Raw genomic sequence first — 144179 nt, forward strand, 5'->3', positions numbered from 1 at the left:
ACGCTCACAGGCATGACAAGCGAGAAGGGAAAGGGGGGAAGGGCAGAAAGAGCTAAGCACGTAGATAAATAGGATAGTAAAGATACGTAGGATATATATAAAAACAGATCTTGTAGACTAACAATTGTTTCCTGTCTTGTCGTGAATGTCTTGTATATGTGTAATATATGTGCCGTCCTCCCTGTCTGAGTTTGTGTGTATGTAACGTACGAATTTATGTCTCCCCTCTGTCTGTATCTACAGGTCACCTGACCTTTGCCGTTCTGTGTTGTGAGCGCACTAAATGACCTATTTTCGTACACGTCTCTCTCTCTCTCTCTCTCTCTCTCTTTCTCCACTCCTTTTTATCTCTCTCTCTCTCTCTCTCTCTCTCCTTACATGTCATACGTGTACCGAATGGCTCGTTTAGATTGCGGACGACTCTCACTCTCTATGAGAGTCTCCCTATTTTTCCTCCCTCTTTTTGGTAAAATTGTGCCCCACCGGCACCAGTCTGATTTGATACATATTTGAACGCGAAGGTGTTCAGCGAAATTGACCGAAACTAAAATGATTGTATCTCGCCATGTTACTGCCTCTCCTTTCTGCAAAATGAATGAACTTGAATTGGCTGAGAAGGAAAGGACAGGTAAGACGACTAAAGTCCCCCAAATCAGGCCATTTATAGGGGAACTGTATGTCAATGGCATCCTGTGTCTGTTCTTCAGAGACGAACGCCAACGTCTAGATTGACACCCAATACCCAGATTGCCCCACCCCTTTGCACCCAAGCGCAAGCACCCGAAGCATCCCCGCCCCATTTTTGATAGAACCACTTCTGCTGTCCCGGGTATAAACATAATGACCATGAGTAGCTGTTGACCCTTGAGGAAATCTTGTTTTGCCCGACTGTCGACGATAGCACCCCCGCCCTGTCTGAAAATATGATTGTTCCTGAAGGGAAATGCTCTGTAATGTTGAATATGATGTAACGCACAGTTGATGGAAATGTCATTTATCCTCACGTGAGTTATAAATAGGATAATGAATAAACCTGCCATAAACTCAGTAGGAATGCTGACACATGCACTGCTTGGTAATAGACCTCTGACTGTGACCGATGAGCATAGAATCTCAAATGCGGAAAATTGAGGGAGGAATTCATATGCGTAGATGTCTTCTTCTGCCATTTCTCTAAAACGTTGTCTTGTACCTATTCAAAGATTCACGATCACCGGAGGAGATGGGTCAGATGTGACGTTCAGCCTGACTGCAGACCTTGGGACACGTATGACATCGACCAGAGGTGGAGCTGCAGAGCAACAAGGCACGGGACGAGACCGCAATTTCATCGTGGAAAATGAAAAATGACGGGCCGCCTCGAAGCCCTCCGACTGCTAACCCACGTGTGCCTGGAGTCTCCGTCTGCCTTCTTTGGGCCCGATTGATGGGCCTGCCTGCTTGTTATCCTTTGCTCCCTCGGTCCCTTTTTGTGTGTCCCAGGAACTCTGACCCAACTCCGCTCACTCTTTCTCCTATCGACTATTTGAACAACATCCACCCACCTTCCCACGTGACTTTCTGCCAAAGGAAAGAGCTGCAATTATATGGGAAGAGGGTGTTGCCACAGAACTATAGGTGCCGAGCATAAGGCGCCGCCAAACGGACTGTTTAGGGAACAGGACTGTGGTCTAACAGCAGAGGACTGACCGCACCCTGCAACGCGTAAGGATAGAACCGAGCTGGACCTATAGCTCCACCGCCGGTGCTCAACAGCGCCAACGAAAGTACTCGGATTAGAGCCTACCAGTGATGGCTCGCTGATAAAAAGACACTGGGACGAAGAGATCTTGTGTATTGAACTGAATTCCGCTCTCAACTACCTGGTCAAAACTGTTCATTGGTCACATTTTCTAAGTCAGAAAGATTCATGCTATGTAGTGCGTTTAATTGCCAGGAACACAACGAAAAAGTAATTTCCTATGTACTGCATTCTTCCCATCACCTTAACTGTCTATGATTGTACGCCACATGTTAGTATCGACAAAGTGCTAATTCGTCAACGATGCTTGTCTACCTGTAATCCCATCAGCTGCAAAAATGATTGCTGTTATGTAAAAAGGGGCGACTGTGAAATCTGACGAAATTTATGTACATAGACAGCATTCATTTCCCTTCTTCTCCCACTCCTCTCCCTGTGGGCACCATGGATACTGTAAATTATTGACCGTATCACCCTGCCAGTAAGAACCCGTACCCCTATGCATATATACAGCCATTCTAGGCACCATGGCCTTTTTACCCATTGGAATCCCCAGCTTCCCTCCTGCGCGTATCTTGCACCCCCTCTCTCATGTATAGACCATGAAACCCTTTCCCTTTGCGCGATCCTGATGTGAAAGGTAACCCTCCTGCTTGACCCAGGCCTTCCTCATTTCCCTCTCGAAGAAGCACCCTTCGCCTCAGCGGACATAGCCCCCCCCCAGTTGTATCTGACTGCCCCTGTTCTCTCATGTACAGGTCATAAGATCTCTCTCTCTCCGCGCGACTCTGGCCCTGCACGCACCCTGACCCCCTCCTTCTCCTCATATGAGCAAGTCATAAACCTTCTTCTTCCGCAAGGCCCTGTCCTTGAGAGTCACGGTCGCGCCTGACCAGCACCTCCTCCCCTTCCATGAATGCCCCTCTATTGACAAGCCCTCCCTCCACGCTCGATTGTCCACGCAGGCATGAATACCACTCCTTTGATGACCCCTTCCCCCGAGTCCGGCTGACCACACATGTCCGAGGCCATCGCCTAAGCCAGGAGATACCATTTACTGCCCTTATTGTATGCCTAGCCACCCCACCCCCTGGGCCATGATCAGGCGTACACATCCTACGAAACACTCAGCTACGTGATTGCCCTCCCCTCTTATCAGCAGGTCAAGGGTCCCCATTGTAAACGTATGTGGAGTAGGATCATCACGAGGATTATAGGGATGTCTTTCTTTTGCGTCATACTGTCCTGATTGTACCATCAAATGTTTTGCAAGGTATAAAGGCAAGAGTCTCAAGCTCACTTGTTAGAGCACCTCCCGAAAGACACTGTGTTTCGTGTCCGAAATGACTGGCTCTCCTCATGAGAAATAAACTCTGTTCTTGATTCCTGCTTCCAGCGCCCGTCTCTTTATTTGGTAATTATTCAGAATGGGAACTAAGAGGCGGTTTGCGCCAGCAGCCTGGGCATCGATAGAATTATGGGCTCACTTTCCACAGGTTTTGGAAGTCATCCAAAGAGGCCAGGCTCTGGAATTCATCAAGTTCCCACCCAACCGCCCGCCATCTGGTCCTCCTCCAAAACATCTAAAGGAACTGTTTGCTCAAGTTGCAGTTATGATTCAGAAAGGTGCAGTCGAAGTGGTTCCTCGAAAACAACAGGGGATGGGCTTTTATTCCCGCCTTTTTCTTATCAGGAAAAAGTCGGGAGAGTGGCGCCCGATATTAGACCTCAGAGCCCACAACAAATTTGTCAAGTCCAAGACATTTCGCATGCGGACCTTGCTGGAAATCTTACTGTTCCTGAATCCAGAAGAATTCCTCTCTACAATCGACCTCCAGGATGCATACTTCCATGTGCCAATCCATCAAAGACACCGAAAGTACCTCCGTTTCAAAGTGGGATCAAAGCACTACCAATTCAAGGTTCTTCCTTTTGGACTTCGTTCCGTGCCGAGGTTCTTCACAAATATCATGGCCCCGGTTGCGGCTTATCTACGCCTACAAGGCATACAAATCTACCCTTACTTGGACGACTGCTTGATAAAGGCACCAACCTTCAAAGCAGCAAAACAACACACTCAGACTTGCCTTTCCCTCTTCCAAAGCTTGGGTCTTTCCATCAACCACGAAAAATCACATGTCCATCCCTCACAACAGAGAGTCTTTCTAGGAGCGTTGATAGATACACGTCTAGCGAAAGTGTTTGTATCACAAGAACGCCTAGATCACATCATCAAACTGGTGGCTCTTTTACGCTCAAAGAGGTCCGTTTCTGTCCGGATGTTCAAATCCTTTCTGGGCATGACGTCGTCCTGCACAGCACTGATCCCCAATTGCAGGTTGCACATGTGAGTCCTTCAAGAAGAATTGGATAAACAATGGCGGCAAGTCTCAGGGTCGTTCAACAACAAAGTCTTCCTGACCCCTCGCATCCAGGGCGAATTGGAATGGTGAGCTCACCTTCCAAACATCACAACAGGGCGTCTGTTCGAAGAGCCAGCCACCACGCTTACCCTTACGACAGACGCTTAGAGGGTTGGGTGCACACCTCAAGGAGATGTCAATCAAGGGCAAATGGACAGTCGACCAGCGCAAGTGGCACATAAATCAGCTGGAGCTCCTGGCTATCTTTCTCGCTCTAAAATCGTTTTGACAACTGGTGGAAGGAGAGTCTTTGTTGGTGCATACAGACAACACCACCAGTATGCACTACCTCAACAAGCAAGGGGGTACAAGATCTCTCCCGCTCTCCAAACAGGCACAACAGATCTGGAAGTGGGCAATACAACATCGTGTTCACTTGACCGCTGTTCATGTCCCAGGCATTTCCAACGCCCTTGCAGACTCTCTCAGCAAATCGACCACAGACAACCAAGAATGGGAACTCCATCAGTCAACTCTGGAGTATGTGCTTCGCAGGTGGGGCCGCCCAGATATGGACTCCAGTCAACCGCAAATGCCCACGCTACGCAAGTTGGCATCCTCACAAAGGATCGAGAGGGAATGCATTTTCGATCAACTGGTTGAACGAATTCATGTACGCTTTTCCGCCGATCCCTTTTATACCTCGCCTTCTGCACAGAATGAGGTTTCAACCGTGTCACATCCTGTTGATTGCGCCAGGTGGCCACGTCGACTGTGGTTCATGGATCTACTTCTTCTTTCTCAGCGCGATCCGATCCCACTTCATCCGCTGCCTCACCTTCTCAACATGACTCAGGGTCAGATTTGCCATCCAGACCCGGCATCTCTCCAGCTTCACGCTTGGAACCTGAACACCATGAGTTCTCCCATCGGAATCTTGATCCGGACCGCAGAGAGGTCCTTGCTCAAGCACGTGCTCCTTCAACCATTAAGATCTATAAATTAAAGTGGAAACGGTTTTGTGTCAGGTGCCATTCGGAAAACATTGATCCTTTGCTCGCTACTCCTGAGTAGATCTTGCCTTTCTTCCTCCTTTTGGCAAAATCGGGACTTTCACATTCCTCCCTCAAGGTTTTCCTGGCGGCACTTTCCCGTTTTCGACATGATGGGTCTACATCTCTGTACTCCTCTTGGATCATTCGCCAGTTCTTTAAAGGTTTGTTCCGGATGTTTCCACCTATCCGGCATCCTCCACCGGCTTGGCGTCTGAATGTGGTCCTAGCCCAACTTCTCAAACCTCCTTATGAACCGATTCACTCAGCGGAATTGAAATTCCTTACTTGGAAGGTTTCCCTCCTCCTCGCACTTACGTCATCTCGGAGAGTGAGTGACATCCACGCTTTTACCATACAGCTGCCCTTTCTCCAATTCTCAAAGGACGCTGTTGCTCTTCGTACAAACCCTTAGTTTATTCCGAAGGTTCCATCGGACTTCCACCTTAATGAACCGATCATTCTCAAGACTTTCTTCCCTAATCCTCAGTCTCCAGCTGAGCGTACTCTTCATTCCCTTGACCTGAACCGGTGCCTCAAATTCTACATCCAACGCACTGATGCATTTGGAAAGTCTGACCAACTCTTCGTGGCCTATTGAAGGATGCGTAAGGGTCCTCCGGTCACTAAGCAAACAATCACTTGTTGGATTTCTTCTGCCATCTCCTTCTGCCATCAATGAGCTGGCAAGCCTCTTTCAGCTCCTGTGTGAGCACACTCGACGAGAGCAGTTGCTTCCTCTACTGCCCTGTTTGTAGGAGTGCCTCTGCATCAGATCTGCAGGGCAGCAACGTGGTCCAGTAGACACACGTTTACGAGGTACTACTGTCTGGAGACAGTCAACGCTGGGGACACTGCTGTGAGTCAAGCGGTGCTTCGAAACCTCTTCAAATAAGGTGAGCCTCTGTTGCTTCCCGCCTCCTATCAAAAAAGGTTTTTTCTTATGGATATGCAATGTTGCCTGTATATATCTATGCAATGCAACTTTCTTTATTGACTTTTATGATTCTTATTGTCGCGTACTGCTTTCTACCCTTATTCAAGCATGTGAATCTATGAAAGACACCCCTAATACTGGAGAAGAAAATAAGTTACTTACATGTAAACTGTGGTTCTCCAGTATTGGTGTCTTTCATAGATTCACATGCGACCCAACCTTCCTCCCCTCAGAGGCTCTCTTCTCCTCATGCACTCTTGGTCACTCCTGTGCTACGAAAATCTGAGGGCTTAAGCTTCTGAGGAGAAGGTTCTAGAGGGTGCTGTAGCCTGATTGGCTGGAAAGTGGACTAATATAATGACATTGATATGTTACTAAAGTGAGCTCTCCCTCAATGCTTTCTATGGGCCTATTTTGTTCTATGGGTACTTCAAGACTTTATTTTTTTAAAGAATATACATATTATGGAATATTATTTTATGTGTATATATGTATATATTATGTATATATTTATGTATATATGCTTCTTACTACTATGTTATGTACCGTGGGACTCATACTTCGACGACGGGGAAATATTCAAGCATGTGAATCTATGAAAGACACCAATCCTGGAGAACCACAGTTTACAGGTAAGTAACTTCTGTTCTTTCTGACCCATTCCAAAATGGCCGCTATAAAACGTGGAAGAATGAGGTTCGATAGCCCACTTTTTCAAATTCCTTAACAATTGCCCAAATTCAACCGATAAGACAGGGACCTTCTGCTTAAATTCATAATATAATTGAAATCATAAACAGAGCAAAGTAACTAAAATTGTCTCGATTTTCCATTAAGTAATAGCGTTTGCGTTATGCCACCAATAACAAGGTAGACACACTAGTCTTTCTTCACACAAGCACATGCCCATCGGCAACAAGTCCCGGAAATACTCAAAAGCGGCCCCCGCGATTCAGTCAAGGTAAGATACGGCCGCTAAGGGACAACTAGGTACTAATGAAATATCCCTTCGCACCACGATACCAGTAAGCCAGCATAATTCATGATGAACTTCTTTGCCTGAATATAACATTAACAGGCTTCCGTCAGTCAAGATCTCTGACTAGTGCAAGAACAGGAGTACAGCCAAGAGCTCCTGTTAGTACAGGGACAGGGGTTCTTTTTAAAGAAACATTCCTTTGTTTTTAACACATAAGTCGTTCATTACAACCTTGAATGAAATGTAAGCTGTTGAAAACCTATGCCACTACAATAGTTCAATATTGTCATTTTTGCATACTACTGTTTTATGATCCAACAGGGTCTACAGGCCCCTCCACCCAGGCGGACCATGGGGCACAATATTGCTATAAGTCAAGTATGTTTATCAACTGTCCAGTAACCTAATTGGATAGTTATTTATGTTTTATGTCATGTCAGTCTCAGTTGTGTGTGTACGTCCACAATGAGTGTCCTCAATGTGTACATATAGAAATAAGTATATACATTTATAGATGTTTTATTTTTCAAAACAGGAATACTATGCATAGACGCTAATGGAGGACCTCCACCATTTGTTCTGTATTCCTTTTCTTCTTTTTTCCTTTTTCCTTTTTAGGGGCACCAAATTGATCAGCTAATGTAATATTTCACTCCATAGGCACATACCTTGAGGAACAGCTATTATGTTGGAATTGGCTTGCCCGAGGTGGCAGGCTCCTTGTACTAATTTTATTATTTCTTTCCTACATACAGATACTACGGATTGAACACTAAACCGTATCTATATAAGATAGATACACATATTAGGTGTGTCTTTCAAATCATTTGTTAACCTCATTTCCAGGTTCACAACCAGAGTGGCAAACATGGGGCTGGTCCCCATGTGATCCTGAAGAAAAGGTGTAGGGGACACCTTGAAACATATCGACAAGATAACTAGTCTTTTGACCACATTAATGATCTAAATCCTATATGTAACCTCTTTTTAGCATACCAACTAGAGGCATGAATAAATGTGTTGGCTTACTAGCTAGGTATTTTTAACTCACACTAATCACCACTCCACCACACACCGCACTACACATAGTTTCAAATAAAAGTGCTCCTACGTATCCTTCACAAGTAGCAGCATGCCCCAAGCAGTAGATGCTTGGGAAGCCCCAATGATGAAGCATGTCACCTATGTGTAACTTCTGGTGAGTGAGAGGACTAAAGAAAATCATTTTCTTTTCCAAACAGGCATGCCAAATTGGGAGACCTGCTACACTGACAGGCTAGCTTCTTACAATCCATTGACTATGTATTATTTTGTGAGAGTTTTTTGGCAACAACAAGAACAAAACTTCTCACTAGTATTCAATTCTATCTAGGTCATAAATCCTACATCAGTTCAAATAATAACATTGTCCCAAACAGAAGTTATTGTACAAACATAATTTATTTTGTATTCAAAGATTTTTCTGATAAATAAGAGCATCACAATTACATTGTATCATTGAGTTACCATTTTTGTGAAAACAGCCACACATATCATCTAAACCCACATCTAAACCCACAATCTAACCAATCTCACAGACTCTCTACACATAAATCGAATCACACAAAACAACAATAGGATGGCTTCATAAAAACATATACAGTATATACAATATATATAACACAAGCACAACAGAAGTGAAGCGCCGACGCGCGTTTCAGAAAAGGAATCTTGTCCTGGGTTCCTTCGTCAGGGCGCATTAAAATCAAAATTTTCAAGAATCATAATATTTTTCGTGCGTCTATAGTAGGATGATTCCTATCCCACTAAATAATAGCACGGGGCTATATCTCGAGTCAGAAATAAATTGCTGACACATTTCTCTGTAAGGGACACGAAACAAAAATTACAAATCCATAATACAAAAAAGCAATTAATGCTTAAGCTGTAGGAGTAACCACTGAGATAGAGTGTCAAGTAGTCCCTAGATGCAGTGACCCAAGGTGCGCAAAAGATAGAGATTAGGTGTCTTAAGTGAGGTATAAAACCAGAGAAAACAAAAGAATAGCCGAATAGATAACAAGGTAGTGTACTTAGCCAGGAAGTCAAGAAACCACATCCCTAAGTAGCATATTAGGAGCAAAATTGGGCTCTGTATACATACAGGGTCTAGTAGGCGAGACCCGACATACCATTAATCTCAGCAATGTTCCGAGACAGTAGTGAGCAAAACACAAGAACGTTTAACGGCAGAGTGTAATGTTGATCCACAAACACCAATGCGTAGGGTCGTCAAGACAAGCCCACAGCTCAGATGGATAACTGCGTGGAAAAATCCCCAAAAGCGACTCCAGAGTGCACCGCCACAAACTGGTTTTATAATTACAAAATCTGTAAAAGGGAAACCAAAAAATAGCCTAGTATAAAATTGCATTTCCGGGTACTGTGAATAGCGGGCCGTCAAAAATATAGTAACGACAGTGTAAATCAAGTCATACCTATAGATGAGTGACTCCGTACGTGGTAACGGTAAGATGCGAGGCAGATATAGAAGAATCACTCTAGTTCTGGTATTACTGTGAAGGAAAATAGAGTTTTTTGGTACACCACAATTCACTGAAGTCCTGGTTTTTGTGCATAGTTCTGTGCATGAACAGAATCCCCGCAACAAAGGATAGACAGAGGAGTAGGTAGATAGATTGGTAAACTGAAGGATAGAAAAAAATAGGTAGGTAGGTAGGGTACACTGAAAGATAGACAAAGCAGTAGATAGGTAGGTTGGTAAGCTGAAGGATAGACAGAGAATTAGGTACTTAGTTTGGCAGATTGAAGGATAGACAGATAAGAAGGTAGGTAGGATGGTAGACTGAAGGATAGACAGATAAGTAGGTTGGTAGGTTGGTACACTGAAAGGTAGACAGGGCAGTATATAGGTAGGTTGGTATGCTGAAGGATAGACAGAGAATTAGGTACTTAGTTTGGCAGATTGAAGGAAAGATAGAGAAGAAGGTAGGTAGGATGGTAGACTGAAGGACTGAAAGATAAGTAGATAGTTAGATTGTTAGACTAAGGGATAGATAGAGAAGTAGGTAGGTAGGATGATAGACTTTAAGATAGACAGAAATAGGTAGGTAGGTTGGTAGAGTGATCAACAGGGAGACAAGTATCTAGGTAGCATAGGAGACTGAAGAATAGACAGACGAGTAGGTAGATAGGTTGGTAGAATGAAGAATAGACAGATGAGTAAGTAGATAGGTTGGTAGAATGAAGGATAGACAGATAAGTAGATTGGTAGGTTGGTAGACTGAAGTATAGACAGATAAGTAGGCAGGTTATTTTGTAGACTGAAGGATATACAGTGAAGGATGTAGGGAGGATGGTAGACTGAAGGATAGGCAGAGAAGTAGATAGGTAGTTTGGTAGACTGAAGGATAGAAAGAGAAGTAGATAGGTCAGTTGATAGACTGAAGGATAGAGAGAAATATATAGGTAGGTTGGTAGAGTGAAGGATTGACAGAGAAGTAGGTAGCTAGGTTGGTAGACTGAAAGCTAGATAGAGAAAATGTTTGGTAGACTGAAGGATAAACAGACAAATAGGTAGGTAGGTTGGTAGACTTAAGGATAGATGGATAAGTAGGTAGGTAGTTTGGTAGACTGAATGATAGAAAGATAAGTAGATATGTTGTTGATAGACTGCAGGATAGACAGAAGTAGATAGGTAGGTTGGTAGAGTAAAGGATAGACAGAGAAGTAGGTAGCTAGGTGTGTTGGATGGTAGACTGAAAGATAGAAAAAATGTTTGGTAGCATGAAGGATAGACAGAGCATCAGGTAGGTAGGTTGTTAGACTGGAGGATAGACAGAGATGTAGATAGGTATGTTAGTAGATTGGAGGATAGACAGATAAGTAGGTAGGTTATTTGGTAGACTGAAGGATAGACAGAGGAGGATGTAGGGAGGATGTTAGACTGAAAGATAGAGTACAAGATTTGTAGACTGAAGGATAGACATAGCAGTAGGTAGGTAGGTTGTCAAACTGAAAGATTGAGAGAGAGTTAGGTAGAAGGGTTGGTAGATTGAAGAATAGACAGAGAATTAGGCATGTAGGTTGTTAGACGGAAGGATAGACAGAACAGTAGCTAGGTAGGTTGTTAGACTGACGGATAGACAGAGAAGTCGCTTGGTAGATGGAAGGATAGTCAGAGAAAAGGTAGGCAGGTTTGAAGACTGACGGATAGGCAGAGCAGTTGATAGGTACGCTGCTAGTCTTAAAGATAGACAGAGAAGTATATAAATAGGTTGATAGTCTGAAGGCTAGACAGAGAAGTGGCAGGGAGTTTCGTAGACTGAAGGATAGAGACAGAATTAGCTAGGTAGGTTGGTAAGACTGAAGGATAGACATAGAAGTAGATAGGTATTTTGGTAAACTGGCAGATAGCCTCAGAAGTAGATAGATAGGTAGATATACTAAAGGACAGACAGAGCAGTAGGTAGGCATGTTGGAAGACTGAAGGATTGAAAGAGAAGTAGTTAGACAGGTTGGTAGACTGTAGTATAGACAGAGTTGTAGGGTGTATGGTTGGTAGACTGAATGATAGACAGAGAAGTATATAGGTAGGTTGGCAAGCTGAATGATTGACAGAGAGGTAGGTAGAAGGATTAGTAGATTTAAGGATAGACAGAGCAGTCACTAGGTAGGTTGGTAGGCTGAAGAATAGACAGAGAATTAGTTATGTACATTGGTAGACTGAAGGACAGACAAATCAGTAGATAGGTAGGTTTATAGACAGCAGGATAGACAGAGAAGTAGATTGGTAGACTGAATAAACAGAGAAGTTGGTTGGTAGGTTGGTAGACTGAAGGATAAACAGAAAAGTAGATAGGTACGTTGGTAGACTGAAGCACAACTTCCGGCTCGGTCAGAGGACTAGTTGTTCCGCCACCACCACTACTTAGGTGGACCCAGATGCGCATGCGCAGCGGATGTGGTTGGAACGCTGCTAGCGGCGACGGGCATATTTCGCTCCTGCATTGTTCACAATTACTTTGTCTGCTAAAACTGTGTTTTAAAACTGTTTTTATAATTGCACTTACTTGATCCTTGATCTCCCGGCCCTGGACCGACGTGGCAAGTGCCGTTTGATGGGAGGGCCCTGGGAGCAGCACGCACAACTTCCGGCTTGGTCAGCGGACTAGTTGTTCCGCCACCACCACCACTTAGGTGGACCGAGATGCACACTCACAGTGGACGCGCGCAGCAGGCGCGCCGGCAGCGTGCCAAAGGCAAGCCCGTCTGCGTCCGTCCACGCCTGGACTGGGCCCAGGGACCCCCCCGGCCCTCTGCCTCCAGACCGTAGGAAATTAGGTTATTCACGATTGGAACTCCTAAATCTACGTCCACCATCTAAAAAGGATTGTTCCTGTATGGTACTGGATACTCCTTCCAGTGCACCCCTCAAAGCTTGCCCCCACTACTATTTTAAACCTCATAATGGTTTAAACTCAGACCACATTGACATACAATGTCGTCACAATAAGAGAACTATCACAGCAGCCCTCATAAACGCCCGCTCACTGTGTAAACACAAATACGAAATAGCAGACCCGATAGTTGATCACAATCTTGATCTGCTTTTCATAACGGAAACATGAACAGATCCTGCTTCAGGACCTGATCATACGACGGCCATCCCCGGGGGCTACACTGCCGTAAGAGAGGATAGACTACATAAAAAGGGTGATGGGCTGGCGATAATCTATCACAGCAAATTTACAACTAAAATTGACCCAATTCCATCACAGACCTGTGAAGCAATTTACTTCACCATTCAGCTTACTCCCGCCCATACTTTCAAAGTCATTCTACTCTACCATCCACCAGGATCTAGAACTGAATGCCTCTCTACGCTAAGCCACTTGGTAGAACCTATAGCAGCTGAACAGACCTATACAATGTTAGGGGATTTTAACTTTCACCAGGAAAATCAGTTTGATAAAGACACTAACACACTACTTTTAGAGTTGGAAGCAATAGGCCTATCACAGCGAGTTCATAGTGCAACTCATAAAGCTGGTCATACCTTGGATGGCCTTTTTTCCAATTCACAAGAAATCCTTCTAAAAAACATTCTTCCTGTGATTTGGACCGACCATCATGTAATTACATTTGACATGCTCATTAACAATAAGTCCCCCACGATTAAGTCTAATAACTTACTTGTGGTATTCAAAGCCTGGAAAAGCAAAGACAATCATTTCCTTAAGGAACAATTGCCCTCCACCCAACCAGAGGTCCCTACAAATCCTAATATAGCGTCAGTAATTCATGAAAAGTGGCTGCATAATGCAGTTAACAGGCTGTTGCCAAACAAAACCTTTTCTAGAAACCGGCAATCCCCATCCGCCCCTTGGTTCTCTGAATCACTCAAAAGAAACTGTGTAGAAACAGGGAAAGACAATGGTGTAAATCCTACACTAATCAGGAGAAACTCCTCTATAAAGATGCTCTTGCCAAATATAAAACCCTAATCGCACAGGCAAAAAGTAACTACTATGTTGCACAGATTGAAGCTGCAAAAAATTCCAACAAGCAACTCTTCCAAGTAGTCACCGAATTATCTGGTTCCGCATCTGCAGCTGTCCCTGTCCCCTCTCAGTCACTGTGCGACTCCCTGGCGAACTACTTTTTTGAAAAAGTAAATAACATCTATTCAAAATTCGCATCTCAGACCAACTCCACGGACCTGCCTTTCATAATGGATGCCCCTGATCATACGCTGGCACAATTCGAAAACACAACACCAGACCAGATTGTTAACATAATGTCCTCAGTGAAATCAGGTTCAGCCAATGATCCTTGCTCGCCTGCTGTACTCACTCCTGTCACTGAACTGGTGGCACCTCTTTTGGCTAATATTTTTAATGCTATGTTCTCTTCAGGTACCTATCCCACCTCCTGGAAGAAAAACATCCTGAAACCTTTATTAAAAAAATCTAATTTGGACCCGGAAAACACTAAAAATTACAGGCCCACAGCCAGCCTACCATTTCCGGCTAAAATCATAGAGAAGATAATGAACACTCAACTCTCGAAATTTATAGAAGATCATCATCTGCTAGATGATACTCAATTTGGTTTCCGCAGAGGGCATGGAACAGAAACCGCTCTGATTAAGGCATCGGAAGACATCAGAATTATCCTGGACCAGGGCGGGATGGCAGTCCTTATTTTGCTGGACCTTTCAGCCGCTTTTGACACGGTCGATCACACCATCTTGATCGACCGTGTCACTAGAATGGGCATTCAGCTTAAGGCACGAGACCTGCTGTCATCCTTTCTCACCTCACGCATCCATTCAGTAAACTTGGACACTTTCCATTCTGCCCAACTGGCACCCCCCGTGCGGTGTACCACAGGGTTCATTGCTGAGTCCGATGCTTTTTAACATCTATGTGTCGGACGTGGCAAGAATCATTAAATCACACAGGATGGGCCTTACATCTTATGCCGACAATACACAACTGGTACTGACAATAAACAACAATGGTGACAAAGTGGCAGCCGTGTTTGAAAATGGCATGCTGGCCATCAGTAGTTGGATGGCCAGCAACTGCCTCAATCTGAACTCTGACAAAACAGAGGTTATGACAATTGGCAATCTGTCCACCGCCTGGTCCCATTCCTGGTAGCCTCCCACTCTGGGCCCACCCTGATTCCAGTCACTAAGGTCAGGAATCTAGGCGTCATATTTGACGATAGATTGACCTTTGCACCTCATGCCAATTCAGTGGTCTTGGCTTCATTTTGCATATTGCGAATGATAAAAAAATCGTACCATTCCTCCCTTTGAATGCCGGATAAACTCTGGTCAGTACTCTAGTCTTGTCCTCTATAGACTACTGTAACGGGCTATTTGTAAATGCACAAAATAAGGTCACTCAAAAGTTACAATCTGTCCAGAACGCACCGGCCAGAATGTTATCCAGGACTCCCAAGTTTAAGACAATCTCTCATGTCATCAAACAGTATCACTGGCTTGCTGTGAAAAATCACATTAAATTTAAGGCATTGTGCATCGCCTTTAAGGCCTCTTGTACCTTTGGACCTTAATTTCTAATAAAGTAGTTACCTATGTACACTCCTAACCGGGCCCTCTGCTCAGCCACTGCACTCTTTCTGAAGGTTCCTCATGTCAAAATTGCTACATAGGGCAATAGGCGATTTACCGTCTCCACTGCAACACTTTGGAATTCACTTCCGCTACACATCAGATCATGCCAGTCTCTGCTAACCTTCAGAAAAATGTCCCAAACCTGGTTATTCAACCAATACCTCACTCCGCCAGCATATGCTGTTGTCTGTAGCGCCGAGACACCATTGGGTATTTGAGCAGGATCACTGACTAAATATCGAGGGACAAAATATAGACTACCCAAAATATAGGTTCCAAAATATCGACAGACAAAATATCGAATTCCTATCTACAAACAGGTAAGTACCAAAATATTGACCCCAAAATATCGTTTATATATATATACATTATAAAAATATCGAATTTCCTAAAATTAATGTAAATTTAAAAAAATATTAAAAATAAATAGCTAAAATATACTTAAAAATACTTAAATTACCTTAGAATGATTAAATAACTAATTTAAATTATAACAAAAATACAATCATATCTGTTAAAACATATATATATATATTAACTTAATATTAATAAAAAATGCACAATTTTATTACCGTAGGATAGCGGAGGTGTAAAAATTACTATTCCCACTCCTGGAAGTGCAACAGTAGGGAAAGCGTTGGATAGCGTAGAGGTAAAAATTCCTATTCCCACTCCAGAGAGTGCAACAGTAGGGAAAGCGTTGGATAGCGTAGGGGTAAAATTTACTATTCCCACTCCAGAGAGAGCAACAGTAGGGAAAGCGTTGGATAGCGTAGGGGTAAAATTTACTATTCCCACTCCAGAGAGTGCAACAGTAGGGAAAGCGTTGGATAGCATAGGGGTAAAATTACTATTCCCACTCCAAAGAGTGCAACAGTAGGGAAAGCGTTGGATAGCGTAGGGGTAAAAATTACTATTCCTACTCCAGAGAGTGCAACAGTAGGGAAAGCGTTGGATAGCATAGGGGTAAATTTTACTATTCCCACTCCAGTGAAAATAAAGTAATATAATTCACAGAATTATCAATTAATCAAAATTAATTATCAATTAAGAATTAATTAATTATCAAATAAAGAGTAATTAACAATTTGTTCAAAATAAATACCAATACATTAATTAACATATTTATTTAATTATAATTAAATTCCTTCCCACCCTATTCCCCTATAAACCCACAACCCGCTACAGAATTAAATTACACAATAATTAAATTATATAAAATTAATTACTTAAAATAAATTACAAAAATATATACACTTTTCACACATATACTAACATAAAAAAGAATTCGATATTATTAAAAATTCGATATTTTTAATAAACTATATTATGTACTTCGTGGACAAGTATTGCTCAATGATTAGAGCGGCAGACCCTGATGCAGAGGTCTAGCCTGGGACCAAGGTTCAATTCCCGGCCTTGGCGGGTCTTGGGCTCAAAATTCCACGGACCTGATAATTCTAGCCTCGGTGCCTATTCCAATCATGGAGTCCCACCCTGCAACTCTGGGCAATAGCTTGCTTAATCTCCACAACGGCCCCCACAATGCTAAGGATGCCTGGTCTCCACCTTGGGGGTGCCCAGGAGTGGACGCCTCACAGGGAAAGCCAGGATGGGTTCCACAGCGGTATTCGTACAATCGCCTTGAGGCCCTTGCGGGGGAGTAGTGCGCTATACAAGTATCAATTTTACTTCTATATTTTGACTGTCTATATTTTTTAAATCGATATTACATTACTTACCTTCAAAACGATATTTTTGATGTCTATATTCTGTCCATTCGATATTTTGTCCATTCTATATTTTGGACTCAATATTTTGGTTTGTCTATATTTTGGAATCGATATTTTGCCCATTTACCATTTGATCGCTTTATAAATCTAAAAATAAATAAATAAATAAATAAGGATAAGACAGAGATGTAGGTAGGTTGGTAGACTGAAGGATAGACAGAGAAGTAGGTGGGTAGGTTGGTAGACTAAAGGAAAGGCAGAGAAATAGGTAGGTAGGTTTGTAGACTGAAGGATAGACATAGAAGGTGATAGATAGGTTGGTCGACTAAAGGATAGACAGAGAGAGGTGGGAAGGTTAAAAGACTGAGGGATAGCAAGAGCAGTTGATAGGTAGGCCGCTAGTCTGAAAGATAGACTGAGAAGTAGATAGGTAGGCCGGTAGTCTGAAGGCTGTGCAGAGAAGTAGGCAGGGAGTTTGGTAGACTGAAGGATAGAGAGAGAAGTAGACAGGTATGTTGGTAGACTGAAGGATAGACAGAGAAGTAGATAGGTATTTTGGTAAACTGACGGATAGCCACATAAGTAGATAGGTAGGTAGATATACTGAAGGACAGACGGAGCAGTAGGTAGGCATGTTGGCAGACTGATGGATTGACAAAGAAATAGTTAGGCAGGTTGGTAAACTGTAGTATAGACAGAGCTTTAGGGTGGTAGGTTGGTAGACTGAATGATAGATGGAGAAGTATATAGGTAGGTTGCTAGACTGAATGATAGACACAGAAGTAGATAGGAAGGTTGCTAGACTGAAGTACAGACAGAGCAGTAGGTAGGTAGGTTGGCAAACTGAAGGATTCACAGAGAAGTAGGTAGAAGGATTGGTAGACTGAAGGATAGACAGGGCAGTAGCTACCTTCGTTGGTAGACAGATAAGTAGATTGGTGGACTAAAAGATAGACAGCATTAAAGTAGTTAGGTTGGTAGACTGAAGGATAGACAATGAAGGAGGTAGGTAGATTTGTAGAATGAAGAATATACACAGCAGTAGGTAGGTAGTGTGGTAGACTGAAGGATAGACACAGACGTAGATAGGTACATTGGTAGATTGACGCATTAATAGGGAAGTAGATAGGAAGGATAGGCACATAAGTAGTTCGGTAGGTTGGTAGACTGAAGGAAAGACACATCAGTAGGTAGGTAGGTTGATCAACGGAAGGATAGACAGAGAAGTAGGTAGGAAAACTGGTAGACTGGAGGATAGACGCAGCAGTAGGTAGGTATGTTGGTAGACTGAAGGATAGACAGAGAAGTAGATAGGTACATTCGTAGACTGAAAGGTAGACAGGGAAGTAGGTAGGTAGGATGGTAGACTGAAGGGTAGACAGAGAAATAGATTGGTAGTTTGGGAGACTGAAGGACAGACAGAGAAGCAGATTGGTAGACTGAAGGATAGACAGAGAAGTAGATAGGTACATTGGTAGACTGAAAGATAGACAGAGAGGTACGTAGGTAGGATGGTAGACCAAAGGATAGACAGAGAAGTAGATTGGTAGTTTGGGAGATTGAAGGATAAACAGAAAAGTAGTTTAGTAGCCTGAAGGATAGACAGAGAAGTATATAGGTTGGTAGGCTGAAGGATAGGCAGAGAAATAGGTAGGTAGGTTGGAAGACTGAAGGATAGACAGAGAATGTGATAGGTAGGTTGGTAGACTGAAGGAGAGACCGAGAAGTTGATTGGTAGGTTGGAAGACTGAACGATAGACAGAGCATGGTCTCAGCACCGTATCCTATGCCGACGTCACCCAGCTCATCCTCTCGCTCATGAAGAATCCCGAAGACACCAGACTTTGTTTCCAGGAATGTATGAAGAACATGGCCGCCTGGATGAAGGACAGCTTCCTGAAGTTAAACTCAGAGAAAACCGAGGTCCTTATCCCCAGACCATGTGCCTCCGCCTGGGAAAACACCGGGTGGCCCACCGCACTCGGGAGCCCACCCACCCCCACAGACCTTGCTCGGAACCTCGGCTTCAACCTTGACTCCTCCCTCTCCATGAACCGCTAGATCAAAGCCATTGCCTCCACTAGTTTCAACTGCCTTCGCACCCTCTGTAAGACTTTCCTCCCCCCCCCGACTGCAGAAGGACAGTCACCCACGCACTCATCACCAGCAGACTGGACTAAGGCAACGCCCTCTACGCCGTAATCAACAAAACTCTTTTGCACAGACTCCAGACCATCCAGAACACCGCAGCCAGACTCGTCCTCGGGACACCGTGCCATGAGCACATGATCCAACACATACGAGGCCTCCACTGGCTCCCCGTCGAGAAGAGGGTCACCTTCAAACTCCTCCCCCACGTCTACAAATCCCTCAGCAACATCGGACCCAAATACCTCAACAAGACAGTATACTTCCACGTACCCAAGATGATCCTCCGCTCCACCAACCTTGCCCTGGCAGAGATCCCCCATATCCGCAGAAACAGAACCGGCAGGAGAGCTTCCTCCTACATCGCAGCCAAAACCTAGAACGAGCCCCCTGTGAACATCAGACACTCCCCGACCCTACACATGTTCAGGAAGGACCTCAAGACCTGGCTCTTCAACTGATCTGGAGCCACCCACCCCCAGCACCTTTAGACCCTCACGAGTGAGTAGCGCACTATTTAAACCCCCTGATTGATTGATTGATGGGTAAGTTGGTAGTCTGAAGGCTAGAGAGAGAAGTAGGTAGGTAGTTTGGTAGACTGAAGGATAGACAGAGAAGTAGATAGGTAAATTGGTAGACTGAATGATAGACAGAGAAGTAGGTAGGCAGGTTGGTAGACTGAAGGATAGGCAGAGCAGTAGTTAGGTAGATTGGTAGACTGAAAGATAGACAGAGAAGTAGATAGGTAAGTCGGTTTATGGACGGACAGACAGAGAAGTAGATAGGCATGTTGGTTGCTTGAAGGATTGATAGAGGAGAAGTTAGGCAGGTTGGTACTCTGAAGGATAGTCAGAGCAGTAGATAGGTAGGTTGGTACACTGGCTGATAGAGAAATGGATAGGTTGGTTGGTAGTCTAAGTCTAGACAAAGAAGTACTTTGGCAGGCCAAAGGATATACAGAGAAGTAGACAGGATGGTTGTTAGACTGAAGGATAGTCAGAGAAGTAGATAGGTAGGTTGGTAAACTGAAGGATAGCCACAGAAGTCGGTAGGTAGATTGCTAGACTAAAGAATAGACAGAGCAGTGGGTAGGTAGGTTGGTAGTCTGAAGGATAGACACAGAAATAGGTCTATAGAGTAAAAGATAGACAGCATTAGGTAGGTAGGTTGGTAGATTGAAGGATAGACAGAGAAATAGGTAGGCAGTTGCGTAGACTGAAGGATAGACAAAGCAGTAAGTAGGTGGGTTCTTAGACTGAAGGATAGACAGAGAATTAGATAGGTGTGTAGACTGAAGTATAGACAGGGAAGTAGATAGGTTGGTTTGTAGACTGAAGGATAGACATAGAAATAAATAGGTAGGTTGGTAGACTTAAGGATAGACAGAGCAGTAGGTAGGTAGGTTGGTAGACTGAAGGATAGACAGATAGGTAGATAGGTAGGTTTTTAGACTGAATTATAGAGAGAAGTATGTAGGTTGTTATGCAGGTAGACTGACAGATAGTAAGAGAGGTAGATAGTTGTTTAGGTAGATAAACTGGAGGCTAGACAGAGAGAAGTAGTTTGGAAGGTTGTTGTACTGAAGACTATTATGGGTGGCAGACAGACTGAAACGAAGGTTGGTAGGTTGATTTTTAGATAGAGATGTAGATACATGGATAGGTTTTTAAGTTGATAGACTATATAGTGGTTAGCTAAGTTTGTAGACTGAAGGATAGACAGAAAGGTAGCTATGAGGTAGTTTGACAGGTTGGTACCCTGAAGAATAGACAGAGAGGTAGATAGGCAGGTGGTTCAGCAGGGAAGTAGATCGATGGATCCACAGAGAGGTAGACAGCCTGGTTGCCTGGCACCTCACTAGACTGAAGGATTAAGAGGTCATTTGTTAACTAGATGGACTGAAGGATAGACAGAGACGTTTTTGACAGTTAGGTATCTGGAAGGCTAGACAGAGAAGTAGATTGACAGGTGGTCTTGTGATTTGGTAGAATCAATGATAGGCATTGATTGGTAGACAGATAGGGAGACTGGGGGACAGGCAGAGCACTAGACAGGCAGATGGTTTGTTAGGTAAATATACTGACAGAGAGGTAGATAGGCAGCACAATGGGTTGGTAGACTGACTGATAGATAGAGAACTGTATTTTGGAAGGTTGTTAGACTGAACATTTTCATTCAGGACAGGGAGTACACCCTATGCGCAGCAGCTGGAGACTCACCCTACATCATTGCGTGACAATGAGCTTCTCTGCCCCCACCCGCTGCCTATGAGGCAACAGTCGCCCAAATAGAAGCTTCATGCCGTAATCACACCTTAAACAGTGATCCTTTTTGAATAAATAACAAAGGAACATCAGTTAATATACTTACCTCAATAGTAAGATAACAAAAATGAAAGGTAGACTGTCAAAAAAGGTCCTGAAAAAAGCCATCGACCCATAGAGGCACATATGGCCGAAACATGTTGGCCACCTCTGTTGATTCTATGGATTGGTAATGCGTCTAAACAACATCACACCCTGGTTTTAATCATTGCCCTATCCCTTCATTCCATATTAAAGGACACCCCTTAGGTATGGGAGGATTGACAGGTTAGTAGACTGAAGGATAGACGGAGGCAGGGAAAGAGGTATATAGATAGGTAGTTTAGCAGGTAGGTAGACCAAAGGAGGGACAGAGTGGTAGATATGTAGTTTGGCAGATAGGTAGGTAAATTGAAGGTAGTACAGAGGCTGGTAGTTTGGCAGGTTCGTAGACTGAAGGATAGACAGAAAAGTAGATAGGCAGGTAGGTCAGCAGGTTGGTAGACTGAAGGATAAACAGAAGGGTAGATAGGTAGCCTGTGAGCTTGGTATACAGAAGGACAGACAGAGAGGTATAAAGGTAGCTTGTGAAGTTGGTAGACTGAAGGAAAGACAGAATGGTAGCTTTTCTGGTAGGTAGATATAAAGACAGAGAGGGAGATAGGTAGCTTGTCTGGTTGGTAGACTAAAGGACAGGCAGAGAGGTAAATAGGTAGCTTGTCTGGTAGGTAGATTGAAAGACAGAGAGGTAGATGGGTAGCTTGTCTGGTTGGTAGACTAAAGGACAGGCAGAGAGGTAAATAGGTAGCTTGTCTGGTAGGTAGATTGAAAGACAGAGAGGTAGATAGGTAGCTTGTCTGGTTGGTAGACTAAAGGACAGGCAGAGAGGTAAATATGTAGCTTGTCTGGAAGGTAGATTGAAAGACAGATGGTACAAATACATTTTAAACCTACATGTAAATGGGTGTGATCTGTTTTTGTGGCTCGCGTACACCTTCTGCCTCGGGCCCAGAGCTGAATGAGCCACTGACAGCTCGAGCCAGGCTCAACCAGAAGCCTCTCTCTGGCTCAGCTCGAGGTTCTGTTGGAACCTCGAGACGAGCTTGCGTTTAACTTCAGCCTCCAATGCTTCCTTTTAAAGTGACCAGAGACTCCCAGTTCGGATCATACTCCCATCCAACTCAAACAAATCAGTGTGAAGACACCGCTACTCCCATGGGCAAACGGTCATGTTTATTAACAATTCACCACAAACATTGTGATTATAAACTTTAAATAAAAATGTAAACTGTTGTGGGAGAAATAGTTATCAATCAAACAAGAAAATGTGCAAAATAACACTCCTAGAAAATTGTGGAAACAACAGCAATGATTGAACCATGCAGCTATTTATTTACAGGTGAGCCATTCCCAGAGGTGTCCAGGGCTGAAAATCCTAACCTCCTGCACGCTTGCCTGGACCACACCGTTGAAACCTACTGTATCTTTGGGGAACCCAGCCCCTTGTGCTCTGCATTGCCTGCCATGGCCCCACCCCAACACATCCAGCTGTCAGATGGGCAAACTGCAAGAGCAGGGGCTAAATTTCCTTGCTCTGCACTGGCTTCCACAATACTATGCCCACAAGCTGGTGTGGATGTCTGTTGGACATGCCCCTTTTTAGGGGGACGTCACTAAAACGTGTTGCTTTTTGTCCTCTTGGTATTTTCCTGATCTTAGGACCCGTGAAAAGTGCGCACGTCCTTCGTGCACAGGTCAGGATAGGGTGCTTACTTGATTGGTTTAGGTGTCGTACTTAAGAGTGCCCTGAAAAAAGGTTCACTACATACCCAGGGAGGTGCAGCACTGGCTAATAGGGGGACGCTGCACTGGTTGGGCCACCCACCTGAATAGTCTATCTAAAAATGTCCCATATTCAGGTTGGCCGGTCTCACTGCGCTGCCAACCTTGTGGAGGCCATTCACTACCACCAAACCGGGGTAGGTGAGTGGCTGGCTAGGCACATCTGTGGTTGCATCACCCGGGTAGGGATGAAGCCCCCATGTGGGTTTTTCCTACCTCAGAGTTCGGCGAGCTATATGGGACAATTCATGGGTGTGCCCAATTCTCTTGTTAAGGCATTAGTGACTGGGGCACTTTTCCAATGTAAGTGCAGTGTGAAAGTGCACGCTCCCTTCCGACACTTTTTAGGAAGTGGCGCTCACCGGAGGTTTCTAAAGTATTGAGCGGGTCTGCCATGGCTGGCCGGTAGTGGCGCAATGGCACCTGTTATATTTTGGGACCTGGGTCCAACCTGTCAGTGCCAGCTGGTGTGCTCATTGACACGGATGATGTCTTTGAATACGTGTTCATCCTGCCAATGCGGGCTGGCTTGCGCTCAGCAGAGAGGGTGTGCTAAGCATGGGCCCATCATGCCATTTCAAGCTGGGCTGCGCACTTGCACCGATGATGCTCCAAAATATGTGTCCAGCCTGCTATTGCAGGCTGGGATGCGCTTCACACTGATGATGCTCTTAAAAACATGTCTAGCCTGCCATGGTAGGCTGGTGTGCATTTCACAGCGATGGTGTTCTCAAATCTCTGTCTAGCCTGTCATTGCCGACTAATGTGTGTGCCCTTGCACCAATGGTGCTCTTAAACATGTGGCGAGCCTGCCATTGCAGGCTGGTGTGTGCCCTTGCACTGATGGTGCTCCTAAATATGTGTCCAGCCTGCCACTGCCGGCTGGTGGGCACTTTGCACAGATGGTGCTCTTAAATCCATCTCTAGCCTGTCATTGCAGATGCTGCTCTTAAAAATGTGTTCAGACACCATTGCAGGCTGATGCCCGCAATTGTGTGTTTACTCAGACTGATCTGTTTAAGTCACTAGCTATCCTGAGAAGACCTGTCACTTCCACCCGTGTGCCCCGAGGGTACTTCTTAAGGGGTGAAGCGAGTGGTAGGTGAAAGGCCAGGCAGGTACACACGTTTGTCCCCTGTCCAAGTAGTGAGGAATACCCATGCTTATTTTTATTGAATATGAGGTTTGCTCTTCCCATAGGCTATCATGGGGAAGTGGTTGAAATCCCTTCAAGCTGCAATAATAGATTAAAGTGGAGCAGCCTCATATTGTTTCCTATCATTGGATTCACAGTGACAAATTCTTGCCAGTGGTAAAGGTGGGTTTGTCGTAATTCAGGCAGTAATGCCACTTCTAGAAAGTGCTATGGAAACAAATGATGGACGGCAGTTCTAGCTGGACTATTCCCTTGGCGAGCAGGGTCAAGACTGAAGTGCAAATTGCTGGAGCCAAACTGAATTGGCGTGGCAAGCAAAAAAAACAATGGACTTAACCCAGATCTGTGACTGGGGTGAATAGTTGATTTGTTCAGCATTCCGTCCATTATCTGTTCTTTATGCATTTGTCACTCTAAGTGGGAAGAGTATGCCCAGATATAGGTCCCATGCTGTTATGCCACCGGATTCAAGCTAGCCTAGCTGACGAGGGATGATACCCTGAAATCAGTCCCAGGATGCTTGTTTTTCAGTCCAGTGAGAACCTGACCTGGCAGTTCGGACTGGACTGTTCCCATGGTGAGGAGGGTCACAACTGATTTGCATATGGCTTGAATCAAACTGGAATGACGTGGAGAGCAAAAAAACGATGAATATAACCCAGATCTGTGACTGGGTGTGAATGTTTGATTTGTTCAGTATTCCATCCATCTGTTGTTTTTGCACTACCAGAAAGTGAGCATTTCTGTGCAGTTAAATCATTGTATGCTTGGTGCTGGGCTCCAGTCCAGACTGGAGGTAAAGGGATCCACATCTGAGCATTCCCCAGTGATAGCTATAAAACCCTGGCATGCAACCAGAACGACAGACCTCTGATATTTGTGGGCCGGCCGGAGGGATTTGAGGAAGAGGTTTTGACACTTGGCCTCTGGAGCCAGATCATGGCCCCATGGCAGACATGACTGGAATTTAGGGTAGACATCTGTGGTTCAAAGGGAGACCCTTTGAATCAACCTCAACTTCAAAGGCGCACTCCAGTATAACTACTGGTGTAATACTTCAGCACTGACCGACGACCTGCTGCCGTGTGACACCCTTAAGTGTGCTCTCCAAGGGCTTCTCAAGCTTGCCCCCTGTTCTTTCAGAGGTCACAGGGGCATCAAAGATCCCCTAAGAGGGACCCACACCATCTACTGTGGCACCTGAAGCACGGTACCCTCTCAAGTGCCCACATCATCTGCTGGATTCCAGCTGGTAGCGGGGCATTGGTGTGGACCTAAGAATTGTTCCTGGAGACCGGATCACCATGTGCAGAGCCCTGAACTCTGGCTACATCTAAGGCATGTGGCCCCTGATTCGTGTGGACCTTGACACGCTTAAGCGTTTCATTGGTTGTGAGCTGATTCACCGGTTGTGAGACCCAGTGTGGCCCGCTTCGTCGATCATGCCTCATCTCTCTTATGCGACATGCCAACTGCATTCTCATTGCATGCTGTGTCCGATTCACAGGCTGTAACCCCCTGAGGTGGGGGCATAACTATAGTAGTGCCTTATTCAACCTTGTGAGGCATTGCTGAACTTGCATCTGTGTGTGTGATCGGAACTGTCCGGCACGACCGATATTAACGTGCACCAGACGTTGTGCTTCATTTTCAGGGAGGCACGGAATTTGCAAATCCTTGTTGTGTGTGTGACCTCAGCTGTCTGGTGCGGTCAAAATCGACATGCATTGACGTTGTGCCTCCAATTCAAGGAGGTACGGATTTAGCAACTCTTTGCTGTGTGTGACCGGAAAGGTCTAGTGTGACACGTATCATCACACCCCGAACGTTGCTCCAGGAGTGCCTGGGTGTGACTCTGATCAAAGTATGCCTCTTGCTTCTGAGAGGTATCCCCGCTTCATTCTCCATTCACCTACAATTCCCTTGGCTCTCAGTGTGGCGGACCAACTGTCCTCTCCTCACCTGGCCTTCCCCAAAGACACTGTGCTGCCTTGCTCAGACCTGGGTGATGAGAGTGACTGATTGGGCCGAAGGAACGCTTCCGAAACTGATCGGAACTAGGTCAAGTGACTGTGTGACCCCCCTGTGCTTCACAGATCTAGGCTGGCTCCAGAAGGCACATAGTGGCCTGTTTGGTGAGACCAACTATTGCCCTCAGACAGTGTCTTCTTTGCATCCTGTGGGTGAACTTCTTGAGCGGCTGCCAAAACTGTTTTGCCAACTGCCTCCTAATTGACCTTGCACCTATCTTAACCTGCTTTCCTGGGACTTCAGCCATGTGTGGCCTAGTGCCCGGGGGAGGATGGGGTGTCTCCAATCCGGGGGCGTAAGATAGTCAGGGTGAGTTAGAGGGCAGAGAGGAGGCTTGGAACTACGTGTTTGGCAGTGTGTAACCAATTGAGCTGCTGGGTATCAGTTGTACCGCATTTGGGTGCTGAGTGCATATGTGAGCAATCGTGTCTGTACAGATTTGCCTGATATCTGAGTGCACAGCTTAGCAGAGTGAGTGTGTGTGTGGGAGTGGCAGTGGTGAACCGGCCGTGATTTATGACACTGGATGGCGGTTTGCCCTTACATTGATTTCGTGCCCGAATGGCTTTACTTTTGACATTGGTTTTACGAGCACGGCCTCGGCCCGTGGTGCTGCTAAAAAGTGTTATAAAATTGTTGTATATACATATTTCTGATTTTGTTGTGACCCAGAGTGTAGCCTACAATTGTGTGGCATTGAATTATAAGAATTGCTGGGGTGGGCCTGTGGGACGAAAACGTGTAGCACCGCATAAGGGTGCAATGGGGAGGGGGTGGATTAGGATCTTTTCCAAGTATGCATATTACTGATGTCATTTTAACATGGCTGGGCCTAGTACTGCTAGTAATAATTCTGATGTGATTTACACCCAGAAATACATGATGTTCATGTTGTGTTGATTATTATGTGTGCTGAATACAAACGTTATTTACATAGATCACATGTGAAGTCTCTTTTGTGACGCTCAAGGTATTTATCTTAACTGAGTGTTGTTCCAATGTTTTACACATTGCCTGTGTGGTAAGCCTGGCTGCTCAGTGTCAAGCTATTCAAGGGTGAGGGCCGGTTATACAGTGTGTGTAATCACATGCCTATGATGGGAGTGGTAGGGTCTGCCTTGCTGGGGTACTGCCTCAGTCAACCAGAAAGTGCAGGCTCCAACAATGTCCCTTTGCAGACCTAAGGATTGCTGTCCATCCCCTTAGTGCTGTCCTGTGAGGTATTATTGTATAGAAAAATGTTCTATCCCTGTGAGGAGTCTGTGTTGCTTGCCACCAGACAAGTGCCGGTGGGATGGTGAATGCTGCAGTTTGGAGTGATCCCTGTTCAAAGCTTTGTGATAGGCCCCTGAACGCCCCCTCACCATTGCAGAAAGGAACTGGAGATTGCGCTGATTATGGATAGATTCAGGAAATCCTTGACTGTAGAGAATACTGTCGGGTCCGGGAGGCTGGTGACACTAGGAAGGAAATATATATATGTGCAATAGCATCTTACATGCTAACAGTGGACACCCAACAAGACTGAAGTGGAGTATCCCTTATGGCCAAATGTTAAGGGCAAAAAGAAACTGCTCTGAGGAAAATGACTTGAATGAAGAAATAGAGAATATGGGTTCCAGATTCCTTGAAAGAGGATACCCAATGGAAGTGATTGCCATTGCAAAAAGCCGGATGCACCTGAAGAAAAGAGAAGAACTATTATCCCCAAAAAACAAGAAACTTAAGAGAGATCAAGAACAAGAAAAGGATCAGAGCAGCGAGACAACCAGACTAATAGTTGACTATGATAACCAAAGCTCACAAATGAGAAAAGCCTACAAAAAACATTGGCAAATTCTCCGTCTGGATAACACCTTGAGTGAGAGCTTGACGAAAAATCCCAGTATAACATACAGAAAAACCTCCTCCTTGAGAGACATACTAACACAAAGTCATCTAGTATTGCGGGAGGAGAAAAAACAGAGATGGCTAACAACACCTGGCTTCTGGAAATGCCATAAGTGTAAGGCCTGTGAACATGGGGTGAATATCAAATACTATCTACTACAGAATGGCAGAAAAGAAACCATATATGACCACATTACATGCGACTCCAAATGTGTGGTTTATAGGCTCCATTGCCCTTGTGGCAAGTACTACATTGGGAGCACTATAAACAAACTAAAGTTGAGAATACTGCAACATCTAAGGGCGATAAAAAACAAGGACCCGTGTTACCCAATGGCCACACACTTTGCCCAATACCACCAGAGTGACACCACTCTCTTGAAATACTCGGGAATAAAACTGTGTAAACTCCCAGAACGAGGTGGTGATCAATTACAACAATTGAGATGTTTAGAATCGAGAATGATACGAAACATGGGAACTGAGGCACCGTTTGGTCATAATTTGGATGCCGAACTGTATGTACATTTGTGAATTGACATGAAGATATTTCAATGAGACTTTGATTTCAATGTGTGGAACTCTATGGAACATTGGGAGTGTCGTCCTTTTGATGATGGAAATTGTACATGTTTTGAATACTTGTTCTGAACTAGAACCGACTAATCATTTAAATCCCAAAGAACCCTTTCACTAGAGGATAATGAATGTAGGGAAAGATGATTTATAGTTCAATAACAGTAGAAAGTTTATAAGAGAATAGTCAAGAATATAGTACTTTACATAAATTATGTGGTTGTCCGCATAGGAAGAAATGTCGAAATAGTGCATAAAACTATATACGATAGGTTGTGTAGTACCTGGATAATGACATTTTACGCTATTGAAACTTATTCCTGTGGTTATATGTGATGAATGCAGCAATCACTGAACTTCAAAGATCTTGGTTCCTTTCTCGTGAAACTTTATGAATTGACAGTTTTTTCAACAAAATTATAATCATCATTTACCTTGAATTAATTTAATCCTCGATTTTTACATGGAAAGGTATATCACAAAACCATAACAATGATTAGATGGATCTAAATGTAAATAATCATCTTCTGTAAATACTTCATTTAGAAATTGTTGGTTCTATATGACAACTGGTACTTTACATTAATTTTTCACATTGATGTGTAAAATAGACCATGAACTGGGTAAATACTTTATTTTGAATGTATGGTCAAAGATTTTGGTTATGGTACTTTACGTTAATTGTACATATTAGTGTATATACCTTTAAACGTGTACTAGCCATGTGCTCATTTTTGCTGGGTGGGTTGGTCTAGATGACCATGGAAATGGTAGAGGGTACTCACACTGTTCGCACTATATATGTAAGGTCTAGACCTAGGGACTCTATGGCCCAGTGGAAGGCAGGAGCCGAAACGCGTAGACCGTCCTTTTTGATGCACGTTACTCTTTGCACTGGTGTGTAAATAAAGAACGCTGAAATTCATCTGTTGCTGTGCCGTGTTCTTTGATCTACTAAACGTAGGAAGAAGAAGCTGTGGCAAGATTGAGCGCGTGAGCTGGAACGCGCAACACAGGCACTCTAAGACGAGGTGAAGCGGCCGTGACCGATCTGGCAGATCGGAATCCAGCTGATTGTAATTGGTAGTAAACGGCCGATGCCTCTGCTGCAGAGCCAGGCGGCTCGTGAAGAAACCGCTGCGGAGAGATTCACAGAGGAAGAAACGTTAACGGGACAGTACGGAGGCGACCGGCGCTGGGGTGAGTGATCCGTCGTGGAGTTTGTCGTTTTTGCCTAACTTTGTAGCGCGGCGGAGGCTGCGTTCGGGTGGGGTGAGAGGCATTCGCCCCTCGGCTCAACGAGCTCTGGCGAAGGAAGCCCTGGTGTAGTGTGGCAGTCTTGACGTGTGAGAACAAAATCACCGAAATACATCTGTAAATACACGTAACATCACTCACAAGCTTTGAAAAGCGTACAGCCTGGCAATAATCCCGAGCGAAAGGGAGAGCGTTAACGATTCACCCTGCGAGGAAACTGAGGCACCACGTCATCGGAGAGATCGACGAGTTCAGAATATCCTTAAAGGGGTAGTGCAGCATTTTTGGATTCACCGTGGGAGCACAAGGCATCTCACAGGAAGCAACAGAAGCGTGTATTTGGGTCCAACAAACCTTTGGGATCAAAGGAGCTGGTTATCCAAATTCGAATACGAACATATAAAACACCAAGCAAACAGCAACAGTGTATCAAGCAGAAACAATTAATAACCCAACCCAGCAGAAGTGAAAACATGGCAGACAAAACAAGAAATCGCCAGCAGAGGGCAAGCGAGCTTCTGAATGATGACAAAGCAACAACAGTAGCCTCAGACGCGAAGAGGGATGGGGGAGAGAAAAACAAGGAGAGAACATTTGCCAATATTGTAAGAGAACTACAGAACCTACGAATCCAGGAAATAAATAAGTGGTGGGAGAAGACATCACTAGAAAAATATATTGAATTTAAAAGAGTTCCTGGAGGTTTGAGGATTTTGACTATGCCGACCTTGAATGACCTGGACACCGATCTGATAAAATTATGGCAGACTTACACAAACGAATGTTCATACAAACTAATGAGAACCCTTATCATCCATGCGGAGAGAAAACTTGAGAAAATTCTGAGCATGATAGTGGCTCTAGAAGCAGAACTCGCAGACATCCCCACATCTGAAGAGAGCAAAGAAGCATTAGAAAATATGGAAAAGAAGATAGCCAAGCATGAGATGGAGGTAGAGAAAAGGAAGGCCAATAAGTTCATGAGAGACAGGTTGGATTATATGAATGGCCGAATTTACACCTTCGCAAGAAAATATGACACCCTAAGGAGCCATGTGGCCATGGATAAAAACCTGGATAGATCCACTGATCCCACTGAAGAAGTAGATAGCTCCGAAGTAAGCTCAGTTGAAGGAGAACAGAACACAATCCCATTGGATTTTCAGGGGGAGATCAAGTTAGCACACATGATAACGCGACAAAGAGGAAGAGGAAGATCCAATGCTTGGGGAAGGGAACAACGTCCACCAAAGAAACCCCCGACAAACCAAAAACCAGAAGGGGTGGCAAAAGAAGTAAAAGCAAAGCGAGGCAAAGGAAAGCCAAAATAAAAGCTAAGAAACAAATGTCCATACCCAACATAGTGGTAAATCTATCGAATCAGCAACTTTCGGACACTCATCTAAAACTTTTAAATAAAGGTCTCTCCTTTTGCCCGACAAAGACTATGAATGTACCTAACGCACGCATTGACCTCTATAAATTCTGCAGAAAGGTGAAACTAAAGAAACACTTTGCTGAAAGAAATCGGAATATCAAAAAAGTTTGTGCATCGAAAACAAAAACAATATCAACAGTTACACAGAAGGATTTAACTGCTATGATAACCTTGACCTCAATCAAAGAAACCCCCTCTTATAGCCAAGAGGACAATGCAATTACTTCGGAAATGGAAATTAACTTTTGTGAAAGCATTGGTCTACCTACTAATATGAGTGGAAACAGTGGTCTAAAAAGGAACTCAAAATTTTGCCCACAACTACCACCTGGCAACAAAGTCGACCTGTTTCAAGAGCTTATGGTTGAGGAAATAATGAAAATCTCAGATAAAACCACAAAAAATGGACAAACTCAAAGACAAAATCTTTCTTTGGAAGAACAAAAGGCACTGATGGACTTAAAAAAAGATGCGTCAATAATTATAAAATCCTCTGATAAGGGGGGCAACCTCGTTATCCAAAATGTCAAAGACTACATTGAGGAGGCAAATCGACAACTTCTTATCCAGGAACATTATGAAAAATTGACCATAAATCCGATGGAAATGTGGACAAATGAATATCATTCAATGTTGTTAACCTGGAAGGATAGGGGTCTACTGGATTTTGATGAGTATAATTATCTAAAAACCAACAACCCGATCATGGCAACCATATATTTCCTACCAAAAATCCATAAGTCACTAGACCGTCCACCAGGGAGACCCATTGTGAGCTCAATAGGGTCCCTTCTGGAATCCACCTCAAGATTTATAGATATATTTCTGATGAACTATGTGACCAACTTACCTTCTTTTTTAAGGGATACGATGGATTTTTTGCAGAGAATATCCACATGTGAACGGAAATCAACCTATCGAATGGCAACAATCGATGTCACTTCACTTTATACCTCAATACGCCATGAAGACGGTATTGAGGCCGTAAAAGAAGCCCTCATGGCACGATCTGTTAATTTCCTAGAACACTCACGAATGTTACTGGATATGCTCAAATACTGCCTGACCCACAATGCATTTCTGTTTCTGGGGGAGACGTATCTCCAGAAGCAGGGGACAGCAATGGGGACATCATTTGCACCCACGTATGCAAACATTCTGATGGGTGCATGGGAAAGTGAGGTGCTTAAGAGAGACCACGAAAATCCGGATGGGCCAAAAATCAAACTCTGGTGTCGTTTCATAGACGACTTGTTCGTCATTTGGGACGGGGATGAGAACTCATTGAAAGCTTTTACTGAATCTCTGAACTATAATCGATTTAGTTTAAATTTCACATCGACAATCAGCTCTCAATCTTTAATATTCCTCGATGTGGAAATCTTTGTCAAGAATAATAGACTCTGCTCAAAAATCCACAGAAAACCAACAGCATGCAATAGCATCTTACATGCTAACAGTGGACACCCAACAAGACTGAAGTGGAGTATCCCTTATGGCCAAATGTTAAGGGCAAAAAGAAACTGCTCTGAGGAAAATGACTTGAATGAAGAAATAGAGAATATGGGTTCCAGATTCCTTGAAAGAGGATACCCAATGGAAGTGATTGCCATTGCAAAAAGCCGGATGCACCTGAAGAAAAGAGAAGGACTATTATCCCCAAAAAACAAGAAACTTAAGAGAGATCAAGAACAAGAAAAGGATCAGAGCAGCGAGACAACCAGACTAATAGTTGACTATGATAACCAAAGCTCACAAATGAGAAAAGCCTACAAAAAACATTGGCAAATTCTCCGTCTGGATAACACCTTGAGTGAGAGCTTGACGAAAAATCCCAGTATAACATACAGAAAAACCTCCTCCTTGAGAGACATACTAACACAAAGTCATCTAGTATTGCGGGAGGAAAAAAAACAGAGATGGCTAACAACACCTGGCTTCTGGAAATGCCATAAGTGTAAGGCCTGTGAACATGGGGTGAATATCAAATACTATCTACTACAGAATGGCAGAAAAGAAACCATATATGACCACATTACATGCGACTCCAAATGTGTGGTTTATAGGCTCCATTGCCCTTGTGGCAAGTACTACATTGGGAGCACTATAAACAAACTAAAGTTGAGAATACTGCAACATCTAAGGGCGATAAAAAACAAGGACCCGTGTTACCCAATGGCCACACACTTTGCCCAATACCACCAGAGTGACACCACTCTCTTGAAATACTCGGGAATAAAACTGTGTAAACTCCCAGAACGAGGTGGTGATCAATTACAACAATTGAGACGTTTAGAATCGAGAATGATACGAAACATGGGAACTGAGGCACCGTTTGGTCATAATTTGGATGCCGAACTGTATGTACATTTGTGAATTGACATGAAGATATTTCAATGAGACTTTGATTTCAATGTGTGGAACTCTATGGAACATTGGGAGTGTCGTCCTTTTGATGATGGAAATTGTACATGTTTTGAATACTTGTTTTGAACTAGAACCGACTAATCATTTAGATCCCAAAGAACCCTTTCACTAGAGGATAATGAATGTAGGGAAAGATGATTTATAGTTCAATAACAGTAGAAAGTTTATAAGAGAATAGTCAAGAATATAGTACTTTACATAAATTATGTGGTTGTCCGTATAGGAAGAAATGTCGAAATAGTGCATAAAACTATATACGATAGGTTGTGTAGTACCTGGATAATGACATTTTACGCTATTGAAACTTATTCCTGTGGTTATATGATACTTCATTTAGATTAATGCAGCAATCACTGAACTTCAAAGATCTTGGTTCTTTTCTCGTGAAACTTTATGAATTGACTGTTTTTTCAACAAAATTATAATCATCATTTACCTTGAATTAATTTAATCCTCGATTTTTACATGGAAAGGTATATCACAAAACCATAACAATGATTAGATGGATCTAAATGTAAATAATCATCTTCTGTAAATACTTAATTTAGAAATTGTCGGTTCTATATGACAACTGGTACTTTACATTAATTTTTCACATTGATATGTAAAATAGACCATGAACTGGGTAAATACTTTATTTTGAATGTATGGTCAAAGATTTTGGTTATGGTACTTTACGTTAATTGTACATATTAGTGTATATACCTTTAAACGTGTACTAGCCATGTGCTCATTTTTGCTGGGTGGGTTGGTCTAGATGACCATGGAAATGGTAGAGGGTACTCACACTGTTCGCACTATATATGTAAGGTCTAGACCTAGGGACTCTATGGTCCAGTGGAAGGCAGGAGCCGAAACGCGTAGACCGTCCTTTTTGATGCACGTTACTCTTTGCACTGGTGTGTAAATAAAGAACGCTGAAATTCATCTGTTGCTGTGCCGTGTCCTTTGATCTACTAAACGTAGGAAGAAGAAGCTGTGGCAAGATTGAGCGCGAGAGCTGGAACGCGCAACACAGGCACTCTAAGACGAGGTGAAGCGGCCGTGACCGATCTGGCAGATCGGAATCCAGCTGATTGTAATTGGTAGTAAACGGCCGACGCCTCTGCTGCAGAGCCAGGCGGCTCGTGAAGGAACCGCTACGGAGAGATTCACAGAGGAAGAAACGTTAACGGGACAGTACGGAGGCGACCGGCGCTGGGGTGAGTGATCCGTCGTGGAGTTTGTCGTTTTTGCCTAACTTTGTAGCGCGGCGGAGGTTGCGTTCGGGTGGGGTGAGAGGCATTCGCCCCTCGGCTCAACGAGCTCTGGCGAAGGAAGCCCTGGTGTAGTGTGGCAGTCTTGACGTGTGAGAACAAAATCACCGAAATACATCTGTTAATACACGTAACATCACTCACCAGCTTTGAAAAGCGTACAGCCTGGCAATAATCCCGAGCGAAAGGGAGAGCGTTAACGATTCACCCTGCGAGGAAACTGAGGCACCATGTCATCGGAGAGATCGACGAGTTCAGAATATCCTTAAAGGGGTAGTGCAGCATTTTTGGATTCACCGTGGGAGCACAAGGCATCTCACAGGAAGCAACAGAAGCGTGTATTTGGGTCCAACAAACCTTTGGGATCAAAGGAGCTGGTTATCCAAATTCGAATACGAACATATAAAACACCAAGCAAACAGCAACAGTGTATCAAGCAGAAACAATTAATAACCCAACCCAGCAGAAGTGAAAACATGGCAGACAAAACAAGAAATCGCCAGCAGAGGGCAAGCGAGCTTCTGAATGATGACAAAGCACCAACAGCAGCCTCAGACGCGAAGAGGGATGGGGGAGAGAAAAACAAGGAGAGAACATTTGCCAATATTGTAAGAGAACTACAGAACCTACGAATCCAGGAAATAAATAAGTGGTGGGAGAAGACATCACTAGAAAAATATATTGAATTTAAAAGAGTTCCTCGAGGTTTGAGGATTTTGATTATGCCGACCTTGAATGACCTGGACACCGATCTGATAAAATTATGGCAGACTGACAGAAACGAATGTTCATACAAACTAATGAGAACCCTTATCATCCATGCGGAGAGAAAACTTGAGAAAATTCTGAGCATGATAGTGGCTCTAGAAGCAGAACTCGCAGACATCCCCACATCTGAAGAGAGCAAAGAAGCATTAGAAAATATGGAAAAGAAGATAGCCAAGCATGAGATGGAGGTAGAGAAAAGGAAGGCCAATAAGTTCATGAGAGACAGGTTGGATTATATGAATGGCCGAATTTACACCTTTGCAAGAAAATATGACACCCTAAGGAGCCATGTGGCCATGGATAAAAACATGGATAGATCCACTGATCCCACTGAAGAAGTAGATAGCTCCGAAGTAAGCTCAGTTGAAGGAGAACAGAACACAATCCCATTGGATTTTCAGGGGGAGATCAAGTTAGCACACATGATAACGCGACAAAGAGGAAGAGGAAGATCCAATGCTTGGGGAAGGGAACAACGTCCACCAAAGAAACCCCCGACAAACCAAAAACCAGAAGGGGTGGCAAAAGAAGTAAAAGCAAAGCGAGGCAAAGGAAAGCCAAAATAAAAGCTAAGAAACAAATGTCCATACCCAACATAGTGGTAAATCTATCGAATAAGCAACTTTTGGACACTCATCTAAAACTTTTAAATAAAGGTCTCTCCTTTTGCCCGACAAAGACTATGAATGTACCTAACGCACGCATTGACCTCTATAAATTCTGCAGAAAGGTGAAACTAAAGAAACACTTTGCTGAAAGAAATCGGAATATCAAAAAAGTTTGTGCATCGAAAACAAAAACAATATCAACAGTTACACAGAAGGATTTAACTGCTATGATAACCTTGACCTCAATCAAAGAAACCCCCTCTTATAGCCAAGAGGACAATACAATTACTTCGGAAATGGAAATTAACTTTTGTGAAAGCATTGGTCTACCTACTAATATGAGTGGAAACAGTGGTCTAAAAAGGAACTCAAAATTTTGCCCACAACTACCACCTGGCAACAAAGTCGACCTGTTTCAAGAGCTCATGGTTGAGGAAATAATGAAAATCTCAGATAAAACCACAAAAAATGGACAAACTCAAAGACAAAATCTTTCTTTGGAAGAACAAAAGGCACTGATGGACTTAAAAAACGATGCGTCCATAATTATAAAATCCTCTGATAAGGGGGGCAACCTCGTTATCCAAAATGTCAAAGACTACATTGAGGAGGCAAATCGACAACTTCTTATCCAGGAACATTATGAAAAATTGACCATAAATCCGATGGAAATGTGGACAAATGAATATCATTCAATGTTGTTAACCTGGAAGGATAGGGGTCTACTGGATTTTGATGAGTATAATTATCTAAAAACCAACAACCCGATCATGGCAACCATATATTTCCTACCAAAAATCCATAAGTCACTAGACCGTCCACCAGGGAGACCCATTGTGAGCTCAATAGGGTCCCTTATGGAATCCACCTCAAGATTTATAGATATATTTCTGATGAACTATGTGACCAACTTACCTTCTTTTTTAAGGGATACGATGGATTTTTTGCAGAGAATATCCACATGTGAATGGAAATCAACCTATCGAATGGCAACAATCGATGTCACTTCACTTTATACCTCAATACGCCATGAAGACGGTATTGAGGCCGTAAAAGAAGCCCTCATGGCACGATCTGTTAATTTCCTAGAACACTCACGAATGTTACTGGATATGCTCAAATACTGCCTGACCCACAATGCATTTCTGTTTCTGGGGAGACGTATCTCCAGAAGCAGGGGACAGCAATGGGGACATCATTTGCACCCACGTATGCAAACATTCTGATGGGTGCATGGGAAAGTGAGGTGCTTAAGAGAGACCACGAAAATCCGGATGGGCCAAAAATCAAACTCTGGTGTCGTTTCATAGACGACTTGTTCGTCATTTGGGACGGGGATGAGAACTCATTGAAAGCTTTTACTGAATCTCTGAACTATAATCGATTCAGTTTAAATTTCACATCGACAATCAGCTCTCAATCTTTAATATTCCTCGATGTGGAAATCTTTGTCAAGAATAATAGACTTTGCTCAAAAATCCACAGAAAACCAACAGCATGCAATAGCATCTTACATGCTAACAGTGGACACCCAACAAGACTGAAGTGGAGTATCCCTTATGGCCAAATGTTAAGGGCAAAAAGAAACTGCTCTGAGGAAAATGACTTGAATGAAGAAATAGAGAATATGGGTTCCAGATTCCTTGAAAGAGGATACCCAATGGAAGTGATTGCCATTGCAAAAAGCCGGATGCACCTGAAGAAAAGAGAAGAACTATTATCCCTTTATCGCTTTTTCATGGTCTCAGGTATCCACCCTCACTACACTTACTGCTCCCACCCATACTATAAAGGCGGGTTTAATTAATGCCAGGTCTTTACCGAAACATGCTCTGCACATACATGACCTCCTTATAGATGACAACCTGGATTGTCTTTTTATCACTGAGACTTGGCTCAAACCCTGGTGCACTCCTGATCTGGTACATGCCCTACCTTTAGGGTATAGTATCCAGAGGGTGGACAGAGGTAATGAGCGACGGGGGGGGAGTGGCCATTATACACAGAGATATCATTGGGTGTGTAATGACAGAACTCCATGATATAAAGGATGCGGAAAGGATGGGCTTCAGTCTTAAAATTCACGACAACTTCTCTTTCTCTGGGGCCCTAATCTATCGCCCTCCCGGCACTAGTACTGACTTTTTGGGAAGTCTGGGAGAAGCGTTAAGTCCATTGATACTCAGATACTCAAACTTTACCCTGCTGGGGGATGTGAACATTCATCTGGAGTCCATAACTGAGGCATCCACTGCCTCCTTTAGGGAAACCATGGAAGTACTGGGCCTTAAATTATGTGATACCCCCGCCACCCATGAGGCGGGACACACGATCGATTGTATTGCCACCAACTTAGATACCTTATCAATAGATCTGCTGAAACCCCAAATATGGACTGACCACGTATTGATATCTTTCTTAATCATACCAGAATCAAATGCCAACAATAAGCATATCTGTAAAAATAATCAGGCCAGACAAGAGGACTGGAAAGCCACCATGAAGCACCCCGAATTAATATCTATAGCCACAGAGTGCAAACCTAAGTCAATAGGACCTCCAAATCTAAACACCTTTAGGGAATGGATGACGGAACTAAAAAACATGACTAGACAGGGAAGACACAAGCGTAAACCCGGAAATAAAAAGAGATCCGCCCCCTGGTTTGATCTAGAGCTCAAAAATAAACAGGGGGAACTTAGACGGGCCGAACGTAGCTGGCGGAAAAACTACCTAAGCACAGAACGCTGTAAAAATAAAAAGACCAAGAAAGCATACCATGCACTAATTAAACAAGCCAAAACAAAGTACTATACATCAGCTATAGCAACAGCTAATAGTAAACAGAAAACGATCTTTAATATCGTTAAAGACTTTACTAAACCTAAATGTCTCATGCAGGACATCCCTCCCTCACAATCACTCTGTGATTCCATCGCAGACTTCTTTAAGGGAAAGGTTAAGGGTCTGACGAAGGACTTTGAGGTTCCCACCCTCGAACACATTCATGAGGACGAAAATACTAGGCAGGAAGTCCCTCAGCTTACGGCTTTCCGTACAATCAGCCTGGAGGAGTCAAAACGGGCTATCCTAGCTACCAAGTCAGGATCACCGTTCGACCCATGCCCTATAAAACTCCTTCATCTCATTGCTGATACTGTTAACTTGGACATAAACACTATCGTCAACAACTCCCTGTCCACTGCCTACGTCCCCCCTAAGTGGAAATTGGCAGCTGTAAAACCCCTACAAAAAAAACAACTCCCCGACCCCACCACACTCTCTAATCTACGTCCAATTTCACTACTCCCAGCATTGTGCAAAATCACTGAGTCCACAGTGAACAAACAGCTGACACACTTCTTGGAAGAGAATGAGGCATGGCACCCTAATCAAGCTGGCTTTAGGACTCAGCATTCCACCGAATCGGCTCTCCTGTTCACCACTGAAACCATCCGCTCAGCTTTAGACCAAGGCAAGAAGGCCGTCCTGATACTATTAGATCTGTCGGCGGCCTTCAACACGGTCTCACATGCTGTCTTAATAGACCGGCTAATAACATCTGGCATCAAAGGTATTGCCTTAGAGTGGATAAAAAACTTTCTCAGTGATAGGCGACAAGTGGTGACCTTGGGGGATTATCGTTCCAGTGAGAAGCCACTGTCAACGGGAGTACCTCAAGGTTCTAGTCTGAGCCCGACATTGTTTAATGTCTATACTGCACCCCTGATACAGCTGATATCGTCCTACGGCATAGATGAAATAGCATATGCCGACGATACTCAACTGATCCTGGTCATGGACAAAGATAACCAGGTCTGGGAAGAAAAACTTAAGTGTTGCTTGACGGCCACCTTTGAGTGGATGCGGAAAAACCACTTAAAATGTAACACAGGCAAGACCGAGATCATGCCCATAGGCCCAAATAACGATTTCATCCCCAGACTGTGGTGGCCCGAGAATGCCGAAATACCACCTCACACTACCTCCTCGGCTCGCAACCTTGGGGTACAGTTTGACGCCGACTTATCTTTCAAACATCAGGCGGCAAAAGTGGCAGGCACCTGCTTCGGGGTAATAAAAATGCTTAGAAAGTTTTTTGACCTGCTGCCCCTTGAAGCTAGGAAAATCGTCACGATTGCATTAGTCACATCCCGCATCGACTACTGCAACAGCCTGTATGCTGGTACCAATAAGGCGGTTACCCATAAACTCCAGATGGTACAGCATGCGGCGGCAAGGCTTGTTCTGAAATGGCCAAGAAAATCTTCAGCAACTAAAGCCCTCAATGTACTACATTGGCTGCCTATAACCAAAAGGGTCCTCCACAAAGTACTGACAATCACCTTTCGCGCTGTGCATAATTCAGGCCCAATGTACCTGAGAAAAAAATTTGTCAAATACTGTCCAAACCGCACACTACGGTCTTCAAATGCTAATCTTTTGTCCATTCCAGGTTTCAGACTCAAGACTCGCGGGGGTAAATCCCTAGCGGTGTTGGGTGCCAAAGCATGGAATGCGCTCCCCCCTCCATTAAGAGCCCTGGACAAGGAATCTGATTTCCGTAAACAACTGAAAACCTGGATTTACAACCTTCCAGACTCAATGGCCAGAGCACTGGTATGACTTCGGTTTCAGTCTCCTTAAGCAGTAAGGCAACTTATTTCACCTGGTTGACCCTTTATTGGCGCCGAGATGCTCCCTGGAGCGATTGCTAGCGCGGTATAAATGGACCTTACATTTACATTTACATTTACAAAAAACAAGAAACTTAAGAGAGATCAAGAACAAGAAAAGGATCAGAGCAGCGAGACAACCAGACTAATAGTTGACTATGATAACCAAAGCTCACAAATGAGAAAAGCCTACAAAAAACATTGGCAAATTCTCCGTCTGGATAACACCTTGAGTGAGAGCTTGACGAAAAATCCCAGTATAACATACAGAAAAACCTCCTCCTTGAGAGACATACTAACACAAAGTCATCTAGTATTGCGGGAGGAGAAAAAACAGAGATGGCTAACAACACCTGGCTTCTGGAAATGCCATAAGTGTAAGGCCTGTGAACATGGGGTGAATATCAAATACTATCTACTACAGAATGGCAGAAAAGAAACCATATATGACCACATTACATGCGACTCCAAATGTGTGGTTTATAGGCTCCATTGCCCTTGTGGCAAGTACTACATTGGGAGCACTATAAACAAACTAAAGTTGAGAATACTGCAACATCTAAGGGCGATAAAAAACAAGGACCCGTGTTACCCAATGGCCACACACTTTGCCCAATACCACCAGAGTGACACCACTCTCTTGAAATACTCGGGAATAAAACTGTGTAAACTCCCAGAACGAGGTGGTGATCAATTACAACAATTGAGACGTTTAGAATCGAGAATGATACTAAACATGGGAACTGAGGCACCGTTTGGTCATAATTTGGATGCCGAACTGTATGTACATTTGTGAATTGACATGAAGATATTTCAATGAGACTTTGATTTCAATGTGTGGAACTCTATGGAACATTGGGAGTGTCGTCCTTTTGATGATGGAAATTGTACATGTTTTGAATACTTGTTCTGAACTAGAACCGACTAATCATTTAGATCCCAAAGAACCCTTTCACTAGAGGATAATGAATGTAGGGAAAGATGATTTATAGTTCAATAACAGTAGAAAGTTTATAAGAGAATAGTCAAGAATATAGTACTTTACATAAATTATGTGGTTGTCCGCATAGGAAGAAATGTCGAAATAGTGCATAAAACTATATACGATAGGTTGTGTAGTACCTGGATAATGACATTTTACGCTATTGAAACTTATTCCTGTGGTTATATGATACTTCATTTAGATTAATGCAGCAATCACTGAACTTCAAAGATCTTGGTTCTTTTCTCGTGAAACTTTATGAATTTACTGTTTTTTCAACAAAATTATAATCATCATTTACCTTGAATTAATTTAATCCTCGATTTTTACATGGAAAGGTATATCACAAAACCATAACAATGATTAGATGGATCTAAATGTAAATAATCATCTTCTGTAAATACTTCATTTAGAAATTGTCGGTTCTATATGACAACTGGTACTTTACATTAATTTTTCACATTGATATGTAAAATAGACCATGAACTGGGTAAATACTTTATTTTGAATGTATGGTCAAAGATTTTGGTTATGGTACTTTACGTTAATTGTACATATTAGTGTATATACCTTTAAACGTGTACTAGCCATGTGCTCATTTTTGCTGGGTGGGTTGGTCTAGATGACCATGGAAATGGTAGAGGGTACTCACACTGTTCGCACTATATATGTAAGGTCTAGACCTAGGGACTCTATGGTCCAGTGGAAGGCAGGAGCCGAAACGCGTAGACCGTCCTTTTTGATGCACGTTACTCTTTGCACTGGTGTGTAAATAAAGAACGCTGAAATTCATCTTTTGCTGTGCCGTGTCCTTTGATCTACTAAACGTAGGAAGAAGAAGCTGTGGCAAGATTGAGCGCGAGAGCTGGAACGCGCAACACAGGCACTCTAAGACGAGGTGAAGCGGCCGTGACCGATCGGGCAGATCGGAATCCAGCTGATTGTAATTGGTAGTAAACGGCCGAAGCCTCTGCTGCAGAGCCAGGCGGCTCGTGAAGGAACCGCTGCGGAGAGATTCACAGAGGAAGAAACGTTAACGGGACAGTACGGAGGCGACCGGCGCTGGGGTGAGTGATCCGTCTTGGAGTTTGCCGTTTTTGCCTAACTTTGTAGCGCGGCGGAGGCTGCGTTCGGGTGGGGTGAGAGGCATTCGCCCCTCGGCTCAACGAGCTCTGGCGAAGGAAGCCCTGGTGTAGTGTGGCAGTCTTGACGTGTGAGAACAAAATCACCGAAATACATCTGTAAATACACGTAACATCACTCACCAGCTTTGAAAAGCATACAGCCTGGCAATAATCCCGAGCGAAAGGGAGCGCGTTAACGATTCACCCTGCGAGGAAACTGAGGCACCACGTCATCGGAGAGATCGACGAGTTCAGAATATCCTTAAAGGGGTAGTGCAGCATTTTTGGATTCACCGTGGGAGCACAAGGCATCTCACAGGAAGCAACAGAAGCTTGTATTTGGGTCCAACAAACCTTTGGGATCAAAGGAGCTGGTTATCCAAATTCGAATGCGAACATATAAAACACCAAGCAAACAGCAACAGTGTATCAAGCAGAAACAATTAATAACCCAACCCAGCAGAAGTGAAAACATGGCAGACAAAACAAGAAATCGCCAGCAGAGGGCAAGCGAGCTTCTGAATGATGACAAAGCACCAACAGTAGCCTCAGACGCGAAGAGGGATGGGGGAGAGAAAAACAAGGAGAGAACATTTGCCAATATTGTAAGAGAACTACAGAACCTACGAATCCAGGAAATAAATAAGTGGTGGGAGAAGACATCACTAGAAAAATATATTGAATTTAAAAGAGTTCCTCGAGGTTTGAGGATTTTGATTATGCCGACCTTGAATGACCTGGACACCGATCTGATAAAATTATGGCAGACTGACACAAACGAATGTTCATACAAACTAATGAGAACCCTTATCATCCATGCGGAAAGAAAACTTGAGAAAATTCTGAGCATGATAGTGGCTCTAGAAGCAGAACTCGCAGACATCCCCACATCTGAAGAGAGCAAAGAAGCATTAGAAAATATGGAAAAGAAGATAGCCAAGCATGAGATGAGATGGAGGTAGAGAAAAGGAAGGCCAATAAGTTCATGAGAGACAGGTTGGATTATATGAATGGCCGAATTTACACCTTCGCAAGAAAATATGACACCCTAAGGAGCCATGTGGCCATGGATAAAAACATGGATAGATCCACTGATCCCACTGAAGAAGTAGATAGCTCCGAAGTAAGCTCAGTTGAAGGAGAACAGAACACAATCCCATTGGATTTTCAGGGGGAGATCAAGTTAGCGCACATGATAACGCGACAAAGAGGAAGAGGAAGATCCAATGCTTGGGGAAGGGAACAACGTCCACCAAAGAAACCCCCGACAAACCAAAAACCAGAAGGGGTGGCAAAAGAAGTAAAAGCAAACCGAGGCAAAGGAAAGCCAAAATAAAAGCTAAGAAACAAATGTCCATACCCAACATAGTGGTAAATCTATCGAATAAGCAACTTTTGGACACTCATCTAAAACTTTTAAATAAAGGTCTCTCCTTTTGCCCGACAAAGACTATGAATGTACCTAACGCACGCATTGACCTCTATAAATTCTGCAGAAAGGTGAAACTAAAGAAACACTTTGCTGAAAGAAATCGGAATATCAAAAAAGTTTGTGCATCGAAAACAAAAACAATATCAACAGTTACACAGAAGGATTTAACTGCTATGATAACCTTGACCTCAATCAAGGAAACCCCCTCTTATAGCCAAGAGGACAATACAATTACTTCGGAAATGGAAATTAACTTTTGTGAAAGCATTGGTCTACCTACTAATATGAGTGGAAACAGTGGTCTAAAAAGGAACTCAAAATTATGCCCACAACTACCACCTGGCAACAAAGTCGACCTGTTTCAAGAGCTTATGGTTGAGGAAATAATGAAAATCTCAGATAAAACCACAAAAAATGGACAAACTCAAAGACAAAATCTTTCTTTGGAAGAACAAAAGGCACTGATGGACTTAAAAAACGATGCGTCCATAATTATAAAATCCTCTGATAAGGGGGGCAACCTCGTTATCCAAAATGTCAAAGACTACATTGAGGAGGCAAATCGACAACTTCTTATCCAGGAACATTATGAAAAATTGACCATAAATCCGATGGAAATGTGGACAAATGAATATCATTCAATGTTGTTAACCTGGAAGGATAGGGGTCTACTGGATTTTGATGAGTATAATTATCTAAAAACCAACAACCCGATCATGGCAACCATATATTTCCTACCAAAAATCCATAAGTCACTAGACCGTCCACCAGGGAGACCCATTGTGAGCTCAATAGGGTCCCTTCTGGAATCCACCTCAAGATTTATAGATATATTTCTGATGAACTATGTGTTCAACTTACCTTCTTTTTTAAGGGATACGATGGATATTTTGCAGAGAATATCCACATGTGAATGGAAATCAACCTATCGAATGGAAACAATCGATGTCACTTCACTTTATACCTCAATACGCCATGAAGACGGTATTGAGGCCGTAAAAGAAGCCCTCATGGCACGATCTGTTAATTTCCTAGAACACTCACGAATGTTACTGGATATGCTCAAATACTGCCTGACCCACAATGCATTTCTGTTTCTGGGGGAGACGTATCTCCAGAAGCAGGGGACAGCAATGGGGACATCATTTGCACCCACGTATGCAAACATTCTGATGGGTGCATGGGAAAGTGAGGTGCTTAAGAGAGACCACGAAAATCCGGATGGGCCAAAAATCAAACTCTGGTGTTGTTTCATAGACGACTTGTTCGTCATTTGGGACGGGGATGAGAACTCATTGAAAGCTTTTACTGAATCTCTGAACTATAATCGATTCAGTTTAAATTTCACATCGACAATCAGCTCTCAATCTTTAATATTCCTCGATGTGGAAATCTTTGTCAAGAATAATAGACTCTGCTCAAAAATCCACAGAAAACCAACAGCATGCAATAGCATCTTACATGCTAACAGTGGACACCCAACAAGACTGAAGTGGAGTATCTCTTATGGCCATATGTTAAGGGCAAAAAGAAACTGCTCTGAGGAAAATGACTTGAATGAAGAAATAGAGAATATGGGTTCCAGATTCCTTGAAAGAGGATACCCAATGGAAGTGATTGCCATTGCAAAAAGCCGGATGCACCTGAAGAAAAGAGAAGAACTATTATCCCCAAAACACAAGAAACTTAAGAGAGATCAAGAACAAGAAAAGGATCAGAGCAGCGAGACAACCAGACTAATAGTTGACTATGATAACCAAAGCTCACAAATGAGAAAAGCCTACAAAAAACATTGGCAAATTCTCCGTCTGGATAACACCTTGACTGAGAGCTTGACGAAAAATCCCAGTATAACATACAGAAAAACCTCCTCCTTGAGAGACATACTAACACAAAGTCATCTAGTATTGCGGGAGGAGAAAAAACAGAGATGGCTAACAACACCTGGCTTCTGGAAATGCCATAAGTGTAAGGCCTGTGAACATGGGGTGAATATCAAATACTATCTACTACAGAATGGCAGAAAAGAAACCATATATGACCACATTACATGCGACTCCAAATGTGTGGTTTATAGGCTCCATTGCCCTTGTGGCAAGTACTACATTGGGAGCACTATAAACAAACTAAAGTTGAGAATACTGCAACATCTAAGGGCGATAAAAAACAAGGACCTGTGTTACCCAATGGCCACACACTTTGCCCAATACCACCAGAGTGACACCACTCTCTTGAAATACTCGGGAATAAAACTGTGTAAACTCCCAGAACGAGGTGGTGATCAATTACAACAATTGAGACGTTTAGAATCGAGAATGATACTAAACATGGGAACTGAGGCACCGTTTGGTCATAATTTGGATGCCGAACTGTATGTACATTTGTGAATTGACATGAAGATATTTCAATGAGACTTTGATTTCAATGTGTGGAACTCTATGGAACATTGGGAGTGTCGTCCTTTTGATGATGGAAATTGTACATGTTTTGAATACTTGTTCTGAATTAGAACCGACTAATCATTTAGATCCCAAAGAACCCTTTCACTAGAGGATAATGAATGTAGGGAAAGATGATTTATAGTTCAATAACAGTAGAAAGTTTATAAGAGAATAGTCAAGAATATAGTACTTTACATAAATTATGTGGTTGTCCGCATAGGAAGAAATGTCGAAATAGTGCATAAAACTATATACGATAGGTTGTGTAGTACCTGGATAATGACATTTTACGCTATTGAAACTTATTCCTGTGGTTATATGATACTTCATTTAGATTAATGCAGCAATCACTGAACTTCAAAGATCTTGGTTCTTTTCTCGTGAAACTTTATGAATTTACTGTTTTTTCAACAAAATTATAATCATCATTTACCTTGAATTAATTTAATCCTCGATTTTTACATGGAAAGGTATATCACAAAACCATAACAATGATTAGATGGATCTAAATGTAAATAATCATCTTCTGTAAATACTTAATTTAGAAATTGTCGGTTCTATATGACAACTGGTACTTTACATTAATTTTTCACATTGATATGTAAAATAGACCATGAACTGGGTAAATACTTTATTTTGAATGTATGGTCAAAGATTTTGGTTATGGTACTTTACGTTAATTGTACATATTAGTGTATATACCTTTAAACGTGTACTAGCCATGTGCTCATTTTTGCTGGGTGGGTTGGTCTAGATGACCATGGAAATGGTAGAGGGTACTCACACTGTTCGCACTATATATGTAAGGTCTAGACCTAGGGACTCTATGGTCCAGTGGAAGGCAGGAGCCGAAACGCGTAGACCGTCCTTTTTGATGCACGTTACTCTTTGCACTGGTGTGTAAATAAAGAACGCTGAAATTCATCTGTTGCTGTGCCGTGTCCTTTGATCTACTAAACGTAGGAAGAAGAAGCTGTGGCAAGATTGAGCGCGAGAGCTGGAACGCGCAACACAGGCACTCTAAGACGAGGTGAAGCGGCCGTGACCGATCGGGCAGATCGGAATCCAGCTGATTGTAATTGGTAGTAAACGGCCGACGCCTCTGCTGCAGAGCCAGGCGGCTCGTGAAGGAACCGCTGCGGAGAGATTCACAGAGGAAGAAACGTTAACGGGACAGTACGGAGGCGACCGGCGCTGGGGTGAGTGATCCGTCTTGGAGTTTGTCGTTTTTGCCTAACTTTGTAGCGCGGCGGAGGCTGCGTTCGGGTGGGGTGAGAGGCATTCGCCCCTCGGCTCAACGAGCTCTGGCGAAGGAAGCCCTGGTGTAGTGTGGCAGTCTTGACGTGTGAGAACAAAATCACCGAAATACATCTGTAAATACACGTAACATCACTCACCAGCTTTGAAAAGCGTACAGCCTGGCAATAATCCCGAGCGAAAGGGAGCGCGTTAACGATTCACCCTGCGAGGAAACTGAGGCACCACGTCATCGGAGAGATCGACGAGTTCAGAATATCCTTAAAGGGGTAGTGCAGCATTTTTGGATTCACCGTGGGAGCACAAGGCATCTCACAGGAAGCAACATAAGCTTGTATTTGGGTCCAACAAACCTTTGGGATCAAAGGAGCTGGTTATCCAAATTCGAATGCGAACATATAAAACACCAAGCAAACAGCAACAGTGTATCAAGCAGAAACAATTAATAACCCAACCCAGCAGAAGTGAAAACATGGCAGACAAAACAAGAAATCGCCAGCAGAGGGCAAGCGAGCTTCTGAATGATGACAAAGCACCAACAGTAGCCTCAGACGCGAAGAGGGATGGGGGAGAGAAAAACAAGGAGAGAACATTTGCCAATATTGTAAGAGAACTACAGAACCTACGAATCCAGGAAATAAATAAGTGGTGGGAGAAGACATCACTAGAAAAATATATTGAATTTAAAAGAGTTCCTCGAGGTTTGAGGATTTTGATTATGCCGACCTTGAATGACCTGGACACCGATCTGATAAAATTATGGCAGACTGACACAAACGAATGTTCATACAAACTAATGAGAACCCTTATCATCCATGCGGAAAGAAAACTTGGGAAAATTCTGAGCATGATAGTGGCTCTAGAAGCAGAACTCGCAGACATCCCCACATCTGAAGAGAGCAAAGAAGCATTAGAAAATATGGAAAAGAAGATAGCCAAGCATGAGATGGAGGTAGAGAAAAGGAAGGCCAATAAGTTCATGAGAGACAGGTTGGATTATATGAATGGCCGAATTTACACCTTCGCAAGAAAATATGACACCCTAAGGAGCCATGTGGCCATGGATAAAAACATGGATAGATCCACTGATCCCACTGAAGAAGTAGATAGCTCCGAAGTAAGCTCAGTTGAAGGAGAACAGAACACAATCCCATTGGATTTTCAGGGGGAGATCAAGTTAGCGCACATGATAACGCGACAAAGAGGAAGAGGAAGATCCAATGCTTGGGGAAGGGAACAACGTCCACCAAAGAAACCCCCGACAAACCAAAAACCAGAAGGGGTGGCAAAAGAAGTAAAAGCAAAGCGAGGCAAAGGAAAGCCAAAATAAAAGCTAAGAAACAAATGTCCATACCCAACATAGTGGTAAATCTATCGAATAAGCAACTTTTGGACACTCATCTAAAACTTTTAAATAAAGGTCTCTCCTTTTGCCCGACAAAGACTATGAATGTACCTAACGCACGCATTGACCTCTATAAATTCTGCAGAAAGGTGAAACTAAAGAAACACTTTGCTGAAAGAAATCGGAATATCAAAAAAGTTTGTGCATCGAAAACAAAAACAATATCAACAGTTACACAGAAGGATTTAACTGCTATGATAACCTTGACCTCAATCAAGGAAACCCCCTCTTATAGCCAAGAGGACAATACAATTACTTCGGAAATGGAAATTAACTTTTGTGAAAGCATTGGTCTACCTACTAATATGAGTGGAAACAGTGGTCTAAAAAGGAACTCAAAATTTTGCCCACAACTACCACCTGGCAACAAAGTCGACCTGTTTCAAGAGCTTATGGTTGAGGAAATAATGAAAATCTCAGATAAAACCACAAAAAATGGACAAACTCAAAGACAAAATCTTTCTTTGGAAGAACAAAAGGCACTGATGGACTTAAAAAACGATGCGTCCATAATTATAAAATCCTCTGATAAGGGGGGCAACCTCGTTATCCAAAATGTCAAAGACTACATTGAGGAGGCAAATCGACAACTTCTTATCCAGGAACATTATGAAAAATTGACCATAAATCCGATGGAAATGTGGACAAATGAATATCATTCAATGTTGTTAACCTGGAAGGATAGGGGTCTACTGGATTTTGATGAGTATAATTATCTAAAAACCAACAACCCGATCATGGCAACCATATATTTCCTACCAAAAATCCATAAGTCACTAGACCGTCCACCAGGGAGACCCATTGTGAGCTCAATAGGGTCCCTTCTGGAATCCACCTCAAGATTTATAGATATATTTCTGATGAACTATGTGACCAACTTACCTTCTTTTTTAAGGGATACGATGGATATTTTGCAGAGAATATCCACATGTGAATGGAAATCAACCTATCGAATGGAAACAATCGATGTCACTTCACTTTATACCTCAATACGCCATGAAGACGGTATTGAGGCCGTAAAAGAAGCCCTCATGGCACGATCTGTTAATTTCCTAGAACACTCACGAATGTTACTGGATATGCTCAAATACTGCCTGACCCACAATGCATTTCTGTTTCTGGGGGAGACGTATCTCCAGAAGCAGGGGACAGCAATGGGGACATCATTTGCACCCACGTATGCAAACATTCTGATGGGTGCATGGGAAAGTGAGGTGCTTAAGAGAGACCACGAAAATCCGGATGGGCCAAAAATCAAACTCTGGTGTCGTTTCATAGACGACTTGTTCGTCATTTGGGACGGGGATGAGAACTCATTGAAAGCTTTTACTGAATCTCTGAACTATAATCGATTCAGTTTAAATTTCACATCGACAATCAGCTCTCAATCTTTAATATTCCTCGATGTGGAAATCTTTGTCAAGAATAATAGACTCTGCTCAAAAATCCACAGAAAACCAACAGCATGCAATAGCATCTTACATGCTAACAGTGGACACCCAACAAGACTGAAGTGGAGTATCTCTTATGGCCATATGTTAAGGGCAAAAAGAAACTGCTCTGAGGAAAATGACTTGAATGAAGAAATAGAGAATATGGGTTCCAGATTCCTTGAAAGAGGATACCCAATGGAAGTGATTGCCATTGCAAAAAGCCGGATGCACCTGAAGAAAAGAGAAGAACTATTATCCCCAAAACACAAGAAACTTAAGAGAGATCAAGAACAAGAAAAGGATCAGAGCAGCGAGACAACCAGACTAATAGTTGACTATGATAACCAAAGCTCACAAATGAGAAAAGCCTACAAAAAACATTGGCAAATTCTCCGTCTGGATAACACCTTGACTGAGAGCTTGACGAAAAATCCCAGTATAACATACAGAAAAACCTCCTCCTTGAGAGACATACTAACACAAAGTCATCTAGTATTGCGGGAGGAGAAAAAACAGAGATGGCTAACAACACCTGGCTTCTGGAAATGCCATAAGTGTAAGGCCTGTGAACATGGGGTGAATATCAAATACTATCTACTACAGAATGGCAGAAAAGAAACCATATATGACCACATTACATGCGACTCCAAATGTGTGGTTTATAGGCTCCATTGCCCTTGTGGCAAGTACTACATTGGGAGCACTATAAACAAACTAAAGTTGAGAATACTGCAACATCTAAGGGCGATAAAAAACAAGGACCTGTGTTACCCAATGGCCACACACTTTGCCCAATACCACCAGAGTGACACCACTCTCTTGAAATACTCGGGAATAAAACTGTGTAAACTCCCAGAACGAGGTGGTGATCAATTACAACAATTGAGACGTTTAGAATCGAGAATGATACTAAACATGGGAACTGAGGCACCGTTTGGTCATAATTTGGATGCCGAACTGTATGTACATTTGTGAATTGACATGAAGATATTTCAATGAGACTTTGATTTCAATGTGTGGAACTCTATGGAACATTGGGAGTGTCGTCCTTTTGATGATGGAAATTGTACATGTTTTGAATACTTGTTCTGAATTAGAACCGACTAATCATTTAGATCCCAAAGAACCCTTTCACTAGAGGATAATGAATGTAGGGAAAGATGATTTATAGTTCAATAACAGTAGAAAGTTTATAAGAGAATAGTCAAGAATATAGTACTTTACATAAATTATGTGGTTGTCCGCATAGGAAGAAATGTCGAAATAGTGCATAAAACTATATACGATAGGTTGTGTAGTACCTGGATAATGACATTTTACGCTATTGAAACTTATTCCTGTGGTTATATGATACTTCATTTAGATTAATGCAGCAATCACTGAACTTCAAAGATCTTGGTTCTTTTCTCGTGAAACTTTATGAATTTACTGTTTTTTCAACAAAATTATAATCATCATTTACCTTGAATTAATTTAATCCTCGATTTTTACATGGAAAGGTATATCACAAAACCATAACAATGATTAGATGGATCTAAATGTAAATAATCATCTTCTGTAAATACTTAATTTAGAAATTGTCGGTTCTATATGACAACTGGTACTTTACATTAATTTTTCACATTGATATGTAAAATAGACCATGAACTGGGTAAATACTTTATTTTGAATGTATGGTCAAAGATTTTGGTTATGGTACTTTACGTTAATTGTACATATTAGTGTATATACCTTTAAACGTGTACTAGCCATGTGCTCATTTTTGCTGGGTGGGTTGGTCTAGATGACCATGGAAATGGTAGAGGGTACTCACACTGTTCGCACTATATATGTAAGGTCTAGACCTAGGGACTCTATGGTCCAGTGGAAGGCAGGAGCCGAAACGCGTAGACCGTCCTTTTTGATGCACGTTACTCTTTGCACTGGTGTGTAAATAAAGAACGCTGAAATTCATCTGTTGCTGTGCCGTGTCCTTTGATCTACTAAACGTAGGAAGAAGAAGCTGTGGCAAGATTGAGCGCGAGAGCTGGAACGCGCAACACAGGCACTCTAAGACGAGGTGAAGCGGCCGTGACCGATCGGGCAGATCGGAATCCAGCTGATTGTAATTGGTAGTAAACGGCCGACGCCTCTGCTGCAGAGCCAGGCGGCTCGTGAAGGAACCGCTGCGGAGAGATTCACAGAGGAAGAAACGTTAACGGGACAGTACGGAGGCGACCGGCGCTGGGGTGAGTGATCCGTCTTGGAGTTTGTCGTTTTTGCCTAACTTTGTAGCGCGGCGGAGGCTGCGTTCGGGTGGGGTGAGAGGCATTCGCCCCTCGGCTCAACGAGCTCTGGCGAAGGAAGCCCTGGTGTAGTGTGGCAGTCTTGACGTGTGAGAACAAAATCACCGAAATACATCTGTAAATACACGTAACATCACTCACCAGCTTTGAAAAGCGTACAGCCTGGCAATAATCCCGAGCGAAAGGGAGCGCGTTAACGATTCACCCTGCGAGGAAACTGAGGCACCACGTCATCGGAGAGATCGACGAGTTCAGAATATCCTTAAAGGGGTAGTGCAGCATTTTTGGATTCACCGTGGGAGCACAAGGCATCTCACAGGAAGCAACATAAGCTTGTATTTGGGTCCAACAAACCTTTGGGATCAAAGGAGCTGGTTATCCAAATTCGAATGCGAACATATAAAACACCAAGCAAACAGCAACAGTGTATCAAGCAGAAACAATTAATAACCCAACCCAGCAGAAGTGAAAACATGGCAGACAAAACAAGAAATCGCCAGCAGAGGGCAAGCGAGCTTCTGAATGATGACAAAGCACCAACAGTAGCCTCAGACGCGAAGAGGGATGGGGGAGAGAAAAACAAGGAGAGAACATTTGCCAATATTGTAAGAGAACTACAGAACCTACGAATCCAGGAAATAAATAAGTGGTGGGAGAAGACATCACTAGAAAAATATATTGAATTTAAAAGAGTTCCTCGAGGTTTGAGGATTTTGATTATGCCGACCTTGAATGACCTGGACACCGATCTGATAAAATTATGGCAGACTGACACAAACGAATGTTCATACAAACTAATGAGAACCCTTATCATCCATGCGGAAAGAAAACTTGAGAAAATTCTGAGCATGATAGTGGCTCTAGAAGCAGAACTCGCAGACATCCCCACATCTGAAGAGAGCAAAGAAGCATTAGAAAATATGGAAAAGAAGATAGCCAAGCATGAGATGGAGGTAGAGAAAAGGAAGGCCAATAAGTTCATGAGAGACAGGTTGGATTATATGAATGGCCGAATTTACACCTTCGCAAGAAAATATGACACCCTAAGGAGCCATGTGGCCATGGATAAAAACATGGATAGATCCACTGATCCCACTGAAGAAGTAGATAGCTCCGAAGTAAGCTCAGTTGAAGGAGAACAGAACACAATCCCATTGGATTTTCAGGGGGAGATCAAGTTAGCGCACATGATAACGCGACAAAGAGGAAGAGGAAGATCCAATGCTTGGGGAAGGGAACAACGTCCACCAAAGAAACCCCCGACAAACCAAAAACCAGAAGGGGTGGCAAAAGAAGTAAAAGCAAAGCGAGGCAAAGGAAAGCCAAAATAAAAGCTAAGAAACAAATGTCCATACCCAACATAGTGGTAAATCTATCGAATAAGCAACTTTTGGACACTCATCTAAAACTTTTAAATAAAGGTCTCTCCTTTTGCCCGACAAAGACTATGAATGTACCTAACGCACGCATTGACCTCTATAAATTCTGCAGAAAGGTGAAACTAAAGAAACACTTTGCTGAAAGAAATCGGAATATCAAAAAAGTTTGTGCATCGAAAACAAAAACAATATCAACAGTTACACAGAAGGATTTAACTGCTATGATAACCTTGACCTCAATCAAGGAAACCCCCTCTTATAGCCAAGAGGACAATACAATTACTTCGGAAATGGAAATTAACTTTTGTGAAAGCATTGGTCTACCTACTAATATGAGTGGAAACAGTGGTCTAAAAAGGAACTCAAAATTTTGCCCACAACTACCACCTGGCAACAAAGTCGACCTGTTTCAAGAGCTTATGGTTGAGGAAATAATGAAAATCTCAGATAAAACCACAAAAAATGGACAAACTCAAAGACAAAATCTTTCTTTGGAAGAACAAAAGGCACTGATGGACTTAAAAAACGATGCGTCCATAATTATAAAATCCTCTGATAAGGGGGGCAACCTCGTTATCCAAAATGTCAAAGACTACATTGAGGAGGCAAATCGACAACTTCTTATCCAGGAACATTATGAAAAATTGACCATAAATCCGATGGAAATGTGGACAAATGAATATCATTCAATGTTGTTAACCTGAAAGGATAGGGGTCTACTGGATTTTGATGAGTATAATTATCTAAAAACCAACAACCCGATCATGGCAACCATATATTTCCTACCAAAAATCCATAAGTCACTAGACCGTCCACCAGGGAGACCCATTGTGAGCTCAATAGGGTCCCTTCTGGAATCCACCTCAAGATTTATAGATATATTTCTGATGAACTATGTGTCCAACTTACCTTCTTTTTTAAGGGATACGATGGATATTTTGCAGAGAATATCCACATGTGAATGGAAATCAACCTATCGAATGGAAACAATCGATGTCACTTCACTTTATACCTCAATACGCCATGAAGACGGTATTGAGGCCGTAAAAGAAGCCCTCATGGCACGATCTGTTAATTTCCTAGAACACTCACGAATGTTACTGGATGTGCTCAAATACTGCCTGACCCACAATGCATTTCTGTTTCTGGGGGAGACGTATCTCCAGAAGCAGGGGACAGCAATGGGGACATCATTTGCACCCACGTATGCAAACATTCTGATGGGTGCATGGGAAAGTGAGGTGCTTAAGAGAGACCACGAAAATCCGGATGGGCCAAAAACCAAACTCTGGTGTCGTTTCATAGACGACTTGTTCGTCATTTGGGACGGGGATGAGAACTCATTGAAAGCTTTTACTGAATCTCTGAACTATAATCGATTCAGTTTAAATTTCACATCGACAATCAGCTCTCAATCTTTAATATTCCTCGATGTGGAAATCTTTGTCAAGAATAATAGACTCTGCTCAAAAATCCACAGAAAACCAACAGCATGCAATAGCATCTTACATGCTAACAGTGGACACCCAACAAGACTGAAGTGGAGTATCTCTTATGGCCATATGTTAAGGGCAAAAAGAAACTGCTCTGAGGAAAATGACTTGAATGAAGAAATAGAGAATATGGGTTCCAGATTCCTTGAAAGAGGATACCCAATGGAAGTGATTGCCATTGCAAAAAGCCGGATGCACCTGAAGAAAAGAGAAGAACTATTATCCCCAAAACACAAGAAACTTAAGAGAGATCAAGAACAAGAAAAGGATCAGAGCAGCGAGACAACCAGACTAATAGTTGACTATGATAACCAAAGCTCACAAATGAGAAAAGCCTACAAAAAACATTGGCAAATTCTCCGTCTGGATAACACCTTGAGTGAGAGCTTGACGAAAAATCCCAGTATAACATACAGAAAAACCTCCTCCTTGAGAGACATACTAACACAACGTCATCTAGTATTGCGGGAGGAGAAAAAACAGAGATGGCTAACAACACCTGGCTTCTGGAAATGCCATAAGTGTAAGGCCTGTGAATATCAAATACTATCTACTACAGAATGGCAGAAAAGAAACCATATATGACCACATTACATGCGACTCCAAATGTGTGGTTTATAGGCTCCATTGCCCTTGTGGCAAGTACTACATTGGGAGCACTATAAACAAACTAAAGTTGAGAATACTGCAACATCTAAGGGCGATAAAAAACAAGGACCTGTGTTACCCAATGGCCACACACTTTGCCCAATACCACCAGAGTGACACCACTCTCTTGAAATACTCGGGAATAAAACTGTGTAAACTCCCAGAACGAGGTGGTGATCAATTACAACAATTGAGACGTTTAGAATCGAGAATGATACTAAACATGGGAACTGAGGCACCGTTTGGTCATAATTTGGATGCCGAACTGTATGTACATTTGTGAATTGACATGAAGATATTTCAATGAGACTTTGATTTCAATGTGTGGAACTCTATGGAACATTGGGAGTGTCGTCCTTTTGATGATGGAAATTGTACATGTTTTGAATACTTGTTCTGAATTAGAACCGACTAATCATTTAGATCCCAAAGAACCCTTTCACTAGAGGATAATGAATGTAGGGAAAGATGATTTATAGTTCAATAACAGTAGAAAGTTTATAAGAGAATAGTCAAGAATATAGTACTTTACATAAATTATGTGGTTGTCCGCATAGGAAGAAATGTCGAAATAGTGCATAAAACTATATACGATAGGTTGTGTAGTACCTGGATAATGAAATTTTACGCTATTGAAACTTATTCCTGTGGTTATATGATACTTCATTTAGATTAATGCAGCAATCACTGAACTTCAAAGATCTTGGTTCTTTTCTCGTGAAACTTTATGAATTGACTGTTTTTTCAACAAAATTATAATCATCATTTACCTTGAATTAATTTAATCCTCGATTTTTACATGGAAAGGTATATCACAAAACCATAACAATGATTAGATGGATCTAAATGTAAATAATCATCTTCTGTAAATACTTCATTTAGAAATTGTCGGTTCTATATGACAACTGGTACTTTACATTAATTTTTCACATTGATATGTAAAATAGACCATGAACTGGGTAAATACTTTATTTTGAATGTATGGTCAAAGATTTTGGTTATGGTACTTTACGTTAATTGTACATATTAGTGTATATACCTTTAAACGTGTACTAGCCATGTGCTCATTTTTGCTGGGTGGGTTGGTCTAGATGACCATGGAAATGGTAGAGGGTACTCACACTGTTCGCACTATATATGTAAGGTCTAGACCTAGGGACTCTATGGTCCAGTGGAAGGCAGGAGCCGAAACGCGTAGACCGTCCTTTTTGATGCACGTTACTCTTTGCACTGGTGTGTAAATAAAGAACGCTGAAATTCATCTGTTGCTGTGCCGTGTCCTTTGATCTACTAAACGTAGGAAGAAGAAGCTGCGGCAATATATATATATATATATATATATATATATATATATATATATATATATATATATATATATACATATATATATATATATATACATATATATATATATATATATATAGTAATGTTTGTTTTAATAGTAAATTATTGATATAATTTAAAAACACTGAACTGTTTGTTTTGTAAAGCATGTAAGCTGTTATTTAATAAAACTCCTTTTCATGTGTCAAATATCTGTGGAAAATGTATTTATACAGTTATTAGTATTTTTTCCATGTCAACTATATAATTGATGCACTTGCACTTTAAATATGGGTGATTTAGTATGCAGGGTCAGGTTATCAAGGCCGCTTGGACAGCCAATACACGTCCTGACATATGTGTGGATAATAAAATAATGCTGCACTAAAAGTTGGTCTGCGCCCGTGATTCCGCGTCTCAAGCGGGTGAAGAATTGCGAGCTGCTGCTGATATTTACAGGCATTGGATTGCTGCCGGTTCGCAGACCCCCTCCCATGTAAGAAGGCTTCACGGCAAGCAGTCTATCTGCCCGACGAGGCTCCCATCTATTTCCACTGCGGGCGCGTGGTGTTGATTTGTCGGGGCCCCCTGGGGCACTGTGTGGAGTTCCTGGAAGGGAAAAGGGTGGAGCCCCCCGAAGCTGCCGAGTTACTGTTCAGATCCGGGACAACAAGCGTGGAGTCTTGAGGAACGAGGACGGGAGCGTTGCTTCACATTAATGGGTGCTGCTCGGCTGAGCAGGCATACAACAGAGGGACCACTCGACATCCTTTGAAACCCATTCCACGCGGTAAGGGAGAAATGGCAATTGGTAATATTGTGGCGGCCGGGTCGGGAGGTGTGCACACACTGGAGAGGAGAGCTGGCTAATAGTGGGTGTATTTAGTATCACAGTGACGAGGAGTCCTGTTTTGACACTTAGCCCACAAACGGTCTAATGTCAGTGTGGGACAGGCATATTTTTAATTTCTTCCACACAATGTCTAATGACGTGTGTAGAGCCCATGAGCTTGCCGCGGATGAAATGTTTTCAGATGCCTTAGAAAATGAGGCTGCTGCAAAGACGGAACCAAATAGGGAGACTGGAGCTGAATCTGCTGGTCTAAGGGACTCATATAAATTGCTGGAAAAGTACAAAAGACAAGAGCAATCCAAGTGGTGGGAGGCGCGCTCTTTGAAACAATATTTGGATGTAGGGAGAATCCCTAGGGGGCTGCGCATTATGCTAGCCCCCAGTTATGAGGCGCCAAACCCCTTGATGATGGCAGAATGGGGTGAGTGTAACCTCGAATCGTCAAAGCGCTTAGTGCAAATCCTGGTCAAAAATGCAGAGATTGATCGGGCTGATTTGCAAGTAAAAATCGATGCCCTTAAAGCGAGCATAAGACAGCAAGGAGGGAAATCTCGCCAGGAAGCAAAAATGAGAGACAATATGACCAGTAGATTGGCAAAAGAAGAAGAAAAGATTAAAGCACGTAAAATCTACAAGTTCAAACAAGACCGAGATGACTATGCCAACTGCCAGATCGTCACGTTCGCTGGCCGCTATGATTCCCTGAGGGCAACCACAGCGAACAAACGTGGAGAAGGCAACAAAGGGATACAAAAACAAAACGTGGAACTTTTCTCAATATCAAGTTTGGCACCAGAAAGTGAGTCTGATAATGAGGGTGCAAGAAAAACAACAGGAATCAGGCTGACCTTGGGGGAAGAATTGGACATTCTAAAACAAAGCCGGAGGGACACACTGAGACCGCGCCTTCAAGGAACAGTGGCACAACAAAATGCCAAAGGAGAAGGGGGAGACGCCAGGCCCGCAAACAATGGAGAGCAAAAGAAGCGAGGTCAGGGTCGGGGTCGGGCCCGGAAAAACTGGTAACTAAAGGCAAAGAAACCACAAGCCCAAATAGTAAAGTGGAAACCCGGGACACAAAATCTATTTTCAACCTGGGTAACATCAACTTATCAGAAGCAGAAAAGCAGCTGCTCAGTCTGGGCCTAAGTTTCTGTGCTGAATCCAGCTTTTCATAAACCAGAACAAGAGCCGATGTATACCAATTCATCCGCAAACTAAAGCTTAAAAAATTACATCTGCAAAAACCTGCTACGGAGCATAAAACAAGTTCAACAGCTGGCAATGAGGTTTCAGACCTTGTGGTCTCCGATCTGAGTGTATACAAAGAGTTGTGTCAATTAGCCTCAGGAGAAGAGATCAATACACAAGAAGTAGAGGTAATTTTGGGGCAAAGTAAACCGGAAACCCCGTTTAAGCTAAAATCGAAATTCATCCCTTTAGCAGCACATGATGGGCTGGACACTTTTAGTGAACATGTAGTGACACAGATCAAGAAATTGACCCACGCAAACAATAAAACATGGAGAAAATATTTGAACTCTGAAAGGAAATATCATCAGTTGATTTTAAAACTGCAGAAGGCTGATCTAGTTATACGAAACTCGGACAAAGGTGGTAATATTGTCCTATGGCCAATATCGGATTACCTAAAGGAAGCCTATAGCCAATTGAATGACATGAGTTGTTACAGAAGAAGCACTCCATTGAAATACAAAGCAACACAGGAGGTGTTATTCAAAAGCCTGCTGGGTTGGAAAGGGTTGGGACTCCTGAGTTGGGAGGAATGCAAGTCCTTTAAAAAAGAACATGCGTTGGTACCTTATATCTACTTTATACCTAAGGTCCACAAAAGTTTAGTCGCCCCGCCAGGAAGACCTATTATTACGGCCTGTGGGGAAACCCTGGGAAATCTTTCTCATTAAATTGATTACTTCCTACAGGCCCACATGAAGAACCTTGATTCCTATGTACAGGACACCTTTGACTTCCTTGGCAAAATTAAGGACATACCATGGAGTGCTGATTTATTATTAGTGACATTGGACGTCAGTTCCCTTTATACATGTATAAAGCATAGAGATGCGCTCAGGGCTGCAGAATATTATCTGAACACTAGACCAATGGAATTTGCAGAACATACCAGGATGTTATTTGAAATGTTGTCTTTTTGTTTAGAGAATAGCTATTTTTATTTATTTATTTATTTATTTATTTATTTATTTATTTATTTATTTATAGTGTTTTGTATAGCGCGGACAAGACCCGTGGGTATCAGAGCGCTTAACATAGAAGGTAGATTACAAATAGACATTATAATAGCGAATATAACAACAAACATATATGAGGTAGAAGGCGATAGGCTATAATGGTGATTAGATATATATATATTCTTAAGCCTGTGAAGTTAGCATTACGAGGTGAATAAGTATTAACTTGAGTCTTAGGCATATAGCCAGGCTCAGTGAGGTAGGGTTATATAGCATTACCAGTGCAATCACGTGTGCAATTAGCATTAAGAGTTGAATAAGGCTTAGCTTGTATCCAGGATCACAGAGATAAGCCAAAATGAGGTAGAGGTTATATAGTTTTGGTTATAGGATACAGTTATCTGATCACATAGATGTGAAGTAGTAGTAAAGTCATTTGTCAGATATTGATCTTCAGAAAATTCTTGACAAGGCCATCCGCCTTTTTGGCATAGATGTTCCTTTTTAATTACCAATTTTATCAACAGGTGCAGGGTGTAGCCATGGTGGCCAGTGTCTCACCCAGCTATGCTTGTCTTTTTATGGGCTGGTGGGAGGAACTGGTCCTCATGTGAAAATATGAACAGATGTGCACCGACAATATAGTCTCCTGGCTGCATTTTATTGATGATTTATTTATTGTTTGGCATGGAACTGAAGAGAGTGTGCTAAAATTTGTAGAGGATATCAATCACAATGATCTTAATTTAAATGTTACCTTTACCATCAGTAGGTTTTAAGTGACATTTTTAGATGTACAGGTATTAATACAAAATAACATTTTAACAACTACCCTTTTTAGAAAACCTACGGCGGGCAATACACTATTACATGCCACAAGTGCACATCCCCCACATTTAAAAGGAATCATACCTTATGGGGAGATGCTTCGCATCCAACGTATATGTAGTGATCCATTGGATGCGAAGGAAAAACAGATGGAGAGCTTGGCAAGGTTTCTAGATAGAGGGTACAGCTATAAAGTAGTGGAGCCGCCATGAACAAATCCCAATTAAAACCAATGGAGGAACTCCTTCAATACAGAGCTAGAAATAGACAAGGAGAAGAGAGTGAAAAGGCGGAGCCGGTTTGTTTGATTTTAACATACTCCAAACAAGAAAAAGAATTGAGGAGCATTATAAGGCGCAACTGGCATTTTATCCAGGATGATCCTGTGATTGGTGACCTTATAACCTCAAATCCGGCTATTACCTTCTGAAAATCCAAGAGTATGGGCAATACGTTGGCCATAAACAGAAAGGAGAGTTTTACGAAAGAAAGCTGGCTGTCCTCTAAAAAGGGATTTTATAAATGTTTAACCTGTCGTGCATGCCAGTTTGGTGCCAATACTAAAAGTAACAGGACTGCTTTCTCCGATATCACGAGAAAAATTAAACAACATCTCACATGCAAAACTGAGTATTGTGTGTATGTCCTGGCATGTGAATGCCGTTTGAAGTATATTGGCAGCACCAAATTGGCAGTACACAAACGTATTCTAAAGCATTTAAGAGCAATTATAAATAAGGACCAGAACTACCCAGTTGCTAGACAGTTTCAAACAGTACACAACAGTGACCCCCAATTTCTTCGATACTATGCCATAGAGTCAATTCCCTCAACGAAGAGAGGAGGGGATAAGGAAGCTAGTCTTCGTATATTGGAGACAAGCTATATACTTGAGTTCGATTCTAAGTGTCCGGGGGGTCTTAACGCAACAGAGGACTGTGAGAAGTTGGCCCGATATGCAACGTTCGCTATTCTAGCGACCGCTATGTATCGTTCCAACGACCCTTATGGTGATTGGTTGTAAGTCAACCTTAGACCAGCTATCCTAGTAGCGTGGATACGAGCAGTCTTCGGGCTAAACTCTAGAGGGCGTGTTAAGCCAGCTGTTATACCATCACATACCCCTTGAACCCCAAGTGAAAGGACACCACACAAGTGTTATGAAAATAAACAGAATATTTATTAAGAATCACAACAGCCCTGGACTCTTTATGAGGACAGGGTACTAAGCACAAACCAAAACTCTTAGGAAAATACTTCAAGTGCACAATTTAAACAAGTGTCCGGGGACACGGGAAGTTTAGTGGTCTCGGGCGGACCCGATAAGGCAAGTCGGAAGCGAGGGACTCGGGACCCTAGAGTAAGGAGGCTATGCAGGCACCGAAATGCCGGAGTTACCTAGCCACGAGGGCTGCGGCTGCACAAGTCTTACAGGCGTCGGGGTCTTCGCTGACGAGCCAGGAGCCGGAAGAAAAGGAGTTGCTGGCCGGCGACCAGTGCTGAATAGTTCGTAGAGATCCAAGCCTGGATCAGAGATCGTTGATACCTGAAAGCAGAGGGGACCAAGTTCGTACTACTAGCCAGTAGTCAGAGGGTACCAGAAAGGCACCGGTTGGCAGTCACCTCGACTAGGTGAGTGGACGACGCTGGGCTCTGCAGTCTCACGGACCAGGAGGCGTTGTCGGCGACCAGGATGGAGGTGCGAGCTGTCCCACGGAGGTTGATGCTGTCGGCGTCGCTGGGCCCAGGATTGGGGCAACAAGCCTTGGCAGATTTCAGGGCCACGGGGTGGGCCTAAAATGGCGTCTTGAGTGGACCAGGAGGGTCCGGGGGGCTTCCCTCAAAGATGGAAGCAAAGGCCAGTCTGGAGCAACCAGACCAGCAGCGTTGGTTGTCGGATGTCGTCAAAGAAGGGCACAAGCCAGCGGCTAGTGACCAGACAACGTGCTGAGCAGCGAGCAGAAGGGCCCCACGCAGATCGTGGAGATGCTGGGAGACTGCACTTCGGTGCTGGAGCTGCTCAGGGTCGGGGCTTCTCGGACCCCAGAGCACTCACCAGAGAATTGCTTCGATGGTCGTGCTGATTAAGAAAGCGTGCAGGTTTTGATGATGGCCGGTCCCTCGAGGTCTCGTCGCACCCACAGATCACAGCTGAGCTGATGACGTGGGTAGAGGTCAGAGGTGCCAGGGAAGCCGGTTCTCGTCGAGCTGGGCCGTCGGATTCCTTGAGGAAGGACTTGCAGCAACCCGCAGAGTTCTTAGATGGTGCCCGCTGGTGCAGGGTGACTACTCCTTAGCCACAAGGGAGAAATCTTGAGAAGAGTCTCGAAGTCCTTTCGTAGAAAGTATTCTTGATTCAAAGATGATCTAATTTGGAAGGGTCCCCGCTCCGGCCTTTATCCTAAAGAAAGGGGTGGGTACATGACTAGGTCCTACCCTAAGGGTGGGACCAAGAAGGGGGGTAGTTACACCCCTCTCCCCTGCTGGACTGTCCCCAGGTCAGGGGCTGGCGCCCCTGGAACTGGTTCTGACCGGCAGATGCATAGTGAGCACCGGGGTGCCACTCCGCAGTCACCTTCTCGCAAAGCCCTACCTACCCAGAATACACAAACCCTGTCTGGGACGGTGCGAACACCGCCCTTGACAGGAAACCCTTTGTCCAAGCTCTCCTCGCTTGGAAGGACTCCCAGCAGCAGGAGGTCAGACTTGTGTCCGTGGTGGCAGCATCCATTTTGTGGAGCTGAGGCTTTAGTTAACTTTAACCCGGGTTCACAGTTACATACATGTCGTGTCCCTCTAGAAGGGCGGAATGCTAACCTCATCGCCAGAATTGGTGAGGGGGTCGCATCCCGATTCGTATGACACCTTACTCGACATGTCTGGATAACGCAATACCGAAGTTACCGATATGGCACGCGTTATCATGGAACAGCCATTGGGTCTTGGTTCCGCCAGCTGCAACCGGGCTCGGCTCGGGCCAGAACCCAATTCACACAATTCCAAGCACTCTGCCTTCAGGATTGTCAAGGCCTGCCATAGGAGTGTCTGATAGGAACTCGGGTGTCCATTGTGTGGTTAGATATAGGGCTACTATACCTAAAGCAACGAGCGGGTACGCTGCGTTGCCCCAGCTGTCGTGCAGCCAGTTGTGTCAGATTTAGATGGCCATCCAGGGGTGGCATAATACATGCTTCAGCCCCTGGTAGGCCCTGGGTACACCGATGCCCTGAGTTACAGGGTCTGACAGGGTGGCCCAGTTCCAATTGGGTAATGCACCTAAGGTACACGCATCAATTTAGAGAGAGAACAGCTGGGCTGTGGGTCTGATTAGCAGGCCCGCAGCCCGAGAAAGTCGTAAACCAGTGAAACAAAAGCAAAAAGTCCGGGTGATCATAGGATTGCAGACCCTACTCTCCTACATGCCCCCCCCCCCCCCCCCAAACGTTGGGACAATAAGCTAACCTTGACCAGGTGAGTCTTCTTGTTCTAAGTGGAAATACCTGGAGAGCCCATCTGCATTGCCATGATCAGTACCAGGTCTATGCTCCACTGTGAAGTCCATCCCCTGTAGGGAAATGGACCACCTAAGCAGTTTGGGGTTTTCACCCTTCATCTGATTTAGCCATAAGAGGGGCTTATGGTCGGTCTGAATTTTGAAATGAGTGCCAAACAAGTATGGCCTCAGTTTCTTCAGGGCCCACACCACAGCGAAGGCCTCCCTCTCTATAGCTGACCAATTTTTCTATCTGGGGGTCAGCTGTCTGCTTATAAAAGCAAGGGGCTGGTCATTACCATCAAAATTCAGTTGAGATAGAACAGCTCCCACACCCAACTCAGAAGCATCTGTTTGGACAATGAATGGTTTGGAGTAGTCTGGACTCTTGAGGATAGGTGCCGTGCACATGGCCTGTTTTAGGTCATCGAATGCTTTTTGACAGCTCGCTGTCCACTGAACCTTTTTTGGCATTTTCTTACTCGTCAGTTCATTGAGCAGAGTCACAATCGATCCGTAATTTCTGACGAACTTCCGGTAGTAACCCGTCAGGCCCAAGAAAGCTCGAACCTGAGTCTGGGTGGTTGGAGGAGCCCCGTCCCTGATTGACTGTATCTTGCTCTCCAGTGGCTGAACTTGACCTCCCCCGACGAGGTGGCCCAAGTATACAACCTGTGTCTGCCCTATCTGGCACTTGGTAGCCTTGATAGTGAGACCTGCCGCTTGCAGAGCCTCTAATACTTTCCGCAGGTGGACCAGGTGATCCTCCCAGGTGGAGCTAAAGACAGCAATATCGTCAAGATACGCCGCACAGAAGTCGTCCAGCCCAGTGAGAATGTGATTCACCAACCGTTGGAAGGTGGCAGGTGCATTTTTCAAACCAAAGGGCATCACCACAAACTGGTAGTGCCCACCAGGGGTAGAAAATGCGGTCTTGGGCTTGGCGTCCTCAGCTAACCTGATTTGCCAATACCCAGCTGTCAGGTCAAACGTACTTAAGTAGTTGGCCGAAGCCAATCTATCGATAAGCTCGTCTGCCCTTGGTATTGGGTGGGCATCAGTCTTAGTGACTGCATTGAGACCCCGGTAGTCTACGCAGAACCTCATCTCTTTCTTACCGCCCGGGGTGTGAGGTTTCGGCACTAGAACTACGGGACTAGCCCAGGGGCTGTCCGAGGGTTCAATGACTCCCAGCTCCAACATTTTCTGCACTTCGTTCTTGATGCAGTCTCTAACGTGATCTGGCTGCGGGTAGATTTTACTCTTCACGGGCAAGCTGTCACCAGTGTCGACCTCATGGGTGCACCAATTGGTCTGACTGGGTGTTAGAGAGAACATATGCCGGAAGGATTGAAGAACCTGTTTACAATCCTCCTGTTGATGTTCGGAGAGGCTGCCACAAAAGACAACACCATCTACCGATCCATCGTCAGGATTCTGGGTGAGCAGGTCGGGGAGAGGGTCACTCTCCTCCTCCTGTCCCTCATCCATGGCCATGAGCAAACTCATGTCCTTCCTGTCGACATATGCCTTGAGCCTGTTGACATGGAGCACCCTGTGGGGGCTCCGGGGAGTTCCCAGGTCTACCAGGTAGGTGACCTCTCCCTTTTTCTCCAGGATGGTGTAGGGCCCGGACCATTTGTCCTTGAGTGCTGCCGGGGCCACTGGCTCCAGCACCCACACCTTCTGTCCGGGCTGATAAACAGTCAAGACAGCCTTTTGGTCATGCCAAGTTTTTTTGAGTTCCTGGCTGGCCTTAAGGTTTTCGGATGCCTTCTCCATGTACTCAGTCATCCGCGAGCGGAGGCCCAGCACATAGTCCACTATGCTGGTTGCAGGCTTTTTGAGAGGTCTCTCCCATCCTTCCTTCACCAAACACAGGGGTCCTCTCACAGGATGCCCGTACAAAAGTTCAAAAGGGCTGTAGCCAACCCTCTTATGTGGGACTTCTCTGTAAGCGAATAAAAGGCAGGGGATCAGGACGTCCCATCTACGCCGAAGCTTTTCAGGTAGTCCGTGAATCATCCCTTTCAGGGTCCTGTTGAATCTCTCAACAAGCCCATTGCATTGTGGATGATAGGGTGTAGTGAACTTGTAGTTGACACCACATTCCTTCCACATAGCAGTTAAGTAGCTCGACATGAAGTTTGCACCTCTGTCGGAAACGACCTCCTTAGGGAAGCCCACTCTGGAGAATACTCCAACTAGGGCTCTTGCCACAACAGGCGCTGTAGTGGTCCTAAGGGGAATAGCTTCAGGATACCTGGTGGCATGATCCACTACCACCAGTATAAACTTGTGCCCTGATGCTGTTGGTGGTTCCATGGGACCGACAATGTCAATCCCCACCCGTTCAAAGGGCACCCCCACCACAGGCATTGGTATAAGGGGGGCCTTTGTCATGCCACCTGACTTACCACTGGCTTGGCAAGTGACACAGGAGCGGCAAAACTCCTTGGTATCTTCGTTCATGTGAGGCCAGTGAAAGTGTGAGACAAGCCTGTCCCACGTCTTCGTCTGGCCTAAGTGTCCTGCTAAGGGAATCTCGTGGGCCAAGGTAAGGAGGAAACCACGCTGAGACAAGGGGACGACCAGCCTCCTGGTCATGCCAGGCTTGGGGTCTCTTGCCTCAGTGTACAGGAGTCCATCTTCCCAGTATACCTTGTGGGTACCTGTGGCGTTCCCAGCAGCCTCAGCAGCAGCCTGCTGTCTGAGGGGTTCAAGAGAAGGGCAGCCTAACTGGTCCTTCCCCAGGTCCTCTCGTGTGGGTCCCCCTGAGCCCAGAAACTCAACTTGATCAAGTTCGAGTTCTTTAGGTTCAGTTTCCCGCAATTCTTGGAGGTCAGCCTCCTCTGAGTCCTGATCCTCGACCTGGGGCAAGGGGGAAGGCGAAGCCTTAACCCGACTGCTCCTCTTCTTGGGAGATGTCTGGTCCGTTGTTCCAGGATCCAGCACCTGCTCAGTGGGGCATCGTCTGACCTGTGACCTGGTCACAGCAAACACGTGTGCTGGCAAGCCTAACATCTCCATGTGAGTCCGTTGCTCCACTTCTGACCATCGTGATGACTCCAAATCATTGCCCAACAAACAATCCACTGGGAGGTCTGAACTAACAACAACCTTTTTCTGGCCATTTACCCCTCCCCAGGAGAAAGCAACAATCGCCATACTATGACTGGTAGTGGCGTTGCTGGCATTGGTCACCAGGAATTCTGTACCTGGCATGATCTGTCCAGGGTCCACAAAGTTAGGTGTCACCATGGTGACGCTGGCACAAGTGTCCCTATAGGCCTGAGCCATTCTTCCATTTATTAAAGGCGTCTGTCGGTATTTGCCCAAAGTATTGGGACTGATATCAGGGGATATATCCACATCCCCTGTACAGACAAGGACAGCCTGAGTGAGTGTACCAGCTAAGCCGTCACACCCCTCAGAACCCAAGGTTAACCCAACTAGTCCCTTGGGAGGCGCACTACTACTGCTGGCTGTACTAGGGGGCACAGGTGCCATAGGGGCTGCAGTAGCAGGAGTCTGCCCTCCTTTCTTGGTGCACTCACTAAACCAGTGAGTTTTACTTTTACAGTATTGGCACCACCTTTTCGATTGACCTTCTTGATTCTTCTTTTTCTGGGAAGCCTGACCCCCCCCTCTTTGGGTTGTTGGGGACCTGTCGAAGACTTCTGGTCAGTTTGTTCCCCTTTCGAATCTTTACCCTTCTGGTCTGCTTTCTTCTGACCACCCTGGTTCTGGCCCTGGTTTTGCTTAACCCTTGTTCTGACCCATCTGTCTGCCTTCTTTCCCAATTCTTGGGGAGAGGTCAGATCCGAGTCGACAAGGTGCTGATGCAACAACTGGTTCTGACAATTGTTTAAAATCTGTTCTCGCATGATCAAATTATACAATCCTTGGTAATCAGTAACCTTACTGCCCAGCAACCAGCCCTCAAAAGCCTTAGTGGCACAATCAACGAAATCAGACCAGTCCTGAGACTGAGTTTTCTGGGTATCCCTGAACAGCAACCTGTACTGCTCAGTGGTTAGGCCGAACCCATCAATCAGTGTGTTCTTCAGGATCTGGTAATTGTTAGCGTCCTCGACCCTTGTGGTGAGGAGCTTATCTCTACCTTTACCTTCAAAGGAGAGCCACAAGATAGCTGCCCACTGACTCTGGGGGACGCACTGTACAGTGCAGGCCCGCTCCAAAGCAGTAATCCACTTGTGGATGTCGTCCCCTTGCTTAAAGGGGGGCACTATCTTATTCAGGTGCTTAGTGTCTAAACTCCTGGGTTCCCGTGGGGGAATGCTGCCACCAGTGGGAATCGTCCCACTCAACTCTTGCTCTCGAGCAAAGGCGAGTCTCTCTTTGGATTAGGGCAAGTTCTTCCCTTTCGATCCGCAGATTGACTTGCCGCTCCTTTGCTTCGTACATTCTCCTCTGAGGTGATGTCATCCCTCTTCGAGCAGAACCTCGAGAGCCATTGGTTCGAGCGGATCTGTTAGAGCCTCTCGACAGAGACCTAACTCGTCCGTTCCCAATGTTAAGCTGGCCCGAGAGAGGCCCCAGGGGTCTCCTAGTACCAAACTCGTGCCGGCTTAAGTTTTCCTGAGTTAGCTGACTAACTATGACTGGACCTTTGTCTGCCTCGTCCCCAGATGTCTCTGGTTCCTCGTCCTCCTCTTCGCCCTCGGCAGAGAGATGGATAAGGTCAGGGTCACCTCGGGTTCCCTCGAGGGGAGGCATTTCCATTTCGGGATGAGAAGGGTCGGTGTTACCCGCCTTCTTGGCATCATAAGTCTCCAAGAGACCAATCAGAAACGGAATGGTAGGGTTTGCACCCTGCTTAATCTTTCGAGACGTACAGATCTGTCGCATCTCATGAAAGCTAAGCGCAGCATATCTGGAGGTGACCTGTGGAAGGTCGACTGACACGAGGGGAGACTCAGAGTTTCCGCCTTTGTCCGACATGCTGTTTCTAGTGTGGTGTAAGTGATGTACCTACCTACACTATGGGTTTACCTACTGAGCCCTTGCTAAGAGTTGTAGCCAAGGTGTGCTAAGCCTTGAAGAGCTACAACAGCTGGTTCAGTAGAACTCAGACTATTCTAAGCTAGGTTATATGTACCTGGAGTACTTATGCGATCTTTCACAAGATGTTCTTAGGATACGCGTGGTAAAACAACAGCAAGCTCAAATCCCAACCGCTGCTCACCAATGTGAGAAGTTGGCCCGATATGCAACGTTCGCTATTCTAGCGACCGCTATGTATCATTCCGACGACCCTTATGGTGATTGGTTGTAAGTCAACCTTAGACCAGCTATCCTAGTAGCGTGGATACGAGCAGTCTTCGGGCTAAACTCTAGAGGGCGTGTTAAGCCAGCTGTTATACCATCACATACCCCTTGAACCCCAAGTGAAAGGACACCACACAAGTGTTATGAAAATAAACAGAATATTTATTAAGAATCACAACAGCCCTGGACTCTTTATGAGGACAGGGTACTAAGCACAAACCAAAACTCTTAGGAAAATACTTCAAGTGCACAATTTAAACAAGTGTCCGGGGACACGGGAAGTTTAGTGGTCTCGGGCGGACCCGATAAGGCAAGTCGGAAGCGAGGGACTCGGGACCCTAGAGTAAGGAGGCTATGCAGGCACCGAAATGCCGGAGTTACCTAGCCACGAGGGCTGCGGCTGCACAAGTCTTACAGGCGTCGGGGTCTTCGCTGATGAGCCAGGAGCCGGAAGAAAAGGAGTTGCTGGCCGGCGACCAGTCCTGAATAGTTCGTAGAGATCCAAGCCTGGATCAGAGATCGTTGATACCTGAAAGCAGAGGGGACCAAGTTCGTACTACTAGCCAGTAGTCAGAGGGTACCAGAAAGGCACCGGTTGGCCGTCACTTCGACTAGGTGAGTGGGCGACGCTGGGCTCTGCAGTCTCACGGACCAGGAGGCGTTGTCGGCGACCAGGATGGAGGTGCGAGCTGTCCCACGGAGGTTGATGCTGTCGGCGTCGCTGGGCCCAGGATTGGGGCAACAAGCCTTGGCAGATTTCAGGGCCACGGGGTGGGCCTAAAATGGCGTCTTGAGTGGACCAGGAAGGTCCGGGGGGCTTCCCTCAAAGATGGAAGCAAAGGCCAGTCTGGAGCAACCAGACCAGCAACGTTGGTTGTCGGATGTCGTCAAAGAAGGGCACAAGCCAGCGGCTAGTGACCAGACAACGTGCTGAGCAGCGAGCAGAAGGGCCCCACGCAGATCGTGGAGATGCTGGGAAACTGCACTTCGGTGCTGGAGCTGCTCAGGGTCGGGGCTTCTCGGACCCCAGAGCACTCACCAGAGAATTGCTTTGATGGTCGTGCTGATTAAGAAAGCGTGCAGGTTTTGATGATGGCCGGTCCCTCGAGGTCTCGTCGCACCCACAGATCACAGCTGAGCTGATGACGTGGGTAGAGGTCAGAGGTGCCAGGGAAGCCGGTTCTCGTCGAGCTGGGCCGTCGGATTCCTTGAGGAAGGACTTGCAGCAACCCGCAGAGTTCTTAGATGGTGCCCGCTGGTGCAGGGTGACTACTCCTTAGCCACAAGGGAGAAATCTTGTGAAGAGTCTCGAAGTCCTTTCGTAGAAAGTATTCTTGATTCAAAGATGATCTAATTTGGAAGGGTCCCCGCTCCGGCCTTTATCCTAAAGAAAGGGGTGGGTACATGACTAGGTCCTGCCCTAAGGGTGGTACCAGGAAGGGGGGTAGTTACACCCCTCTCCCCTGCCGGACTGTCCCCAGGTCAGGGGCTGGCGCCCCTGGAACTGGTTCTGACCGGCAGATGCGTAGTGAGCACCGGGGTGCCACTCCGCAGTCACCTTCTCGCAAAGCCCTACCTACCCAGAATACACAAACCCTGTCTGGGACGGGGCGAACACCGCCCTTGACAGGAAACCCTTTGTCCAAGCTCTCCTCGCTTGGAAGGACTCCCAGCAGCAGGAGGTCAGACTTGTGTCTGTGGTGGCAGCATCCATTTTGTGGAGCTGAGGCTTTAGTTAACTTTAACCGGGGTTCACAGTTACATACATGTCGTGTCCCTCTAGAAGGGCGGAATGCTAACCTCGTCGCCAGAATTGGTGAGGGGGTCGCATCCCGATTCGTATGACACCTTACTCGACATGTCTGGATAACGCAATACCGAAGTTACCGATATGGCACGCGTTATCATGGAACAGCCATTGGGTCTTGGTTCCGCCAGCTGCAACCGGGCTCGGCTCGGGCCAGAACCCAATTCACACAATTCCAAGCACTCTGCCTTCAGGATTGTCAAGGCCTGCCATAGGAGTGTCTGATAGGAACTCGGGTGTCCATTGTGTGGTTTGATATAGGGCTACTATACCTAAAGCAACGAGCGGGTACGCTACGTTGCCCCAGCTGTCGTGCAGCCAGTTGTGTCAGATTTAGATGGCCATCCAGGGGTGGCATAATACATGCGTCAGCCCCTGGTAGGCCCTGGGTACACCGATGCCCTGAGTTACAGGGTCTGACAGGGTGGCCCAGTTCCAATTGGGTAATGCACCTAAGGTACACGCATCAATTTAGAGAGAGAACAGCTGGGCTGTGGGTCTGATTAGCAGGCCCGCAGCCCGAGAAAGTCGTAAACCAGTGAAACAAAAGCAAAAAGTCCGGGTGATCATAGGATTGCAGACCCTACTCTCCTACATGACCCCCCCCCCCCCAAACGTTGGGACAATAAGCTAACCTTGACCAGGTGAGTCTTCTTGTTCTAAGTGGAAATACCTGGAGAGCGCATCTGCATTGCCATGATCAGTACCAGGTCTATGCTCCACTGTGAAGTCCATCCCCTGTAGGGAAATGGACCACCTAAGCAGTTTGGGGTTTTCACCCTTCATCTGATTTAGCCATAAGAGGGGCTTATGGTCGGTCTGAATTTTGAAATGAGTGCCAAACAAGTATGGCCTCAGTTTCTTCAGGGCCCACACCACAGCGAAGGCCTCCCTCTCTATAGCTTACCAATTTTTCTCTCTGGGGGTCAGCCGTCTGCTTATAAAAGCAAGGGGCTGGTCATTACCATCAAAATTCAGTTGAGATAGAACAGCTCCCACACCCAACTCAGAAGCATCTGTTTGGACAATGAATGGTTTGGAGTAGTCTGGACTCTTGAGGATAGGTGCCGTGCACATGGCCTGTTTTAGGTCATCGAATGCTTTTTGACAGCTCGCTGTCCACTGAACCTTTTTTGGCATTTTCTTACTCGTCAGTTCATTGAGCGGAGTCACAATCGATCCGTAATTTCTGACGAACTTCCGGTAGTAACCCGTCAGGCCCAAGAAAGCTCGAACCTGAGTCTGGGTGGTTGGAGGAGCCCAGTCCCTGATTGACTGTATCTTGCTCTCCAGTGGCTGAACTTGACCTCCCCCGACGAGGTGGCCCAAGTATACAACCTGTGTCTGCCCTATCTGGCACTTGGTAGCCTTGATAGTGAGACCTGCCGCTTGCAGAGCCTCTAACACTTTCCGCAGGTGGACCAGGTGATCCTCCCAGGTGGAGCTAAAGACAGCAATATCGTCAAGATACGCCGCACAGAAGTCGTCCAGCTCAGTGAGAACGTGATTCACCAACCGTTGGAAGGTGGCAGGTGCATTTTTCAAACCAAAGGGCATCACCACAAACTGGTAGTGCCCACCAGGGGTACAAAATGTGGTCTTGGGCTTGGCGTCCTCAGCTAACCTGATTTGCCAATACCCAGCTGTCAGGTCAAACGTACTTAAGTAGTTGGCCGAAGCCAATCTATCGATAAGCTCGTCTGCCCTTGGTATTGGGTGGGCATCAGTCTTAGTGACTGCATTGAGACCCCGGTAGTCTACGCAGAACCTCATCTCTTTCTTACCGCCCGGGGTGTGAGGTTTCGGCACTAGAACTACGGGACTAGCCCAGGGGCTGTCCGAGGGTTCAATGACTCCCAGCTCCAACATTTTCTGCACTTCGTTCTTGATGCAGTCTCTAACGTGATCTGGCTGCCGGTAGATTTTACTCTTCACGGGCAAGCTGTCACCAGTGTCGACCTCATGGGTGCACCAATTGGTCTGACTGGGTGTTAGAGAGAACATATGCCGGAAGGATTGAAGAACCTGTTTACAATCCTCCTGTTGATGTTCGGAGAGGCTGCCACAAAAGACAAAACCATCTACCGATCCATCGTCAGGATTCTGGGTGAGCAGGTCGGGGAGAGGGTCACTCTCCTCCTCCTGTCCCTCATCCATGGCCATGAGCAAACTCATGTCCTTCCAGTCGACATATGCCTTGAGCCTGTTGACATGGAGCACCCTGTGGGGGCTCCGGGGAGTTCCCAGGTCTACCAGGTAGGTGACCTCTCCCTTTTTCTCCAGGATGGTGTAGGGCCCGGACCATTTGTCCTTGAGTGCTGCCGGGGCCACTGGCTCCAGCACCCACACCTTCTGTCCGGGCTGATAAACAGTCAAGACAGCCTTTTGGTCATGCCAAGTTTTTTGGAGTTCCTGGCTGGCCTTAAGGTTTTTGGATGCCTTCTCCATGTACTCAGCCATCCGCGAGCGGAGGCCCAGCACATAGTCCACTATGCTGGTTGCAGGCTTTTTGAGAGGTCTCTCCCATCCTTCCTTCACCAAACACAGGGGTCCTCTCACAGGATGCCCGTACAAAAGTTCAAAAGGGCTGTAGCCAACCCCCTTCTGTGGGACTTCTCTGTAAGCGAATAAAAGGCAGGGGATCAGGACGTCCCATCTACGCCGAAGCTTTTCAGGTAGTCCGTGAATCATCCCTTTCAGGGTCCTGTTGAATCTCTCAACAAGCCCATTGCATTGTGGATGATAGGGTGTAGTGAACTTGTAGTTGACACCACATTCCTTCCACATAGCAGTTAAGTAGCTCGACATGAAGTTTGCACCTCTGTCGGAGACGACCTCCTTAGGGAAGCCCACTCTGGAGAATACTCCAACTAGGGCTCTTGCCACAACAGGCGCTGTAGTGGTCCTAAGGGGAATAGCTTCAGGATACCTGGTGGCATGATCCACTACCACCAGTATAAACTTGTGCCCTGATGCTGTTGGTGGTTCCATGGGACCGACGATGTCAATCCCCACTCGTTCAAAGGGCACCCCCACCACAGGCATTGGTATAAGGGGGGCCTTTGTCGTGCCACCTGACTTACCACTGGCTTGGCAAGTGACACAGGAGCGGCAAAACTCCTTGGTATCTTCGTTCATGTGAGGCCAGTGAAAGTGTGAGACAAGCCTGTCCCACGTCTTCGTCTGGCCTAAGTGTCCTGCTAAGGGAATCTTGTGGGCCAAGGTAAGGAGGAAACCACGCTGAGACAAGGGGACGACCAGCCTCCTGGTCATGCCAGGCTTGGGGTCTCTTGCCTCAGTGTACAGGAGTCCATCTTCCCAGTATACCTTGTGGGTACCTGTGGCGTTCCCAGCAGCCTCAGCAGCAGCCTGCTGTCTGAGGGGTTCAAGAGAAGGGCAGCCTAACTGGTCCTTCCCCAGGTCCTCTCGTGTGGGTCCCCCTGAGCCCAGAAACTCAACTTGATCAAGTTCGAGTTCTTTAGGTTCAGTTTCCCGCAATTCTTGGAGGTCAGCCTCCTCTGAGTCCTGATCCTCGACCTGGGGCAAGGGGGAAGGCGAAGCCTTAACCCGACTGCTCCTCTTCTTGGGAGGTGTCTGGTCCGTTGTTCCAGGATCCAGCACCTGCTCAGTGGGGCATCGTCTGACCTGTGACCTGGTCACAGCAAACACGTGTGCTGGCAAGCCTAACATCTCCATGTGAGTCCGTTGCTCCACTTCTGACCATCGTGATGACTCCAAATCATTGCCCAACAAACAATCCACTAGGAGGTCTGAACTAACAACAACCTTTTTCTGGCCATTTACCCCTCCCCAGGAGAAAGCAACAATCGCCATACTATGACTGGTAGTGGCGTTGCTGGCATTGGTCACCAGGAATTCTGTACCTGGCATGATCTGTCCAGGGTCCACAAAGTTAGGCGTCACCATGGTGACGCTGGCACAAGTGTCCCTATAGGCCTGAGCCATTCTTCCATTTATTAAAGGCGTCTGTCGGTATTTGCCCAAAGTATTGGGACTGATATCAGGGGATATATCCACATCCCCTGTACAGACAAGGACAGCCTGAGTGAGTGTACCAGCTAAGCCGTCACACCCCTCAGAACCCAAGGTTAACCCAACTAGTCCCTTGGGAGGCGCACTACTACTGCTGGCTGTACTAGGGGGCACAGGTGCCGTAGGGGCTGCAGTAGCAGGAGTCTGCCCTCCTTTCTTGGTGCACTCACTAAACCAGTGAGTTTTACTTTTACAGTATTGGCACCACCTTTTCGATTGACCTTCTTGATTCTTCTTTTTCTGGGAAGCCTGACCCCCCCTCTTTGGGTTGTTGGGGACCTGTCGAAGACTTCTGGTCAGTTTGTTCCCCTTTCGAATCTTTACCCTTCTGGTCTGCTTTCTTCTGACCACCCTGGTTCTGGCCCTGGTTTTGCTTAACCCTTGTTCTGACCCATCTGTCTGCCTTCTTTCCCAATTCTTGGGGAGAGGTCAGATCCGAGTCGACAAGGTGCTGATGCAACAACTGGTTCTGACAATTGTTTAAAATCTGTTCTCGCATGATCAAATTATACAATCCTTGGTAATCAGTAACCTTACTGCCCAGCAACCAGCCCTCAAAAGCCTTAGTGGCACAATCAACGAAATCAGACCAGTCCTGAGACTGAGTTTTCTGGGTATCCCTGAACAGCAACCTGTACTGCTCAGTGGTTAGGCCGAACCCATCAATCAGTGTGTTCTTCAGGATCTGGTAATTGTTAGCGTCCTCGACCCTTGTGGTGAGGAGCTTATCTCTACCTTTACCTTCAAAGGAGAGCCACAAGATAGCTGCCCACTGACTCTGGGGGACGCACTGTACAGTGCAGGCCCGCTCCAAAGCAGTAATCCACTTGTGGATGTCGTCCCCTTGATTAAAGGGGGGCACTATCTTATTCAGGTGCTTAGTGTCTAAACTCCTGGGTTCCCGTGGGGGAATGCTGCCACCAGTGGGAATCGTCCCACTCAACTCTTGCTCTCGAGCAAAGGCGAGTCTCTCTTTGGCTAGGGCAAGTTCTTCCCTTTCGATCCGCAGATTGACTTCCCGCTCCTTTGCTTCGTACATTCTCCTCTGAGGTGATGTCATCCCTCTTCGAGCAGAACCTCGAGAGCCATTGGTTCGAGCGGATCTGTTAGAGCCTCTCGACAGAGACCACACTCGTCCGTTCCCAATGTTAAGCTGGCCCGAGAGAGGCCCCAGGGGTCTCCTATTACCAAACTCGTGCCGGCTTAAGTTGTCCTGAGTTAGCTGACTAACTATGACTGGACCTTTGTCTGCCTCGTCCCCAGATGTCTCTGGTTCCTCGTCCTCCTCTTCGCCCTCGGCAGAGAGATGGATAAGGTCAGGGTCACCTCGGGTTCCCTCGAGGGGAGGCATTTCCATTTCGGGATGAGAAGGGTCGGTGTTACCCGCCTTCTTGGCATCATAAGTCTCCAAGAGACCAATCAGAAACGGAATGGTAGGGTTTGCACCCTGCTTAATCTTACGAGACGTACAGATCTGTCGCATCTCATGAAAGCTAAGCGCAGCATATCTGGAGGTGACCTGTGGAAGGTCGACTGACACGAGGGGAGACTCAGAGTTTCTGCCTTTGTCCGACATGCTGTTTCTAGTGTGGTGTAAGTGATGTACCTACCTACACTATGGGTTTACCTACTGAGCCCTTGCTAAGAGTTGTAGCCAAGGTGTGCTAAGCCTTGAAGAGCTACAACAGCTGGTTCAGTAGAACTCAGAGTATTCTAAGCTAGGTTATATGTACCTGGAGTACTTATGCGATCTTTCACAAGATGTTCTTAGGATACGCGTGGTAAAACAACAGCAAGCTCAAATCCCAACCGCTGCTCACCAATGTGAGAAGTTGGCCCGATATGCAACGTTCACTATTCTAGCGACCGCTATGTATCGTTCCGACGACCCTTATGGTGATTGGTTGTAAGTCAACCTTAGACCAGCTATCCTAGTAGCGTGGATACGAGCAGTCTTCGGGCTAAACTCTAGAGGGCGTGTTAAGCCAGCTGTTATACCATCACATACCCCTTGAGCCCCAAGTGAAAGGACACCACACAAGTGTTATGAAAATAAACAGAATATTTATTAAGAATCACAACAGCCCTGGACTCTTTATGAGGACAGGGTACTAAGCACAAACCAAAACTCTTAGCAAAATACTTCAAGTGCACAATTTAAACAAGTGTCCGGGGACACAGGAAGTTTAGTGGTCTCGGGCGGACCCGATAAGGCAAGTCGGAAGCGAGGGACTCGGGACCCTAGAGTAAGGAGGCTATGCAGGCACCGAAATGCCGGAGTTACCTAGCCACGAGGGCTGCGGCTGCACAAGTCTTACAGGCGTCGGGGTCTTCGCTGACGAGCCAGGAACAGGAAGAAAAGGAGTTGCTGGCCGGCGACCAGTGCTGAATAGTTCGTAGAGATCCAAGCCTGGATCAGAGATCGTTAATACCTGAAAGCAGAGGGGACCAAGTTCGTACTACTAGCCAGTAGTCAGAGGGTACCAGAAAGGCACCGGTTGGCCGTCACCTCGACTAGGTGAGTGGGCGACGCTGGGCTCTGCAGTCTCACGGACCAGGAGGCGTTGTCGGCGACCAGGATGGAGGTGCGAGCTGTCCCACGGAGGTTGATGCTGTCGGCGTCGCTGGGCCCAGGATTGGGGCAACAAGCCTTGGCAGATTTCAGGGCCACGGGGTGGGCCTAAAATGGCGTCTTGAGTGGACCAGGAGGGTCCGGGTGGCTTCCCTCAAAGATGGAAGCAAAGGCCAGTCTGGAGCAACCAGACCAGCAGCGTTGGTTGTCGGATGTCGTCAAAGAAGGGCACAAGCCAGCGGCTAGTGACCAGACAACGTGCTGAGCAGCGAGCAGAAGGGCCCCACGCAGATCGTGGAGATGCTGGGAGACTGCACTTCGGTGCTGGAGCTGCTCAGGGTCGGGGCTTCTCGGACCCCAGAGCACTCACCAGAGAATTGCTTCGATGGTCGTGCTGATTAAGAAAGCGTGCAGGTTTTGATGATGGCCGGTCCCTCGAGGTCTCGTCGCACCCACAGATCACAGCTGAGCTGATGACGTGGGTAGAGGTCAGAGGTGCCAGGGAAGCCGGTTCTCGTCGAGCTGGGCCGTCGGATTCCTTGAGGAAGGACTTGCAGCAACCCGCAGAGTTCTTAGATGGTTCCCGCTGGTGCAGGGTGACTACTCCTTAGCCACAAGGGAGAAATCTTGAGAAGAGTCTCGAAATCCTTTCGTAGAAAGTATTCTTGATTCAAAGATGATCTAATTTGGAAGGGTCCCTGCTCCGGCCTTTATCCTAAAGAAAGGGGTGGGTACATGACTAGGTCCTGCCCTAAGGGTGGGACCAGGAAGGGGGGTAGTTACACCCCTCTCCCCTGCCGGACTGTCCCCAGGTCAGGGGCTGGCGCCCCTGGAACTGGTTCTGACCGGCAGATGCGTAGTGAGCACCGGGGTGCCACTCCGCAGTCACCTTCTCGCAAAGCCCTACCTACCCAGAATACACAAACCCTGTCTGGGACGGTGCGAACACCGCCCTTGACAGGAAACCCTTTGTCCAAGCTCTCCTCGCTTGGAAGGACTCCCAGCAGCAGGAGGTCAGACTTGTGTCTGTGGTGGCAGCATCCATTTTGTGGAGCTGAGGCTTTAGTTAACTTTAACCGGGGTTCACAGTTACATACATGTCGTGTCCCTCTAGAAGGGCGGAATGCTAACCTCGTCGCCAGAATTGGTGAGGGGGTCGCATCCCGATTCGTATGACACCTTACTCGACATGTCTGGATAATCCAATACCGAAGTTACCGATATGGCACGCGTTATCATGGAACAGCCATTGGGTCTTGGTTCCGCCAGCTGCAACCGGGCTCGGCTCGGGCCAGAACCCAATTCACACAATTCCAAGCACTCTGCCTTCAGGATTGTCAAGGCCTGCCATAGGAGTGTCTGATAGGAACTCGGGTGTCCATTGTGTGGTTAGATATAGGGCTACTATACCTAAAGCAACGAGCGGGTACACTACGTTGCCCCAGCTGTCGTGCAGCCAGTTGTGTCAGATTTAGATGGCCATCCAGGGGTGGCATAATACATGCTTCAGCCCCTGGTAGGCCCTGGGTACACCGATGCCCTGAGTTACAGGGTCTGACAGGGTGGCCCAGTTCCAATTGGGTAATGCACCTAAGGTACACGCATCAATTTAGAGAAAGAACAGCTGGGCTGTGGGTCTGATTAGCAGGCCCGCAGCCCGAGAAAGTCGTAAACCAGTGAAACAAAAGCAAAAAGTCCGGGTGATCATAGGATTGCAGACCCTACTCTCCTACAAGGACCATCATACTTTCTTATGAGAAATTAACGTTCTATTGAAGGTCCTTTATTTACAGATTGGTCTCATTTATATGTCTTCTGAAACTGTATATGTAGTATGTTTAAGTACCAAATGGAAAAGTTATAGACTATTGCTTTTCTGCACTTGTTGGAATAGGAATCCCTGGTGGAACATTAAATGAATTTGAAGTGAAGCCCGTGTGCACAGGTATCCCTAATGGCGCTGTTTTTAATGATTGGTTTTAAGATGTCATGGAAAGTTTTTATCTATGCTTCTTTTTATCTATTGTTTTAGGCGTGTTGCTGGTTGATGTTTGTGTATACTGGTTTTATAATTTTATGGGCACTGCTTTTTGTATATCCTCGTTGCAATAGTAAGGCGCTCCATGCTATGACATCAGAGCATGTGAACAACGCTCATTCTGTGTAAATCTTTTCAACTTATTTTCTTGTTTGTACTGTATAGGCACCAGTCACTTTAAAATTTAGCACTAAGGCATATGTCACTTTAAACACGCAGTACTGTGGCACCAAAGCACTTTATTCAATGAATTTTAAATTGAATGATTCTCTAATTATAGCTCTGTCTCTATTTGACAGAATTAGTGAAGTTTGTGGGTGCATTAGGATGTGTCTAGTATACATCCTTTAAACTTTGTTGTTGGTAATTTACCAAGGATTTGCTTGCAGTTCGATTTGATGTCAGAAAAATTTAAATCATGCAATGTTTACTATGGAAAAAAGTAATTAAGTGACTGTAGGACACTGTTTTAATGGTATTTACAAATATATTTTTATAGGTTTATTTTTTTAACATTAATGGTGAGCACTTAGAATTAAGGTCCAATATAGTGCATCGAATTCGGCTTAGGAGAAATGTAATCGAAAGCATTCAAGCAATAATGTTTGTTTTAATAGTAAATTGTTGATATAATTTAAAAACACTGAACTGTTTGTTTTTTAAAGCATTTAAGCTGTTATTTAACCCGTTACCCGCGGCGGTAATTCCGCTGCGGTGCGGGCGTTTCCGTGCGCGGGTGGGGCCGCATCGGCCATTGGCCTACGGCAGCACTGGGGCGGTAGTGCTGCCGTCGGCCAATGGCCGACAGCAGCGAGGAAAGGGTTAACAAAACTCCTTTTCATGTGTCAAATATCTGTGGAAAATTTATTTATAAAGTTATTAGTATTTTTTCCATGTCGACTATTTAATTGATGCACTAGCACTTTAAATATGGGTGATTTAGTATGCATAGTCAGGTGATTAAGGTCGCTTGGATGGCATAAACGTGTCCTGACATATGTGTGGATAATAAAATAATGCTGCACTAAAAGTTGGTCTGCGCCCGTGATTCCGCGTCTCAAGCGGGTGAAGATTTGCGAGCTGCTGCTGGTATTGGTATATATGGGAAACTTACTGTGTTTATTTTTTGGAACTATGTGCACGCCCACCAGGGTAAGAACCACAGCGCACTACAAGAGCCAGCAGGCTCTGTAACAAGCCACGCCCACAGCGGTGAGGTTTAATTCAGGTGCGTGGGAGGAAACGTGCAAGCAGCTTCAAATCAACATGCCGCTGATGAAGAGACTTCTGTCTTGAAACGCGTCCGGCGCATATTTGAAATGGATGGGATGCAGAGACCTTTTGCTGGCAGGAAAGATAAATAAAGCCTGTGTTTCAACTTCTCCGGGTAAAGACTCCTTCACTTTTGTGCATCCTGCAATTGATTGATGTTTAGCGGCTGGCTACGGTCGCGAAGGAGGCTCACCACCTAGCTGTGGGTCCTGTCCTAATGCTGGCGGCATTGGGATTCACAGGAGCGGAGAGTGAGTGGTATGCGGTGCGGGACGACAGCCGCTCACCAGGATATCGACCGCAAAGCAGGGCAAAAGGCATCGGCAGTCACCCCCCTCCATCCACTGGGAACTTACTGTGTTTATTTTTTGGAACTATGTGCACGCCCACCAGGGTAAGAACCACAGCGCACTACAAGAGCCAGCAGGCTCTGTAACAAGCCACGCCCACAGCGGTGAGGTTTAATTCAGGTGCGTGGGAGGAAACGTGCAAGCAGCTTCAAATCAACATGCCGCTGATGAAGAGACTTCTGTCTTGAAACGCGTCCGGCGCATATTTGAAATGGATGGGATGCAGAGACCTTTTGCTGGCAGGAAAGATAAATAAAGCCTGTGTTTCAACTTCTCCGGGTAAAGACTCCTTCACTTTTGTGCATCCTGCAATTGATTGATATATATATATATATATATAAATATATATTTATGTATATATATATATATATATATATATATATATTCAGTTCAGTTCATAAAGCTTTATTTCGATAAATAAATATCTTAAAAGCTATACAATCCAATATAAAAAGTATACAGAATAGACCATAATGCACATATTTTAAAAACGAAATATACAAAAAGAGCTTTAAAATTGATTAGTTCATGAAGCAATATGCGATAAATAGTTTAAAAAGTTGTCTCGCCAACTACCTAATGGTACAAGAAAAAGGAGCATTACTGGAGACTAAGGGCCAGATGTAGGTAGACATTTACCGACCGGTAATGGCCAATTCGGCCGTTACCGACTGGTAAATGGCTATTGTAGCTGTAGGTAGGCTATTTTACAGATTCAGTAAATTTACCGAATCGGTAAATTTACCGAATCGGTAAAATACTGAATCGGTATTTTTACAGATTCTGTAATTTTGAAATGTAGGTGGGACTCTTCTGAGTCCCACAGGCCTTACCGAATCGGTATTTTACCACCCAATCCAATTGGGTGGTAAAATACCGATTCCAGGTGTGCATGCACATGTGTGCATGCACACCCATGGCATGTGACAGACGGACATGCCCTTAGGGCATGTCTGTGTGCCACATGTCACACATGCCTTAAATCGGGGTGCTAGAGGGTGTCAAAGTGACACCCCCTGCACCCTTGCGAAATTCGGTATTTACCGAATCGGTAAATACCGATTCGGTAATGCCCATTGATTCCTATGGGCTTTAATGCCCATAGGAATCAATGGGCATTACCAAACCGGTATTTACCGATTCGGTAAATACCGATTCTTACTGAATCGGTAATTTAATTACCGATTCTTTCTACATCTCCCCCCTTCTATTTTACCGAATCGGTAAAATTCGGTATTTATGAATCTGTAAAATTAACTTACCTACATCTGGCCCTAAGTCCATTTTCAGATTTCGTGCTTCAGGAGTTAGCCTTCATTTTTTGATGCTCCATGCCCATTTAAGATATTTAGCTAATCCACAGGCGTAGAGATCCCGAGTGCCGGATTTTAGGATACGCAGTGCAGCTCGATGGCTGCCAGTGCCCATCTCCTTGCATATTGGTTTCAGCCAACACCTCCTTGCCGCTTTGTATGCTGAACAGACAAACATAAAATGCGCATTCGACTCAGTGGGAGCCTCGCAACTTGGGCAAAGAGCTGTGGTTTGATGAGGAGGCTTCCACTGAGCTGTCATCGCTCTCGTGAGAAGTGTGCCTGTCCTAAACTCAAAGTAGAGGGCTCTATCATTTGGTTTTTGTATAAAATCTAGATAGGGCTCATAACGGATAAGAAGCTTATGCTGCATGAAATCTTCTGTGAGCCAGCCTATTCTTGGATTGAGGAGATCATTTTTAGCAACCCACTGCCAGTACAGCCTCTTGACTTCTGCTTTGGGCGGGGCAGTTCTATTTTGCCACTATTCTTCGAGGTCCAAATCGTGCAGAAGTTTCTTTACGCTTTTGAGCCATTATCTCCCTCAACCCTGCTGCATATTTCAATAGCTCTGGGACCCGCCACAGGCTTACCCTTAGCAAGATTGGACGAAGTCTTATATATATAGTCGGTGCACGATCACATGGTTGGAGACGGAGCAATGTTGTCCATTATTGAGAACTGTGCGTGACAGCATTTAAACAGTTGGCAAAGAGAATACTGAAAGTAGCGGCATCTGAGGAAGGCCAGAACCGGCCGAAATGCATTATGCCAGAAAACTTAACTGTGCTGTCTGAATAAAGCTCCCATCTCATCCCTTCATTGGGCCTCTGCTTCTTCATTTTGGAGGGGTTTACGTGGATATTATGCGTGGGAACCAGATACACGCTTACAGAGGTCCCGCTCTGCAAAGTCGACCTGGGCATCACTGGCGCACTACTCCTGCAGTTCCTTTCTTTCCGAGGTATCGGTAAGCCCAGGTCCACCGGAGAATTCGCACAGAAGCAAGTGTGGCTGCGGTTGAAGCAGGCTGTGACTACACATCGAATGGGGTGCATGGCCATCCCTACCCCTACCTGGCGGAAGCACGAATTCAAAGGTTGGAGCGTCGAGGGGACCCGAGGGAGTTGAAGACACTGCACTAATCAGGACTCGGAAATACATCCATACCGCGATTTGTCACGCAATTTGCTCCAAACCACAAGGATTTCACAAACATTAAGCCACGTAGCGCCAGAACCGGCCGAAATGCATTATGCCAGAAAACTTACCTGTGCTGTCTAAATAAAGCTCCCATCTCATCCCTTCATTGGGCCTCTGCTTCTTCATTTTGGAGGGGTTTACCTGGATATATATATATATATATATATATATATATATATATATATATAAAAAAAAAATAATATATATATATATATATATATATATATATATATGTATGTATATATATATATATATATATATATATATATATATATATATATATATATATATATATATATATATATATATATATATATATATATATATATATATATATATATATATATATATATATATATGTTACCTACTGGCGGTCGCCAGTAGGTATATATAGTTAGGACCTAGTTTCCATAGGAAATCCGCAACATTCTATTGGGAATAACTTTGGCGCCGGTAAATGAATCTCCGCAAATTTCTCAAAGAAGATGGCCCGCTCCTTCCCTGAAAGTTTTAGGGGGATTTGTCAAGTGGGGGCTGAGAAAAAAGGGGGGTCCCAAAACATGTTCTCCCCATTTTATTTTCCATAGGACGATTAGATACGGCTACAGCCCGAACCGCTGAACGGAATTACACCAAACTTGGCAAAAAGGTAGAGTTCTGTTCGCAGATCACGCTTTTTGTTACATGGTGTAAATCCCTCCAGTAGTTGTTGAGAAAATTGAATTTGAAAAAATTTATATATCTATAAGCGTGCACTGCGCGTGCACCATGCGAGCACTGTGCGAGCACCCCACAATTATTCGGAAAAAATACATTTTTTTGGGGGCCTGGGGATCCTAGTGGGACCCCCTGAGCAGGCCTAGAGGGTCAGGGTGCTTCCACCCTGCCCCCTTTTTGAGTTCTACACGTTTGATTGTCTGCTTTTCTGTGCCTCAGTCTACCGACAATAGAAGCAAAATGTCCAGGAAGGAATCATTACAAATGTACTTTCAATGTTGTCTGTGTCACATGCGTGAACACTTAATTATAGTGACCATGGGGCTTCACAAGCAACACTCAAAATTATATCAAAAATAGATTATTTTTAATTTTCAATGCATAGATAGCTTGTTTTGACAATAAAAGTCTGGCAACAAAAATACCACCAAAGCAATTATAACAGGTGATGTGGTAGTGAAAGAACACCTTTCGCCTATAATGTGGGTAAACAATAGAGCCACATATTTGGGGGGGGGCCTTGGGGGTCCTTGTGGGACCCCCTGAGCAGGCCTTGGGGGTCAGGGTGCTTCTACCCTGCCCCCTTTTTGAGTTCTAAAACTTTCCGAGCAGGAGATCCATGCTCATTGGCTTTCAACACTTCAAACCAGGAAGTGTTGGCATCCATCTTGTGCTAGTGTTGACAGACAGTGGCAGCCTATCAGCATGCCTTACCGAGAAAGCTGCATGCTCATTGGCTGTCAACACTTCTAACCAGGAAGTGTTGGCATCCATCTTGTGCTCGATAGACCGAGGCACAAGAAAGCAGAAAAACAAACGTGAAGAACAAAAAAAAGGGGCAGGGTAGATACACCCTGACCCCCAAGGCCTGCCCAGGTGGTCCCACAAGGACAAAAAAGGCCCACATTTTTTTATTTAAAACCTGCTCTTTTTTTAAAATATTACCCCCCGGGCAGACCAAATCGCGGAGGCATAGTGATAAAGAAGTGTGGGGGGTCCACAATCCCCCCCACACTGCCCCCGGGACCGCTGCCCGCGGTGCAAAGCAAGACAGCCCCTTGGCGCATACTGGAGGCTCCTGGTGGGCTAGTTGCCCCCCAGGGACCTCCAGTATGAAAGGGGAATTAGTTCCTACTCTGCAAACACGACAGGGGTTGCTCTGCAGAGAGGTGTAAAAAAAGGTGTGGCCTCATTACACCTCTCTGAAATGCAGCCCCCTGGCGCATACTGCAGGTTCCAGGTGGGCTAGTTGGCCCCCAGGGACCCCCAGTATGCAAGGGATATTAGTTCCCCCTCTGCAAACACATGGCTTGGGGTTGCGTTGCAGAGAGGTGTAAAAAAGGGTGTGGCCTCATTACACCTCTCTGCAATGCAGCCTACTGGCTTATACTGGAGGCTCCTGGTGGGCTAGTTGCCCCCCAGGTACCCCCAGTATGCAAGGAGAATTAATTCCTTCACTGCAAACGCGCCAGGGGTTGCCCTGCAGAGTGTTGTAAAAAGGGGGCGTGCCCTCTGAACACCTGCATGCCAAAATGTAGTAAATCAGTATAAAAAAATAACAATTAATACATTTAAAAATTGTCATTTAAAAAACCTTCGAAATCCAATGAAAAAACCATAGGTTTCAGGCCTCATATATAGTTAGGAATTAGTATTTAAAAAAACCTTGCAAATTCACTGAAAAACCATAGGTTTCAGGCCTTACATAGTTAGGAATTAGCATTTAAAAAGCCTTGCAAATTCACTGAAAAAACATAGGTTTCAGGCCTTATATAGTTAGGAATTAGCATTTAAAAAACCTTGCAAATTCACTGAAAAAAACATAGGTTTCAGGCCTTATATAGTTAGGAATTAGCTATTACTACCACAGATATAAGATGGGCACTCCCAAAATTAATTAGTTTAGCCGAAGAATTCGGAGCACTTTCCGGCTATAAATTAATATAAACAAAACTCAATTGATTCATTCGGAATGGGGGTGACCTAATGAGATAACTTTTGTTACAGAAGCCCAATATCTCGGGATAACTATTTCCCCTAAGATTGATGATACTATACGTCTGAATGTCGAGCCCGTCTTAATATCTTCAAATAAGGTTCTAGAAAGGTTAAATAACGTACACTTTTCTCTTTATGGCCGTGTTAATATTATTAAAATGCTAATCTTTCCAAAGTTTTTATATTTATTTTGAACAATACCTCTGTTATTTTCTTCCTTTTATTTTACTAAAATCGATAGAATGGTATCTAGAATTCTCTGGGGCTATCACCGTTCAAGGCGCGCTTTAAAATGGTGTACTTTGCCAAGAACAAAAGGCGGTTGGGGAGTCCCTAATTTCCGGTTGTATTATTGGCTTATCTTTTTAAGACATATGGGTATATTACTTTTTAGGGATGTCATCATTGAGGAATCAGTATATCCGTCAGTCCATGAATTATTGCTAGGTGAAGAAGTAACACAATGTTTAGTAAAAATCATAGAACCTAGTTATTATAAAAAAACTAAATTCAAAATTGTAATAGCGGCATTTGCCTTCTGGCGGCAAATAAGGAAAACATATTATGCTTAAAGGAAATCCATTATTACTCTCCTGTTCTAAACAATCATATATTACCAGAAGTCTTCCATGACAAAATTATTAAAAGATGGTATCACTCTGGAATTTACGTACTAGGAGACTTATACCAAGATACTAAATTTGCCTCATTCTCTGATCTCCAAATTAGATATGGTTTATCTAAAAATGACTTTTTTAAATACCTTCAGATACGGAGCTTTTTAGAATCTAAAGGCCTTCTAGATCATTGCTGTATGAATAAAAATTCTATTTTAGAAATTAGCAGGAAAGTAAAAAAAATAGGTCTAGTTTGTGTTACTGCTATTAATCAAATTGAAGACGATCTTTTGCTATTAGAGAGCAAATGGCAAAGGAAATTCGAACTCGAGAATGTTGATATAGGAAGATCTATCGAATTATCAATTAAGATTCTTTTTAATGGCTCACTTCAAAGTCAACACTACATGTCAATCTTTGATCTGTATTATTCCCCTATTAAAATAGCTAAATGGAAAACAGGCAATAGAGATAGATGTAATCGATGTGATGAGATTGGGGCTGATTCTATTCACATGTTGTTCAAATGTATGAAACTTTCCCGTTTTATTGCTGATATAGAATCCTTTATAAATAATAGCTTAGGGATTGTTGTAAATTTAAATCCCGAATTAGTGATTCTAGGCAGTCAAACGGATCACATCGGAATTAGATCTACAGCTGCAAAAGCCTTTTTGTTTATTTGTATGTCAATCTTTCGTTTCTGCATTACCTCTCGGTGGATTGATACTGAGCCCCCAGTCTTTCACCACTGGCAACTTAAATTGCTCTCTATATATCGATTAGAAATGGCAATGTATGAATTTAAAGGGATTAAAAAAAGGATACAAGGTCAAAAAATATGGGATCCGATATCTAAATGGATTTAATATGATTTAATTATTTTATGTGATGTCATTTGCTCTCTAGGAAGTATTATATATCATGTGATGTTTTTTTTTGTTTCTTTGTCGTTTTTTATTCTTCTCTGACTCTGATATATATTTTGCTCATTGTCTGGCTGATTGTTGAAATAAAAGTTAAATAAAATAAAAAAAATCAAAAAGAATTAGCATTTAAAAAACCTTTGAAATTCACTGAAAAACCATAGGTTTCAGGCCTTATATAGTAAGGAATTAGCTTTAAAAAAAACTTTGAAATTCACTCAAAAAACTATAAGTTTTAGGGGTGTTATAGGTAGCTGGACATTTCACTCATACAAAACCATTGAAATTGCTCCTATATAGTTAGTGGTACTAACTATATTTCGCGCACCCGCAATCCACTGCTGATGATGTCACATATTAGATCATTCATGACATGGTCAGTGACATCACTGATGACATCTCAAATGACATATATATATATATATATATATATATATATATATATATATATATATATATATATATATCACAAAGAACCAGCGCTTTGAAGTGCACTCTCGATCACAGTCATATTAACTGCTCGGCGGCTTCGCTTCCCTCGGGTAATTGTCATCTGCCTAACGCTTTTCTGAGCCGTAGCGCTCCTTGATCACAGGCATTCATGATGAGCGCAGGAAAAAAAAGGAGGTAATTTGGTAGCACGTCGTTTATTTTGCCACCAATTAGCACCAATTAACATAGTGTTGCATCCTGGTACTTTGAGTCTGTAGTAGGCTTTCCTGCAGTATGCTTGGTGCCCCCTTTGTATTTTCTTCACCATCCTGGGTCCGACGCATCTTCAAAGAATAAATAAAATTGGAAATAGCCCTCTAGTGGCCCCCCAGGGCAAAGGGCTTCCGACAATAAAGCTGACTGGATCGTCCAAACGGAGACATTCTGCAGTCCTAGTGTCTCCACAGCCCCTAATCCGGGTGGTGCAACTTCGCGACAGTGGACTGCCGCCAAACGTTTATATCACAAAGAACCAGCGCTTCGAAGTGCACTGTCGATCACAGTCATATTAAGTGCTCAGCGGCTTCCCTTCCCTCGGGTAATTGTCATCTGCCTAATGCATTTCAGAGCCGTAGCGCTCCTGGATGACAAGCATTCATGACGAGCGCAGGAAAACAAAGGAGGCTGTTTGGTAGCACGTCTTTAATTTTGCCACCAATTAGCACCAATTAACATAGTGTTGCATGCTGGTACTTTGAGTCTGTAGTAGGCTTTCCTATAGTAGGCTTAGTACCCCCTTTGTATTTTCTTCACCATCCTGTGTCCGGCGCATCTTCATGGAATAAATGAAACTGGAAATAGCCCTCTAGTGGGCCCCCAGGGCGAAGGGCTTCTGACAATGAAGCTGACTGGATCGTCTAAACGGAGACATTCTGCAGTCCTAGTGTCTCCACAGCCCCCAATCCGGGTGGTGCAACTTCGCGACAGTGGACTGCCGCCAAACATTTATATCACAAAGAACCAGCGCTTCGAAATGCACTCTCGATCACAGTCATATTAACTGCTCGGCGGCTTCCCTTCCCTCGGGTAATTGTCATCTACCTAACGCGTTTCAGAGCCATAGCGCTCCATGATCACAAGCATTCATGACGAGTGCAGGAAAATAAAGGAGGCAATTTGGTAGCACGTCTTTTATTCTGCCACCAAATAGCACCAATTAACATAGTGTTGCATCCTGGTAATTTGAGTCTGTAGTAGGCTTTCCTATAGTAGGCTTGGTGCCCCCTTTATATTTTCTTCACCATCGTGGGTCCGGCGCTTCTTCATGGAATAAATAAAATCGGAAATATCCCTCTAATGGGCCCCACAGGGCGAAGGACTTCCGACAATGAAGCTGACTGGATCGTCCAAACGGAGACATTCTGCAGTCTTAGTGTCTTCACAGCCCCCAATCCGGGTGGTGCAACTTCGCGACAGTGGACTGCCCCCAAACATTTATATCACAAAGAACCAGCGCTTCGAAGTGCACTCTCGATCACAGTCATATTAACTGCTCGGCGGCTTCCCTTCCCTCGGGTAATTGTCATCTACCTAACGCGTTTCAGAGCCATAGCGCTCCATGATCACAAGCATTCATGACGAGTGCAGGAAAATAAAGGAGGCAATTTGGTAGCACGTCTTTTATTCTGCCACCAAATAGCACCAATTAACATAGTGTTGCATCCTGGTAATTTGAGTCTGTAGTAGGCTTTCCTATAGTAGGCTTGGTGCCCCCTTTGTATTTTCTTCACCATCGTGGGTCCGGCGCTTCTTCATCGAATAAATAAAATCGGAAATAGCCCTCTAATGGGCCCCCCAGGGTGAAGGGCTTCCGACAATGAAGCTGACTGGATCGTCCAAACGGAGACATTCTGCAGTCTTAGTGTCTCCACAGCCCCCAATCCGGGTGGTGCAACTTCGCGACAGTGGACTGCCCCCAAACATTTATATCACAAAGAACCAGTGCTTCGAAGTGCACTCTCGATCACAGTCATATTAACTGCTCGGTTGCTTCCCTTCCCTCGGGTAATTGTCATCTGCCTAACACGTTTCAGAGCCGTAGCATTCCTTGATCACAGGCATTCATGACGAGCGCAGGAAAAAACGCGTACCAGACCCGTAATTGATTTTAAACTGCCGCCCTGCACCTAATAAAAGAGCTTGTTTCCTCCGATGTTGGGCCTTGGCATTTTTGTGTTTGGTGAGATGTCAGATGCAGGACACTCCGTTCCTGTTTCACCGAGGCCACCCTGTCAGGGTCAGTGGCCCCTCAGTATGGAGATGTTTTGGTGAGATATATATATATTTTTGTTTTTGTTTATGTTACAATCAATTTGAATAATATAAACATCCCCTCTTTTCTAGGTGCCTTTGCCCATCTGTGGGTTCAAAAACATCTAAAAACACCTTATGTTGAGTAATATGATGTATTGTATATCATTCCAAGATGGCGTGCCCTATGATCAGAGTGGTGTTAGTCCTTTGTTAGTTTTCATGATCATTGGAAAACGTTATTAATATGCCGGTGCTTGTATCTGTGTAACACACACTGATGAAGGCAGCACGCCGAAACGCGTCTGTGTGAGCCCCCTCGCGAATTAAATCTAGCGTGGTTGGCATGTAACCCTCGAGTGCTGTTTTGTCTTCTTTTTGCCAAGCGAAGATGAATTGGAGCATTATATATATATATATATATATATATATATATATATACATATACACACATATATATATCTCATCACAAAAGAAGAAGTGCCGAAGCCCTGTTCCTTGGAAAACATTGTATTTATTTTCAGTAGGCAGCCTGCTGTCATTTCCTTAACGTTTCGGCTCCCCATTGATCCTTGCTCACAGGTGAAGCAGCTTGTCATAGAATGACTACGTGCTTCCTTTACAAACATGCCATCACGTGACTCCCATAGTTTTTCGGCATACATGTCCCACAGTGCACTGTGGGACATGTATGCCGACAAACTATGGGAGTCACGTGATGGCATGTTTGCAAAGGAAGCACGTAGTCATTCTATGACAAGCTGCCTCACCTGTGAGCAAGGAGCCGAAACGTTAGGGAATTGACAGCAGGCTGCCCTCTGAAAATAAATGCAATGTTTTCCAAGGACCTGGGCTTCAGCACTTCTTCTTTTGTGGTGATTTATGTACAGGATGCTCCGTGCCTGTCAACGCCTGGAGCCACTCTGCAGGGTCAGAGGCTCTCTATCTCGGTGTGGTTTTGTATATAAGCATGGGCGAATTTTGCGAATTCGCGATCTGCGGATTTGCGAATTCGCAATCCGCAAAATTTGCGAATTCGTGCGAATTTGCAGATTTTTTTATTTTTGCGAGTTCACGGGTGTTCGTGGGGCACTTTGCGTGTTCGCGGCGCGCTTTGCGTGTTCGCGTTTTTTTTTTGCCTGGTTAATCATTGCCACCCTCTCGTTTTTTATGCCCTTCTGCCCTCTGTACCACTCGTTTATGTGCCCTACTGCCCTCTGCCCCACTCATTTTTTATCCCAGTGTGCCCTCTGTCCCACTTTTGTGCCCTTCTGCCCTCAGCCCCACTTAGAATGGCGCCGGCAAGCTGCCAGCGCCATTCTAAAATAGCTACAAAGAGCTTCAACAGGAAGCTCTAATAGATAAAGTAAAGCAGGTGCTCGAGTTTGAGGTCAAATTAAGTTACACAATCATTAATCACCCCAAGTTTGGGGTGATTAATGATTGTGTAACTGAATTTGACCTTCAACTCGAGCACCTGCTTTACTTTATCTATTAGAGCTTCCTGTTGAAGCTGACTTTTGTAACTATTTTAGAATGGCTCTGGCAGCTTTCCGGCGCCATTCTAAAAGAGTTACAAAAGTCAGCTTGAACTTTTGACCCAATCCGTTCCGCTCGCGGATTTTGCGGGAAATTCGCGAATCTCGCGGATTGCGAATTTACCGAAAATCCGCAAAATCCACGAGCGGAACGGATTTTCCACCCATGCTTAGTTTTATATGTATATACATATTCACTGAAACAACCATAGGTTTCAGAGATGTTCTAGTTAGTTGGACATTTGACTCATATAAAACTGGAGAAATTTGGCCGTTATAGTTAGTTGAGCTAACTATAACTCGCACGCCCGCAATGCACTGGTGATGACGTCATATATTACATCACTCATGACATGGTCAGTGACATCACTCATGACATCACTCATGACATCTCAAATGACATCACTGATGACATCACTGATTACTTCATCTAGTGAATGTGTGTTTCTGTAAAGTTTAAATATTTTTCATATATATCTATGCCAAGGTCTATTGAAGATTGAGTGGATGTACACGTGCCTGTATGGAATATTTAGTAGATGCATGACTGACTGTATGAGTCACTGATTGAATGTATGTTACTGAATGCATGGGTTAGTGACTAAACTGTCTGAATGTCTATATTAGTCTGTCAGTTGGTGTGTAAGCAGGTGCATGGGTTGGTGAGTAGCTACATCAGTATCTATATGGGTTATTGATTGATTGTATGAATATCTATATGGGTGCTTGAGTCTTTATGTGGGTGGGTAAAGGGTGTCTGACTGTGCATACATGTCTGAATGGCTAATTCACTGGTTGTATAGATTCAAAAGTGTCTCTCGGAAGGGCTTTATGTGTAGCTGACTGTGTGTATAGGTGTGTTGATTAGTGAATTGATGTCTCAGTTGTATATATGTGAGTAACTATATATGTTTTTAGACAGTATATGTGAATGTTGGGGTGTATAAATGACTATATACGTGAGAGAGAGTGATTGCAAGAGTGTCTACATACATGAATGTGTACTTGTATTAGTGATTGTATAAGAGAGTAAGTATGTGTTAGTATCTATATATATAAGGGAAGTGGTGTGTGTAAAAATAAGTCAGGTGGTGTGTATATATCTGCATAGGTGAGTACATGGGTGTGTGATTGATTTTTGGCATGACTATGTAGATGTATGAGTTACTCTATGGATCAGTAGTAATGTGTGAATGTATGTATAGGTGTATGAGTGGGTATTATACTAATGTAATCATGAGTGACAGCATTTATAAATGTATGTCTGTCTCACAATATATAGATAGGAATCAGTGGAGGGGTATCTTGTATATGATATTGGTGTGTCTATGGTTTTGAAAATGGTAGTCTGTATTTTACAGTGAATGATCAAAGATTATACTAGTTTGTTATGAGGTGTGTCAGATTGTCACGTGGATGATGTCATCAGTGATGTCATTTGAGATGTCATCAGTGATGTCATGAGTGATGTCACAGACTATGTTATGAGTGATGTAATATGTAACGTCATCACCAGTGCTTTGTGGGAGCGCGAGTTATAGTTAGCTCAGCTAACTATAATGGGTGAATTTCTCAGGTTTTATATGAGTCAAATGTCCAACTAACTATAACATCTCTGAAACCTATGGTTTTTTCAGTGAATTTTAAAGGTTTTTTAAATACTAATTCCTAGCTATAACGTCTGTAAAACCTATGTTTTTTTCAGTGAATTTCAAAGGTTTTTTATATATCGAACTACTATTGAGCTATTTGTCATTAGTAGTGTTTTCCACTACATAAAAGAAAATAAACTGCAAATCTGTTGTGTCATTTAATATATTTCACAAATTACAGTGTTACTTATCAAATAATACAATATATTAACATTTTGAAAACAATTTTTTCACCTTTTTTTGCTGTTATCAGATTCTACTTAACTTCACTATTCACAGTGATGTTAGTGTAGTATCATCATAAACAGCTGGGAAAAAAAACAATCAACTAGATTGTTAAAAAAACCCAAATGACTAATTCTTGCAAGCACAATGCAAAATTAACAGAAATAACATATCCAATACTATTTCTAATTTTTAAATCTTACCTTTACTCTGTAGTTTCTGCTCACATTTTTCCTCAAGGCCAAATAACGTGTCAATATTTTTTTTTAAAATCATGCAGTATGAATTCCTTAAAACATCTACACATTTCCCTCTAGGCCGAAAAATGTATCTAAAATCTTTGTTTCAGAAATATCAAGTATGAGTTGGGTAATTTGCAAGGCAATCTCGGTTTAATTTCCAAGTGTGTATCATTGCAGTGACTCCAACCATTAGTACACTTTAAATAAACTGTATAATGTCCACTTGTTGTAGTACTTCCAGCATGGAAAACAATAGCAATTGTTGCAAAAGTTCTTCCAGAAATAAATACTTGACTAGCAAAAACATTTTTTAATTTTGTTTTTAACTTTTCTTCCATTTGGTCTACTGTGTTGCAGAATTATAATCAAATATTTTCCATATCTTTCTAGTTATATTATAGATAGCATTGTTGATTTACAATGAGAACAGATCATCTCATGATCAGCTTCTTTTACTAATTTGGAAAATGGTACAGATTTGCAGTCAGGTATTGTTAAATATAGAAATCGTTCTCTGTCAACTATAGTGCTTGAAGTTAATGAACATTGTTCACATTTATGTTTCCATTTGTAACTGAGTCCAAATAAACTCTAAATCTGAATTCCTTCATCTTCTAGTACTCCAAGCATAACCATCAGAAATTCTTGAGCATCTTGTTGTATATTAGCACTGAACGTTAATGATCCAGTACATGTATCCAACACTTGGCGAATACAAGAAGCAAAATGGATCCTACTTCTATCAGTTCTCAATTCTTGAAATAAAGTATAAAGTGCTGAACATAATCTTTTTTCCTGACTTTCCATAATTTCACCATAAACATCTTCAAGATAAAATATAATGTTTAGAATAACATTACCATAGCAGTTGACACCAGAAGCATTTTCTAATTGGTATCCGATAACATCATCACTTGTTTGTATTTTCTGCTTCTTTACATCTTTTTTTTTTCTCTTGATTTTGTTTCTGCTTTTCAACCATCTTTGATTCTTCAAGATGTTTGTGTTTTGAACACACACCACGTTTCTCATAAACAGGATATTTACCTACACTGGAGCATAAAGCCTTCTCAAACGATTATATTCTCTGACACAATTAACATCAGCACTAACCTTGTTCTCATCATAATCAATTAAATACAAACCAGACAACGTTCTAACTCAAGATAATGCAACATAGACCATTCCCTCTTTAAACACAGTTCTTCCTACATTTATCTAAGCATTATTTACACTTAAACCTTGAGATTTATGAATAGTTATCGCATATGCTAAACAGAAAGGAAACTGTTTTCTACGAACATAGAAGTCTTTTACAAGCAAAAAACGTGCAGCAGAACGTGCAATCTGTCTTACCTCTGTAAACTGATCAAATTTAACTTTCCAGAATTCAATTCCATTCCTATTTTGATATTTCACAAAATCAACAACTTCCCCCATTGCTCCATTCACTAAACCTTCTTCTACATTCAGATTACGCTTCAAAATTACCCGAAAGTTTAAACATACATCTACTTTTTTTTCTAAGCCAGCAGTCTTTGATACAGACTTTTCCAAAGAATCCAATTTAGTCTAGTTTTTCTGAAAGAAGAATTGTTATTCTTTGATGCCCGATTTTATCAATAGCTTCAATGTGTACTATTTCTTGATTTTCCTATTTCATAAGCGCTCTATTAAATGTATAACACTCTTCCACTGTAGTCATTTTGCAAACTATAGGTTCAAACACGCAACACTTAGCAGTAGTAATCAACAATTGCACTACCCTAGTATATACACAAGAGTCGAAGCAAAACCTTATTTGCCACAGTTGCCCACCTCTTAGGTCCACTGCTAAAGAACCTTAGTTGAACAGATTCAGACGAAGAACAGAGAGGCAACAATATACAGTGCAGTACATATATTAAGTACTTTTCAGGAGAATGTTCATCTATGTTCACACAAAAGAGAGAGTAATGATCCTTCAAGTGATTCTTCAATTTTTATTTCAATCTTCAAACATAATCTTGACAGAGATGACAGCCAACGCGTTTCGCCCAGATCGGGCTTCCTCAAGGCAAGATGATTTTATGAGTATCAAAGGAACTTCAATATTATGTCACCATGAGGACAAACCTAATTCTTAGGTATTGAATTAGAAGCTGTCTATGAGTAAAACGATCCACGCGTTTTCTATTCAGTGATGGATGCCAGTAAGCTTTATACATGAACACGGCACTGATGCAGGAAAAGCTTTTTCTTTACAAATCGATTTTTCTGTTTAGAAACCTCCAATTCATATAGTGGTCAGGTCTGAACAGGTAATACATGGGTTTCCGGGTGGACACTATAATAGATGTCACTGGATGAAATGAGTTAAATCTCAAGTCGCGAAACAGCCATCCAACACCCGGTTGAGAGCCTTCGTGAAGGTTGGTCCGGTAAAGAAACCGCGCGAAAAAAAACACCGGGTGTTCATCCAGTGACACCTATTATAGTGTCCAGTGCCCTGTTCATGTATAAAGCTTACTGGCATCCATCACTGAATAGAAAACGCGTGGATCGTTTTACTCATAGACAGCTTCTAATTCAATACCTAAGAATTAGGTTTGTCCTCATGGTGACATCATATTGAAGTTCCTTTGATACTCATAAAATCATCTTGCCCTGAGGAAGCCCGATCTAGGCGAACCGCGTTGGCTGTCATCTCTGTCAAGATTATGTTTGAAGATTGAAATAAAAATTGAAGAATCACTTGAAGGATCATTACTCTCTCTTTTGTGTGAACATAGATGAACATTCTCCTGAAAATTACTTAATGTATGTACTGCACTGTATATTGTTGCCTCTCTGTTCTCCGTCTATTAAGCAAACTATAGACTTTTTTTCTTTCATTTTCTTGTACATTACTTCTGCTGGCGTGTTTTCATTTGTAAACAAGTTCTTTAGTAGACAACTTTGAAAAGCTTGTTACCATGTTCGCTTTTATAATATTTGCATAATCTTCATTTCTTTCTTGTCGCATATTCTGAGTGAGTTCTTTATATTCAGAATGTAACCACAGATTCACATTTCCAAAACTTCCCAAAGATTTCTTAGTGTCTTCATGTAGAAGAGTTTTAAACACTGGTTCACCTTTTTCAGGGGTTAGTTGTAGCAGAACTCCAAATAAAATTAAAGGATTTCCTCCAAAGAGAACATCGTAATCTGTTTTTAATACCTGCTGCATTCTTAAGTGTACAAAAGCAAGCATTAAGTTTAAGCCCATGCTCACCTCATCAATAATTAAAAGTTTCATTTTCTTCAGCACTCTTGACACTTCATAAGAAGCTTCTCCAGACAACTTCTGATATTCTAATTTATTATCATGCTCAACTGGTAACATCAGTAATCTATGCAAAGTAACTCCTTTAACATTGTGTGCCGCTAATTCATTTGGAGCTGTTACCACAGAACATAAATGTGAACCAGTAATTCTTTTAAGATAACTGGTCAAAACTTTAATTAAAATTTGTTTACCTGTCCCAGGTTGACCACTGATGTACATCAGAAGAGGTTTAAAAGATGAACACCTCATTCTTTTTTTTCATGCAACAAACCATGTTCTATCTGTTCTCTCACTTATATATATATTTCTTTCTGTTCAACATTTAGTTGTTCTTCTAAGTTTTCCAATGTAATATTCTCCTTGTGTGTTTGTTGCATTCCAATTTTGACTTCATGGATAGCAATGGCTGCTTCATTTCACAGTATTGGGTGTCCAAGAGGATCTTGACTACATGGACCACTACTTTGCCCACCTTGAGAACTTTCATTAGCTATTTCAGTTGTAATAGTCTTTTCCTGTTCAACTTCATCATTCAACATTTTTAAATATGTAGGGAAAATTGTACATGCAATGCTATCTTTACATGCATTAAAAGAATCTTAATAGCAGTCAAAGTCTCCAAGTAATTCACTTTTGCTACGCCATGGTTTAAAGAGTTGGAGAAGTGCTAAATAGTAAAATTCTCGCTTATCTGGAGTTTCACAACTGAGTTTATTGTGGTTTATAAGATTACCCTTTGCATGTTTTACTAAACAACCATGACATACAGCTACTGCATATTTTCCTTCTTTTAAATGCTGTTTAACATTTCTTTTGAAGCTGTAATGTTGAAGTACTTCATACAGACATAGCTGTTCCAGATGTCGACACCTTTATGAATAGTATGTGCCCCAACATATTAGAATGTCTGTACTGTCTGGTTCATTTGCTGCTAATTCTTCAATTTCCACAAATGATTTCAACACTCTATTTCATTTGCAGGCAAGTCCTAAACTTAACCAAATGATTCCTCGTGACGTTGAATATAAACTTGAAGACCACAAGCGGTCTGAACATTCATACGATCCAATTTCTCGGTGGGAAAGCATTTTCAAAGTAAAGCTGTACAATTTTTGGCTAAGGCTTTTCTCTTGTGCAATTTCTTCCCACATTTGTTTCATCTCAGTTTTTTCTGATTTTGTTATGAACGATGTAACATAACTTGCAACATCAATTGAGTTATCTGCAACATACTGGATGTCAATGTTCGCATTCCACATTTTTAACCCCTTTAGCGCGCTGCAAATTCAGCCCCAGTGTGGACGTTCCATTGCGCGGGCGGGATCGGAACGTTCAGCTGACGTACGCAGCTCTAGCGAGGTAGTGCACGCGACGTCCGCTGAACGTTCGCCGCACTTAAGGGGTTAAAATGACTGGATTATAGTCTTTGATATACTTTGACACTTCTGTTCTTTTTAAGTTGTAGGTATTTTTGGGAGATTTCCAAGTTATTGTGTGCCTTACAGAAGAAAAAAAATAATTTACTTTTCCTTTACAAATGACTGGACGTGGAAAACCAAACCCACATTTGGTGTAAAATTTTCCTTTAGACTTGTATTTTCTTCTGCAGTACTTTCCACAATGGTGAGTTTGGAAACGTAAAACTTGCTGTCTCAAACTTCTATCTCCTTCTTCTCTTGGGATTTCACATGTCACATACTGTTCGATGAAAGACAATATTGTGTCATCAGAATCAGTTCCAAATTTAGGTGCATCCTTGATCCATAGTAGCATATGTATATGAGGTGTACCTCTTGCTTGGTACTCCTTTCTCCAAAACAAATCGGTAACTTCTCCAAGAGGTGGATTCTTTTTATTGCAGATAAAAGACATCATAGCTTGAAATCTATGATTAAAATATCTGCACACATTTACAGGATCCAATTAACAGTTCACCAGGAGTCTTTATTTCAAAATTTTTTATATTGGAATTCGCTTCTCTTAGAAACTCAAGCAAATCTTCCCATGCATACTCTAAGTGTGACAAACCATGTGCACCCAAGTTCCGTGACATACACTTGAGTTCTCCATGACGACGATACCAATACTCATTTGTTCCACGTTGACATTCAATCAAATTGATTAACTGATCTTCTGAATTTTCATCTGTTTCTTGAACTTTCTCCAGAAATTCTTTCACAGAAAGAAGTGATTGATGAACTCCAGTTTTAGGTATGTGGTTCACTGCCTACCACAGAGAAGACAGATCACTTTCAATCAAAAGGTGAAATATGTTTAGAAGGCCCTGTTGAAATCTAGGATCTTCAGAATATAATCTTGTTGACCGATACTCTGAAGCTGGAATCCTTACAGGTCGGTCATCATATCGTCCACCTTCTCCAGTAAGAAACAGCTGTGGAAAACAACAAGCTTTTCTCCCATACACTCATTGCAGTTCTCTGTGTTTTTTTCATTTGAAATAACTCAATGCTGCTTCCTATTACTTCTTTTGAATGCAAAGGACATATTGTGTAATGTTTATAAATCTCTTCAGTCCTTGACTTGTCCACTTTCTCTATTTGACCACTTGAAATTTCAGATTCATCTTTTAAACTTATTACCTGTTCATCCACATTTACAGTTTTGTAATAAATATTGTTCTCTATAAGATATAAGGTAGCCTTTTCAACTTTATTAACATCCACAAATTCTTGCCATATTTTCCGACTCTTTGTTGGTACACCATATACTAGAATGATTACTGTCTCATTTTCCTCTTTCTCTCCAGCAATAGTTTCAATATTTTTCTTAAAATCCAAAGGTAAGTACACCACTCTTCCTTTTAGCCCTCTTTGCAAGTCTGTTGGTGACAGTGTACCTGTTTTAGGCTCCATATGAATTATAGTTTGAAAAGGATGAACAGATTAAATTAGAACAGACTCATATGTATTCAATTCTGCCAGTTCCTCCGGAATAGCTACTAATTACAAGTTATTTTGTACTGCTCTAGCAGGCATTTTGTTCTCTTCTAATTTGTTGTAACAGTATTTACATATAAGTTGATCACTACCTAACTCAAATCGACCTTCCACCAACAAGTAAGTTGCAAATTCTTCCCACTTACCATTGTTCTCCTTTTCACTTTTCAAATACAAATCAACATTCCTATTTTGACCTTTGTAATGAGTACGTCGACAACACAAACATAGTTTGGTATTTCAGAGCACACTACACTAAACTTACCAATTCCTTCTTCAAACTGATCAGTGCTAATCACTTTCCCATCTCCTTCAACATCTGTAATTGTCAAACGTTCACTCTCTATGGACTGCTCTTCTGAACCAAAATATTGCATTTCAATATCATCACACTTTTTTTTGAACATCTGATAAAGAACCATGTAAAAGACCTGTATTCAGTTTACTTAAACATAATGCAGGATTTTTTACATAGTATAGTTTCCTTACAAACTTCCGCATTTCTGAATGGTGTACTGCTAACATCCTCAGGTGCTGAAAAACACTTTTATACACTTTTCTTGAAAGACAAGCCTGACTATTGTATCCAACAATTTGATTCTCTTCATAATCAGAATGAATAACTTCTGTTTTAAATTGAAAGCAGTATCCACTATACTTTCAATATGCTGCTTCTCTTTGAATTGCAGCACTTTCTTTTAATATTTGCAGCATGTTTTCATTAAATTCTGAATCACTCTAGATCGAAAAAGTCTCTGACGAATTTCTTGAAATTGCTTTTGTCTCTGAGTAACAGATACTGTTTTTTTATCATGTTTTCCTTTCCTGGTATTTGAAATTGAAGTCTGCTTCCCCTTGAAAAATTCTTCTTTTTGCTTTGTGTGATGTTTTTTTCATTAAATGTTCGTAATATTTTTTTCAGAAATTGTCTAGTGTTTGTACTAGAAGAAACTGTTTGTGTAGAACTCTCATTTTTTTTCTAATTCAAAATCTTTCCTTTTATTCAAATATATATATTAATTTCTTTCCTTTTTTTCAGTTCTTATAGGCATTTTCAAATTTTAATCCAAACAAAATAATTCTCTGAAAAACTGAAAATTGATTCAATTATTTTTTACATCTGTTCAATATGTTAAAATAATAACATACAATTACATAAGTTCTACTGATGGCTTCCAGAGGCACTGCTACAATGTGATGGAGCACGGCAGGGGAGCAGTAGGATGACGGGTAGTGCCATAGAACATACAGCAAGTATTTATTTAATTATTTACATACACCTTTACAATTTATATGTAACTGCAATACCTCGTACTTTTCACCTCTCCGCCGCACCCCACGACCCCACAACACTCCCTCTGCAACCCACCCCAGACAACTTTATAGATAGTATTAAAAAAATTGTAATCTATGTACTTAGGATGATATTATTAACCAAACGGCACACACAAAAATTACCATTATTAGCCTAACAATTTTATCTACTACTTCGCAAACATAACACTGCACCCAAAGCTTTAAGAGGGGGGTCTGTGGGGGTCTGAGCACCGGCAGTTTTTTTGAGGGGTCCTCGAAACGGGTCTCTATGGGGCTCTATTTTCGGGCCTTGCAAAGGTAGTCTGTTGTTTTTTTTTATTGTACTGCAGTATGACTGTGAGAGCATGCACATTGTTCACTACTGAGAAGTGCAGACATCATGCCAGGTGAGTCCCGTTGTAGGGGAAGGGAAATCCTTTAAAGAGAGACATTTTCTCTCAGGATTTCCCTTCTCTTTTTACAGCACAGGAGCAACATCATCGTGGAGTGAATAGCAGAGAGACCACCCCATTGCGCCGGATTCCCTGAGACAGCTTCCCGGGCGCACACAGAGAGCCGCACCTGAGTACCTCACAGGTCTTCCAAAGACCATTTGCTTGTAAATGAGGCTCTGTTCTTTTTCACCCCTTTTTAGAGCCCCTACATCCCCTCTCTGCCTATTGCTGAAACAATGAGTCCCCCCCAAAATGTTGCTCCGGTTGTGCCTCTGAAAACAACCACAGGCAGCGAACTCCAGTACGACCCTGCTCTGACCTTTCTCGTTGTTTTGTTTTAGTGCTACGAAAACACACACTTGGCCTGGCTCACTTAGTTCTCACACCCCCTCTTTAATATGAAGATAGTAGCTTTGGAATTACCTTTATATTCCTATACTGTGCTTCACATGGAAATATAGAAGTGCAGGTTCTCCCCACCCCAAATTAGCTGTCTGGTATACTCTCTCAAATGTAAGAACTACAGGTATTAAGTATCTGTCAGTCATGGCCAGTTTAAAGCAGTGTTCCTATATAGAAATAGACAAAACTTTATGTTTTTAAATTAATGTTTTACACTGAAAACCTGCTTTACATTTCTTTCGCTGGATCAACCTTTGTTTAAAACACCACCAGAGAAGGGTGGTGAACTATGCTCCACAAAGAGCATCTCAAAGCTTTCTTCTTCTTTATCAGAAACATCTGCCTGTCAATGCTTATCACCAGCTTTTCGGCCCCTTAAGAGGCTGAGTGGATGAGTATAATAGGCAGTATTTAGGATTGTGGCGGAGGGTGCTCGGAAATAAAGACGGATAGTTGAACAAAGGGCGAGTGGATGGATAGCCAGATGGATGAATGGATATATGGATGGATGGAAGGATGCATGGATGCATGGACCGGTACTTAGGATAGACGGGTGGGGTGATAGATGCTTAGGGTTGGTTCTGACACAGATGTATGTATGGATATATGGGTGTATGGCTGGATGGATGGCACAGTGCTTACCAGATGTGAGTTGGCAGATAGATGCTTAAGATAAGTGCAGGGACAGATGTAAGTATGTATGTATGTAGGTAGAAATGTATGGGTGAATTGAAAGATGGTTGGATGGCGCAGTGCTTAGGGTGGACGGATGCAAGGCTTTAAGTGGGCCAGGTCTAAGCACCGGCAGTTATTTTCAGGGAGCCTCGAAACGGGGCTCTATCGGGCTCTATTTATGGCCCTCGCAAAGGTAGTCAGTTTTCTTTTTTTTTTACTGCAGTGGGAGCATGCACATAGATGTATGCATACTCATTTTGCTCACTACTGAGAAGTGGAGATATCATGCTAGGTGAGCCACGTTGTAGGAGGAAGGGAAATCCTTTAGAGAGTGTGTTTTCCGAACGTAGGATAATTGGAGGGGATTTTCCTAAGCACACAATGCTACTTAACTTGATCTAGACCACACCCCTACTTGGATAGCCCACACCCCTTTAAGAGGTTTGCCCCACCCCTTTTAGAGCACCCCCAGTTTTTTTTCTCCCACTTAAAGCCCTGACTGCACCATAGTAACAAGGAAATGGTCCAAGCTTCCATTTAAATCTACAATGGCACCAAGTTTCATAATTTGCCATCAACGCTGGCAGCCTTTTACCACAGTGCAAGAATATCTTATCAGCACGAAGATTTGTTATCCACAGAAATGTTGTGGGATTTGCGTAGCTGTCTGCTGGAACACCCAACACCAAAAGGTTTTAAAACATGCAAATTTGCGAGTAAAACATATACCATACGATAAAGCGGTTCATAAAAGGGCCCACTGCCACTACACCACCCTCTTCCCCATCCTTGCTTAATCTTACGAAATCAAAGAAAGAGCTCCAGCAAACCTGGTAGAGTCACTATAGCAATACAGGAACTTAATTTCAACAAGTGTCTGCTGGAATTCTCAGCAACCAAAGGTATTAAAACATGCAAATTTCCGGGTAAAACATATATCATGCCATAGAGAAAAGAAATGAAATGAATGAATGAATGAAATGAAATGAATGAAATGAAATGAAAAAAATTTATAAAGCGCATGGCTGCCCGGGAGCGTCCCAGCGCTGGAGTGCAGAGGAGATCTGAGGGGAACTAGGGAGGGTGACAGGTGATATTATGAATCTTGTGGGAACAGGTATGTCTTCAGGAGTTTACGAAACTTCAAGTAGGTAGGTTCGGATCGAAGACTAATCGGCAGGGAATTCCACAGGGTTGCAGCGGTGACCGAAAAATGCCGCCCTCCAGTTCGGGCCTTCCTAACTCTTTGAACAGTGGCCAGGTTACCCTGGGAGGAGCGCAGGGTCCTGGTGGTTTAGTACGGATAGAGCATTTTCCCAAGGATAGGGGGCCCTTTGCCCTGAAGGGATCTATGGGTGATACACAGAGCCTTAAATTTAATCCTTTCCCGTACAGGCAACCAATGAAGGGCTTTGATTGCTGGTTTAGCCGATGTTCTCCGGGAGGTGCCTGTCAGCAGCCTAGCTGCTGAGTTTTGGATGCACTGAAGGATGTTGATGGTAGATTCTGGAGCGGCCATAAAGAGGGCATTACTGTAGTCTAATCTAGATAAGATAAGACCCTGAATGAGCAACTTTCTAGATTGTGTCGGGAGTAGGGGGAGAATCTTACGGGCTGAACGGAGTAAGCCCACACAGGTGCCAGCAGTCTTTTTGGCCTGTGTCTTAAAAGAGAGGTCTTGCTCCAGCCATACCCCTAGACTTTTGAGTTCTTTCTTTGGTGGAGGGAAATCCCCTAGGCACATGGGCCAGATGGAGGTGGGAAGGGATGTCATTTGCTGGCCCAGAAGCATGAGTTCAGTTTTTGTGCCGTTTAGTTTCAGTCGAGAGTCGCACATCCATGTATAGATTTCTGAGAGACAGTTATGCAGGTTTTTTGAATTGTCCTTTTCCAGGGAGAGCGAGACAACCAATTGGGTGTCGTCAGCGTATGTGACAACTTTAATCCCAAAGGGAGTGACAACATCCTCCAGGGGGGGCATATAAATGTTAAATAAAGTAGGGCTCAATGAAGAGGGCTGCGGCACCCCACACTGGAGGGAGAGGGCTTGGAGCATGCATTCCCTTCCCAAACCTGGAAGGTTCTGTTCATCAAAAAGGATGTAAGCCACCGTAATGCGGTGCCTCTTACCCCTAAGTTAGCAAGGCGCTGACTAAGATCTTATGGTCCACAGTATCGAATGCTGCGCTTAGATCCAGGAGGATCAGCAAAGCCGATCCTCCCGAATCCAAGATGCACCTTGCTTCCTCGACCACTGTTAAGAGAGCGGTCTCAGTCCCCTGGCCAGGGCGAAACCCGGTTTGAGTGGTGCGAAGTAACCTGTTGGTTTCTAAAAAAGCAGAGAGTTGTTGATTTGCAGTTTTCTCTGCGATCTTGCTAAGCCCTGGTAGCAGAGAAATAGGTCGGAGGTTTGCGAAGTCATGGGGGTCAAGTTCTGGTTTCTTTAGTAGCACCTTTACTACTGCCTGTTTCCAGCCAGGGGGAACCACCCCTTGGTCAAACGAAGCATTAATAAGGTCTGTGGCCAGAGGGGAGATGGTAGGTCCTACATGCTGAAGAATATACATGGGGGCCGGATCATTAGGGGATCCACTCTTCATGGCGGACAGGGCGGTTTGAAAGTCGTCTTTGGACATGTGGGTAAAGGAATCCAGAGTGGGGCCTGTAATTGCGGCAGTAAGATCCGCAGGGGCAGAGGTATGTGACTTTAGCGGTAGGGATTGTAGGATGTTTATTATTTTGCTCTCAAAGAAGGCTTGGTTGCATCTGGTGTCCGACGTATCCTGCACCAGCGGAGGGTTCAGGATTTTGAGCAGATCTTTTACTATTTTGCATGTCTCTCGAGATGAGTTGGAGGACGTTCTAATTTTCTCTTCGAAGAAGGAAGCTTGGGCTGTTTTCCAAGCTAATTTGTAAATCCTCGTGGCTGCTTTATATTTCTCCTTGTTGAGGGGGGCCCAATCTTTCCTCCACCTACGTTCTAGGTTTTTGCTGATTTTTCTTAAGTCTCTAAGCTCTTGGGAGTACCAGGGTGATTTAAAAATCTTGCTCTTCTTTTTCATTTTTTTCTTGGGTGCTACCAAGTCAAGGGTTTTAGTCAGCCAATTGGTAAAATTAGTGTCAGCTTTCAGTGGGTCGGGATCAGCGGGAGGGGCAGTGTGTTCTAGTTCAAGGGTCCAGCTCTCAAGAGGGAGTTTGGACCATGCTCTCTCCAGAGTATGAGTCACCTGAGCCTGCGGGCAGTCCGTGTTGGTTTGCCATGCGAACGGGACAAGGAAGTGGTCAGAGTAAAAGGGAGAGAGGGAGATATTTCTAGCTGGGAAATATTTGAGAAAATCGGGTCGAGAAGGTGTCCCTTTGTGTGTGTGGCCTCAAAGTTTTTTAGGTGGAGGTCAAACGCATTAAGCTCCGATTTAAGATCGCCTGCTATTTTGTCGGAGAAGTCATCAAAATGAAGGTTCAAGTCCCCTAGTATAATAAAGTTAGGTGTCGTAGAGCAGTTTATAAATGGACCCAGTGACACTACATCACCTTTACTAGCTACACATGTGCACGTTACAAATGTCAATGTTATAATAAGCAACATACCCACCTCCCCCACCCCTGCCCTTGCTTAACCTTACGAAATCAAACAATGAGCCCCAGCACTCCCATAAGCGCCACTATAGCCATACATAGACTTAATGTTAACAGGTGTCTGCCGGAACGCTCATCAGCAAAAGGTATTAAAACCTGCAATTTTGCAACTAAAACATACACCATACCATAAGGCGATTTAGAAATAGTTGCAGTACCACTACACCACCTCCACACCTGCCCTTGCTCAACTTTAAGCAATAAAACAAACAGCCCCAGCAAACCTGGAGGCGCTACTATAGCCATACAGAGGCTTAATTTCAACAGATGTCTTCCGAAATGCTCATCAGCAAAACGTAATAAAACATGCAAATTTGCGGGTAAAACATATACCATGCCATAGGGCGCTTTTTAAATGGTCCCAGTGGTACTACATCACCTTTAGTAGCTAGACATCTGCACGTTATTAAAGTCTGTGTTTTAATCACCAACATACCCACCTTCCTCACCCACACTTCCGCCCTTCCTTAAGCGTACGAAATCAAATAGAAACCCCCACCATTCCTAGTAGCACCACTATACCCATACACTGGATTAATTTTAACAGGTGTCTGCCGCAACCCTTATCAGCAAAAAGTATTCAAACATGCAAATTGGCAGTTAGAACATAAACCATCTCATAGCACGGTTTATAAATGGGCCCAGCGGCACTACACCACCTTTACTAGCTAGACATCTATATGTTACTAAAGTTGTTTAAACACTCTGTAGAGTGTATAGCAGGGGATGAAGAGAGTAAGCAAAGTTGTAGTTCCCAAACTTTTGATATACCGTCCCTTTACTGTGTGTATATTAAGGACATTAAATGGAATGAACAAATTGACGAGTGTCTCAAAAGGGATAGTAAAGCTGAGCACCGGCAAAACCCGGACCACTTAAACAACTACGTATATTCAGCACAGGAACACAGCCTGACAAATAGTATCACTTATAATCACATGTAGTTTACTAATGTCAAGAAAGTCATACAGAAAATATACCGCACATTTTCATTTCTTTTTTATCTCTCACACATTTATAAAACATCTCTTCTAAAGAAACACTCCCCAACCACTTCTATTTCATAAGAACAGACAATCATTAATACGTTTACTACCATATATTTTAGTATATCTACCTTTTTATTATTCACTAGTCAGAAACTTCTAAAACTATTAACTATACCCAAATGCAAACCAGAAACCATGTTCATATTATATCTCAACCTATGATCAAATGCTTCAAACTATGCGAACTTATAAAAGGAACGTATCACTTTTACTATCTCCATCTCCTCTCCATGTAATCTCAAAACACTATAGACGACCTCACAGTACAACAATCTACCTCAACTTATATTCAAATCTACCTCTCACTGTCAAAAATGAGACCACAACCTCTCTACATAATATTTCTGGGTTTGGTTTTATCGCTTTTAACTTAATAACACATACATCTCCTACCTCCCCACCCCACTATTTCCACAAGAAGTATAATTTACAAACTTGGGACATTTTGTTTATCTCCCGTGAATATATTAGCAAGCCCAAATTAAAGCTGTACCTCATTTTCAAAACCATACAGTGCTTTAAAGATGACAAACTACAATTCTTCTTTGTGAAAAATTCCTAAACATATGTAAAGTACTTATTTAACAACCGGTCAAACTTTATGCATATTTTATAATCAATATAAAACACCACACTTTACTAACTGTATATTATTTTGAACTAAAAAATACTTTCAAACTTAAAAATATCACCTCAAATACTTAATCACTACTACAGAACACATAATACTCCTTGTTCATTTCTACCTCACCTTTGTAGTTGGTATGCAGATTTCAAATGTCACACACGTATGCAATTCTTTCTTTGTCACACAGTACATGTAATGCCCTGCTTTCATCAGGAATGGAACCAGTAATGGCACAATTTCTCTGTCATGCCACATAAAAATACATGTAAAAAACAAATCAGAATACTTGATTCCTTCATTCGCATTCCAAAACGTATCTCCATTGGTTAATTTTGAATTTTCCATATGGAAAGATTCTTCATATTCCGCGCCACATACAGATCAGAAGTTTAACCTATTTTATCACCACACTTTCTGGAACATTCTACGACACCTACAGATTAAAAGTTCGTCAATTTTTTTTAACCTAACGATATTGTTTTCCAACATTTTCTCAAACATTTAACGGCACCTGCAGGTTAAAAGTTCACAATAGGGGTCAGTAGTTCAGCAGCTTTATCCCCTAGTCTGGCAGCAGCTCACCTTACGCCCCCAATGCCATCAGACTGGTAGGAGTGAGTAGTTTGCACTTTACAAATACCGAATTGATTTGATACGCGCAAATTTACCTTTGCACTCGCTGTATAACACCCCCAAAGCACCATACACAAGTTACAATGTTCAAAACAAAAGTTCCTCTGAGGAGGTGTGTAGAAAGGTGGATATCTGACTATATGGTTACCCCAACTTTTTGCCTAGTGTTTTGCTGGTTTTCGACTTAGTTGGCCTGGGATCCTGCTATTAAGGGCCCCAGGCTATCTGTTCTCCCTATAAAATGGACTCCATGTACTTTAGGTAAATACCTGATTGGGTATTGGGTCACCTCTGTGAGCCCCTGTATAGTGTACCATAGGTACATCCAAGGCCTACCAGGGGCTGCAGCATGTATTATGCCACCCCTGGCTGGCCATCCAAACTGACACCACAGGCTGATCACTCAGCTTGGGTAAGGTGGTGTAATCACCCCTTACATAGATATCGTATATCTTTATTTACCTTATATATAGACACATAGCATAAGTCACCCCTATGGCATGCCTTAACAATCCTGGAGGCAGAGTGCTTGGTTATATGTGAGAGGGTGCCCTAGCATGAGCTGAGCCCCTCTGCAGCTTTCAGAACCATCTCCTTATAGCTGTTCTATGATATAGCCATACCATATACTCTTAAGTGCATTATAATCCTCGCGTTAATGCTAACTTTGGTTTGGCTTTATCAAAACATGTGGTGTAAGGTGTCAAACACTTTGGAATACTACCCCCCACCAGTTCTGGTGGTGGGGGTAGCATTCCACCCTTCTAGAGGGAAAAGACATGTAGTTACAGCTTTACCCGGTTAAAGTTAAACAGAGCCTCGGCATCACAAAATGGATGCTGCTGCCACAGACATGAGTCTGACCTCCTGCTGCTGGGGCAAACTCCAGCAAGGGAGGCCTGGACAATAGGTTTCCTGTCGAGGGAGGTGGTAGCACCTCCCCAGACAGCCTGTAGTGCATTGGGGCAGGGTGGGTTGAATGGAAAGATGCTTTTCCAGACACTGCCTGGGGCACACAAGGTGCTCCATGCATTGCCCGGTTCAAGCCAGTTGCTGCGGCACTCCAGCCCTGCTCTGGCACGGAACTGGACAAAGGGAAAGGGGTGTAACCACCCCCTTCCCAGGTACACCCATAAGAGGGACCTAGCAGGTAATCCAGCCCCTAAAATCTGTATATAGACAGGATCAGTGTCTACAGACTTTAGATTATCCTGGAATGAAACTCTGATATGAAACTCTTGGACCTTCGACGTTCTAAATCGACTAGAAGACTGAAGACATCTCCCTTGTGGTCAAGGAGTGACCACCCTGTGCAAACAGGCACCACCAGTAACTTGCCAGTTTGCTTTGTCAACGCTCCTGCCGGAACCTGAAGACTCAGCAACTCAGGAACTGGACTTCCAGACTTCTCCGACTCCGATCCACATCCACAGCAAAGCTGAGACCCGTGGTGGACACGAGAGACGTGGGACTGGACACCCTGCACTTCCTGCATTTTGCTAACTGCTTGACTTCCGAGGTACCCTCGCAGTTGTGCATTGGGGTATGAGAAGTCCCAGACCCGAGCACTATTTGCACTAAAGCTCAGCCCTCCACACTCCATGTGTGTCACGTGGGGCCTGCTCCTGCATTTCAGCTCAACGCGCCTTCCCGTTTGCTAGCCCACTGGCTAGTTAGCCCTCTGAAGACTTCTTTTTTGAATGTACACTGTTGGCCTGGTTGCTCCAGGCTTGCTCCAGCTTCCCTCCAAAGGAGAAGCCCCCCAGACCTTGCTGGTCAGACTCGAAGCCAATCTTCACTTCCTGCATGGGTTGCGGTTGCCATGGCTTGTTGGGTCCAATCTGGATACCAATACCGCAGTCAACTAGATCCTTTTTGGGACAGCTCGAATCCAGCTCCCGGTTGTCGTCGATGCCTCCTGGTCCTCGTGGCTACAGAGACAAGCTTCACCTCTTCACCTGAAATCTCCTCGACATCACCTGGTTCCTTCCTGGTTCCTTCCTGGGTACTGGCTAGTGACCCAGACTCTGTTCCCTCTGCTTTCAGGTTCTTCAGTTCCTCGATCCGCCCTTGGATCCACACGAACACTTTTCCTCTGGTCGCCTGCAGCACTTCTTCGCAGATCTCCATAGGAATCATCGACGAAACCCTACACCAAAAGACACCTAGGCACCCGGCTTCCCTGGGTGAGGTAACTCGAGTACTCCGGTGCTCCCGTGGGTATTGATTATCCAAGTGTCCTAGTCTAAAGTGGTTTTGTCGTAGTCCATTCGGAAGTGCCCTAGATCTTTAACTTTGTAACTTTTATGTTCTCCATTCTAAGTCAATGGTAACTTGCAACTGTGTTTAAGCACAGCACGCATCTCCTGTGGGTCTCCTACTTCTTAACCTTTGGTTGTCCAGTGTAGCTCCAGCGATTCCCTAGGCCCTAGGCCTATTCACTATTTCTGAAGTGGTTCTTATACCACTTACTTAGTATATGGTTTGTGAGGCCCCTAGGGCAAAAGTGTATTTGTGCAACTTATCGTATTCTATTTAAGTAACTTGTGATGTACTTTGATCTATGACCTCATAAAGAAGTCAGAGGGGTTGTGTTAGAAATAAATACATATATATTTGATATATACCTTGTGTGGTGTGCCACAGGAGGGAGCCAGAGAGTTACTGAACGCCGAAACGCCAGTTGGCCACTCTTCCATCTTCCATCAGCTGGAGACAGGAGCAGGCTGCCATCTGCCGTCTCCATCCCGTCGTGTCCGCCAACGGACCTACAGGCCCTACAGAGCCCCAAGGGCCCCAAGAAAGAAATCAGGGAAGAAGCAGCGGAGCGGAGCGGGAGCGAGAGCACCGGGGCCGGGGCCGGTGCCAACTGCCAGCCTGACCGCACAGCTACATAATCGGCGAGTAGGAGTTGAGGAGGGAGAGGCTCCGTGGAAGCAGGCGAGTTGCAGGCAGGTGTGAGCGCAGCAGTGCTCTGAGAAAACAACACTGCCTCCGCTCTGCCACCGCCGCCGCCATCTCCTCCTCAATTGCCGGTAAGAATCTACACCACGAGCCACGAGTCTCCAAGGCGCAAGGTAAAAGGTGGGGGCGAGCGCTACTTCAAAGCTACCCCAAAAGCGCCAAGAACCCAACGCCAGTCCCCGCCAGCGCCCGCCATTGAAGCGCGGGAGGTAGGCATGAGAGCTTAGCCCCACGGTGGAAGGGGAACCTGCCTGCCTGTCTTGCCTTGCCCCTTAGTGGTTCGGCCTCCAAAAAACCGAGCCTGAAGCCAAAAGCAAGGAAGCAGAGGAAGGGCTCTGGGGAGACTGAGAGAATTGGAGCTGATGCTGAAGTAGGAGTCGGAGGATAACAGGACCCTCCCACTCAGTCACCTCGTCCACCGGCGTGTCAAAACAAAGGCAGCCAGACAGCATGCACCAGCCGGGGGCAGGGCGCGAGGAGTACTCGTAGTGCACCAGATTGAGATCAAGACCAAGAGCGAGAGCAAAGTTTCATTCTTCTTACACGGCAGTGCTGATCCGAGATTGACTCATACCGGACCACGTCAAGACGCCAAGACGCCGAGTCAATTGCACCCCTCATTAAGGATCAGGGGTTAAGGAGCATAGAGAAGTGGGCTAAGAGCCCTAACCGGGGGATAATGAGGTCAGGGAGAACTCGACGCCCGGTAGAAAACAAAAAGCCCCCCAAAAATTCAAAAAAGTCAAACGTAGTAGACACATCCTTGGGGGCTAAATCCAGCCCAAGGGAGAGGTTGGTCTCAGCGCCAACCCCCGAAACGACATCAAAACTCACAAGAAAGTCGGGGCTCCTAAAATTCTTTTACCTAAAAGACCCCATTGCAGCGATCTACGCGCCAACAGCTGAAGCCAGCAACTTGCCAAACCCAATTTCCCCAATCAATGCACTATCCTCTCCGGACAAAAACAAGCCAAGCATGAGCGACGGACCAAATCCCTGCCCACAATTCAAGGGCTCTACATCCAAGGGAAGCCCACTGATTGTTACTGCTCAAGTACATCATCTAAATCCCCACTCTGGGGAAAATGACTACGCAGAAACTCTAAAGCACACCTTGGCTGATGCCACTATTAAGGATTGCAGGCGGAAGACAATTGATTGCACAACACTTACTGACGTGGTGGAAGTAAAAGATCCCAAAGGCCCGATAAGACCCAATGAGGGCCCAGCAAGCCACAGTAACCTACATGCAGAATCCCCGTGTGACAGTGACCCATGGCACAAACCACTGTTTTTATCGAACGACTCCGAACTGGAAGAACTGACGTAAAGAATATCAATGTACCTAGATACTCAAGGCAGAGCATTACGAACTGAGCCAAGTCCGAAAAATCAACACCCGAGTCTAGGTCTGGCAATTTCTACTCCTCGAGGGCCAGTAGAAAAAAGAAATCATCAAAATCTTACCATAAATGATACTAACATCATGACAATAAACGATCCTTACGTAAACCAAACTGCACCAATAACCATATCGTCGGGCAGATCAATGGACATTGATATCAAAGCTCCAAATAAGACACAAGGAGATCAGTCGTCCATATGGATCAAGCCCTTACTAAGCTCTTTAGATCAAGCCATAAAAGTCCTGAACCTCCAATCAAATAAAATGGAGGTGCAAATCTACCTCGTCTCTTTAGTGGCGGGCCATATCGCGGGCTTAAACTCAAAAATGGACGCACTTACTTCACTTTTAAAAAATCTGGGGAAATTAGAGGCCCAAACAGGCATCAATAAACAACAGTTTTGTTGTGGATGGGGATCAATAATAGAAAAATTAGCAAGCTTGCCGGCCATCCTAATGGACATTTTACGGGAGGTAAGACACCCACACAATCCGGTCGAAAAAACTATAAATCTTACCCCGGAAAAAATATACTCCCCCCACAGGCCAAGCTTAAAGGAGCACTCAACCAGTAACCACCTAAAGGATTTAGAACACAACTCGAGGGAAGCGGGGCTAGAAAGATCAGCACAAGACCAGGAAACAACACTACTCCCCCAAATATCCTTTAAAGAGGAAAAATAGCCTTTAAAGAGGAAAAAATAGCAACCAAGAGACAAAAGAAAAAGGCCAGGAAAGCCAGATTAAAGTACAAACAGCATCAAAACTCAGAACCAGGCAAGCTGTTTCGATTTTTAATGCAAACTCCCTCCAGGACTCCAACCCATCTTCTTCTACCACCCCTCAAGACGGCAAGGAGGGACAAATTCAGCCGCCAGATAATCGAGAGTCCCAAAGCCCTTTGAGGGAGGGCGAATCAAGGCAGAGAGTGACAATAACACCCGTTAACCAATCCTGCTCAATGAATTCCGTACCAGCAAAAGCCCACAGTGGCCCTAAGGAAACAACTCCAGCCCCAAAGAACAACCAGATTCCAAAGGAAGGAACTACTAAGTTTACCCTTATTACTGTAAACGGAGGCCCAGAGCAAATAAAGCCCAGAGAAGACCCGGGAGATTATTCAGGGGTACAACGCCTACCAAACTTGGCCAACAACAACGGTCCGAATTCCACCGGAACACAGTCCAGCCCCCTGAAATCGGTAACCTCTTTAATAAAAAAACCAGGAAAAACTCTAGGACCAAAGTTAAAAACTGTACCCACCCGCATGTGCGTTACCGTTTCGGAAAATACGCGCACCTGTGCCCTACTACAAACACGGCAAAACACTTTTTCAAATGAGCAGCACAACCCAGGACATAACCAAAGTTCAACTAATTTGACGACGTCAGCAAATACGGACCAGGAACGAGACCCCCCCTCTACAACACCCAAATTCAATGAATTTACGAAGCCTCAATCGTGCAAAGATTCCAACGAATCCCTTTATCAACTTGAACCATTACACCACAAGCTAACATTCATCCCAGAATACCCATCAGAGGGACCTCAGGACACCTTAAACCGAGACAACCTGCTAAAACTGTTCCATGAATTAGAGGCGCTAAACGAGATAACATCACAGGACCTTCTGACAGTGGAATTTAAAAGAAACCTTCATAACACAGATTCTGAAGTCACCGTTACAACGTGGGCCTCCAAAGCCATCGCTGACAAGATATTCTCCACAAAAGACCATTTCGAAACATGGGGAATCTTGCATGTAAGAAACACACACCCAAGATATCCATTTCCGTTACAAAAAAAACACCTACAATGATTTAAAGGGCAACGTAAAAAAATGTTCCCCGTTCTCCTGTTTACTAGGAGCACGTGCTACTTCACCAGCTGCTGTAAGTTCATCGGACGGGGTAATCTCGATAGATTCCAACCAACCAATCAGGCAGCACGGCCGGGACAAAGCGGATTGGTCCTGGGTTCCCACGATTCTGTGTAATAAGGGACCCTAACACGGAGAAATATTTTTCATCGTCTCCATGTAGGAGTTATGAAACGCAGAGTGCTAAAAAAAAATAACAACAAATCTCTCAGTTTGCGCATGGAATGTACATGGATTCCAAGAAATGGAGCTGGACCACGATACACAAGCCTTTTTTTCCAAACAAGACATAATCCTGATTCAGGAGTCAAGGATATTAGCTCCAACTGTAATACCAGGCTTTAAGGCCCACCACATCCCGGCAGAAAGACACTCAAACTTTGGGCACCCCCGGGGAGGTCTATCAACTCACATAACTCAAAAATGTAACTGGTTATCGGAAGCACTGGATGTAGGTCTCAATTCGGTTCAAGTGACCAGAATCACTGAATCAATGTCAGCTGGGCTTAAACAGTGGCAAACCATAATCCTCAACATTTATATCCACCCGGAACGGAAGTTACACCAAGAAAAACAAACTAGCCTGACGTCGCTGATAAAACTGATGCAAAAACCCATTCAGGATGCCCACTATTAATCTCTGGGGACTTTAACTGCGGCCTAATTGGTAAACACAGGGCAAAAGGAATCATGCAACAGCCCTAAGGAGGCCTCAGGTTAGCCTCCGATCTAAGAGACTTAGGTCTGACGATCTAGAACGGCAACACGAGGGGAGATAGGCCGGCAGGCATTACGTACCTGAGTGGAAGGGTCCACTCAACAATAGATTATACAATAGTAAGTGACAACCTAATTCCAGGCATTGAGAGCTTCAAAATTGTCCAACGGCCAGAAAGTGATCATTTCCCCCAAATAACTTCCCTAAATACTGCGCCCACCCTGGCACCAAAAACGTCAAGTTTACTTCATCAAGTTTCTAAATTCAATTTAAAGAAATTAAAATGGCGAGGAGAAGCGCTGGAAAAAAATTCAGTTCGCCGCAACAGCTCGAAAACTCGAGTTAGGGTTGCAAAAAAAGGATGACCTGGTAAAAAATTGGGAGCAGTTGGTCCTGGACCTTCTCCACAAATTTCCAGCAAATTCAGGTGTACAGAGCAAGTATACCCTCAAAAAGGAGCCCTGGTTCTCCAACGAACTAAGAACAAAAAAAAGGAGGGTAGCTAATGAGGTCCGACTCCTGGCACGGCAAAAAAGGCAGGGGTTACAAATAAACAAGGGTGACCTGATAGAAGCCAGAAGCGCTTATAGGAATTCACTAAACATCGCAAAATCTGCCTAGAAGGAAAAGCTATGGAATAAACTGCTAAGTGCAGGAAAATACCCCAACAATCGAGAATTTTGGGGCATCATTAATGATCTAAATAAAGGATCAAAACTCCACCAGGAAGCGGCAGTAGGAGCCAACTCTTGGGCCCAACATGTGCATTCCCTTTACTGTACAACAACTGCAGGTCCCTTGAACAACACACGGGTAACAAATCCAGTCGAGGATGGCCAGTTGGGAATCTCCAACATAGGTACAGCAGGTCCAGGGATGAAGGATGGTTCAAAAGAGGAGATGATATTCCCAGAACTAACCACCAGAGGGGAACTCTGTAAAATCATCACAAGGCTAAAGGCTGAAGGAGCAGCAGGCCCGAATGGGCTGCCCAACGCCATCTTTAAACACGACCCAGAATTCTGGGCTGAAACCCTAAAGCCACTTTTTAATCAAATCTATTACGACGCACAGGTACCCGCATCTTGAAAGGGCAACGTGATTCACCCAATATTTAAACATGGCAACCACGGCAACCCAACAAATTACAGACTAATATCTCTGATAGATGTAGAAGCAAAGCTCTACGCCTCTTGTATCCTCCTTAAGCTGCAAGACTGGATCGAATAATCACATAGAATCCCCTGGTTCCAGACAGGCTTCAGGCGGAAAATGGAAACAATTACCAACTTGACTTGCCTGTCACTATTAATGGACAGAACAGCAGCAAAGGGCGCACGATTGTATGCCTGTTTTATAGATATTAAATCTGCCTCCGACAGAGTTAATCGAGAGCGTCTATGGGGTAAACTGCAGCATTGGGGGACGCCTATAAAACTACTAAAGGCAATAAAAGTTTTATATGAAGACACATGGGCAAAGGTTAAATTGGGAAATGGAGCTTATACAATGAGGAACATACCAACGCACCAGGGCCTAAAACAAGGTTGTGTTTTAGCACCCACCCTTTTTAATCTTTTCCTTTCCGATCTCGCAACAGTGCTGGAGACAGACGAAGTGCACCCACCTTCATTGGCAAACCACCGAATTCCTTGCCTGAAATACGCAGATGACTTAGTACTGCTGAGCAAAACCCCAGTTGATTTACAAAGAGCCCTAAACATACTAGCAGCATACTTAAAACAAGAAGGTCTGGATCTAAATAAAGAAAAAAACTAAGTGGTCCGTCTAGTAGACCCAAAAAAACTTAGATACACATGGATGTTCAACGGGACGAAGGTGAACGAACAAGGTTCGTACAAATACCTTGGAGTTACAATATCCCAGGGAGCAAAACAAACGGAGCACATAACCGCAGTATGTGCAAAAGCCCAAAGCCTAACTTTTGCTTACCGGTTGCTAAAAACCAAAATGGACTGTCCGAACTACAATCACCTCTTGAAGGTCATGTCGGCACAAATTTTACCATCCTTGTTGTAGCAGGGTTTCCGTTCTCCCACAGAACTGTGCACAGAGATCTAGAACCTGGGTGAGTTAGGGTGACCCACAACTCACCTTTGTTTCAGAAATCCCCTTACCAAGCTAGCTACAGTGTCTCATCTGTAGTAATAACTTACCAATGACTTAGACAATCCAGAACATGAACTTAGAGTACCTCAGGTATCGTGGAACACATGAACACTCTTTCGTTATATTATCATTCCAAACCGAAACTGGGAGGCAAAGAATACACGTGCAAGTTTGAAATGTTTATTTTTCAAAGCAGCATTCTCAAACGCAGTATCTTGTATAATATCAACATACATATTATAAAAATCAGAGTCAGCAGCATAGTCACTAATCCATAGTAAGCAAAAGGTGATAGCATGTTATGATGCAAAAATCTATAGAATTCGGTATCACCTATATTTCGCGCACCCTAATTAGCATATTATATTATATCTAAGAAGGTCTCATCTGGGTTCTTAGCAGGGCGGACCCATACCTCTAATTCTCAGTAGGAGGAGATCACATCAACAGCTACCAGCTCTCTGCATGCTCAGCATCAAGTGTGTTGATTCATTCCCTGTAACTGTATCTTAAACCCACGTAGAGCCCAATGTTGGCAGCAACATTATTTGTGTTATGACTAACGTGGTGCGAGGATCAGGCCTTCAGCAACCTTGTGTTAGGTTATTCTTAGAGTGTGCAGTTCTCAGTGTGCAGACAGTTGTACCAAGTGTACCAAGCACGACTGATACCAGGGCAATAACATATTATTCTCAAATAAATCACATTTTTCGTCTAGGTTGAAAGCTACAATAACAATTAGGTGTCGTGTGCAAACCGAAGCAGAAAGAAAATATGGCGTTTAAACATTTAATAAGCACATGCTAACTTAACACAATATATAGAAACGTAGTAACCATATGACACCCCCCCAATGATCCGAGGACGGTTAAAAGAGAAAAAATATAAGCCAATACTCTATGAGAGGCAAGACATGAAAGCAGAGTTCAATGATATTGAGCCAAGCTAAATGTATGCAAATGTATGTAAAATCTAAAAACACATAAATGTATGTATGAATGCCTATAGTGGCCACACAAAATATAAAAAGTCGAACTTGAGGCCTACTCTCAGTTAATAGGCCTAGAACATATGAAAAATCGAATGTTCGTATTGAAAAAGGCACCATTCAGAATTTCTAAAAAGTCACGTGCCATAATGATGGAAGTCTTCAGAGTCACTCATGGTTGAATGAATATGCAAAATAGGTAGCTACAGCTTCCAACATGAAATCACTGCCATCATCCGAAAACAGTCAGCCATCCAATTAAGCAATGGGAAAGAACATACGTGCTCCTCCAACACCGATTCCTCTAGCAACATCAGAGGACAACTCAGTGGGTTCTCGAGAACGCTCTGTGCCAGAAAGTCATGCGCCGCTGCGAATATGTCCCACTGACCCATTAGTCCATGCATCGCTGCCACAGCCATAACCCTTTTGCCAGAACAGACCAGCTCGTGAGCCACTACGGGGTTCATCAGCTGATCAAAGTTGACGTCAGGAGAAGTCGGTAAACAGAGACACAAATCAATGGCCCAGTCGAAATCACAGCTTAGGCAATGAAACACGGGCTGGACACATTTGAAATAGGAAAATCTGAAGGATAATCCAAAAGCCGTGCTTAAAGTCGCAAGAGGCAAGGAGCCATAGTAATCAAGCATCCGGTTGCGAAACTGCATCAGTAGGGGCTGAGCGTTTCCTTGCGCAGGATGAGCATCCATGTTTTATAAAATAAAATATCACCAGAACGCCTGCAGCCAAAGCCAGCAAAACAGGAAATCCGCCAAACAGGCTAGCGAATATAGAATGAAAGAACGCAGGGATAATACCAAATACTTTTTCAAATGTAGTCACGAGACCACTGCTAACCATTTTTAAAAAATGAGCCAGGCTCGTTGTGGAGGAGGCATTGAAGATTTGATGAACCAGCTCGCAGAAATGAAACGGCAAATCAGTACTTAAAAGTGCCTGTACTTCTGTGCGTGTGTTTGCTATGTGAAGGACATAAGTTTCGCGGGCAGAGCTCAGGGCCACCTGCTTTTGAGACAATAGGGCTCTTATACGGCCTAAACCTTTGAACTCAGCTCTCAAGGTTGGTATTCTTGGCCAAATTAAAACATCTGAATTCCCATGCGTGGGTGGATATAACACATTCTTGCAGCAAACCACCCTTTCTGACACGGTAACCACATAAGCGATACCAGCCTCTAACCCACAACAAAACTCGTTATTCAAAAGTAAATAACTTCCGTTGGACAACAAAGTGAACGTGGGAACTATTGCAGGAACTGGTGTCCCTTTCAAAACACAGGCCAAATTAGGTTTGTCTTGATTACAAGAACCATGCAACTGGATGTGTCTGCATATTAGTGAGCGGTCAGGCGACTGTGTACATTCTTCACCATTCAGATTCACTTCATTTCCCTCCTTTAGGCATCTGTAAGTGTATGGTAAAGACCATGTCTCATGGAGGAAAGCGCTGCCTAATGGTTCATATCGCCCAATGGCTATATATTTCATACAATTTGTAAATTTATACAAAGCAAAAGGTAAGGTTATAACACCATGGATAAGCCATGTAGCAGCAGTCACCTCAGACACAGAAAAGGGCAGGGATTCTAATTTTTCAATATGTAACATAGAAAATGTTGCATCTCTCATTGATAGCATGCGCTGTTTCTCAGTTAGATTAAATGGGGCAAATAGTGATGAGACGTTCATAAAATTCCAAGGCACTCGACCAGACTTAAGAGTCTGTAGTGTCCAAGCAAACTGCATCACAGAACGTAATTGATTCTGACCATGATATAACACGGACACTTCATCATGTACAATGTCAACAACAGAAGACACAATATTGTTTAACGTGTAAATTCGGGAAGAAAGCGTGTTAATGCTGTTATCAACAACTGCAAGCACCTTTTCTAAATTTGCTTGATCAATAGCTCTCAGGCGTTTAGCAGCCTCAACCTGGGTAACTTTCCAAATTTCATTGTAAATCGCATACAGCCATCGTTTAGATCTACCTTTAGCTGGGCCTTTTATAAAATCGTTCAAATCCACATTATCATTTAATAGAGACAGATGTAGTTTAACTGCTGCTAATGTGGAATGTTGTAACCAATTCTGACACAGCTTCCCCACAGAATAAGTCGTGACAGTATAGTCTTCTTCAAAACGGGGATCGAGTCTGACTTTTGTGAACCCCTCAGCCAAACCCAGAAAACGGTGTTGGCAAGAATCAGCACTCCTATGCCACACCAGCCAACCCTTGGAATCCAAACTGAAAATGTTAAAGGACGAATTGTGTAAAAGAGTTTGCAACTCATGAATGGACAAATCAGTAAAATTACCCCAACCTGTATATTCCTCTAAATCTGGGATGGTCGGTGTATTTAATTTTTTAGAAGTAGCCAATCCAAAGCATGTTGTTTGGAAAATGGATGAATTTAAAAACAACATGTGATTCGGGATGAGACATGCACGGTGCAAAGCCTCAGTGCCTTGTACCTGCCAATCTTTGGTACCCCAAACCGATTTAAGATCAATTGTTCCTTTCCAAAACTCGTAGCCATCTACAGCCAACCTGTCTAGAAAGGACTTCGAATACAGCAATTTTGTATCGGTAAGTCTAACTTTGGACATGGACTTTTGTGTCATTTTAAAATAAAATGACTCGGGATTAGATTGATTAAAGTCTGTAAACTATGTGTATTTTTTCAGAAACGTATTGGAACTGCCACCGAATGGAGCAGGGCAATGTTCCCATTGTGTATAATTTACAGCAACCCTCCTGGAATTTGTCTTATGTAAAAAATGATTACCATAGTGTTGAAAACAAAACAAATCACCATAATTAATAGAATCTGTGTACAGATCCTCAGCATCGAAGGCAGCATAATACTTCAAATCAGAGAATAATGCTTCTATGGCCTGAATATCCCAATCATCAGAACGTATATTCTGTTTAATTACATCTCCCATGTTTACTCTAAGCACATTTGGAACATTAATCACTTCAGTGGGCCCATGTATCTGAAACCTAACCGCATCCCACACAATCCCATCAAGGACAGGCCAAGCAGTAATGTTAACTGTATTTAAGTTTCGTTTCAGTCTGTGCGCAGAATGTGAAGAGGAAAGAGGGGCCAATGTTCCATTAAGGTACCAAATTCCTGTTCTTTCTTTAACGTAGTGACCATCAATCTGGCGGAAAAAATAAAACACAAAACCAATTGACATAAAAAGATAGAATGAAAATAGGATCAACCAAATGTATGTCCAAGGCGGAATTAAAAAATGTTTTTTAAACAACGTGGCATATCTTGCAATGTTTGTGGGTTTCTTTGAAGGTTCCGAAACAGAGTCAAAAGAGAATCTGGACTGGTCGGCCAAACGGGTATTCAAATCAGGCATCGATAAATCAGCAGGATAGGTGTAGTTCAACTCATCAATGTTAGTAACAGGAATAGTATTTAATAAAGGACTGGATATGGCAGGCATCTCGAGGGACACCTCCTGTTCTGCGCCAGATGTAATAGCCAGCACAGAGTGCCTCACCATGGAAGGACAGGATACAGCCGGTGTCATGCTATGAAGAATCGGCCACCCTGTGTGTCTTGACATTGTCAATAGAAATAAATCTGTTTTCCTTACGACCTGGAAGTGGTGGTAAAATGACTGTTCTTGTGCCCTTCACTCCAAGAACTCGAACCGGTGCTCGATATGAGGGACCAAACTCTTTCTTGTTATCGATCTTCTCTCGAACCAGTTCTCCAACTTGGGGTAGCTAGCCAACTACCGGGATCTGCAGCGCATCATCCGATGTGGAGGGCAAATGTTCCTTTGCAAGACTGTCTCTGGTCTTTTGTAGATTCTGTAAAACATTGCAATGTTCATCTACGTCAAAGGCCGTGGCCTGGGCCTTGCTGTTTAGCCCATCGAGGTCAGGTACATACATCTTGATACCAAAGAGCATTTCGTATGTGGTCCGCCCACCCAGAGACCTTCTAGGGAGATTATTAAGCGCACGCTGCACGCCTATGAGGTGGGCTAACCAGTTTCTGCCAGTGCCTATAACTCGAGCTGTCAAAGATTGCTTTAAGTCGCGGTTCATTCGTTCAACTACACTATTACCCTCAGGTCTGTAGGGACTCGAAAATTTGACTTGGACCCCCATCGAAACCATAGCATCCTTATACGCCTTAGAGGCAAAATCCGGACCCTGATCCGAATGGAAGGTACCACAGGCAAAAATTCCCACAAAGACTCGCAAATCCTTAATACCCACACAAAGCGTGTGCATGAATCTACTGCTACTAAGATGTACTTGTATGCAGTATCAGAAGAAAATGGACCGCAGTGATCCAAATAAATGCATCCAAGCGGTTTATTCGAGATGTACAACTGTGTCTGAGGCGGACGCGCAGCAGTCGAAGGTTTAATCTGCTGGCAAATGTCACATTTAAGAACATAATCGCGAGTCTGTTTGTACAGTCCCCGCCACCAGAATCTTTGTTGTAGCTGAGTTACAGTGGCTGAGACGCCCGCATGCGCAGACGCCACACCTTCATGCGCCGCTGTAATCAAAGCAGCTCTGCGATCTGAGTTGGGAACTAGACGTTCGCCAACTTCAGGGATTTTCACATAAGGAACCTTATCGGGACTTAAGTGGTATGTGTATTTAGAAGGGAACCCCGCAGGATATTTACTTCCCTTCTCCGTTGCAGCAACTGCTGCCAAGATGTCATCATCTATTTTGCTTTTGGACCTCGTGACCGCTGCAACTAAGTATTTTGATACCGCTGACTTCGCTGCTTCATCAGCAAGCGAATTGCCAACAGCGTGGACACCCACGCGCTGATGACCGAGAGTATGAATCACAAACACGAGTGGCAGCTTCTCTTCAAGTTCCGCCACTCGGACCCAGATCATTTTATGTTTTATTGTGCTACCTTTGGAATCACGAAATTCATTCTGAATCCAAAAGAACAAGTTTTCATTGTAAGACTGGACACAGTAGTAAGAGTCACTTACGATCAAAGTCGTCACACTAGGATCTGCGTACTCCAATGCAAGCATCAGAGCACGAAGCTCTGCTAATTGTGCGGTGCAGTCCCCAAGCGTCTGCGTGTGCACGACACTGGGCTTGAACTCATCGTTCACCATGGCACCAACCACAATGGCGCAAGCGGAAACGTAGGCATGTTTAGAGCAATGCACAACCTGCGCCGAACCATCAGTGTAAATGATGCAATGGAAATCATCCAACGGCCGCATTGCTAATGGAGCAGGATGAACAAATTCATACTGTAAATACTCCTGCGACCGTAAAGTGGCGTCAAAAATAAACGTGACATCCTGGGACGTCAAGGATGCAGCCCATTGAATCCACCGAGGGTGCAAAGCTTTGGAATTAGGTACACTGGCTTTCGTAACCGCCTCTAATGCAGGACACGGAGTAACAACCAACATGCGTTTTCCTTGTGACAGGGCACGTTCCTTAAGAATCGCCATCTGCACAGCCGTTAAAACTTTTTCTACAGTGGAAAATCGCAGTTCAGCCGAAGTGTACAAGTGTGACTTGTAAGCAATAGGTACTGTATCTCCTTCATTAAAAGTCAGGTACGTGAAACCCACCGCCCCAGGGATAATTCTTATCACCAGGTTGGTCTGGTTATCACGAGTCTGTAAGTATTCAGAAGCGAGCAAATCAGCCTGCAAAGACTGCAGAATGGCCAAATGCTCAGGCAGCCAGCATGATTTGGAAAAAGATGGTTGTATCAAAGCATACAAAGGCTTGATACGCTGGGCATATTCCGGAATGTAAGTCCTTCCGAAATTCAAAAAGCCCAGAAGAGATTGTAATTTTTTCAGTGTTGTCGGAGAACGCAACTGTGCGCATTTCTCCAGGAAGTGGGGTGCTAAACCTTTCCCTTCGTTGTTAAGCTCGTAACCTAGAAACAACACTGTGTACTCTGCAATGTGCGACTTTGCAAAGTTAAACTTGTAACCTATGTCAGCAAAGTTACAAATTATGCTATTTACTCGACACAGATGCTCCCAAAGTTCGTCGTCTGTGAGATAAATGTCATCCACATACGAACAAGCAACTGGGTCGAAGCTCTCCAGCAGAGAGACAATGCGTGCGGAGAATACTCCAGGACTGTTCTTGTAGCCCATTGGGAGTCGCCGAAACATTTTTTGAACACCGCCGCATGTAAAACTGGTCCATTGGGAACTTAGACCGTCTAATCTATGGGCATAAAAACCATTGGAAATGTCAAGCGTGGTTTTGAACCGTTTACGCTCAAGACTATTCACTAACGCAGAGCCATGAGTATTCTGTACTGCGCAGTTACGGCAATTCGAGTTCAAATGCCTATAATCCAAAACCAAACGATATGAGCCGTCCGGCTTGTTTACAGTAAAAAGGGGGTTATTCATCGGTGACACACACGTTTCAATTACACCTTGATATTCCAATTGTTCAAGGATAGCTGCGACTGAAGCTTTGGCTTCACGCCGTATGGGATGTTGAGGTTGAGGCTGTGGCTGAGACCGTAAAGGAATTTCGTGGCTTGGTGACAATTTATCCCTGCCACACTGATTGCGGTACACAGCCGGTGCAAGCGCCAGAGCCCACTCTTCTGCAAAATGCAGCGCCTCCACTCTCGCCACAGTGTGCGCAAAGCTGGGTAGGATTACCTCCTCCCCTCGCGGAGCTGCGAGAACAAAAGGTGGGGGCCAGTCAGCCTCCGAAAGCAAAATGTCATACGTAGACGAGAGATTTTCCCAAAATACCCCTTTTACAGTTCGCTGCATGTCACCTTCAATTAACAGGACAATTTCAAAAAGACGTTCAGGGGGAGCAACATGCGTATCAGCAGTTTCAATCACAACATAAGAATCAGTCGCTGTCACCTTCAACAGTGGACGGAGGGCCTCTCTCACTATGGTAATCTCTGCTGCTCTGTCCAGCAAGGTCAGAGCCCACGTCAGATTCCGAAGCCGCGTTCTCACTATCTGGGGCATAACGATGCGCGGTCAGGGCGGCGACTTTCTTCGTGGCAAACTGTGGTCTCTTGGGCGTAGAGCCTTCCTGCTGCTCTCCACTGTTTCGCGGGCGGGGCTGACCACGTCCTTGCTGGCCACCCCGGCCCCTGCCGCCCCCTCCACCACCGGTTGACGGAGCCGATGAGTCCTGAAAGGAATGAGGAGAGCGTTGGTCAGAAGCCTGAAACCTCTCAGCCGATTTAATCATCGCGCGGTCGCGCAAATCATAAACACGATCCGACTGCGCAGGCAACGGAGAGGCAGGAGCAGAAACCTGTGTTTGTTGTTGTTGTTGCTTACCCTGATTCTGCTTTTTAGGCCAATTTTGTTTCTTGGACTTTTGTTGACCACTAGTTTCCAATGTCTGACTCTGGGGCTGCTATTTCTCTTTATCAGGAAAAGCTTTAACCCCCATGGCATTGCAGCCAACTGTTTTATAAGCAGCCACAATTATTCTTGCCAACCGTCGGGGTCGTTCGACCTCGGGAACCAACGCCAATGCGTTAGCAACCTGAAAGTTCACTGCATCCCCCTTGACATTCGCAAGGATCAGATCGCAAACTACATCAAAGGAGCCACACAGGCGCATACCCAATTCAACAGCCGACTCCGGTCCGTGTTCGCCTTGAACACGTTTAAGGACCCCACCTAGATTGGTCACAGACGGGGAGCCATAGCACCTCGAATAGACCGCTGCAAAAGTCTTGCCCCAGGTCTCACAGTCAACAAGTTCAGGAGCCAAATCCTTTGGTAAACTTAGTGTAAGAATCCGGTGTTTATCACCCGGACTCGTGTTGGGAAACACAGCTTCCAGCTGGCCGAATTTCTCAGCAAGCCAGAACGGAAAATCATCCTTGTCCTGGGGCTTTTTACCCATCACGGAATTAACCATGACAGGATTGATTTTCAGACCAGCATGTTCTGCACGAAGCTGTGCGCCCCTAGGGGCCGCGTCCTGAACATTACGGCTAGTGTAATGAACAAGCGCTCTAATCATTTCCACCGCGACTTCATGAAGCCGCCGCAGATCAGCCACGTTACAAGTGGCACGTCGAGGGTGAGGAGTAAATCCAGCCAAAGCGGGCCAAGGAGTGCCCGGAATGGACAAAGGACCTAACCTCGGAGCGGTTAAAGCGTGCGGTAGGGCGCCACCAAACCAAACTCCATGCTGCCAAGCATCAATAGGAACTTCCAATGCCCTGTACGGAGCGTACGCAACTGGTACATCCGAAGCAGTGTACGAGTGGAACACACCAGTATTAGCGTCCACTGCCGAAATGTCACCCACGAATAAAAAAGTTCGTACGGGTAAGCATGTTCCGCACTCACCACCAGAACCACAGCCAAGCCTTCCACAGGAACATCATACATCCGCAAATGGTCACGCACCGCAATGCGACTATGCTGCGGGATGTCCACGGCTTGTGCCATGTCAGCACAGGAAAGTGAAAACACAAAGATTACTTTGTAGCACAACTGGGTAGTAATTCAAAGAAACCGTTTTAGATAGATTCAAGCTTGAAAAGACCTATTTCAAAAATAGGTAGGTTTTTCCGACACTGCCGTTTTCCGGAAACGGGAATGAAGGCGTTAAGGTTTGAATGATATACTACTCAAGTGTCATGATATAAGGCCAATCAACGTATGGGCGCCATGTAGCAGGGTTTCCGTTCTCCAACAGAACTGTGCACAGAGATCTAGAACCTGGGTGAGTTAGGGTGACCCACAACTCACCTTTGTTTCAGAAATCCCCTTACCAAGCTAGCTACAGTGTCTCATCAGTAGTAATAACTTACCAATGACTTAGACAATCCAGAACATGAACTTAGAGTACCTCAGGTATCGTGGAACACATGAACACTCTTTCGTTATATTATCATTCCAAACCGAAACTGGGAGGCAAAGAATACATGTGCAAGTTTGAAATGTTTATTTTTCAATGCAGCATTCTCAAACGCAGTATCTTGTATAATATCAACATACATATTATAAAAATCAGAGTCAGCAGCATAGTCACTAATCCATAGTAAGCAAAAGGTGATAGCATGTTATGATGCAAAAATCTATAGAATTCTGTATCACCTATATTTCGCGCACCCTAATTAGCATATTATATTATATCTAAGAAGGTCTCATCTGGGTTCTTAGCAGGGCGGACCCATACCTCTAATTCTCAGTAGGAGGAGATCACATCAACAGCTACCAGCTCTCTGCATGCTCAGCATCAAGTGTGTTGATTCATTCCCTGTAACTGTATCTTAAACCCACGTAGAGCCCAATGTTGGCAGCAACATTATTTGTGTTATGACTAACGTGGTGCGAGGATCAGGCCTTCAGCAACCTTGTGTTAGGTTATTCTTAGAGTGTGCAGTTCTCAGTGTGCAGACAGTTGTACCAAGTGTACCAAGCACGACTGATACCAGGGCAATAACATATTATTCTCAAATAAATCACATCTTTCGTCTAGGTTGAAAGCTACAATAACAATTAGGTGTCGTGTGCAAACCGAAGCAGAAAGAAAATATGGCGTTTAAACATTTAATAAGCACATGCTAACTTAACACAATATATAGAAACGTAGTAACCATATGACATTGTCTTACGGTTTTGTCACCTGGTGTGACAAGGAAATAGAGCTACTAAATGATCTCCAAACCAAAATCTATAAAGCAGTTTTTAACCTTCCAAAGGGTGCTTCAGCCTCGCAAGTCAGGCTGGAATTTGGTCTGCAAAACCAGAAATATAGGAGCATGAGCGGCTTCATAAAACTGTGTTACAAGCTAAGATCAGCGGATCCGGATTCAATGGATTGGTTAAACTGGGAAGATATAAAAAATCAAGGAGCAAAGGGAACCCCGTGCCCTTGGGGAAAACATCTGAAAATCTGCGTAAAAGAGCTGGGGTTGGAAGCCGCCTGGGAGACGTGACGGACAAAGCAAGCATAAGTAGATTGGCCAATAAGGCAGAAAGTATGAAATCTTTCCAAGAAGACAAAGCGTCACTTCTAAAACGGCGACATGGTTGGACCATAATCAATTCCTTCAAAGCCGGATTACCACTTGCTTACTTATCCTCTCACTTCAATGTGCACATAAAAAGAGCCTTTACAGACTATAGGATGGGTATGCACATCTCGAAGGATCTATCCCCATCCTGGAAAGGGAGCTACCAGACCGAGAGTTGTAGACTATGTGGCTACAAAACAGAATCACTAGCTCACTTTTTGTGTGTCTGTCCAGCCCTCCAGGCACAATGCCGGCGATTACTAAAACATATTTGCAACGAGCTAAATATCCGCACTTGCAGACAAGTAGTAACTTGCTGGCTGGGAGGGAGCTCAATCATTATGGCTTGTCGGGGAACAAAATTCTTTGCAGAAGTGAAAAAATGTCTGAGTCTCGTGGAACAATGATAGGGTTAAGAAGCGGGTCACCAACGCTGCCTTGATTCTAATGACTGGAAAAGCTTGCACAAACATGTAAAAACACTTTGACCTTCTAAGCCAGTGGGAGTATCCCCGGAAGAAATTTTAATACACTGTTTTACATCATTTTAACAAAGGAGGACTCTAATCTTTTTAGTAAATATATTTACATTTTGTACGATAAAATTATCATGTGGAAATTGTAATGATTTTAACTAATTATGCAATAAATCTTTTTGACCTTTGTGTCGTGTCATTTCATTTGGTATTCAAGGGATTATAATTGGTAAAACAGACAGCTTCACATGCTCTTTGGAGTTTAGCCTAAGACTGCTGGTCCATGCTACCACTAGGATAGCTTGTCTATAAGGTTGACTTTACAACCACCTTCAATAAGGGTCGTTTAGACTGGTGCCAGGTGCCCACTAGAATAGTGGACATCATATGCCAGGCTAACTTCTCACATTGGTGTGCAGCGGATGGGATAAGAGCTTGAATTTGTTTTACCATATAATCTTGTAATATCATTTGAAATGACTCTGTTCCTGGGCAGCCATTCTTGAGGGCGCGGCGCGTGATTGATACACGCCCCCTCGGTTGGCCACGCCCCCTCGCTGATGGTATAAATAGTGCGCGTCAACGCTAGACGTCGCACTAACGCTAGGACTCCTGAGGCGGAAGCCGGGAGCGAGAGAAACGCGTTTTTTTTAAAAACCCTTTTAAAACTTGCTATTATTGTATGCTCTGATCACCTCCCCACTTACCTGCTCTTCTTGATTTCTGGCACAGCGCTTCACGCTGCAACGACTCTGTTCCTGGGCAGCCATTCTCGAGGGCGCGGCGCGTGATTGATACACGCCCCCTCGGTTGGCCACACCCCCCCCCCACTTCCCGTCTGGCTGCTATAAATCATGTGCCTTGGCAGGAAGCGCAGCGGACGAGCGCAGCGGGCGCGCCGATTGCGCGCCGAAGGCGCGCCTAAGGCAAGCCCGTCTGCGCCCGTCCGCGACAGGCCGGGACTAGGGGCGTTCCACTCTGCCCCTCTCATCACCTACACCCCGGACCTACTATGTAGCTACCAGGGACCTTGGCCCATCTTGGCCACAACCAGCTCCCTCATCAGCACTCTTGGCATAGCTCCCCCTACCCCTCTTCCTCACTCCCCTCCCACAGTCTCTACTTCTCCCACTAACTGTGGAACTACTACTCCCTTTACCCCTAAAAACCTCACAGTCATCTACCTCAACACCCGATCTGCGGTCGCCCATGCGCACGAACTTTCGGTCCTGCTGGACCTTCACTCCCCCGATCTTCTTTTCCTAACTGAGACCTGGTTCTGCGACGACTCCCTCCCCGCACTCCTTTCCACCTTACCGGCCTCCTACTACGCCCTCAGGGCCGATCGTCCATCAGGTAGAGCCGGGGGCGGTGTGGCGGTCATCGCACGTACCGATCTCCCCTTCCAAATCCTATCCCTACCTACCATTGCTACCACTGAATTCCTGGTGATCCGCACACTTTCCATTTCTCCCCCCCTAACCTGCTTCCTCACTTACCGTCCCCCCCAGTCCCCCATTCAGTTCCTCCCCGACTTCCTGGAAGTCCTGGCCACTATTACTGTCAACAACACTTCTATCTTACTCCTTGGCGACTTTAATTTCTGGCCCTCCGATCCTGCCGAATGCCCCTCATCAAAGGAATTCTCCGAAACCCTTCATTCTCTCAACTTTACACCTCATATCCACTCCCCTACCCACACTAAAGGTCATCAGCTTGACCAGATCTGGTCCCTGAACTGCCCTGTGGAATCACTCTCTATCTCCCCGTGCCCTTGGTCTGACCATCACTTGATCTCCTTTCTCCTTCCCATTCTTCCCCCAGCTAAGACCCTCCGACCCAAAAACACCTGGGTCCGATCATGGGGTCGTGTCAATCTTGAAAATTTCTCCTCCCTTCTTACTAATTCTCTTCCCGCTCTCCAGGGTCTCACCACTGCTTCCCAGGTCGACTCCATAAATCAATGGCTCACTCACAGTTGCGACTCTGTTGCCCCGCTCAAACGTATCACCTCCAAACTCGACAAAGACGCCAATCGATGGTTTAATAATGAGCTCAAAGCCACCAAATTAACTGTCCGTCGCGCAGAGCGGGCCTGGAGAAGAAACTATTGCCCCACTCTGAAACTGGAATACACCAACATCTTGAGCCAGTACAAAAAAGCCATCCTGGAGGCAAAAACATCCTACTTCTCCTCGAAAATTCTAGCAGCAGAGAACCAGTCCAAAGAGATTTTTTCCATCGTCCACAACCTGGCGTTCTCGGACAGAACCACTCTCAAACCAGCCCCATCCGAAAACCTCTGTCTCTCTCTCAATGATTATTTCATCCATAAAATCACCACCATTAAGGCCAACATCCCCCCTCCCTCCCCACCTTTTGTTGATCCTAAATGTCCTCCCCCAAAAGGTGCACTAATTTCCTTTCCCCCTATCACTCGGGAAAGTCTGACCTCTGTAGTACCACTGATCAAATCCGGCTCTCCGCTCGACCCCTGTCCTGCTCACATCCTCCGTCACGTCTTTGTCTCTTGTCCAGACCCTCCCCTCCACCTCCTTAATAGTTCTCTCTCTCAAGGTATAGTTCCCAACTCCATGAAATCTGCGGTCATTGTGCCCATTTTGAAGAAACCGGGGGCAGATCCTTCTGTCCCGGCCAATTTCCGCCCCATCTCCCTCCTACCTTTCCTGGCTAAGGTGCTCGAGCGCCATGTCACCTGCGCTCTGAGTTCCTTTGTGGAGAAACATGGTGTCCTTGCCCCCCGTCAAGCCGGTTTTCGCCCCGCACACTCCACGGAGTCTGTTGTTATGTCGGTCCTTGACACCCTCAGGGAGGGTATGGACACCAATCAGTACCAGGCGCTTGTGCTCCTCGATCTCTCAGCCGCTTTCGATACGGTGGACCACAATACTCTACTTTCCCGTATCGCGGCGGCGGGGATCGGGGGGAGTGCCCTGGTCTGGCTGTCCTCCTTCTTGAGGGACCGCACCCAGGCTCTCCGCCTGGGTGACTATACAGCGGACACCCGAAGAGTTCAGTGTGGGGTTCCCCAGGGTTCCTCTCTCTCTCCCCTCCTATTTAATTTGTATATTTCCCCTCTTATTTTCTCTCTTCAACAGATGGAGGTCACCGTGTTTAATTATGCGGACGACCTCCAGCTGGTCTTCAATCTTTCTTCTCCTTCTGCTGCACTCAACTTTCAAACTGTTATGCTTCATATCAGGGACTGGATGAACCACAACCACCTTAAGCTCAACCCCGATAAAACAGAACTGGTGTTGACGGGTGGTTCATCCAGCCCCTGGTCCCCTCTTTTCTGGCCCCCTTCTCTTGGTCCCTCTCCTGTTCCCTCTCCCTCAGTCAAAACTTTAGGCATTAAACTTAACTCTCAACTCACCCTTCACTCCCAGGTCAGCTCTGTGGTATCTTCTTCCTTTCTCTCACTGCGTACTATTCGCAGGGTGTCCCGATTTTTCACTTTCTCTGCACTTAAACTTATCATTTTGGCCATGGTAGTGTCCCGCCTGGACTACGGGAACGCCCTGTATGCCGGCATTCCCGCATACAGCTTGCGTCGCCTTCAACAAATACAGAACCAGGCGGCCTGCCTGGCCTTCAATCTCCCCAAATTCCACCGCTCTACCCCTCTCTTGAAATCACTGCACTGGCTCCCCGTGCGAGCTAGAATTCAATTCAAGCTCGCATGCATTACTTTCCTGGCCCGCTCTAGTTCGGCGCCAGCTTTCATCTCTTCTGAGATCGTCCCCTATGTCCCCACTAGGGCTCTACGATCCTCCACCCAGTCCCTCCTTACCATCCCACGCTTCCGGAGAAAGAAGTGGGGTGGATCCAAATTTGCTGTCCTCGCCCCTACCCTCTGGAACTCCCTTCCCCTTGAACTTCGCTCCATCCCCCTCTATTCACAATTCCGTAAAAACCTCAAAACCCATCTTTTTACAAAATTCTTTGAATAATTGCCCGTTTTTACCTCCCAACCTCCACCTTTAGTCCCCGTTAGCTACAGCGCCAAGAAGCCGCTGGCATACGTGCGCTTAAGAAGAACTTTTAAACTCAAACTCAAACTCAAACTCAAACTCAAATATCACATTGGTACCAGTAGGTACATATAAATCAAGTTTTATAATACTTTAAGTTCTACTGAACTTAGTTGTTGTAGAGCAAAGGGCTTAGCACACCCTGACTACAACTCTAGAGAGGTTCTTGTAGAAAACATTTAGTGTAGGTAGGTGCACACACCACACCTCACTAGAAAATGTCCTTAGGAGAAGAGCCTAGTGTGCCTCTCTCCACAGAGGTTGACCCTCCCAGGGTACCTTCTAAGTATGACACATTCACTTTTCATGAGCTGAGAAGTTTATGTAAAGTCAGAAGACTGAGACAAGGACAAAGCCCCACCTCTAAGCACCTGATAGATATATTAGTGGAGTATGATGAAGAAAAAGCATCCAACCCAAGTCCATCTGGGAGTGTAGAGGAGGACCATCCCTCAGCAGATGATCCCACTGGTAACAACCAGGGAAATCCTGATGTTGTAGTGGATGATAACCAGGTGCAAATCAGAGAAGTGAACCAGGTTAACCTAGGACTACTTGGGACTGAGAATGGAAGAATCCAAACCAGACCCCCAGGTAGGCCTAACAATGGGCACAGAAGGAGAATATCACTTTCCAGTGATTCCAACCATTCTGCTGACTCAATAGGGTCCCATGCCTCAGCTCTAGGGAGAATGACTTCCCCTGAGAGAAGAGAGCATAAGGCTAGCCTAGGATGAGGGAATCCAAGCTTAGAATCAAGAGGCAAGAAATTGCCCTTGCAATAGAGACCCTGGCTCTTGAGAGAGAGAGAGAACATTGTGTGGACTAGAGTCCACTGGTGGCAGCATCATTCCTAAAGATAAGGAAAGGTCTTATGACCATAAAAACCTGAGTAAAATTGTGCCCCTTATCAGGTAGGGGATGACATCCACAAGTGGATTACTGCTTTGGAGAGGGCCTGTAAAGTACAACAGGTACCCCAGAGTCAGTGGGCAGCAGTTTTTGTCTCTCCTTTTCAGATAAAGGCAGAGATAAGCTCCTCACAGTTAGTGATAAGGATGCTGACAACTACATTGTCCTGAAGAGCGCTCTAATAGATGGGTTTGGCTTAACCACTGAGCAGTATAGGTTGCTGTTCAGAGACACCCAGAAGACACAGACTCAGGACTGGACTGATTTTGTAGATTGTGCTACTAAAGCTCTGGAGGGCTGGTTATTGGGCAGCAAAATACATGACTATACAGGATTGTATAATTTGGTTATGAGGGAGCAGATCCTTAATAATTGTCAAAACCAGCTTCTACATCAGCACCTGGTGGACTCTGATCTGACCTCTCCCAAGAATTGGGTAAGAAGGCAGACAAATGGGTCAGAACTAGGGTTAGGCCTAAAAATCAGGGTGATTACCAGAAGAACGATTCTATCAAACCACAAGAGAAAGGTGGGATAAATCTAAAGAGAAGTCCCCAACAGGGCCCCAAAAATCCTCTGAGGCAGGTGGCTCCCAAACGTCTTCCTCTACTATTAAGAAACCTTATTGCAATATATATGTAAGCAACCTGGCCATTGGAAAACTGACAGCAGTTGCCCAAAAGCCAACAATAAGGAAAATACTATTCCAAGTAATACTCCAACACCTCCTGTTACTACTAGAAGAAAAAGCCCCAGGTGGTGGGAGTGCCCCCAACAATTTGGCTTGGTTTGCTTGGGGAACTCAGGTGGACTCTGCCTTACCAGGTCCCCTACTACAGCAACTCTAGTCTGTGAGAATGGCATGGGGTTTGCCAACTTTACTGCTTGTCCCAATACCTTGGGCAAGTACAGACAGGAACCCCACATCAATGGTCAGAAAGTTGAGGCCTATAGGGACACAGGGGCTAGCATCACTATGGTGACTGAGAGACTAGTCCCCTCAGAACACCTTTTACCTGGGTTCACATACCAGGTGACCAATATTGATGGAGTGCAGAAAGATCATGCCATGTCAGTAGTAAATCTCAGCTGGGGAGGTGTCACTGGCCCAAAGAGAATGTCAGTGTCTACAAACTTGCCTGTAGATTGTTTACTGGGCAATGATCTAGAGAACTCAGCCTCGGCTGAGATAGAAAAAGAAATCCATTCCAAAATGGTAGGCCTTCCGGAAAAGGTTGGTAGGGCTGTGATGGCCACGGCCCAAACTCAAACCGATTTTTGTGTTGTGAAGCCTGAAACTATGGATCACTCCACTCAGACAAAGAGCATTGGGGAATAAGAAAATTCTCCCTCCCACCAGACATTAAGTGAGGGTCAGCCTCCTCAGGGAACTGACCCTCCCCCTTGTGGTGAAGGAACTGCCACAGAGGTAGTCAGGCCTGGCCTGGCTGAGGCCCTGATGTCAGTGGATCCTTCCAAGGTGGTACCCAATCTGGAGCAGGTAACCTGCCCCTCTCTACCCTGCCCCAGTCAGCACCGGGCTGTAGAGGTCAGGGAGGCCAGTGGACCCCAAAGGGCCCCTGTCCAAAGGAACCCCACATCTGCAGATTAGGGGCACCTAGTCTAGTAGCCCTAGCCAGGTGAAAATTCCTCAAACCTCTGAGGGATCTTACCCTTACCCCTACCCCTAGGTAGGAGCCTCTCCCAGATGGACTCTGTTGGGCACAGGCAAACCTGGGACCTAGTGGCCCCAAATCTGACCTATCCCTCCAGTAGTCCAACAAAAGGGATCCAGCCTCCAGCTGTAGGCAGCCAGAGGTTGACCCTGAGAGCACAGTGCAACTCAGTAATGGAAAGAAAGGCATACATGGTGGATAGTGATTGGAGGAAGCTGAGCCCTACATTAGTGGAGCCTCACTTGAGTACTCCATCCCAGCACCAGCCTTTTACTTTACCAAAACACACCACAGGTAGAGATTCCCTATGGTGGAGACCCTCTGATACCCTTAGGGTGAGGGATTGCTTAGTGGACCATGAGACAGGGGGTAACCGTGCTAGTGCAAGTACTTCCTTATAAGGCCAATTAGACAATATAGGCTTGCCTGGTCAAGGATAGCCTTATCTCCTTTTGTTGGGGGCGGGGGGGGGGTTGTGTAGGAAGGTGGATACCTGACTATACGGTTACCCCAACTTTTTGCCTAGTGTTTTGCTGGTGTTCGACTTAGTTGGCCTGGGATCCTGCTATTCAGGGCCCCAGGCTATCTGCTCTCCCTATAAAATGGACTCCATGAACTTTAGGTACATACCTAATTGGGTATTGGGTCACCTCTGTTAGCACCTGTATAGTGTACCATAGGTACCCAGGGCATAGGTGCATCCAAGGCCTACCAGGGGCTGCAGCATGTATTATGCCACCCCTGGCTGGCCATCCAAACTGACACCACAGGCTGATCACTCAGCTTGGGTAAGGTGGTGTAATCACCCCTTACTTAGATATAGTATATCTATATCTATCTTATATATAGACACATATTAACCTATAAGACACTCCTATGGCAGGCCTTAACAATTCTGGAGGCAGAGTGCTTGGTTTTATGTGAGACGGTGCCCTAGCATGAGCTGAGCCCCTCTGCAGCTTTCGGAAGCATCTCCTTATAGCTGTTCTATGATATAGGCATACCATATACTCTTAAGTGCATTATAATCCTCGCAGTTAATAGTAACTTTGATTTGGCGTTATCAAAACATGTCCTGTAAGGTGTCAAACACTTTGGAATACTACCCCCCACACCAGTTCTGGTGGTGGGGGTAGCATTCCACCCTTCTAGAGGGAAAAGACATGTTGTTACTGCTTTACCCGGTTAAAGTTAAACAGAGCCTCAGCATCACAAAATGGATGCTGCTGCCACAGACAAGAGTCTGACCTCCTGCTGCTGGGGGGAAACTCCAGCAAGGGAGGCCTGGACAATAGGTTTCCTGTTGAGGGAGGTGCCACCTCCCCGGACAGCCTGAAGTGTACTGGGGCAGGGTGGGTTGAATGGAAAGATGCTTTTCCAGACACTGCCTGGGGCACACAAGGTGCTCCATGCATAGCCCGGTTCAAACCAGTTGCTGGGGCACTCCAGCCCGGCTCCGGCACAAAACTGGACAAAGGGAAAGGGGTGTAACCACCCCCTTCCCAAGTCCACCCATAGGAGGGACCTAGCAGGTAATCCAGCCCCTAAAATCAGTATAAAGATAGGAGCTGTGTCTACAGACTTTAGATTATCCTGGAATGAAACTTTGATATGAAACTCTTTGACCTTCGCCGTTCTATATCGACTAGAAGACTGAAGACATCTCACTTGTAGTCAAGGAGTGACCACCCTGTGCAAACAGGCACAACCAGTAACTTGCCAGTTTGCTTTGTCGAAGCTCCTGCCGGAACCCGAAGACTCAGCAACTCAGGAACTGGACTTCCAGACTTCTCCGACTCCGATCCACAGAGAGATGTGGGACCGGACACCCTGGACTTCCTGCGTTTTGCTAACTACTCGACTCCCGAGGTACTCTTGCAGTTGTGCATTGGGATATGAGAAGCCCCAGACCCGAGCTCCATTTGCACCAAAGCTCAGCCCTCCACACTCCACGAGTGCCGCGTGGGGCCTGCTCCTGCATTTCAGCTCGGCACATCTTACCGGTTGCTAGCCTGCTGGCTAGGTAGCCCTCTGAAGACTTCTTTTTGAATTTACACTGCTGGCCTGGTTGCTCCAGGCTTGCTCCAGCTTCCCTCCAAAGGTGAAGCCCCCCAGACCTTGCTGGTCTGACTCGAATCCAATCTTCACTTCCTGCATGGTTTGCAGTTGCCAAGGCTTGTTGGGTCCAATCCGGATACCAGATCCTTTGTGGGACAGCTCTAATCCAGCTCCTGGTCATCGTCGACGCCTCCTGGTCCTCGTGGCTGCGGAGACAAGCTTCACCTCTTCACCTGAAATCTCCTCGACATCGCCTGGTTCCTTCCTGGTCTCTGGCTATTGACCAGACTCTGTCCCCTCTGCTTTCAGGTTCTTCAGTTCCTCGATCCGCCGTTGGATCCACCTGGACACTTTTCCTCTGGCCGCCTGCAGCACTTCTTCGTAGATCTCCATAGGGAACATCGACGAAACCCGACACCAAAAGACACCTATGCACCCGGCTTCCCTGGGTGAGGTAACTTGAGTACTCCGGTGCTCCCGTGGGTATTGACTATCCAAGTGTCCCAGTCTAAAGTGGTTTTGTCGTAGTCCATCCGGAAGTGCCCAAAATCTTTAACTTTGTAACTTTTACGTTCTCCATTCTAAGTCAATGGTAACTCGTGACTGTGTTTAGACACTGTGCGCGTCTCCCATGGGTCTTCTACTTCCTAACCTTTGGTTGTTTAGTGTAGCCCCAGCGATTCCCTAGGCCCTAGGCCTATTCACTATTTCTAAAGTGGTTCTTATACCACTTACTTAGTATATGGTTTGTGAGGCCCCTAGGGCAAAACTGTATTTGTGCAACTTGTCATATGCTATTTAAGTAACTTGTGATTTACTTCGATCTCTGACCTCATAAAGAAGTCAGAGGGTTTTTGTTAGAAATAAATACATATATTTGATATATACCTTGTGTGGTGTCCTTTCATTTGGTATTCAAGGGATTATAATTGGTAAAACAAACAGCTTCACATGCTCTTTGGAGTTTAGCTTAAGGCTTCTGGTCCATGCTACCACTAGGATAGCTTGTCTATAAGGTTGACCTTATATCTACCATCAATAAGGGTCGTTTAGACTGGTGCAAGGTGCCCACTAGAATAGTGGACATCATATGCCAGGCTAACTTCTCAAAAGGTATAACTACATGCTGACACTACTTGGACAGATGTGGCACAGCAGCCAGAGCACATGACTTCACAGCATAGACACACAGTTTGGACTCACGTTTTCATCTCCAAGTTCGGCAGCAGCTCAGCTTAGCACCATGAGACTCTAGACAATACCGCACACATTTTCCGTACCCCAGGACTTTCAGACCAGTAGGGGTCAGTAGTTTGTCCTAGTAGGAATAAACACACGCTGACACTACTTCCAGAGGTGTGCTTCAGCTGCCAGGGCACGTGACTTCACACCATAAGACACACAGTTTGGGCTCACGCCTGCAGCAGCTCACCCTAGCAGCATAAGACTCTAGGCAATACCTCACTTAATTTCCGTAGCCTAGCACTTTCAGACCGGTAGGTATGAGTAGTCTGCTTCGCACCCCCTCAATAGCACACCCTAAACACCCCACAGAGGTTACAATGCTCCTACCATCCTCTTTCCTACTTTTTTCGCCCTTTTGACCCCTGACTCGCTTCAACAGAATCACAAAATGGCGGCCAACACTTCCTAGTTGCAACCGCTTGCGGCGCTCGCAACCAATAAGCTGCAAGCTCGAGCTCATAATGCCTCAGCCAATCAGATGGTAGAATTCAATATCTGTACTCTGTCCAAGAGAGAAAGACGATCAGCGGCAACGGCCAATAGACATAGGGCGGCCATTTTGTTCATGGCACAGGTGCATGGCATAAGAGACCCGACGGGTTCCTTTTTGGTTAGGAAGGCACTCCGCGGCTGGCAACGCCTCGAGGGTCGCAAGCAGGACACGAGGCGCCCGATTGGTTTAGACAGATTGTCTCTACTTTTAGCAAAGCTGGATGAGACGTGCTCCTCCCTTTTCGAAGCAGTTCTGTTCCGGGCAGCTTTCGCCTTGGCATTCCATGGGGCTATGCGGGTGAGCGAACTCGTCGCAAGGAACAAGAAGGATATGGAGGGAGGCTTGGGCAGCGATCACGTCCAAATAAGGGGTGATTCGATGGTAATCTCGATAGCCAGGTCCAAGACTGACCATGGGTGATAGTGTTATCGTGCAGCGCGCACGAGGGTCCCCCACTTGTCCGATAAAGTGTTTAGAGGAATACTTGGCATTGAGGACGGCTACATGGGGGGGAGCTTGCTTAAACACAACGATGGCACCCCACTGACGAGATTTCAGTTTCAGAGGGTGCTAGCACTGTCAATCACTGCTGCGGGCATGGACCCGTGCGATTTTGGGACCCACTCATTTAGGATAGGGGCTGCTACTGAGGCTACAGCCCGGGGTCAGAGTGCAGAGGAAGTAAAACAGCTAGGCCGTTGGTCCTCGAATTGCTTCAAAAGGTATGTGCAATTGCACATGTTGTAAAGATCAATTGACATGCACTCACGCTTCTTGTCTTTTGTTTGAATTACAGTTTCGCGAGCCTGTCACGCGGGGCGGAATTGGAAGTCGACCCAGCATTAGGAGACCAGCGGTCAAGGATCACCGACTGGAGAGAATGTGGTATGGGTCGTGGGCCACTCATATGTGAGGCGCGCCGGGGACGTATTCAAGGCAGGTGACGCGACTCACGCATCTGGGGAATACGGGTACAGAGTGACCTTCCATGGGAAGGGCGGGCTCTGTTTTGACCAATTTCAATAGTTTTTTAGGGTCTTTTAGGGCGGCAAAGGTCACCGCCATCTGTAGTCATAGTACACCTGGGGGGCAATGACTTGGTGAAACTGGGAAGACGAGTGTTATTAGAACACATCCTGTCGGCAGTTAGCTGGTTGGCTAAAAAAGTCCCGGGGTGCACGATTGCCTGGTCCCACATGATCCCCAGGAAGATTTGGCAGGCGGTCCTTTCAGTGTCAGCGTTGAACCACTCTGTGAAAAGGGTTAACAATAAAATTGGGAAATTGTTTCGCTCCCCGCAGTTTCATAGCATTCCTCACAGGTGTATTCGGGGTGATCACATGTATCTGAACGATGGGGTTCACCTGTCCAGGGAGGGGAATGATTTACTCATAGGAGACTTCATAGCATGGCTAAGGGGTTTGAGGAAGCATGACCTTTAGGAGGAGTGGGGGGGCCGGATAGTCGGTCAACTATCCGGCCTGTGGCGGTAAGGTCATGATCGGTGAGCAGTAATTTCAAGGTCCCTAGAGGGGGGCGCCACCCAGAATGGATGGGAGCGCTCGGGGGGAGGCGGCCATTGGCCCCTTCCACGGGGAGGTGGCACCCACTAAGGAT

Source organism: Lissotriton vulgaris, chromosome 9 (assembly GCF_964263255.1).
Source record: "Lissotriton vulgaris chromosome 9, aLisVul1.2, whole genome shotgun sequence".
In the NCBI taxonomy this organism is placed as follows: Eukaryota; Metazoa; Chordata; class Amphibia; order Caudata; family Salamandridae; genus Lissotriton; species Lissotriton vulgaris.